Raw genomic sequence first — 144,179 nt, 5'->3', positions numbered from 1 at the left:
AAGACAAAAGAAAATAATACACACACACTCATACACACAAACATGAGTGAGACAGATGTGGGCTGCCACGAGCGGCCTCCAACTGTTCATAATGAAGGGCATTCACCGTTCTGTTCCGGCTCTCCCACTGTCAACACAATTCTTTCACACCGGGCCTCCCTCCCTCCCTCCCCCTTGTGCCCTCCCTCCTATCTGTCCCTCTTTTCTCTCTTTTCCACATTTCTTTCTCAGCCCAGTTTGGGGCAAAGGAGGACTGAGTGCGTAGAAGAGAGGGAGAGGGATAAAAAAGTAAATTGAGAGAGGGAGCAGATCTGCAGGACAGCTTGGAGACCAGCGTGGGGCCATGCTTGTCACTTCTCTTTCCACCCGTCCCGTCTACTGGCAGGGGCTTATGTGCACAAGAACGCTTACTGTACCTGGGCATCTGCGGAGCTCCACTGGGTGGGTGGAGGGAGGGTGGGGGAGCACCACAGGCCCCAGCACCTCTTTAGCAGCCAGGCAATCTGCTCTGTGAGCCCCGGCCTGCCTGTTGGACTGCAGAGGACACACATACAGTGTGTCCGCCCACCGACCGAGGAGCATTGGTCAGAGCTGAGGAAAAATGGTAGATGAGGCGCAACAAACACATGCGCACATGAAGCCTGTTTCTCTCTGATGAACTTGTACTCCAGTGATTCCCAACTTGTACCTAAGGGGGGGTACTTCTGGAGTTGTAGCTGGTATGTGAAAAGTTTATGACTTGGAGTGATTCCATCAAACTACCTGCTTCAATACTGTACACTGACTACACAGTACACACCTCCCACCAACCAGACAGATAGTTGGTGTACTTTAATGCTATTTTTTCCAAAGACACGATTTAAAGGTCCCATACTTTGCCCGTTTTCAGATGAATACTGGTATTTCATGCTTCTACTAAAATACATGTACATAGTTTAATGTTAAAAAAGAACATTATTTTTCTCATAACAGACATGGCTGCCGCAGCTGTTTTCGTATTCTTTCTGCTCGCTCCATTTTAAAGGAACAGAACAATCCGCTGCTTTGCTCTCGCATTCAACAGCTTCTTGTTACTTGGAGCTGGCGTTTATGAGGACAAAACGATGGCGGACGGCATGGCGGACACAGGAGGGTTACAGTGGGCGGGGAAAGTCTGCCTGCTGAACAGCCGGAGGAGGTCACATGAGCAGCAGATCCCCCTTATGACATCATAAGGGGAGCCAAATCTAAACGGAGCATTTTCAGACATATTCGCTGAAAGATGAAACAGGATAAAAAAAGCAGAGGATGGTCTCTTCTCAGAGTTTGGCACACATGTTTATGTGGAGAAGATCTGTTGTGCATTGGTGGAAAATAAGTGGCTAAAAGTATTGAATAAAAGGTTTATAGATCGCTGGTGTTAAAATGAATGGATAAATGTTGGAAATAGTTTGCTGAACATAATGGATGCGCTGCTGAAAGTATCATGGACAAATGTTTGGAAGAGCTTCTGCCACTAAAAGTAATAACATCTGTAATCCAAACACACAGAATCCACACTGAACCGTCCTGAACACTCACATTATCAGCTATATGACAAAATCCTCTAACAGTATCTACTTCTATCAAGTGTTTTTTGAAAATCACAAGAAATGAACACACTGCGAACATGACAGCTGGTGTTGATAGGCTACTTGAGCTCACCTGAGGGGGGGGGGGTTCATCAGACAAAAGCAGTTGAGAACAACTGTACACAATCTTCTTGCAGTTAGCTACATTTAACACATCTTGCATAAATAAAACATCCTGCAAATTAACAAATCTGTGCTGGAGTAACATGGAAAGCTTTTTTTCATGCTCTAAAAAAGCAGAGGCAACAGCTGTTCAGGCCATAGCAATTTGTATGAGAGTCAAAAACAAAACAGGCCAAAATGTGTAGCTAACTAGCAGTTGACATCCTCATATCCCTTGAGGTCAGTTCCTCCCACGCCTCAAGAATGCATTCTCCAGATAGGCACGAGCCCCCCCCCAAAAAAAAAAACCCCATCGCACCCCCCTCCACTTCCCATTCCTCAGTGGAAGTGCTCAGGGCGTCTGGAGTAAGGAGTGAACAGCTGTTTGAATTAAATCTGCAAGAGTGAGTCTAGACGGGGCCAGGTTTATTGAAGCGATGTCGACTGTCAGATTGATGGAAGACAAGGGGGAGATGGCTCGGCTTGTTACAGGCAAAGCCAAACTGGATTCTCTGCCTGTAAGCTGCTGTAAATCTTGTCTGTTTGATGGGGAGATTAGTTGTAATTCTGAGGACATAAATACGGGAGTGAGGCTGGCCGGAAAACATGAACATAAGGATATAGAGAGTTAGTCCAAAGACATACTGTAGCTTTCTGTTTGCTTCAACGCATCACTACAAAATTTGTATCTCATATACATTTAAAAAAAATAAAATAAATGCTAATATCCAGCAGCCACTAATTAAAAAAAATCCAGACAAACTAAAAAATATAATGATAACTTGTTTTTATTCCAGCTATTGTAGCTGTCAGTTGGTCAAAAGCAAATCCACTGAAAAAAGATGAATGCAGATACTTTGAGAGACCTAAAATAAAATTGTTTTAAAAGCGATTCATCCTGATACAGATTGTATTTCCAGAGAATCTGTGCGGTCGCATCTGCAGCGGAGTATACGGTGTGTATGTGTGCATGAGTGCGTATGCACAAGAGGTGTGGACACCGCTCATGTCTCACCAACTCTTTTGAAAGTGACTCTGACAGTTTGGATAACAGTGCCACCCTGCTTCCTCACTGCCCACACACATAAAGACACCACCACAGTCACACTGCCTTCAGATGGCGGGCTCCTCCGACGCCAAGTGTTAGGGGCCAGCTTATAATTAACTTGCCTGCCAAGCAGTATTATATATCATCAAGGGCTCGACATTGGCCTAGAGGAAGTCCAAAAAAGTGGCTGCTATTGTTTCCCGCATAATAAGGTCAACGCAATGGCATGGTAAATTACAGTGATTTCTACCATCTAGACAACAAATGTGGTCAGGCGTCAAGTCCTGCTTCTCACAATGGGAGTTTCGGGGGGCCTGAAGGAGGAAGCAACCAGGTGCTGTTTGCTGAGCAGAGTCAGCAAGGGTAGAGAGCGTGTCACAGCAAATACTGTGCAATTATGATTTTATCAAGGAATAGACAGAAATACATGAAGATAGAGCCGAGAAGGAGTACTAGTGACTTTCAAGCCAAATGATGGCAATTAATGTTGTTGTTTATCAGCTTGCGGCAGATTTTTCTTCTTCTTCAATTAACTCAGTGTGAGCACACTCATGTGGTTTGATGAGTGCCTTATCCATCTAAGTGGACACACTTACACATGCGCTGCACGCTCTCTGTCTCCCCATGCTCATGTCTATCTCTCCCTTCAGCGCATGTGTCCGAAAACAACATATACTGTCACCGTGAAATGTAGTGTACGCTTTATAATAAATATTTTTTTTCAATGTGCTGTTTTGACAGTTGGTTAACAAGAATTTTATGAAGTTGTGCAATTTTTATACGAACAGAAAATGGTACAAGACGTGCGTCAAAGCACATCAGACTGTGACTTTGTCAAGCTGATGTAATGTGAAATTGTGTAAACTGTGTGAGTCTTTGTACGAATCAACAAATGAGACAGAACATGTTAATGTTAGTGAGCTTTTAAGATGCCGGTAGAGTGATTTTTCTTATTATCATTAACAGTGTTCGAGCAAGCTGTTTCCAGTCTGTCTGCTAAGCTTAGCTAACTGCATGCTGGCATTTAGCCTCATATTTAATAGTCAGATATGAGAGTGATACTGAATTATCTAACACTAAAGCCAGAAATTGAGCACGTATATTTTACAAAACTATTACTTGAAGATTTTATAAGTTACCTTTGCATTCAAGTTCTTCATTTCACCCTGTCTGCTGTCTGTAACCTGCTCTTGATTTTCTTTACTTGATCCTCATCAGTCCTGTTGAGCCTGATTATTGAGTACACTCTTTAACGACACCTGTCTTGCCTATTAAGTTTTCCTTTGTATGTCCATAATTGTCACTCATGGACACCCTGACTTGAATCTTAATCTGCACCCTTCGCACATCTTCTTTGTAAACCCAAGAGTGCACGGACAAGGTTTGCATACACTGTACAATGCTCAACTTTTAGTTTAGGACACTGCAACAGATGTCACTTGAAACAGCGCTGACTGCAGGAACATTAGAGGAGACATATTTTCCCATGAATCAAGTGTAAGTGCACGGTGATTTACCAAAGTCAAAGGGCCCGTGCTTTACAGCACAACACCAGCACTTATGTGAGGTGTATGCTGTGGGTAAAGCTGTGTCTGCACTGTTACGGGGGGGAATTTATGCTGGTGAAGTGAAAGTGGAATAAGATTTGTGTGATTGGCACTTAGTTGATGGATTGAGATCCGCTGTGCTAATTCCTCATAAATTGAAGGCAGGATGTTGCAATAAGTTGAATGACAATAAATTTAAGAGTTTCTAAGAGGCTCTAAGCTATGTAAAGTTGGTCAGAAGGAGACTACAGTTGTCCTCGCTGCCTCCCTTCTGTCTCCCTCCTCATTCATTTGGATGGTGTAATAGGGTTGAGGCAATTGATTGATTCCCAGGGACAGATGGCGTGTACCCAAGGCGGGCATTTCTGCCTCTATCCAATAATGTGGTAACTTTCCCTGCTCTATTGCATTATGTTACAGTTTTGAATGTGTTGTCCCTATTATCTCGACATTTTTTTTGCGTTTCAGTGGAAAAAGAGTCAAATATTAGTGTGTTGCTGCTGAAGAATGAGTCTATATGTGTGGCTTTATGCATGCAAGCAACGCCCTTTTCTATCCAGGTGGTACCTGTATTCCATATGGAGACCTTAACTCTTAGTAATCTCTGAAATCAGGCCATTAAGGGTAATAGAGATCTAAATTACATTCATCTGATATTACCATTGCCTATCATAATTACACACTACAGATTAAACTAATCATTTACGTTGAGGTAGCTATTCAAGTTGAATGTCACCTCAGCAGGTGTCACCGCCATAAAGTCTAGCACTGATTGAAATTGTATATTATTTCCAGTAGTTGTATGGGCCCAGTGTGCCTATTGCTACACATCTCTATGTGATAGATGATTTAAGTATGCTCAAGGCCTACTTAAGTTGTAATGATCTTCATATGGTTAAGAGGTAGACCCTTAGTCAATTGGAGCAAAAATGATCAGGGGGGTATTGCAGATTCAAACCTTGCTGCTTCTCAATTAGGGCGGTGAACGCAAATTCCTCCATCTAAGTCAGTGTTTTGTCCCTTCATAGCCATTCCTCTGCATTGCTTTGTTCTAGAATTACAATAAACTATTACCTAAATAAATTCCTGCCTGTTTCGCAGAGACTGTGAATAATGGGAATGGAAGAAGAAAAAAAAAGGGTCGCTCAGCAGCAATAGTTGTACAAGCTCTAAGCACTGTTTTGTTAGGCTTGACTAGCTTTTGTAATTATGTTTTCCCCACAAACCTCCCCTGACCATGTATTGCCCCAAAACTGCGGAATTCAAGTTACTGAAGTATAAAACGCATTCCACTTTGCAATATAATCACGAGGAAGTCTATTTAAATGGTAGGAGACTTTGTTTCATTTCATGCACAGACCGTTTAAGTAAGTGAAAATGGGTTATTTTTCATCAACTATTGTGCCTGCATTGATTGCATTGCATGGCAGAGCCTTTTAATCCAAGTGGCTATGCAGCTTGCTGGATGTAAGCAATGTGATGCCCTGCCATGGAAAATGGTGCTGTACACTAAAGGCTAATCACCATAAACTTTTGTTGAAATGCTATAATATTTTCAAGTCATGGCATATTCTTATCATTGACTTCAAGCATATTAATTTGCTTTGGTTACTTTGAAAAACGATAATTACAAGTTCATACATTGGCCAAGGCTGCTTCTTTGATGCTTTTGAAAGTAGAGACATTGCTTGGCTTAGAAGAAGCTTAGAAGCTAGCTGTGTAACATCATCTTAGTACAAGCCATTGTGTTTTGCACCCTGACATAATTACCGTTAATGGTTTTTTTTTCAACGGTGGTATCGTCACAACAGCAATGTCAGAAAAATGTCACCAAATCTCTATAAACTTATCTCACAGGCCCTAATTACCTCATCGTAATGAGTCACAATCAGCAGATCTTGCCAGCAATCTCGCAGTAGCATCCCAGAGCCCATTTAGTTCAGAGGTTGGAGGTGGGGGAGTGCTGTTCCTTAATGAAACACAGCATGGAGCCCCCCAAAAAACAGAACACAGTGATTAGAAGCTTACACAAACACAGAAAAGGCTGCAAACAGTGATTAGTATGTAATTGTAATCCTGTAAAGGAAAAGGGGATCTCCGTCATTGAATCAGTAGAGGGAGGGGTTAATTAAGAACAGGGAAGTACAGAGGGTTATGTAATGGTCGTGGAAGTACAAGAAATATTTAATATTCATTAATACTGATTTCAGTTGCTGAAAATAATTGCCACAGTCTAATTTTGCAGATTAGGCTTTGAAATTGACTGAGCCAAAATAATGGAATTATTTTCTGTTTACAATGGCTCAGTTAACTTCTGGTGACTGACTGTTTACAGGCACTTTTCCCTGCCTGAATATCAATTGAGGCTGAAGGGAGAACAAAAGCCAATGAAAAAGGATAGCTCTGAACAAATAATGTCATTCAGATTGTCTCAGAGGCTCTCTCTCTCTCTCTCTCTCTCTCTCTCTCTCTCTCTCTCTCTCTCTCTCTCTCTCTCTATCCCGTCTTCATCATCCAAGGACGTTCTGGGGCCAACAGATCTCTCTGCATGTGGTCAATTAGAGTTGGTCACTGTTGACGGGGTCAACGCTGGGTCTCTTGACCTCTAACAGGCAGAGCTGGCCACTCTGCAGCCTCATTGGCCATCCCACTTCATCGCCTCTGTCTATCAAATGGAAGGGCGGGGTTGGGAAGGAGGCAGTCCATGCAGTTTCCCCCTGGGGCCATCTAATGATGACAGGGGCTTCCTTTCGAGGCTCATTAAGAATATCATCTGGAGGAGACTCCCTTAAAAGCACATAAAAGACACTGTCTGGATGTACAAGCAGCTGAAGCATGTTCTCACCGGGATTACGGGCCAATTTACCGAGTCTGAACTAGAGCAGCTCATGCACAGGCCCTCGAAAACCTCAACCCCAGTGCATCACATAGTTGTTTCAAGAACTGACAGTTTTAAACAGACTGTATCCACTGATATAAGAACAAAATGTTGGCATTTCATGCAAATGGAGTGTTTGAACAAAGCCACGGAGTGTCGTGACTTTGGCGATCCTGTCAGCATAACAAGACTGTTGCCCCTGACCCCCAACACGCCCGCTAGCTTCCTCCGTCCCTCGCTGTCTCCCTCTCTCACTCCCCCTCTCCTTCTGCTCTTGTCGGCTGAGAGTCAAAGTTCTCCCTTAATCAGCACAATGCTCTTGGTGGCAGGTGTTAGTGAGCTTTTTTCTGGCATCTTGATCACCCCTCAGGGAGCGCACTGGCCTCCAATGCTGGGTGCACAGCAGGAGATGTCATCGGGAGGAGAGCCACCCACGGTGGCGACAGAATCAGGCAAATTGCTCTCTCCGCAGCAAAAGGGAAAGGTTAGGGCCACAGGATTAGTCCAAGCTGCAACTCAGCACACAGAATTACAGTAGGAGGTTAGCAAGACGCGTGTAGCTCAACTATAGCAGCTTGCATAGATATGACTGAACTTTAACAATATGGCTCCAAACAAATGCCAGGAGGATGTTTGAGATGAGTAAGAATGCAGATAACATAAAGCTGTGTGCATGTTTAATATACCCACTCTCCCCACTCTAACGTACTAAATATTGATGTGTTTAAAAACGATAATGTAACATCGCCACTGTCAAGATAACGGCGTCTAATTGGGGCCGCATTTCCCAGGTCACATTCCATATGTCTGTGAGTTATTAGCATTTCCATCACCGAGATAGATCACCTCTCAGCCTCAGATGGGTTCATTTAAATAATTGTTCAAATCCCCAAAATTGATTGAAATTTCAGCAGTAAAACTCTTTTTTACCGCATTCATCATCTCACGACCTCTCAGTTTTATCTTGTAGTCGTTACAAGATTCCCCAACCCATAGTTTGGGTAGAATTTATCGTTGATTTTAGCTTGTGGCTGTTTTTGTTGGTGTACATCTCATGCCTACTGAAAACAAGGTTGCAAATTTGACAGGTAACATGTAATAGGGCTTTTCAAATCAGCGAATATTTTATATTGCTTGTTGGCAAACATGCTTATTTGAATAAACTGAAATAACATTTGAGTCTTTTATAGTCAATGATGCCACACCTAATATACAAACACGTCATAGGCCCTATCTCATTTGAGAAGAAGCTCCTAAGTAAGAAAATAATGATTTAGTTAAATGAATAAAGAACAGTATGAAATGAGACTGTTTTAAATGAATATTTGAATATCGCACTAAAGAACATTCTTAAGAAATACCTAACTTTTTCTCTCGAGTCTTCTTAAGTAATATCTTGTTTGTATATATATAATACGATACAATACAATTATGGACATTTTTGTAAGTGAAGCACTTTCATTTTCGATACTTGAAGTACATTTTGCTGATAATACATAAGTGATTGCAGGACTTTTACTTGTCATGGATTATTTCTACATGAACGTATTGGTATTTTTACTTCGGATGGCTCTAAGTGTCGTGCCATTTTCAAGTTGGGCAGATGCTTTTTCACCTCACGTCACATATCCTCCCTGTTTCCCAATCACATTTTTTGACCAATGTTGATGTATACCTGATGGGCACCTCTGAATTTTGCTGCACATTCTGCCACAGCCCAGATTTAGAAGGCAGTGCTAATTGGATGGCTGCTGCATACTTAGTGTATGTTAGAAAAGCTTTAAGACTGTTTTCACCTGAGTGGTTCTGTTAATGACTATTCCCATAAATTAAAGTTGGAAAATTACATTACAAAGGTGATAAAAAAAATTTATATATTCTCAATTTTTAGCAGTTTTGCAATGCTGACCACTGGCGTTTGTCAAATGGTGATGTCAGCAAGTAAGCTTTCACAACAGATCCTAATACATTGTTTTAGAATAGAGAGCGTATGAGAGAGTATAATAGTGGCTACTTTTATATCATGTATACCTTCACTTTATAACTCAAGACTTTCAGTCAGTATGTCTCCCTCATGGGATCAGCTTAGATTTCTCATGTTACTTGCTGCCACAGTGGCCAGAGGGGAGTTAGTGTCAAGTTAATGGAATATTAGATTTTCTAGTCAACTCCTCAAAAGTGAAGAGAAAGCACATTTACTTTTGCACCAGCACCCCACACGCAGATTTTTGTCAGTGACAAGAGATCCCCCAGATGGCACAGCAGCTCTGCGCATGTACACAAATATGACTCAGCTGCTCAGTTGCCCCCGTGCCCAGGCCCCCAGTACAGAAGAGCACAGTCACAGGGAAATGGCTCCAATTTGCCAATGCCGAGTTCAGGTCAGCCCATCGGTGCCTGAAATGTAAGAGTCACAGGATGGTGTCTCTAGGATTTAATGATGCCGTGGCGGAGGCTCTGCAGAACACTCATGCGCAATGCTGTTCTGCTTACAAGGTAAATTGTTGAGCTTTCAAAAGTGATACGAGGAAAGAGAAGCTGATTTGGTGAGCTGCTCAAGAGTGCGCACTCTTTCCTGCAGCTTCTGCTGGAGAGGGCTCTGTCACATTCAACTATCAAAGTGTATGCGTCAGCAATCTCTGCTTGTCATGAGGGCTTTGGGGAGAGATTGGTTTCTAACATCCGCTACTGAAATATTTCCAACAAGGCATGAGGCGGAAATGTGTGGTGATGCGCTCCTCTGCTCCTCAGTGGGAGCAGCTCATGGCTCTGTCAAAGGCCCTTTCAAAGGAGCTGTTCAGGCCCGATGGGCAGATCGCTCTCAGGTTGTTGTCAATTAAGACGGCATTGCTGCTTGCTTGAGTGTTCGTGCACACTTCTGGTCCACTTGAGCTGGATGAATTTCAGAGGGGACCCAAGGGGGGCCACATTCATGACCGAACCTTTATGCCTAACAACATTTCAGCTTGAGGCATTAAATCCGCATCCCACTAGGGAGAGAGGAGAGACATCCGGCATATGTCGTCTGTGTGTTGACATGCAGTGACATGTTATTGAGAAGCCCATGGCTACATTACACACAGCAGCTTGTTGGCTATTTGGCGGAGGGGGTAAACCCCAACAGTATGCTCAGGCGCTCCAGTGAGATGGCATTTGACAATCGTCTGTGTTGACGGCAGAGACCCAGCCTTTGTTGCTCACCCTCAGTCTAACCAAGTGGAGTGTTTGTACGGTTTGAAGGGGATTTGTGTAAAGGTGTCATGGTCAAAACCCTGATCGTTCAACAGGTTTTTCTCTCTCCTCCTTCATAGCAGAGATATACTGTATGTGATGAGCGATGACTCATTTCGAGCTTGTTGTGTTCTTTTTGTCCCTTCTCTGGGTTCATGAGAAGTACTTAGAAAGGACCTGTCTACGAGCCAGACAAAGCAGAGAATAGACTTGAATGCATATCTCAACTGACATGCACACACCCTCTGCTGAGTTGAGTATTTTCTTACTGTCATACCTGTGTAGTCACATACTTGGGTATTTCTCTCTCTCCTGCTGAGAACTTGACCTGTGGGTGTGAGACACTGATTAAAGTCTTACGGTGCTTGCTGAATGTGCATGGCTATACTGCTACCATGTTTGGCTTATCGGGAAGGACAGGTGGGGAATTGCATATACTACTACTCTAGCAGTTTACATTGGTGTGATGACAAGGGCTGCAGTTTTGGACCATAAACCAACATCACCATTCAATCAGCCATACCACTAGCACGGCTAAAACTTGTAATGCACAGATATAACAAGTAAATGATGATAAGATTGGCAATGCTAGAAAGCCCTTAGTTATTTTAGATTAGTTACTATACTTTAGAGTTTTGAATTGATGGTGTGGACATAATTTTGCTAAGACAACATAAAAAACTGCTGAAATTTTGCTCTAGTAATCAATGTCTGAACCACTTACAAAACATCAAAAACATTACAGCCAAATACAGGGGCAAACCTATACTCTTTTTTCTCTCATCTGTTGCCTTGTAGCTTGTATGAAGCCTCAGAGATATATTTGAGTAGATTTAAAGTAAATGTGGGTCGGGCATTACTGGCCAAAAAAATCTGGAGCTCTATCTTGGGTCTTCCTCTCTCTGCCCTCGCTCTTTCCCCTCATCTGCTCTCTCTTTCTAATTAGCTTCTACAGCGAGTGCAGACTGGACAGGGGCCTATAATGGAGCCAGATGTTCGAGGAGATTTCACCCCGCAGGGGAATGTTTTGTTTACTACAAGATGAAAACAACTCTTTTGCCCTCACTTTCCTTTTGGGGTTGTTTATGTGCAAAACCACATTTCCCCTCCTGTTCTGGTTGAATTTCAAATACCAAGAACCAGTTGAAATAGACATTTTATTTTTATAGATTGTTATTTAGTTAATTGAAATACCTGTCTGACTAAAGTGTTTTTAACTGTAAAACATAAAAAAAAAAATACTTTACTCATATCTATCTAGAAGAGTAGCACAGTCCACAGTCCTTACAGTACCAAAGATATCCATATTGGTTGTATCAGCAGAAAAGTCATCCCTTACCTTCTCTGTTTTCCCCTCATCCAACATAGTGTGACAACCATTATCCAGCTCAACACTTATCACTACAAAATTGACATGTAACCCATTTCTGGGATGATTAATTTAGCTTTGGTGTGGCCTGCCGGAGGATCAGTCTTAATCAGCAGAGAGAGAGAAAGGGAGAGAGACCCTGGGTCTATACATCAGCCACTGCAGAAAAACAAATGAAGACACTTGGAATCAACTCCATCTGCATCTCAGACTGATTCTTGGAGCAGGATTAGGAGGCCGGGTCGATGAGTCCGATGCAGAGTGTCAGAGCTGGGTATGTGATTGGACAGTAATACCTTTGCACTCGTCAGCATCTTGAGATTCACTGAAGTTGTAATTGGGTACTGCTCAAAGACTCAAACAACCGATAAGGTTGATTAGTCCAGTAACACTAGAGGGTAATGGAAAGCTTTATAATAATCAGGCAGAGATGAGATGATCTCCACATGGGGATACAAAGTTGATCACGACACTCAAAACCTCAATATCAGCATTACGACTATTACTGTTTCCAGAATAGTCATTTTAAATCAGTTCACCAACAACAAAACAGTCTTTTTTGCCATTCATTATATTAAAAAAAACAAAGCCAAAACCAACAGACTGGCCAGTGTTTTCAAAAGTAAACGCATCTGTCCTTCGAAAAAAAAAAAGATATTCTAAACTCTTTTCAGCACAAACCACATGCTTGGTTTCTTTCAAATCTCACCCACCTCATTCTGGTCTGTGAGCAAAGAGAGGGAAAAAGCACAATCACATTTGCATGAAGTCAAATCTGCCTTTTGTGAAATGCCAATCCAATTAGCACGTTCTCGTTTAGCTCCCTCTTTCTAAATGGAGGTTTTTGCATCTTTTACAAGGATGATGCGCAGTAAAAGGCACATTTAGTAAACAGTGCGGCCCTTAGGCTTTCCTCTGGGACTATTCGAGCTAGGTGGCTAATGAAATAGATCCATAAAAACAGAAGGGAGCCACGAGGGAGTCCATGTGGAACACAAGCATGCAGTGGTATACGGTCTCGTGGGAAGGGGAACAAAAAGAAAGGTTGATCCTTGTCAGTTAAGATAGGTAGTGGTTTAAAGGTCCATCAGTATTGATTGTTGATAATTACTGTCATTATTGTTACTGAAATGGCGACGCCATAAATGAAGGAGTGGATTTATGATAAGGTCAAACAATGAAGGTGGGTTCTGGAAGGTGTTTGAGAATCAATTCGTGACTGATGGAGTATTTTGTGTCATTAAACAAGTAAGATGTTAAAGTAAAATTTCATTTTTATCACAAGTGTGATGTAATAGAGAAGCTATTACAAGCTGACAAGTTATTCAGATTATCTCAACCGCTTAATTTGGAGGCAAAACCAAAAGCGACTACACTCAAATTATCTGTAACACTCCCTAAGAATACATTTGACTTATTTTGCATTATTAAAACCTCATCTGATCACCTGACCCCTCATTTCTTGCCTCGTTTTTCTTCTTGGTAGTTCAAAATGTCACCAGTCAGAGGGGTACTAATTTTGTATAGCACATCCATGATGTTGGATGACTTGTGAGAGTCCCTTAGTAAGCACAATCATATTACAAAAAACAGAGAAGATGAACAAACTATGAAAATGAGTAATAAATTGCAATACACCACAGTCATGTTTGAATCACTGCGAGCACTATAGAAGATCTGGGGGTAAAGGTATTAATATTCAGCACATTTCTAATCTTACAGAAGCGTATGTGGTATATGTTTGGTGCAAATCCTCCTGCTAATGAGAAGCTTTACCGTGTCTGACTCTTGCTAAAGGCTCTTGGTCATTCATGTTGAACTTTGAGTTTTTTACCACAAAGTTTCGGGAGTGTATATGGCTGGGAGGAAACCCAGCAGACCTCAAATTATCCTCCTCCTTTTTCAGGGTCTTTTCATCATTTCAGCTCTCTTGCACACCATTCCTTTACTCTTGGACATTTTACCCACAGTTATATCTGTTCTCGCTTGCACATTATTTTTGCTTTCTTCTTCTCTCCTTGCTCCGGTCCCTGCTTCTGCCAATTTCATGCCAGGCCAGTCCTTGGAGAATCACCAAGGGCATTGGAAACAATCAGACGACTCTTCCCTCTCCCAGAAACAGACCTGAGTTCTTCATAATCAACCATTTACTTTCCTCTCTGTCACAATTAAAAAGCACTAGATGGAAATTATTTTTAGACATGGCTCTCGTTTCCTATTTCGCATTTCACAGTTCAAGATTATTTATCTAAATACAGCACTGTGCAAGTGTGCATTCTGTGGCCCGCAGCTATTTTCCACATGGGCAACCGTGAAGTCATATTGACACTAAACATATGGTTGGCCCTGTTTTGAGATACACTTGCAGACTCCCAACGTTTCACTTGTCTTAATGAATAATACCATGGTGGATTCCGGCGTCTGGAATCAGTGGAATTTTTCAACAGCACCAACAGTGCTTTCATGCATGAATTAACGCAGTGCATTTCCATTTTTTCATGGTGCTGGGGAACACAACAGTTTGTAATTTCATTTGCAATATTTTGAGGGAGGGACTAAAAAAGAGACCCATCCCGGTTGTAATAAGTGGCCCATTTTATGTTGATTTCCATTCCAGTTCAGCCGAGTACATCCTGGCACAGTAAAGAGATTGAAGCATTTGAGCAAAATCAATGATATTTTACGGTACTAAACCGCCAATCCTTAGTGATATATCCCTTTGTTATTGAAATGCATCTCTTTCAGAGGACCCTGGCTTCGTATCAAGACTGGAGCTATTCCTGTGTGCACTGAACGGAAGAAACCTAATACTAAGTGACAGGATAGGAAATGAAAATAATGAGATCTCATAAATATAGTTTGGAAGACAAACTGTCCACTGCTGCTCAGACAAAAGGAGATACAGTATTTCTCTACACAGGCCTAATTTCAGTGACCTCTGGTGTAGGGGTAGTTAGAGAAAGAGAGGCGAAAGGATTTGTGTATTTTTGCATGAGTATGAAAGTGCACATGCTGTCTTGTTTATGCTTTTGAAGGTCTACTGAGGAGCAGAATTGCATAGTTACTTCAATCCCAAGCTCTGGCTCTCAAAAAATCCCAACAGCCAAACAGGAAATTCACTAAAAAAGATGATATGAGCTCACAGTCCAGTGCTTTCTAATGAGAGACCAACATTGAACTGAGCAGAAAAACAAGCCTAATGGCGCCAGTATACCCCTTGTCAGAACTGCTTATCATGCAGTGGAAAAGCTTTAGAAACTCCTTTCTCCCACACCTGTCCAATGGTAGATTCCAGAGGCTGTGTCCAATAAATTCTGTAACTTTCCCAATCTGACATCCACACCCACTTCTCACTATGACTGGCGTGATTGGCATGAAGTGACCAGGTATGCCGAGATGACAATGTGAACTAGGTTTTAAACGCCAGGTGATTACAATTCATCCTTTAGGGGACTTGAGTGTGCTTATCAAATTTCATGGAAATCTATCAAAATTAAATATTTCACTTAAAACCACAAAGCCATACCTTATAGTTCAAGTCATCAGGAGCCATTGTCTGATGACCATGAAGATCCCTCCAAAAATTTTGTCAATTGGCAGATGTTTTACTGGATAGGTGAAATTTTGGCCAATTGGTGGCATGAAAAGTCAGTGGATCACCAAAGTCATTAGGATTTGGGTACCATGGACATCTGTAGGAGATTTAATGGCAATCCATCAAATTGTTGAAAAGTACACCAAAGGTCAAAGGATGACCAAAGCCAAAAAGAACTGAATCAATTACCCATGGATGTCTTTACAAAATGATACAGGAGTCCATATAAGAATTGTTAACATACTAACTGATCAATAGACCAACATTAACAATTCATAAAGCCATTCAGGAAGCGTGGCTAAAAAGGCAGACTGATTTGCATCCATATGCTACTGAGGGCACGATTGGCTGTTTACACGAAATGAAAGACCTGATTTATTTTATTCTGATTTGTAACTATAGTTACAAATGCTCATGTGTCACACTGAATGTTTGAGAACTGGTGGGAGGTAAATTATAAATTCATGTAAATGCTTTTGTTTGAATCTACTGTGCCTCGTCAGTTGACAGTTGTAGTGTGAAGCATAATCAAATCACCAACTAATTAATTGTTGGCAAATTCAGTTAAGCTTGAACTGTATGTGACAAGTGTCACAACAATGAAGGTGAGGTCAGGTCAGTTTTTTTCTCCACCAAATTTAAAATAATAAATGGCAAAACATTTTATTGCCAATACCTGCCCTTCTTGATGACTTTCGGTGTTTAATGACTGTTCCCAAAGTTTCTTTTTGCCAGCCCAGCCAATCAAATTTGATGATGTCAGTGGTTTTTGTTTTCCTTGATCTTGACGACTCATAACTCCGAAACCTTATTAAGGTTGATTAGCAGTTTGTTGAGCTCGTGCTTTTGTGTGCATTTCTGTCACGCATAAATCTTGACAAATGGCCTCTTGGCTCACCACAAAATGCATGATGTAGTACACACACATTTCACAGCTCTCGCACTTCAGGGCTTGCTGATTAGCTTTCTGTGTCTGACTTTGGTAAGCTTGAATGTTGACTGACTGGCTCACAAAACAGCAGAAAAGCACAAACTGAAGATGCCAATCAATAAAAAGAAAAACTACTGTGGCAACTGCTCATTGGCTATTAGAATCAAGTGAAATTACATTATTTCTGTCACGTCTGACAAAATCTTCTCATGTTCACATGCATCAAATTGCCTCTATGTTTGCAAAATTCAAGCCCCAAATCCAATTGGTTATAAATACCTCAATATTCCTATTCCCAAATCATTACAACCACAACCACAGTGCAAAAGTCAAGGCGTGCATCTGACATTTTCAGTTTAATTTCATCCCAGAAATTAATTGTCAAATGGGAGAAATTTGATTTGCTGAGTGGCTGAGGTTTTTAAAATTAAAATTAGATTTACTAGAGACAAGGGATATAACTGAGCATGTACTGTACCAAAGGGAAAGCCATCATCTGATAAAATTAGAAAAAGTTCATGAAGTTTTAATGCAGGCATAAAATAGTACATCTTCTGATGCATGCATGAATCCACTAAATGATCTAGTTGACTTTGGACTCTAAATCAGAATGCAAAAGGCATCAGCTCAGCTTGCCTTCTATAAGTATAACAACCCGAAGACTTTAGAATGGCATCGGCCTTGCTCACCATATGCTTCTCAAAAGTTTCCAGTCAGTCGTACCTGGCCCGATAACTCCGATGCCAACCATAAGTCCATCTTGATATCTACTTTTGCTAATTAAGAAAGGACGACAGAGCAGGTAGAGTAAAGGTACGAGGGACAGGGAGCAAACATAAAGGTGCAGGTTAAGTGACAGGCCAGATGGTCTGAGTTGCGAAACCAAAGTCACTTTTGCTAGTTGCACTCTTTTCACCTTCCTCTGCCGATACTGTACTGCAGTTGCTGAATAGGCAAACACTGTTCTGCAAATCCTAGATCGTACTCTTTTTAAGGTCAGTTTGGATTGGACTGAGTGTGAGAATTACATTGTTGGAATTTTTCATTCTGTATATTAAAACCAGATTTAACAGGAACACTGTGTCTTTACGGTGAAAGTTTAAAAAAAAAAACAGTAAAACTACTCCATAACAAAAAGCAGGCCTCCATATAAAACCACAAACAAAACTATTCAAGTAAAGGTGTATAAGGAAAATGCACTTGTCTCTCTGATCTTTGCTTGTTAGATTCCTTAAACGTGAAACCACTGAATGGACCTGGACCTGGTTATTACTAATAATTGACACCTGAAACATTGTTATTGTGAAATCCTAATCCAATATTTTGCGCTGAACTGCTGCAAAGTAGCAGAAAGTATAAATACTCCAGTACCTCAAAATCATACTTAATTACACTACATGAGTAAACCTAGCTCTTATGCCTAATAAGACAGGACTGTAAATAAGTGTTTTGCATTTTGCTAAATATTTTTTCCACCATGCCTCTTCAATTTTTTCGATCTATTTATTTAATTTTCAAGTTTTAGACACAAACACAGTAACCAATGCCGAAACCCCCTGCAGGTTTAGCCAGCAGTGAAGCCACTGATTATGAATCATGGCTTGATAGAGCATCACAGCATCATCCTGTCCTGCAGGAATATTTTCTTGCAGATTCATGACTGTTGTTTCTCTCTTCTGATGTGTTTTGATTGACGGCTCAGAGTACTGTTATAAGAAGTAACTCTGACAAAAAAAATAATCAAAGGCTTTGCTCTCACTGTGATGGATTACCTAAACTAAACTTGATTAAGTTTTTGAAAGTTTTGTGTTTACAAAGTGGGAATTTTCTTCCTGGTGAAAAACTAAATGGCTTAAAAACAGAGTTGTCTAACTGCAGGGAAAATATACAGACGCCCACAAGTGATAATGCAGAGAAGGACAGTCTAGACAACCCATAATCATGTTGGCAAGGTGCTTAAGAAGCATAAATGGGAGGGCAGTGTCTTTAAAGCAAATGGTCACAGTGAAAACTCACTGTGCATATCAGTATTGAACACTCTCGCCCTTTCAAACAGACTAAGTGCAGTTTATTGGCAAAGTTTGCTTTAAAGATGAAATCATTCCACTGTGGTCCTGTGCAGTGCAAGCACTTCACTATCTGCCTGGTCGGAGTGATGCATTCAACGAATTCACACACACACACACACACGTACACACTCTCGTGCATATAAGCTACAGCACAGATGGATATTGATGACAGTGCAATACCAATTGGTGTAATTAATGCCCAGGTTATATTGGAAGGACATGGACGGCGATGTGGGCCATTTATCACCAGTGGGCTTGCTTATTCTCGCCCCATTGAGCCATTGGAGTAGGCTGGCTGAGCAGAATCTTAATTGCAGGCTCAACCCTACACCCACCCCCAACCATGCCTGAAGACAGGGGGACAAGACGGGAAAGTCAAATAGTCAGCCAACCCTCTCTCCTCCTCCTTTTTTTTTTCCTTCCAGCCGTCATCACTTCACCTCTGCACAGCATGCAACGAGGAAGAGGAGGGAGAAGTACATGTGCGACTGTGAGAAAAGCACACACGCACACGCACGTCGGCTGCTGGATGAGTGAGTGAAACAGGGGGAGTCCATCACACGCACAGCGGGACTCGGAGTAGATTACAGAAGTCTTGAGAAAATATTTCTCAGCTCTCAAACTGACAGTGGAAGAGGATTGACCACTGTCAAGCCCCAAGACAAACATTTACACTTCTCCTGCGATACACAACATTATGTAAAGAGACGGATACACAGAGCAGATCAACTGCAAGAAATAAAAAAAAAAAAAAAAAGGAAGGAAAATGGAAAATCGACAGGGAGCTTGCAGTCTGTATTTACCCCAATTGGTGTGAATGTCAGAGTCGTTTTGTAGAAGATGTTCCATTTAAAATGTGTTTCAGCAGGAGAGATCCACACTGCTTTAAATGCACAGTATCCACTGCCAACATCACCTGGCTGATTTTCATCTTGGAAAATTTCCCAGGGGGTTCTTCAGTTAATGCGTCTTTTTTTTTTTTTTACTTCTTTTTAAGGTTTTTTTTTCTAATGTAGAGGTTAAGGTGGAGGTGCTCAGGGTTCGTAAGAGGGGTGCCTAATTGAAAACATAAATGTCAGAGAGGAGGCAAGCCATGGCGGCGCAGCATTGGAAGAGGAGCAGGCATCCTGGGAATACCAACGAGCGCTCATTATCATCACTGCGTTTTACTGCGTTGGGCCAGGCGAAGGGGGGAAGGACCTGCGGGGGGGGCGAGGAAGGAAGGGGAGACGGGAGAAAAAGGAGACGAGGAAAGTGGGATTGAGTTTAGATAGAAAATATTGTAAATACAGATAGCGAGCGTCTGGGAAATGGCGAGAAGCATACAGTTGACAGTTGGGTGCAAAGGGACGCGTAGAGACAGATATGTGCACAAATGGTTGTGGAATGTCTCCAGAAATCCCTTCCTCTGTGCATCAGTGTGTGTGTGTGTGTGTATCTTTGCAAACACAGACGCACGAGGACTTCAGCCAAATGCATTTTAAGCCAGAAAGACAACCAGAACAGACTCGTGCTCACGTGTGTGCGGCCTTGTCTCTTCTCTCTTCATTGTTTTGCACATCATCACATCTCCCCGTGTCATTTTATCATTAGTTTGTATCTCCAATGACGAACTGTCTGCTTGGCTGGCGCCGAATGAAAAATGCAAATATTTCAACTGCACTCCATTATGAGATGCATTGCAAACAAGACACCAGCCCCCCCCCGCCGCCTTTTCCAAACCACTTGTGTCAATACAGGGGAGGGGAGAGATATAATGTAATATGATAGACTGCCGACCTTTCTTTTGTGATCAGAGGTGTCAATGGGATGACAAATAAACAGTTAAGTCAGGCGAGAACGCTGACGGTGAGCAGTACAGAGACCCCAGAGTTTCTACCCGTGCCTCAGTGGCTTTTAAACACACTGGAAGAAGTTCAGTCTGAACAACACACACTTGTTTACCTGCTGTAGTGGGTTCACATGAACAAAAGTTAGAGAAAATTAACTTATTACTTAAATCCTATTTCATTAAAGTTAATTAAGTGAGCTCTATATGTTCTTTAAAACAAAAACTATTCAAATGTTGTTGTTTTTTTTAAATAATTTACTGAAGCATACATTCCTTTAAGAAGTATCATATTTGTAAATTGCCCTCACCTGAAAAAAAAAAAAAATGCTGATCTAGAGATTGTTTTCATCACAAGACAGAATGCAGCATGTAGACTTTACTACACTTTACAGAAAAAAACACATTGTCTGCATCAATTGATTATGAAATATGAACGCTGCAGACAATGTGGATATGCTGCAGCATGTTATTGTACTCTAATGTCCCACATGCTAGCGCGCTGAATCAGTCATCTAAATGCTTCTCCACACGCAAACCTGACTGACGGTGTGTGAAAGAGAAAAAAAAGTTAAAAAAAAACAAAAAAAAACACAAGTTCTGCTTCTTTTGCAGCACAGCAGATGGGTGGAGGAGACATCTGCAGTGTGTATGCAGTGTGTGTGTGTGTGTGTACAACACATCTCTCTAACTTTCTCCCTCTCACTGCCTCTTCCCCCTGCGTCTGTCCCCTCAACCCTCCGGCTAAACACGCTCTATTGTATCCCTCATGTTGACTCGCAAGAAAAACTGTCACCAGCGCTCCAGTCCTGTGCCATCATCTGGCTCCTCAGAGGGGGAGTGGTGCCTCCGTGCGTGTGTCTGCGCGGCGTTTGCATGTGTCTTTGTGGGTGGACTGCCATCCCTCCGTCTCTGTTGAACTGATTGGCATGGCAGCAGCGAGAGCAGACACTAATCTCATGTGCCAGGTTGGCGGCGCCACACGGGCTGCTATCACTTCCACAGATAAACAAGTTACTCTTACCGAAGTAATGCTGCTGCAGTAAGTAAGTGGACTCAATAAATGACACTGAGGGATCTTCCACAGAGGAGGCAGGGGTCTGACAGGCGACGAGGATGTCCAGAGGTTCACAAGTTCAACACCAAGAGAAGGGCACGTTTGCATCTTGTATCACTGTGAGCTACGCCCATTCTGGACATTCCTTCAGCATGTACAGTAGCCATCCTGTCTCCTAAAAAATCACGCCACCAGAACATTTTATCACATACATTTCTGGAAGGAAGGAAATTGCTATGAGATAATTGATATTTCCATTGGCTAGTTTGTTTCAGCATAAGATTCAGCTGCGTGAGACTGAGATTTTTCATCCAGATTCCAGCAGGTGGTTAGATTTATGGACCTAAAACATTAAGGGTTAAGGTTAGAGGAAGATTATGGCTTTGGTTAAATGCTGTGAAAATGAGCGTGACCTCTCTCGTGCTACAATTGGGCTTTGGCTCGTTTGATGTTCAACCAAAGACTGCAATCTTTGCCTAATCTTTACAAAGTTGGTGTTTTAAATTTCCTGAACCAAACCATAAAAACCTTCGTCGTGCTAAGATATAGTAAAGGAAAAAGTACAGTATGCAAATTTTGATGTCCGTCTATTGCAAATTAAAAGAGTTCTTGTATAGCTGGGCCACCTTATCCCCTGCATCAATCAACGGCACAAAAGTAAGATATAATAATAATAGTAATAGTAATATTTTCTTAATTTTTTTCTTGCTTCTAATGTCACAAACTGTAATTATGAATATAATGATTCTGAAATGCTTGTGTTACTCAGAAAACTTTGCAAAACAGTGCTTTTGGGCTCAAGGGTCACATTTAATCTGCAGTTCAGCCACAAGGGCAAGAGCCCACGGGGACGCTATTTTTTATTAACTGTGGGGAAATCTCTCCCTAACTGTAACCATTCTGTAGTTGACGTGCAGATATTGTAGAAATAAATAATAGAAAACTAACCTCTGGCATTAAAGCTGGTGTTCTAACTGTTCTGTATGGCAATAGGCTTGAGCAACACACTGCTGCCATTGGTTTTCCCCTGCATCGGGAGAACACAGTGTGTACTCTTATTTCCTGGTAATACGGCAGTCACACTTCACATGCTAAAAGGAGCCTGGTGATTTTCTGATCATCTCATGAATTTCCCTCTGCTATTTTCCATGCTACTACAGTACCTATTAAAAGCCACAGTTCTTAAAGTCAATGCAGTCTCACTCAACCCAGTCATGCATATCACCGTCACCCCATCCATTCTCCGAATCATTTAGAAAGCACTATATAAGACACTTGTTATTCATACAGAAAAGCTTTTTGAGTCATACATTCCTTTTGTCTTTCAGCACTGCTGCGCTTCCAATTCAGCCAGTGCCATTCACTCACTCACACTCGAGCGCAGGCTTATACTCTTTGCAATCGTGCAGCAGAGGGGGTTAAAGGTCTTGCTCAAGGGCAGACTGGCAGCAGTTGTCGAAGGAGTAGCAGATCCCCCTTCTGTACGAACAGGCATTTGAAATAGATGATGAAACCTGACAGCATAAATCCCGAACGTCCCAGCGGTGACACAGGTGGTTTTATCGCACATTTTATCACACATGCCCCAATAGCACAGAGATAGAAACATTAAATCAAAACAGAAATGGAAGTCTGTAGTGGAACCATGTGATTAATAAAGGGGATAGGAGTGTGGGTGCTGACATTAGGGTGACATTGTGCACATAAACATCTGTTTTGTTTTGTCAAGACAGGCTGCTCCCCGGGGGTTCCTGCTGCTTATATCGTCATCAAATCCATGTGGATTTATTGAGTGTGTGTATTTGTATGTGTGTGTTGCATTACCATACATGCACGAATGAATTTGTATGCACGTTGTGGGCAGTTGTGTGTGCGTGGGTGTGTGTGTGCGTGGGTGCATATGTGCAATTGGCTAATTAACTGTAGCTCCTGCACACACACACACACACACACATATTTTCTCCTTGAGGGAGGAAGGCAGCCGGCAGAGGTTTTAGCAAAGGGTCCAGACACACGGCCTCTCAACCCCCCCCCTCCCTCAGCAAGACAGGGAGAATCAGGAAGTAAACAAGGTGGCCATAGGGACCCCATGGTTCACACTTGGGATGTGTGTGTGTGTGTAAGAGAGAGAGAGAGAGAGAGAGAGAGAGGAAGACAGCGATAGGATGCAAAGTCAGATCTCGGAGGAAGGAGATGCTTGTTATTCTTACATCCGACCACGAGTGAATCTAAGTTCAAAATACAGGAAATTAGCATGTACAGCGCGTACAGCGAATATATAGCAGTTCCGCAACCCCAATGTATCAATCAAAAACAACCAACTGAGTCGTGGTTATCACGTAGTAATATCCTTTGATGTCGCACATGCAAATATCGATATTCTTCTCACCTAAATACTTCAACCGAAAAGCCACCCTGGTCATAGAGCCGTCACATTCATGCAAATCTGCGGATAAAACATGCATGCGTACATGCTTGACTGATTACATCATTTTCTTTTTTTTCCCCCCCCTAAACTTTGCAATGTCTTCATACAGATATGTGGGTTCATAATTATGCGAAGACATGCATGCAAAATGTGCACACAAGGAACCATAAAACATCAAAGACAAAGTGCCGTCCTTGTCAGAATAATGCATGCATAAGCAGATATTTTATTTACATCACAGGAGTATTTTGTTTTGCTGGTGTTGACTGTGCAGCAGGGATGCGCTAAGCAAAATAAGCAGCAAGCAAGAGGACACTCTCCCAGGAGAATAAGCGTACAGATCTCAGTTTCTTCTTCCGACCCTCATTCGGCGAATTGTATTGGCCCCGCATGGAGAGCTGAATCCATTGATCTTGGCAGAGGCTGAAATTAGCTAATTAATTAGTGCAAGGGACGAGCAAGACAGAGGGCTTGATGCAAAAGTCATCCAAAAAACAAATTCCCATCCTGAAGTCGCTCCCCGTGCCCGCGGAGATTACAGGTTGTGGCTCAGCTCGGTACCTTATGTAAATATACCTCTGGTGAATTATTCATGAGCACGTGTCATGGACAGTGTTACTTTGGTATGCAAATGAGATATGTAAATAGATAGCAGTGTGCTGGACCAGCAATTGGTTTAAGAGACCACTGAAGGATCAATAGTTGAATGGTTTAGAGCGAACGTGTTTGTTTATGTATGTACACATGTTCATGTCAGATACTGTACATGTGAGCATGGAGTCACTGATGTGGACCCGAGTGGAATAAAAGAAAAGTCAGTGTTGTAGAGGGAAATGCACACACAGGATAAAAATGATGTTTGGACTAAATGTGTTATTAAGAACAGTTTGGCTCTCAGCTGAGGTTCTTTTCTAAAATTTCTTAGTTTTTTTCTTCTTCTTTTGCTGTTAATAGACTAGTTGCTAGTCCTTAGATAAATGATGCACAAAGACTGAGTCGGCTTTTCACAATTAAAGCCCCCAGTAGTCCACCCACACAGGTGTTTTCATTTATGTTGCCTAATTAGACCTCCTGTGAGGACAAGGTGGGTGTGTACAAACTGGGCTTGATTGACATCTCCTTGACTTCCGTTGGCACCTGTTGGGGAGGAACAACTCACCCTGTTATCAATCATATTTTTGGAGTGATGACTAGAGATCTGGTTAGCCAGAAAACAGAAACACTTTAAAGGGTCACCACAAAAAAAAAATAAATAAATAAACACACACACACAAAAAGTAACTTTAGATCAGGCTGAAAACTATTTATTTGTCACTTACTTTGACAGTTTTGAGTCAGCTTCACCTCAGTCCAGCATCACTGATGAGCACCATCCCAACAGTGATGTCACATGATCCTTGAGTACACATGTGCATCACTGCAGCAAGGTGAGAAGTGACACCACCGGAGGTCAGCAGAAAGAAGGTTTTCATTCTTTATGTTAGCCAGAGCCGGACACCTGATGGCCCTTTATCAGGATAAAAGTGACTTTACAGCAAAAGCACTTTGTCTGTTTCTTCTTGTGCTGATGTTGAGATTGAAAGTTACATACTTGAAAAAAAAAAACAAATAAAAGAAAATAAAAATCACACCACAATCTCCATTTAGTAGCTGTTCTGGAGCTTTCAATTATAACGCACAATCCTCCTCGGCGTGTTCGGTTTACTCATTTGTCATGCATTTGTAGATATTTGGTTCTCAATTTCTGGGCACGTTTAAGGACTGAACAACTCCATCTGTTGAGGAAGATCATGAAATAAAATTGAAAGTGCCAGAACACATACTAAATGGGCCTTGTGGTGAGACTGTTTTTCCCAACTAGTGATGGATGTGCTTCTTCTGGCTTTGTATTTGTGTCACTACAAGGTATCTTCGGCGTGTTTCTGATGTTTGACATGCAGCTAACTTATGATTAAAAAAAATATATATATATACATACTGTATCGCTTCTGGGAATGCCACTCCTCCTATACATCTTATTTTCGCAATCCTTATGCCGACTTGATGATTTCCTTTGGTCTAACGGTAATGAGAAGTGCAGCAGAGTGGCAGAGCTAGCGGGGCACAGTGGGATGGAAATGGCTTGGTGTCTATCAAAGTGTCAAAATGGAATATAGCTGTGCTGCACTCTGGCCTTGAGCCACAGGGTGAGTCAGGGATTCAACACACACACACACACTGACGCACACCTACACTGTAAGGTCAATACAATCACTGCTGAGTCAACCCTTGTATTTGTAATTTGGCATCGATGTGTGAGCGAGCGTGTCTTAGAGACAGAAAATGAGACATACAGGCAGAACAACAACAGAAAAGGGGTTCATTCTTGGGCTAGAGGGCTCTCAAAACACACACCAGTGCACTGGCATGTGTGTGTTCTGGCCCTCACACACAGCTGCTCCTTACATTATACATGTATCCACATGGGGAATAATGAGATCACTAAGATCATTCTCTCAGAAAAAGAAATCCGTTGCATTTTCATGGCTGGTGCCCTGTGCATGTTAACAGCATGAGGCGAGGAGAAAACCAACTCTCCCTCCACACGCTTCTCTCATTCCTCCTTTTTTTTTTTCTTTTCTTCTCTCTCTCACTCTCTCTTTCCCTCTGGCTTTGCTCAGTGCGAAAAAATTAGAGCATGTGTAGAAAATGCATGAGAAGCCCACAGACAGGGAATAGGGGACAAGAAGGAAGGAAAACAAAACAAGCTAAAGAAAAAGAGCAGATGTGAGCGTGGTCTCACCAGTTTGACAGCGGGGTCAGCGTTCAGTCATGTAGTCTGAGGCGCTTGAATCACTGTCACACTTTAGGCGAGGTTAAGCATACAGTAGTCAAAATTCAACTATGGTAAAAGTAGAACATTACCAGTGGAGAGAAAAAGAGTTACTGTACACAATGGTAATGCATGAATCCTAAACATAAATGCGACGCATCTGATGTGGAAAAGGGCAAAGATGAGATATGACTCTTGCTTCCAAAGTGTAAGCAGCGAATCATTATCGCCCAGTCTAGTTTTGCATGATCTCACTCCGTGATTCATATGTCAGAGATGATCCTCCTCATGATTCCTGCCATTAATGAGAAATCCAATGCGGTGGCCTTTCCCCAAACTAATGAACACCCGTTTTTGAATGACTATTATAAGTATGTATTATTAATTCTGTCCAGCTGAAGTTCTTTTTCATGTCCTGATGGTTCATACAAATGAGGAGCACATCTCATTCTTCACGTGACCTGGCAGAACAAGACATTTCTAACCATACCAAATGGCCATAACTTGTTGGGAGTGTTTGTAGTGTTTGTGGTTCGTTTGCAGATTTTAAGAAAATGTATCAAATGTCAAATAGGGAAATGCATTCCTAAATGAAAATGTGACAACATGAAATATACAGGGTTCAGTGTGCAAAAATGGAAATTTCTGTGATATAAACACTTACGGTCCGTTTGCAGCGGCTTGATTATCAACTTTTTTGCAGTTGTTTCATCATTTCACTGTTGCATCCAAGACTTAGACGCTCCTCAGCACTATTTTCTTCAGGTCTGATCCTTCAGAGTAACATTTAATCAACTCCGCTTTCCAATCTTGTAATATTCTTTGCCATTCACCAGATTTTCTAGCGAATATTTCTCCTTTAGTTTGGCATACCAGGCAGTCACCTAGAGTGCGTTCATATTGGCATGGCACTCAAGAGTTTTTGACAAAGGGCCTTAAAAGGTTAGTTTGGTTTTTTTAAATTGGGACTGCACCGTATGAGGTACCTATCCATAGTCGGCGTGTTACTTACAGTGCAGTACGTACAGGCATGTGCCCAGTTTGGAGAAGCACACAGGAGTCCCCTGCAGAGATGTTAAGCGATGTAATGCTGCGGATGAGGGCAGCAGAGAAACATACAGCTAAAAAGGCCAACCTGAAGAAAAAAAAAAAAAAAAATTTAAATAAATGAAAGTAGAAAGTCTTTATTCCTACGCAGATCAACTGTTTGAGTCAGAGTTCCGGCAGGATACGGAAGTTCTATGGTTGAGAAAATGTAGCGCTAAAGAAAAGGGTCTGACAGCAGGGTCAAGCAGTGAAAATACTCTAAATATAGCGTACGCTTTTTTCGTTTTTTCTTGAGTTGGGTCCTTTTAAATAAAATACATTTTGTTGCTGCCCCCGTCCGTAGTAGCAGTACATTTCATAGCTTCTGTGCCAACACTCCTGCCTGCTTCTTAAAACCTGAAGGATGCTGACCTCCATCTATTGTAGTAATACACTATAGACACTTACCACATACAAACCCGCTTCAAAAAAATCCGCACTAACCCTTTAAACTCTGAGTGTTTTGCCATAAATTCTTCTGTTAAAGCTGAAGTTCTGCAGTTTTTGTGAAAATCTGCTCCGTTTTCACAAGTTTTTTTTTTGTCTTTGCATGTAAACTAGTGAATTTGGGGTTTCAAGAGTTTTTTTTTCCTACAACTTCCAGGTGTAAACACATTTTGAGGTGAGAGTTTGGCTGCTATAAATAAATGCATTTGTCATTTGTCGAGGCTTACTTTTTAGAACATAAAGTCTGGATGGAAGGTGTTAGGGGGCGGGGGGTGTTGGATAGTCAATCAAATCGTCACCTTTTTCTCAATCCCATTCCCCCACAGTCTACTGCCATCTATTTGTCATTCCTCTGCCTCCTCCAGCTCTGTCTCCCCTTTTCTTCTCACCCGCTCACTTTCTCTTATTTAAGTAGTTCTCATTAATCATAGCCTGGCTCCAACTACTAAGTCTTGTATGGATTTTCGTCAAATTGCTTCTGCCACATAAATCTAGCACATATAAATTTGTGTGCATTCAACTCACAACTGATGTGTGATTAATGCGCGCGAGTACATTTGCCTGTTCCACTGCAGATTTTGGCCTCACAGCAAGCAGCATTTATACCTCATCTCTGGTGGTGCGACCATGTGAATGGCTCTGTCGTGGCTGCAGGCCATTGCTGGGAAATCTATCGTGTGACAGCAGGGGTCACGGGGAGTCTTGTGGGTAATAACTATAGTGACCTGCACACACTGGAAGGATATCACTCACACCTGCTCTCTGCTGTCCGTTTCCTGCCTTCTTCGTGTCCTAGTTTGCAGGTGAAAGCTGTTCATCATGGCCAAAACTGGAGGGATGAGCGAGAACAATGACTGATGGAATTTAAAAACTGCGGAGATTATTATTCCACTGTGCATGTGTGTTACTTGAGGTTTTGTGCAAAGTTCCTGTGACTCAAACATTAAAAAAATATTGATCTGGATACTAAAAAATTGCCCTACAAAGGCAATACTCCCTAACCATATATATTTAGTCAAAACTGCGGTCAAACCTGTATCTGACTTTATGAAATCTGCATTTTTTTTAAGATATTGACTGGGATCTGTAATGATTTATTGGTTAAAACAATCTGCCTGAAAACCCATAAAATGAAGGTATTACAACCTTGCTATCTGCTTTACAGTTTCCAGCCTGAAAACTTTAAACCCTTTTATCTCAACTTCACTGCCTCTGTAGTTACTGCCTTGGAGGGAAAAGAAGCAATAAAACTAAGTTTATTCCAAATGGCAAAAATACAAAGCAACTGCAACAAATTCACTCGAATAGATGGATTTCCCCCAGAAAACATTGACTGTAGCAGATTACGGGCGATCATTTTATACGTGTATATGTGTGTCCATCTCCGCTGTGAAAGCAATAAAATTCTCAGGAGTGTGATGGCCAGCAAAGTAAGCGCTGATAGAATTTATGTGATCACAATTAAATCTAAGTTATTGCAGGAGTTTCCTTATGAACTTGTTTATTTCTTCCATCCACAACCCCATAAAAAAAGTTAGCCCTCAATCCCTCAGCGCATTCGTAAAATAAATATGAAATAGAAATCAATTTAACAAAGCCCTAACTGCTATTCCTCAGATGCCATTTCCCATGGTTGCGCTAGAAAAATAAAATTCAAAGACAATAAAAAAGTCATAAATTGTGGATATCAAATAGATTCCTCTAAGGTTTATGGTCGAATTCCCTTTGCTGATGTGATTTTGAGTCATTATTTCGCACCAGTGAGCATAAATGGGAATGGAATTTATATTAAACTGACATACCTCATGTTTGATGTGGGAGAAGTGATCAATGATTTTATTAATTAGCTTTACATATTTGAGCTTGGGGAATAGTACCTATGATTCTCTCTCTCTTAATCTCTCTCTTGCCCTATAGCATTCTGAGGCTGCTCCTATCCGCCCGTGGTTGCAGTTTTATCTGCCTGTCTGTCCTCGACTATCTTCCCCCATAGGCTGGTTGAACAGGACACTGCAGCTGAATGGACCTTTGATTCAGGTGTACGCCTGATTATAATCGAGGCTTCACCTATGCCTCCTCCAGGGCTCGTACTATCACAGTGAAGCCTGTTTGGGAGGTCGTTGCATGGCCGGACCTTTTTATGTGGAGAAGCCTCTTTGTAACTTTTGCATGGAGACAGTTTGATTAACAGGGCAATTTCAGCTAAGATCGCGGGTGGTAGCTGCCAGAGGGTGTTTGTTGCTGCAAATGAAAAAGTATCAGGCGCTTGTGAACCTGTTGTACAGCATTTAATTGTGATACAATCAGAAAAAACACTCACACCTACACAGTCGCGACCACTTTAACCTGATGGTAACCTGACCTGAAAAGTTCCAAAAAAACAAAAATATTTTTAAGAAGTTAAGGTCAAAAATGGATGTTTGTACCATTTGATGAATAATATGTGCATGTATTATTGACTGTGCCTGATGCATCCTACCATTCAGTGGTGTCAATCCATCCTGTAATTTTTGCACAATGGCTCTTATTCTTATTTATGCTATTCATAGTATTCAGTCACTGTTTTATTCATCAAAAAAAACTCTCACAACAATTCATTGGTATGCATCGCCTAAACATTAATTACATTCAAATTCATTCTAATTTGTCTTAATTTCCTCCTCTCAACAGAAAAATTAATACTACCCGCTGATTATTCCATGCCAGGGAATTCAAAATGCTTCAGAGAGGACGAGAAAATGAGCGAGACCATTTGCATATCAACATGATTCAAACCTTGTATTTCTTGGGTGGCATCTTTTGAGGACAAACATGCACGGGGGGAAAAAAAGTGGTCACACTTGAGTTTCCAATTGAATTTCCACAAACAAAACTTCTCAGCTTGTGAAAAAAAACACAATGTTTTTCTCCAGTTCATAATTTGGCAAATGATATGACACAAAACCGCTGTGTGTCGTGTTCTTACTGTACACGCTGTCTGATATTCCTGTGACAGTTGAGATGAAAACTTCCCCCAATTTGTTGAACTTTGGAGAAGTAATTTTACAGTGCATTGTCGTTTTCTATTAAGATGCCATTAGCGGTTTGGGGGTGTTGGAGAGACTGTGGCATGCTGTTAATCAGAGCATAGGGAAAGGAGTGGAATGGGGCTCTAATCACTAAGACAGTAATCGGCTCATACATCACCCAGACATAAAGGCAAGATAGAAAACACACGCTCCAAAACATATAAATATATATATGCACATATGTCAACAAGTGCACTTAAATACATAAAGAATGTATCCATACAGGTACAGTTGACGAATTAGGAGGAAAGATCGCTTTCTGAATGACACAAACACACAAAACTCACCAAATGTCAATCTGCATTTACCACTTTATACTATTAGTTCTTTTTGTTTTAGTTATTATAACAGATGGACCATTCAATCCTCAAAACCATTTGTCATCAAACCTTTTAACACTGACTTGCAACTCAAAGCACTCGTGATATTTTTTGCATTATCGCTGGATCAAACAACCATGTGTTATGTGTGGTGCTCGTACTGAACCAAGCCACAGAAAGTTATTACCCAATACTGCACTTCCTCTCAGCTCTGACCTCAGAGTTTTACATCTCTTTCAGCCCGCTGTGTTGGCCTTCCTGCATACGAATTCCTCTCTGATCAAACTTGTTTCCAGCCACAGCAGGAAGCTAGCAAAAATGCTCTGACAAACCCACTGTACGCTACCTATCTAGCAAAAAATAAATAAATAAAAAATGACGGACAAAGTTAGCGGCTACTTTGTGAACATAATGAAACATTTAGAAGCAAAAATATCCAATATTTTTTTAACAAGAGGTGGTTGAGACTAAAACAGAGCCAAAAACCTGAGTGAATATTGGACTTGCAGTAATCAGGTGGGCAAAATTATGACTATACTATGTGTACTATGTACACTATGTGAATACTGCTTGTACATCATAGACTATATAGGACTAAGGACGGACAACACGTCACTGCTTCTTTCTACTGTACAAAAATTAAATGAAAATATCCTGGGTACGGCCAACTGCCATCTTGCCCTGGTGATGTCATTTGGAGTCAGAGTCTGTGCAGTAGTGATTGGGGGAGAAGCCGTGAGATTCTTGTCCCAAATACACCCACCCGACCCAATCACAGGGACTGAAACCACCACCATGTACTTTGACTTTTTAGTTAAGCCGATCTCCCCTTTCGCTAACACGGAAGGAGCGGGTTTTATGACCGATACTGCAGCCAGCCACCAGGGAGCAATCAAAATGTTTTTAGCTTTACCTTTGCAGAACATGAGGATATGCTGATCATTTGAAACAGGTGTGTTGGAGCAGGGAAACATCTGAAACATGCAGGGCAGTGGGACTCCAGGAATAGGACTGGGAAACACTAAGCCATTTACACCGTACGCTGTATGGTGTAAATAGCCAAATGTTTGCCAACACATTAAACTACTTTGTATGCAGCGAAGTGGCCAAAAACTTAGTTAATGCAACTTTTACAATACTTTGTTAAGTACCCAGTTCTGATTAATCATTCTATGATGTTATTTCTGTATAGCAGACCATTGTTACGTGTAGACCGTTGCTATATATGCAGCTCTGACAATGGAAGCAAATCAGTCATTTTCAATATCAATTGAATAATTTTTTTAATCATTATTTAATGTCTAATTATTGATTTCTTTAGTGCAAAGCCAATATAATAAGTGGGATAATGTACAGAGGGTTTGTTTGGCAATAATGACCGTCTCGCTGTGCATTATCCTTCACTTATACTTACCTTTAGTTTAATGGGAAATATACAGTTAATGAATACACTAGAATATTAGTAGTATATTAGATTCATGATAATTACCACCAGTGATAAAAATCTAATAATTAAGATTTCCATTAGTGTTTCAATAAGAGCAATGTCATATCATGGTTTTTAAAATCAATAAAGAGTCTTTAATTGCTTGAACATACACATAAATACAACAGACTGGAAAGACAAATTTTGTTTTACCATGTTATATTTTAATTTCTGCAGAGACAAAAATGACAAGCAATTTATTTACACAAACCTGTACAAAAGCAAATTAAATTATGTAAAATATCTCATAAATAGAAGTGGACTTGCGTTCAATACACTTTGCCATGTTCAGCTAAGCTGCGTGCATAGTGACTCATATTAAACGATGATAAATTTGTTCCTCAATTTCTATATCAACATCCAAGTCGCAGGACAAATAGTAATGGTTAATATTACAAATCTCATTACACACTGTGAAGGCTATATGAATAGGAGGAGAGCATAGACTGAACACACACCTCGGGCAGCGAGGTACAAACATTTTAATGTGTTGCCTACTTCATGTTTTCTGTCAAATGTTGATACAAAAGTTCCAACATAATGCCACCTATGGTCCAGATTTCTGTAGCAGTTACCCCAGCGAGTATCAGAAAAAAGGATGAACTCAGTGTGCACTGCATTCAGTATAGTTGCCAGTAGATGACATTTTCTCTTTCATGTCTTTTCTTTTTGTCTGAAATTCACACTACAGAGTTTTCACTTCATTTGATCAAGAAATTCAAAGCATCACCTTGCGATATCATAGCAAACATCAAACCGCGTTTATTTGTAATCCACGGTTTCATCACCTACTGATATGCATATACTGTAAATCTGTAAATGAGTGTTGTGTTGCTCAGCACATCATGAGGTGTGTGTTCTGTCAGCTACTCTCCCTTGCAGCTTTTTTTTTTTTCCTCCCACTTCCACTCCTCTTAGTAAACCGTCACATTAGCATTTTTATCTCTAGGCTTCCACAACTCTCAGCAGTCAAATGTCTCCAAGCATATTTTTTTTTCTTTCCCCTCCTCTATCTTTCTATGCTTCTATATTCAGTCCTAGAGCTTGTTTCATGCACAAAGAAGGTTACTTGACCTCTGATGTCACACATGTACATGAGTGGAACACGACAAAAAAATCCATTATATCATTATTATTACTACCAACAAGCAACTTTTGAATGTACCTGTACTCATTCGGTAATGCACTATGCTAGGAATGGATATTTCAACAAGATAATTTAACTCAGTGAACAATAGCCATTTGAGTATTAGACTTACAGGCTCACTGACATTTGACTGGTTGTCCTCCAAGAAGCCTTTGACATCATGGGATTTCATCTAAGATATGCAAATATTTCAGTCCGTTCTTAAATGCCACCCCATCTAATTTTGTAAGCATGTCAACATAATTGTTTATGCACCATTCCAAACCAACATTTAATCATACCAATTGGTATAAAAAGGCACAATTGCATAATTGCATTCACTCTAGTATTTTTTATGTTTTTTTTTTTCTTTTTTCAGAAGCACTCTAAATATACAAAGTGGCACCAGATAAAGAAAAAAATTAAAACACATAGTACATTGTCATGATCATTTCCACGGTTTTGACTGTTATTGTATAACAAATCAATGTATGGGATTACAAAGTAACATACAAGTTGAAGATAAAAAATTTTGCAACTCTCATGGTTTAAAGGTGATGTAAATGAAACGTAAATGATAAGAATTTTTGTGGTGATATAAGAGATGATAATGAAATTTGATTAAGTATGAAAAAGTAAAAAAAAAAACAACAATATGGTTTTAACTGATGTACTAAGTTGTACTACATGTTTCTTTAGGTATAACAAAAGCAAGCAACAAGGTGGATTTCCATGTTTACAGGGAAAACATTTTTTTGTACATTTTGTTTTACAGTTTTTTTCTTCTTCCTTCTCAGTAAGTGAAGTAAGTTCCCATTAAACGTGCAGTAAAAAGTAAATATTTATGTATACAGTTGATAAGTATAGGAGCACTTTCTTTCGAACAACGAGTAGTACTTACAGACTATAGATTGCCGGAACGCAGAAAAAGCAGCTCCGGTCAAACCAAAGGGGTTTTGCTAACATACAAAAAGTTCCATTGCATCTGATATTCTTTTGTTTTATTACAGTCATGGGATTTTGTGCCTCAGTAGCTGCGAAAAAGAAACATCACTGTAGACAGGGAGGCACAACATCTCAACATTGTCATGTGTCTGTGTGTAAGTGATCATTAGGAGCTGTGAGGATGTAATGGATGTTCATTTGAGACATCACATTCTTATCGTTCAATCTCAATCCTTCATTAAAAAAAAAAACATCTTTATGTAATGCGTACTTAAAGCAAAGTCCTCCCAGAAAGCTATTTTTGTGTGTAATGGGGGAATGCTTCATCCTGCTTGCGAAGCTTTGGTTTCACTTTGACACCATTTTTCTCAGCCTGTAATCCAAAATCTTCCGTGTATCTGCGGGTACAGATGTTGCTTTTCGATTGTTCTCTATTGAGCTGATTCTTACATTCGTGCTCAAAGATGCCATCACCACGTACTATGGAAAGCAACACATATTAGTGCTGAAATGACTCCTGGACAGCTATGTGTGAATTAATGTCACCTTGAAGGCTTGAGAAGGAGTGAAAAAGAAGTTGATGCTTGTTGGTCACGTGTACATAATGATATTTATTGCTCAGTCTATTACACAACAAAAATGAAATAACAGTAAAAAGCTGTCCTTGCAGCTGTTTTAGGACTAGCTTGGCCATGTTTACGCCCTCCTAAGCCTATTATCGGTGTACATCTACAATATACACTAAATATAGCCTATACACACACTATATACTGCATATCTGGCCCATACACACATACAATTTCAACTGCACCTCCATAAGTTTAATCTCCACATGCCACACACTGTGCTTACCCAGGATTTTCAGTCAGCGGTGCCACTGGCCATGGTTAAATGAATCTACTTTTCTGCTTCTGCGTATGTGTGTGCCTGCGTGTGTGATTGAGAGAAACAGGGAAAGTATCACAACTTGATATAAACAGTAGCATCCCACTGAGGTGATCCGAATATGCACAACCATGTACACACATGCTTTTTCCAGCCAATGATAGGTCATGACTGAAAGATTTTGCATCTCTTAAAGGAGACTTTTGGTCTCAACCTCGCCAATCAAAGACAGAGAACGAGAGACTGAGGAAAGGTAGCAAGACAAAGGGGTATGAGAGCAGTAAGCGCTGTTGCTGTGGTCCAATGTTTATGTACAATGAGTGACTTTTTCATCTGTGAAGAGCGCACGCACTGGTAGGGTAGAATCTGTCATCATATGTTCATCATAGTATACCAGTGGTGTTGTAGTCTGAAGCAAGGTGTTGTTGCAGCAAATTCCGTTAGCTCCTATTTCAGTCCAAAAAATCTCCATTTCAGAAACGGACTGAGAGCGGGCTCAGTATTTAAAGCTAAGTCTTTCCGATCCTTCTAAGATTTGAATATGGTTAAGTTTTGGTCTGCTATTGAGCAACTCTTATCACAAACAGTCATGGTGGGGGAATCCATGGACAGCTCAGTATGATCAAGACCGTTGTGTCCAATAAATTGTTGCAGCCACTGAACATCACGGCCATAGTGTTGCACTGTTCTGAAATAAAAAAAAAAGGCATAACCAGACGGACTTTTGAAGTCAAAATAGTCCACATGTACAGCTTTGTTTCTAGAAAAAACAAACAGAAAAAGAAAGGGTCTCTTTTTGTACAGTGTCATCTCCAGGGAATGGGGTTCATGGGGGGCCGGGGGTTATGCATGCATGCATGTACTGTATATGTAAAATGAGTTGATTATAGTACAGATTGACTGTCAGGCAGCAGATCATGTCCCAAGAGCCCGACTCGCCAGTAGAACAGCCTCATCCTAAGTCCCATCAATGTCCTCAACAGTTTTTCCTCCTCCTCCTCCTTTCTCCCAGGTCATGGCCGGAATTAGCACTTTAAAAATGGTACTATGTTTGTATATCCACTTAGATTTTTCATTATAAGGAGCCGTCATAAAAGTCTTTGGAGAAAGTTTAGTTCTACCTTTTGCAGAACAAGGGTGGCTAAAAGCTTCTAGAGCTGTAATGGTGTTGGGTAAGCAACTATGCTTAGTGTTGTATTTTATGCCATATGTTGTGGCACAGTGGGTGCGTCTCCCAGCTCACAGGTACACCTCCCGTCGCGTCAGAGTACCACAGGACGTGGGCTTGTATTCCCCAGTAGGTGCCAGAGGGATCTCCTCTGTGGGGTGGCCCAGCGCCTCCTCCCCACTTCCTGGCGAGCCGTAGGAAGGCGAGCCGAAGGCCTCGTATGAGGAGGAGGAGGAAGCCATCTTCTTGTTGAGCAGGTTGCGATTGCGGTCGCCCATCATGTGAGCGGCGGTGGGGTCTCCGTTGGCCATGGCGGCCATGGCGAGGGTCTCTTGGCTGCCGGGCTGCTCGGCGCTGCTGCTGCTGCTGCCGTTGCCGCTCATGAAAGTGGAAAGCTTTGGTTGTTGTGGGGTGGTGGTTGACTTGGATGGCCGTCGCTCAGGCGACGTGCGCACAGGCATCCAGCAGGAGTCCGAGTGGCCGTACTCGTCGCATTCCCGGGTGCACTTGCCAGTCATGGCTACGTCAGGCAAGGGCCGGGAGTCTAGAGGAAGCAGACAGAGAAAAAAAAAAGTAAATGATACTGTTCGTTTCACTAAATATGGATATTTAATGATGAACTACCATTTTTGACTAAATAGATTTTCTAGCCTTAAGTGTTTGCTGTGGTATGTGTCACATGATTTGACTATTATGAATTCCTTTATTAGATGCGTGAGTCTGTATTTTCTCCCTAATTAAGTCATCAACGCATCTGAATGTTAATGGAGAAGGTGAAAAACAATAAAAACTGGTCACGATGGTTACCAGGCACCTATTGTCACAGCTAATGTAAGTTCTGAATTTTATCACCAGGGAATATAATTAAGCTTGTATGGATAAAATTGCATGTTTTCATGCAGAGCCTATACCACATGACAGAAACGGTAACAGAAAACAACGATGAAAAGAAGACTCCACTGGCTAGGACGACAGCCTCAAACTAAAAAACAGTGGCGTGAATCAGAGCTGAAATATTGTCATGCTTCAAAAAGTGTTTGTGCTGAGAGGGGAGGGGGAGGGAGGGGGCAGCGATGGAGAGAATAGGGGGGGAGGTCAATTTAAGATGCACGATTAGGCCTGCTCTGTGTATTTATGTGCTTCTGCAATGTGTGTGATTGAGCATGTTTGTGAGACGGCAGCACCAACAACACCCTGTTTTTCTTATCTGGTGATTGACAGACGGCAATCACATTCTGATCTAAGTAGCTTAATAGCTTTGTGCGGCTAAAGCGCCCTGATATCCTCTTAAATCCACTAATAGGGGTCTTAACCAATTACCTAGCTAGGAGCTGGCCTCAAATTAACTATGTCTACTGTATTATTGTGGAAAGCAAATTATGTGCTTACAGTGCTACATCAGGACAACAGGTTTGACCGATCCCCTACTGTCAGACAGTGCAAGATTTTATTCCAGTGCGATATGTGAAAGATAATTATCCCAAATACAGCAAACCAAAGCTGCGTAGCTGGCTCGATATAACAAAAAAAATGTAAGGAGGAAAGGAAGGAGGGAGCCTACTCCAAAGCCCTGACCGAATGCTTACACATTACACAGTGCCAGAGTTAATAAGAGTGCCAATGTTATAGAAATGCTATGTTAGATGTAATTTATTCATGACCTGATGCAAAGTATGGAAAACCAAAATCAAGCAAAAGCGAGGGTGAGTGCAAACCAAGCCAAGCATGCCTTTGCCTTTTGTAAAAAAAGAAAAACAAGAGTTTGGACCATGGCTTACTTTTAATGCTCTTTTTCTCCTGTAAAAGAAAAAAATAGAACAGCAATCACTCTTTATGTTTTGCACTTATGCAATAAAAATATATATATGTATACTGTATGAGAGTACCCTTGAGCGATATTGAAACTGTAACTAAAAGACACAACAGCACCAAAACAGTGTTATGCAGAGCAGACACATGACTGAGGACACAATGCAGCCGAGACAAGGACAGCAAAGAAAGGAGAGGGAGGAAAAACAGAATGAAAGTCCTCTGTTGTCCTACTTGATTAGAGTTCTTCAATCAACAAACAATTCGCTTGTTTCATTGTGAACACCTGTCAGCAAGACATTTGATATTACGTAAGAGTGCCATTCCTGTGCTGCCAGAAGTCTTATTTCTACTAGATAACTACTCGAATCCATTTTCATGTCGCAAAATACCTCTGTAAACCATCAACTGATGACTGCCAGTCAATACGTAGCTAATGCCCCAGGGAACAACTGCCACTTGATAGAAAAAAAATCAAATAATTTTTTGTCATTAGGAAGCCCCAACAACTGAGCAGTTGTGTTTAATGAAATGTAAATAGCTAAATAAATGAGAAAAAGGCGCAAAAATAAAACAGAATAGAGAGATGCAATGCAAATCACAAATAGTTAACATGCCATCTGATGTGGTGAAAATGACAACAGCGGCTGTGGATCATGGCGTGGAAGAAGACACGTCTTTGTCTTCCCTCTCCCTCCTTCTCTCTGTCTCAGCTTGACAAGCACAGCCATCAAAGAGACAACCGGATACCAGGTACTGATAATCTTGCTCATTTACACCTACAATTGAGCCATCAGGCTACCCACACTGCACAGCGGCTCTCGCAAGGCCTCGGTGGCCTTGCTCCTGAATGCTCATCCAATTGCCTCCTCACCCCGGTCACAATCAGACAAACTAGTGAAAAAAAGCAGCAGGGAGGACCTCTTGCTTCCCCCACCTCTCATGGGTAAGCAGCCAACCTTCAGCATCACTTCTCTGCTGACCTGCGTGGCGAGCTGCTGAGGTAGTTAGCCGGCACTCTGTGGGTTGTGTGCACTGAAAGGAGGCTGATTATTTTCAAGCCACGGTCCATTGACTCTGCAGGCTTGCTAAAAATGAAGATGTTTCCCACTAAGTTAATGAATTGGACTGCTGTATCAAAGCAAAAAAGCTCTGCTTTTTTTTTTCTCTTCCCTCTACAAAAACTGTCACCTCCCCCTGAGGTTGGGACATCAGTATAAGTGCTTTAAAACCACTTAAAGCTGTCTATCCCGTTGCTGTGGACAAATACGTACGCTTACATAAACCCTAAACCCTTGTTTGTTTATTTGATACTGTAAATCTAAGAACATAAGTCAGCAGAATAAATGCAAATGCATTACAATATGGCTGTAAAATAATCTATTTTAATTTTTTTGTAGTGAATATTTCTATTAGGAAACACGCAACGCTGCTTCCAAACATATCCATAGGCCCTTTCAAGACCCAATTCAGAAATCAGGACGTAGAAAATATCTTCAAAGAAAAGCCCTTAGAGCACGCACAGCACTACAGCAGGCTTTTGTTACATATTCACAAACATCCCACAAACCCACACTATCAACCACAACATAACACAATACAAGTGGGTCACTCTGCTGTGGTAAAAAGCCTCCCCGCAACACTGAGAGCTGAACAAGGAGGTCCTCCATCCCAGGTTAAGTCCCCGGGGCCAAGGCCTTGTTATTTGGGGATCCAGAGCCAGAAAACAGTGCCACGGGCAGGGCCCACTATCTCTGTCGCTGGAATAGAAGAGCTTTCAACCAAACGGGGGGCTGGTCTGCTCATAATGGCCTGCAATGCAAGCCATTAGCCCTCTTTTACATTTACTCAAAAGAGGCTTCCGGATGAGCGAGGGAGAGGTGGCGACGGTGGATCGGGGAGTGCCTGGCAGATGAGTTAGAGGGGTGATGGGCAGAGTGGAAGCGCAGCAGCTTTCCCTGAGAAGTAAATCCATATGGACAAAAGTCGTGCGCTGCTGAAGTGATGATTACGGAGTGAGACACCACTGTAGCACAGTGCTCAGACATATTTGTGCCTCATAGTGTGTTTATAGTGAAGACTTTCTTCATTTGTGCACGAAAGCAGGCTGAAAGTGGGCCAGTGGCTGCACTGGTTGAGCTGTGGCTTTTCTTAGCTGGCTTTAGTCAGCCACCCTATCAGCTGACTAGCTTACACTGTGGGATATTTCAAAGAACCTCCACTGCTGGGGCACAGTAGCAATTTGATGCGGCGTCTTTAGCACTCGCTAAGATGTTGCAGTGGTAGGAAAAAACGGAGGGTTAGACTGTCATTGCTTCTGGGCATATGCGCACTAATGCCTGTTGCGTGGGCATTTCTGGGCAATTACAGTTTACTGTGTTTGTTGTGTCAGAGTACTGTACGCTGTGTTTTCACTGTAGTATGTCAGCAAAGTCCACTTGCAAGTCCGCATTCATCTACATCACCAGTGCTTTCGCTTTTGAGCTGCGGCGTCCCCCGCACCGTCTCTCCTTCCTCTCTCTATATATCGCTATGAAGCACTGCTGCACAAACTGAGACTCTGTGACCTTTTACCCTCTTTTTTCTGGACGGCAGATTCAACCTAAACAGCTGAGGCATCGGGAGGAAGGCATAGAGGGAGAGGTAGAAAAAAAAAAAAAAGAAAGACAAAGACTGAGAGGGAGGAGGACAAAACAGAGGTGATGTGCCCACGTTCGTTTTTTTTGCGTATGTGTGTCTCCGCTGTGTCTTTGACAGACATTGCGGTCAGCCGGACGACTGATAGGGGTCAGAGCAGAGAGGGAGGAGGGTGGCATGTGGGAGAGGATGAAGACAGGGATGATGAAGAGAAGGGAGGGATAGAAAAGAGAATAAAAGGAGAGAGACAAGGAGGTAGTGTGTGTGCTGAGTATAGCAGGGTCAGGGCCTGGGAGAAGGGAAAGAGCAGATTGAGTGGAGGAGACAGCATGGCTGCCTCTGGGCCGTCACAGGCCAAACACACTGCCAAAGAGAGCAGTGGAGAGGAGAGGAGAGCAGGGGAGACAGGAGGAGAGGAGAAAGAATTGAGGACATTAGCAAAGACAGGAGAGGAAGAAAGGGCAGGAGGAGAAAGAGTAATGATAAAGGAAACTTTGATAGCAGAGGATTTACTGTACTGTAAACAAATCCCGGTAGCATGTGCTCCCAAGTCGCTTCACATGCTCTCACACATTAACCTATCAACTCAAATACCTTGATATAGCCTGTTTAAGGTTTCAAATTATCTCGCTGACAATAAGCTCCTGTGTGCAAGCAGAGTCTAGACACTACTCGCTTCTCCACTAACTCAATCTAATATACTTCCATCACATTCTCTGTATTAAGGCAACAACACTTTAACCCCCAAATGTCATTTACACCCATTCACATGGTTCCAATTTGAACTCAAAAATGGAACATCTACTCCATTAAGACAAGGAAAAATACCTTTTTTTTGGGGGGGGGGGGGTTACTTGGGCTAAAAAGCATGAGAAGGGCGCCTTTGCTAGAACAGTGAGTCTAGCTTGGAAATCGGCTTGCGATTGCCTTGCACTCCTCATCAAAGGCCCCCCCCTGTATGGACAGATCTATTTCGCACGGCAGAGCAATCAGCGTGAAGATGACAGTGTACATTGCTGGGTGTCATACAGATTACTCTGTGCGGCTGAGGGAGGAAAAAAAAATGAAATATTTATCCTGAAAAACCAGCTGTTGGAAATACTCAGGCCTTCATGACATAATAGGAGAGGAGAAAGAAAAAGAGGCGAATGGAAAGTGATACAAGTCGACAGCAACAAAAAGAGACAGAGATAGGAATGAAGCTCAAAGCAAAAACAACTCCAAAGAGAGCTAGCGTTCCAGTCGCCTTTCTTTTTTTCTCCCTTTTTACTCATTCTCGCCTCTAATAGGGTCCCACTTAATTAGGTGAAACTTGCAGACTAATTATGGCGTAAGAGCGAGACTCCCTGTGTTCGGCTGTCTCACTTTGCGGGGCCCCCGTGGCATCGCCCTGCAGCTGAGAGGTCCTCAGCATCAAAGACGGACAGGCAGACAGACACTGAGCGCTGCTGAATACACACACCCACGCACAACTAAAAGTGGCTTTTGGCAACGAAAAAAAGGAAGGAAACGGAGAGAAAGAAGAGATGGAGAAAGAGGGAGAACGGCCTAAGAGGAGAAAATAAGGTGAGGGAAGAATAGGTGCTAAATTATTAACGCAGTGACGGCGAGTTCAGACGGAACAATATCCACAGGAAAAAGCGATATTTGTCTTTCTCTTGCTGAGATGTTTGCCAGACAATTAAGGAGGGATGGAACGATATGCAATGGCGCAGGGGAAAATGAGAACAAAAGGGGGAGTCCTGGGGAGCAATGACCTTTGAAAACTCAAGTCACGGCGTGCACCGCTAGCGACGGCATTAATTGATGGCATTAACGTCAGCAGTGGAGCTTTTTTTTTTTTTTTTCCAGCAGCAAAGTTAAATCCAAAACTCAAAGATGTAAGCCCTATTAGGCCAGTTAAGATCTTGTAAGCAGGAGGCAAATTTGAGTGAAGGAGCGGAAAACAACAAATCTTCCATCCCTCTTGACTACAGTCCTCTACATAATACTTTTATACAAATCATACCCTGGTCATGAGCCTACGTGGCCCATATTTGGCCTTTTGCAACCCCTCCACGTAAGTTTCAGCAATGCTGCTTATGGGCCTGGAAAGCTGTTGAAAGTAGCAGCAGGTGATCTATTCTTTGCCTTCTGAGCTTCTTGAAGTATTTACTGTCTGGCAAGGGCGACTAAGGGAATAATCTGGATGCACACACACACACACACACACACACACACACATCCCCCCACACATCCTCCTGACATGCCTCAAGAGGTACAGGACGGGCGCAAAGAAAAACGGAAAGGAGAGGTCGAGTGAGTGACTGAGAGAAATGATACAGAGCCCCGATCGAGCTTTGTTAATGAGCTGTCACCTGCTTTTTCGAGATGCCCAACCTCTGCGCGTGGAATAAGGACTCATCATAAAAAATACACATGAGGCCATCCTACACTTACAGGAGACATTTTCTAGGAATTATGTAGGTACATGATGACACTACTTCCTTTTTACTGCAGCTGCCTATACGTAAACTAGCATTACAGTGCAATAACACCGCAGGTTGGCATTATGGGTATGATATGGCTGCTTGTCTCTTCCAGCAGGGTCAATACTCTTTTTGGAATAATGAATGTACCATGGCCTGTTCCTGCGGTAATTAATTGAGGAGAGATTAACTAGCATAATTTCATTCTGGCGTCGATCTCTCAGCCAATTATCAAATGCGGCTTGCACTCTCCCTCCCCTCTGCACACGTCCTCTCTCTCCGGGTCTCTACCTCTCTCTGCCCATTTGAACAGTCAGCACTCAAGCCCATAAATAAAGTGTCCCTGCGTGTCATGCTCCCTCATTCATCTTGCATGCATACGGCTGCCGCTCACATGCATGTGCGCGTGCACGCGTAGCCTCTCGTACAGCAGGTGGCCGTCGTGTTTACTGGAAGCGCGTTCTCTCTCTCTCTCTCTCTGTCAGACACACACACACACACAGGAATGCAAACACTACAGTCCGTGTCCTGAGAGCACTTCCGACCCCTGACCCCATCTATAAGTGGAACAGCAACAGGATGATGAGGAGAGGAGAGAAGCAGAGTGACTCATCCACTCTGCTAATAAGAATGATGGCGCTGGCTTCCTGCCACAAACACAAGAATACTGAAACCATGCCTAACTCAAAAAAATACCTCCTAAAAAAAAAAAAAACAGGCTTTTATATTACACCTGAAGCGTAACACTCCTAATCACCATTACTACCTACAATGCACATCTCAGTATATGTAATGCATTCATGCCCAATAAACACCTAATAACAGTACCCCTTTTTGTATGTGCTGTTTTCTCCAGCAGGGCACTCTGAGCTTATACAAAATACTCTGGAAGACCCACGAGGATTAGCATTAGCTCCTCTGCTACGGTGCACAATATGCAACACTGCTAGCACCCGATAAAACAATATGGCATTCTCAGCTCATTTTCGCACCAAGCAGACGAGTGCGAGGTTGTAGCAAACCTTACATTAACCATGCAGCAGCATGTGTGTGTGAAGCTCGTGCGTGTGTGCCGATGCTCGGCATTCCCAGCCACAGACAAGAAGGATAGCACACAGTATTATTTGATAAGACAAACACAGAATACGGATGAAGCAGTGGTGGGTGTGTAGAAAATGGTAGGGCTTACTGAGCTACTGTGAGTGTGTGAGCGAGGGGTTAAATCTGTTAAAAAAAAAAAAAATGTGTTTTCTTTTTTATTGTTTATTATTCCTCTAAATTCTTTCTCTCTCAAACACACACACACACACACACACACATCACCACCCTCCCCTCTCTCTGTCTTTCTCGGTCTCTCCAGTCTTTAGAGAAAGAAGTGTCATTTCTTCTCCTCCACTGTTACTCTTATCGCACACTCCCAGGCACACTCACACAATGGCCTGTTTTACACTATTAAATGGTTATTTGTCAAAATACAATTTCGATTAAATCCTCCCTAAAATAAAAAAAAAAAAGAAAGAGAAAAAAGTCTGTGATTTGTGCTTTTTTACCGATCGCACAAGACAAAACATCTAGATCACGGTTAGGCATGCTGTAGGTCTACAGGAGGAGAGATGTAAGAATTGTTTGAGGAGCAAAGTTTTCAAAAATGACTTGAGGTAGTTTAAAATACATGACAGCAACTGGGGCTTTGGCTGCATTAGAATCCCGTCGTGCGTCTTAAAATTTAGCATGACCTACATATCGCACATCATGTTGCATTCATGGAGTGCATATTTGTTCTAATTTCCAAATAAAAACTGCTAATACAGCAAGATAAAAGAAAATGCTCTTAAAGTCCGTCCTCCAAACCAAAAAAATACGATACAAAAATCATTTTCTCTGCACCTGACTTTTGAAACAGCGGTTCCACTTGTATTAAGTTGTCAGCAGCGGCGAGGTAGCTAGTTAGATCGTGAGGCAGACAAACAGCAGTCACTATCTACCATGCTTGTTGTCTTGAGTGTAGCAATTAGCTCTCAGCTGCTAGCACATTCTAGGCCGGAGCGAGCTGGGCATGGTGAGTCACGACCTTAATGGAAAGCTAGCGGGGGAAATGTGGTGGGGGTAATTATGCTGACCTCAAGGGACAGGCTTTCAGTTTTTCACCGTGCTGGCTCATAAACAGGCACAGTGAGCTCCACTCCGGGGCAGAAAAGGCAAATTATCCCGGGTCCATGTTTTCCAGAGGGATTCGTTTTCTGTGTTTCAGCAGGTTCACAAAACATCATAGACTCTTGTGTTAGACTTCTAAAAAAAACACTAAAGGATGCTGAGCTGCTCGAGTCTGAGCTTACTATTTATTTTGCAAATTCAACGATTTCATTAATTGTGTGGCAGTTGAGAGCACTATGCACTTTAAATAGTGATGAATTCAAATCTCCTTTAATAATCTCGGTTGGATTATGGATTCAAGATGGGCACTGGCTGCAACCAGTTGCAAAAAAACCTTCTAGTCTTTTAACGCACTGGCTTAATTATAAAAATATTAGGATGTGAAAGCACTCCTCGAAACAGTTTTACAAAGTAATGACCAGTGTAAACAAACAACTCATCGAGTTTTAGAGAATTTTCCTCTCAGAACACATAAAACTCCTACTGGAAAGGTTAAAAGCGTACTACATCAAATGGCTCTGCACAGTGCAGCCCCTTGATGAAAGTGCTAAAAGGATGTGCCAGTCAGCAAATAGGTCCTCCAGAATCTCTTTAATGTATCCTCGAGTCTGACCAGGGTGCCTCTGCTGTGTAAAGCCTCCTGCAGAGCCCGAGTGTTCTAAAATGGAAGCAAGCGCATCTGTGACAGCATGAAGGCCTCAGCCTACACAGCAGACATCTGGCGAGGGGTCTTGGTCACCTCAATTTACATACTATTCATATGTGCAAAAACTTGACCAGATATTCCGCATTATGGTAAGATGCCATCATATATTGGATTTGTTCCTGCTAGGAGAGGCTTGGGAGCTCGGTGAGAATCGTGATCTTTGATTTCTTGAGTGCCTTAAACACTATCCAGCCACTCCTGCTCAGGCAGAAGCTCAGAGCGATACAGCCTGATAACGCCAAGGTGTCCTGGATTATAGACTATCTCACAGATAGGCCACAGTTTGTTCCCTCCCAGAGCACTATATTGGATTTGCTGCTGCAGAGAGGCACTGTGCTGTCACCTTCCTTATTCACTCTCTATCTTTGACTTGAGACTCAACCGTGGGTCACGCCACCTCCAGATTTTCTCTGATGATTCCACCATTATGGGATGCATCCTCCAGAGAGAGGAGGAGGTGGTGTATGCGAGTCTTCTGGGGAGGTCTGCTGCGTGGTGCAAGGACCACCATCTGCAGCTGAACATTTTGAAAGGCTTACAAAGAGGATTTCTGATGAATGAGCCCTAGTGACACATGCCATCCTCCAGTTTTCACTGATTTCTGAATGAACATTTTCTTCATAACCTTTCAGTGTTGTTAGTAATATGCTACTCACTCAGTATTATTATTAACATTAGTAATTGTACTAGTGTTAATGCTCTCCATCACGTGTTTTGAGGCTGACAGCTTGAATAAGAACAAATCACACGTGTGTGTTACCCTTACACGTCTCTACACATGCATGTGTCACTGCAAGGACATGCCAGCTGTTTGTGCACTACCCACGTCCTCTCCCCGTCCCTAAGAGGTTTCACATGTTGGGTCAATTATGCAGCGTGAAGAAACAAAAACCCCATTTTAACATTTTCAATTTCTTCTCCTCGCCTTGCTTCACCAGCTAGGGGGGGGGATGGTGTTAGCGACAGTGGCACACCACATCTTAAACATTCATCGGTGCACGATTCTGTCTCCAGCCACAAACGCCACAGGGAGACAAACAAGGCTCATTTCAGTCATCCCTCAAAAGTCACTCCCTATCCTTGAAGCTTGAAAATCTAGATCTGCATGCAAGTGGAGACCGGAAAGCAAGTTTCACGTTAGTATTTGCATTTATTGCAAGGATGAACAAGAGAGGGAGATGATTGGAAGGCCCTGGATTTGAGGCGCCCACTGTGCAACTCTTTTTACCCACAACACACGCCCTTCTTAACAGGCCAGTTTAGCAATATAGAACTACAGCACCATGGCTGCAGCCATACACAGTGTATTATTTAAAGCACCAGGGGCCCAATTTGTCACTCTGGCGGGCTCATCACAGGCGAACATCCTTTATGAAATGCACTTTTCACGCTGCCTGTCGGAGGGATCAAAGCAGCAGCAGCCTTGCCCGTTTCTCCCTCTTCAGTTTCCCTGCTCCGATTCCCACTGACAAAATGAGTCAATTTAAACCAAATGGATCCCCTATCAAAATAACGAGAGTGAGCGAGGGGAGACAGACAGGGAGAAAGAGATTCATATTGAGGGTGGGGGGACGTTTGGACAGGTGCGGGGTAACAAGGGAATATGGACACTCAGCCTCTTACGTTGACTGAGAATGCCATCACTGTATGAGAGTTAGAGTCAGTTTTCAGTTAAATGGAGCAGATGGTCAGATCTTGTGTGTAAAAATTCAGCATGTGGTGGAAATAGTTTAGTCTCTCAGCTGTTTCTATGGGAGCCACATTATTTATATACAGCCAGAATGGCCCTGTTGCCAAACCTCTGGCTGATGAAGTAGTATATCAGCACTATTTCTGGTCTCATCTAGATATTTTATACATTTTGGCAGAACATGAAGTGAATTTCTGTTAGATATGACTCTTCAGTAATAGTGGAAGCTGTAGAAAAGTAGAACAGCATTGAAAAATTCAAATACTCCCTTTTTTTTTTTAACAAATACATAAGGAATTTAAAACTTACAGTATTTCAGCATTACAATTTTTAGGACAAGTGGGGACAGCGTTCAAGCTCGCATGTCTCAGTGCCATCATAGCCTAATAGAAAGCGATGAACTTGCTGTGCTGCATCATCAGCAAGCATTATGTGTTAGCTTATGTGGCTAACATTAGCTTTGGGGAAAAAAAAAAATGATGATGAGAGGCTATTTTTGAGGAAATTCATGGGTGGAAGTGCAGAACAGCTCCAGCACACACACAGAGCGGGCTAAGCCTGCTGTTCCGAAAGCTTTAATTCTCAGCAGCCAAATGTTGTAATGCAAGACTAACCAGGCAGCGATCAGCAGTACCTGAGAACCCCTTCTGATATTTGGTGCAAATATTACTGATTGCACCTTAAAGAGACACTTGAAGATGGTAAATTAATGCTTGAAGTGTTCAAAAGCCCACGGCACCCTGTACATTTTTTTTTTTTTTTTGGCTCATATCATGCTCAAATTAATTTGACATTAGATGACACAGAGAACATAACATAACTTCACCATGCCTTTTCTCCTTTGCCTTTGAAGCACAGAAAACACGCTTCATTATTCACCCAGCTTGACAGCTTGCCTATCCCCACCCTCTTCCAAGCCCTCTACCCCCACTCCCACCCTCTTTTTAGCAAACCTCTCGACCAATTGATTTTTCCTCTTTTCTCTGTCTGCCTTTTTCTTTTTTTTCTCTCTCTCCCCGTCCTTGATTCTAATGCTTTTGGGTTGTGGGAAATATTTATTCACATTGATCGACGACAGAGCTGATGGGTCTTTCATGAGCGTCAGAACTCAAACTGTTTTTGTCCCACCGATGTCTCCAAATATCAATCACCAGTGGGAGAAGAGCGGGCTGGACTGCAGATTAGGGCAATAAAGCCCCAAAGGCCAGACTCATTTTCCTACAAGAGAATAGAGAACGGGAAAATATACACCAGACAGCAATAGTCTGACCCGTGATGGAGTGTTTGTGTATTCTGTGATGCGTACTATGAGCTGTCAGTGCTCAGACACAATGTTTTAAGAGACAAATAGAACTTTTCTGTGAATGATTGAAATACCTGAAGCAGAGCCAGACTCCGACTAAGTTTGGCCTGGAGGTGCAAAGCCGTTTGGGTGCTGTGCGTGACCCAGTGCTGAAGGCAAAAAGGAGTGCTCCGATGATAATCCACACATCTGCGTGGCCCCCCATTAAAAATTCAGCGCCAATAGGATATTTTCCGCATCAAATTTTCATAGCATCAAGCAGTCTCGACACAACGACGAACCCCTCTCTCTCTCTGAATGAGGGCAGTATGTATGAGGGATGTAGACAGGATATGGTGCCATGGTTCACAGACAGTGGCATTTCTCAAGGGCCTATGCGTGCTATCCCTCAGACGCACACCTTCAACACTGACTCACATGCGTGAACGCACACATACACGAGCATCGCCGTTTACTAGCCTTCCTGTCTGCATGTGCACAGAAACACATAGAGGCTTTTGTTGTGCCCCGGTGAGGCTGAATTCTAATTTTCACAACATCAACATGGGCAATCTAGAGACAGACGCCTGGAGAACAATATGTGTGCTATATGTAAAATGAGCGACACATATGTAAATAGTCAGCAGCCCACACAGACAGTACTGTACAGTCCATTGACATAATATACAGTACAGTCAGGCAGCCAAACTAGAAAACACATTATGTCTAATCCTCATGAATATCACGACCCAATCTGACTCAACTGCTCTTTTCATATTTTCATATTCATATTCTGCTGTCACATCCAAGATAAAAGCACATCATTCCAGCAAAATAAAACTCTGCGAATCCCCCGTTCCACCAATTGCTGCATGCAAGGTCATATGTAAATAGGCTTCCCTTGCAGCGAGGGAGACAGAGGCATCACCATCCGTGTCAGCATCATAAAAAATGGCAAAAGCCGTGTTTGATAAATACGCCTGGCACGCAGCCACACGCGTTCCCTTGGCCTAAGCAAATAGTCTGTGAGGAAATGAGAGCTCTGGAAGTTTCAGCTCCGCATTCGGGCAATGAAGACATACACTCAGCACATGGTCACCTCACCCTCATTATCACCCATTCAGTACATACTGCTATGCTCTCTTGTCATGTGCAAAGACCAGAAACAGGCATGCAAGTCATTTTGGGCCCCATTAAAAACCCATATTGCGGAGAACACTTTCAAGAAAGAAGTTGTAGTTGTAATAAAATGATACTAAACTAATAGTACTGGATTTATCACTTACTGTGCACAGAGCTAGAGCACAAAATAGAAAAAAAAAAGGCTTCCTTTTGATGACTCCCAACTTAATCCTAGCAAAGCTGACAGAGTATTTGCTTTCTATCCAGTTCACTGGTTGAAAGATTAGCATTATCTCTGTCCTTTTGATGAAAAGAATTCCCCAAGAATGGGACAGAACAGTTGAAACGACACTAGAACATACGCAGTGAGGGAGTGAGTCATATAAGGGTCTGGTGCTGTGGAAGGGCGTGCTGTGTTAATACCTGACGAGTGTCACTTGGAAAAAGGGGGAAAAAAAAAGTAATAATATGTATTTACTTCCTTTGTTTCCTCTTGGGAGACGGATGGGAGGGGGCTCATCGGGCTACAGTGCAATGTGCAACCAAATTAAGAGAGAGAGAAACATAATCAGTGAGCGGTAGAGAGAGGGTGAGAGATGCAAGTGGGTATGAGAGTGAGAGAGAGAGGGAGAGACTGGTAATATGCTTGGGAATTTAATAAGGCTCAGCGCTCCTCAATAATATCACCCGCTTCACAGAGTCCTCTGGGAAACATGAAATGTGCCGATAAAGGATGATGCCTCCCTCTGACAAACGGGGTGTGCTAAAAGCGCCGTAGAAAAAAAAAGAAAAGAAAGGAAGAAAGAAAGAAAAAAAAACAGCCACGCGCCTCCGCCATAGCTAGCGCACATGCTAATGTGCCCCAGGCTACACTTTAAAGAATTATTCACTTTCTTCTCCTTATGCTGCGATTCTCCAAACCTCCCCTCTTTAAGGTCACACACACTGCACACTTACTCAGACTCCAGCTGAATAATGTCAGCTTTATTCTCAGTATTGTTAGTGGACATGGGCGGTGCATTTAAAGGAGTTCCTGTTTGTGTTTTTATGTGTGTGTGTGTGAGCATTTAAGCCCGTCCAGCCATGTTGAATATACAGAAAACTGCAGTAAGATTTGTCATGGCACTGCAGCTTTGCCTCTATGAATGATAAACTTTGCCAAAGAGCAAAGAGTACTTTCACAACGCGAGGCTGTCAAACTGTGCAGCAGGAAAACACACTATATGTGGACACACGCATATCACACTCATAATATGTAACTGATGAGCATCTTATTCCAAAACTGTGGGCATTAATATGTTTAACGGCCCCTTGCTCTGCTCTTTCTGTGAAGGTTTTCCAGAGGATCTGGAGCCTGGCTGCAGGTGTTTGTTTCACAAGAGCCTCAGTGAGGCTGGCAACTAATGCTGAGAGATGCTGCCGATGTTCCAATTCGTCACATAAAGTGTTTTATGGTGTTACAGTCCGGGGTTCTGTGCAGGTCAGACAAGGTCTTCTGAACCACGCTCAGGAAAAAAAACATTTATTTATGGATGTCGTACTGTGCACAGGGCCCAGCGTTAGGTTTAATGGGAGTCTCATATCATTTGGCTGGCTGGTAGTGGGTGAGACTACTCACTGCTCATGCATAGAAGCATTTAGGGACTCCCCTCACCAAAGTTACAAAGCATGGACAGGGGTGTCCAGATTTGTTGGCCGTATACTGTACTTCTCTTAGATTAAAGACTAATGAGTGCTATCAGTCGCATCTGATTCTTTATTTGTGATTTTCACTTTTTCCGAGTTTGCGCGAGTTGCGTCGCAGTTCGATCCCACTCACGCATGTCAAACCCAGCGTGTTCATGTTGACACCAGCACAAGCGAGAAATGCACTCCCCGACCTGTCATGTCCCATCTACCAAACAGAGACAGACAGCCTCTCACTCTGTTGGGCCCTATGACATTTACATACCACACTGCCTGGTAGTGTAGGAATCACCCTTAGGCTCTACCAGGCCTTGAATTTAGGACAGGCATTTTTTCCGTCCCCCCCACCCCCACCCCCACCCCCACCCACCCGTCCGCTCCCCCTTCCCTCTTGTCACTACCTCACCAGGACCTGCTCACGCTTGACAAAAAGAACCCCAAACATGTACCTTGCTCCACTGCCGCCAAAACGGCCTGCTGGCTTTCAGACGGGGGACACAAAGCGTGAAAGGGAAAAAAACATGGCCCATTTCTCTCCCTCTTCGTCCCCCTCTCCCTCCTCTCTTTCCTATCTGAGCAGACATTGATGTTCACATTCTTTCCTTCATGGCAACTCTGTCTATCAAGGCTCACCTGCTCTTTTGTCTTCAGTAATCCGCTCTCTCACGCTCGCTCAATCTTTCTCTGTTTTTTTCCTTCAATACCTTCGGATATTTCCTTCTTGCTGTCCCCATAGTCCACCCCCCCACCCCCACCCCCCACCCACTCCTCTCTTCTCCCTCACCACACTCAACCACCCCCCCCCCCACCCTCTCCCATTTCTCTCATTATCTGCCTCCGTCTCTGCTGATCATCCAACGACTCCCTATTGGCAAATTCATGAGATTGATCATTTTTACACGGGTGGGTGGATTTACTAAAAGGCCCCCCCTCTCCTCTCTTCCCTGATACATGGCTCCCACACAGCCCACTATGTGGCACCCACACCCCTGCCGGTAAGACTCTGAAGCCCTATCACTTAACATGCACTGGGCTCAACTCCCAGGAGGAGAGAGAGAGGCTATGGGAGAGCAGAGAAGAGAAGGAGAAGAAAGCGGAGTAATGTCTGAGCGGAATACTAATAAAGTGCAAGAACTCGAGAAAAGGGAGCAGGGGAAAGACAGTGGCAGCGTTCTGGTGCTACAAAATTACCACTTAATTTGATTCAATACTGTAGCATCTCCGTTTTCTATCCGCCTCATGTTTGTGTGCAGGAATGTGTGCGTCAATTTATGTGAATATGTGTACTACTGTGTGTAAAGTGTGCCCACAGGCATGCAGAGTTATAGAATTCTTCACTTAAGATATTCATATGCCTTAGGGGACTCTGGGCACTCCATTCTTTCACTCTTCTTTTTCTTTAATGTGAGAGTGAGTGCGTGCCTGCGCTCGTCTGTGTGTGTGTGTGTGTTCACGCCAATATGGACGGGTGTGTATGATCGACTTCTTGTGAGCGGGAAAGAGAGAGAGAGACGTTGCATTAGCATGATTAAAAGGACAGTAACAAATGACTGCTGTCTCAGGGAAGCCATGTGACTATCACAACAGGATATAGGCCAAGTATATCAAGACACGCACTCCCTCATGATTTGACGTTCCTTCTTAAAGCGAGATAGTGTGAGCAATGAGGGACGATGAGAGGAAACACAATGCAGCGACCTTATATGTGACAACTTTGAGATTTTACTAAATTGTATATACGTTGCGTATGGTATTTTAAGAGACTGCGGGAACATGTGTGTTCGGATGCATCAAATATTAATGGGCACATGGTCGCTGGTGAAGCCTCATTATCACAATTTCTTTTGGGGGAAGAATACAGAGGAGGGAGTTTCTTTCATTGCTACAACTGAGTTGCAGGCAAAGGCGGCCTCTAAAAATAGCCTCAAGGTTTCATGTGCCGTAAACCTATTTCTATTCTCTTCCTACTGGGTGGAAGAAGCAGTAAAGTAGATTTTTATACTGGTTTTGCTCATCATTATTGAAACACTATGCAGACTATTTCTTTTCATTACAGTTTTTAATCATTTAGCCATGAATGACTTGCCTCGTAGGCTACTGGGGAAGTTCATTGGCTCAGCTTTCAATAATAACCACCCTGATTGGATAAAGTCATTAATGCCTGCCTATCACTTGGCTAATGGTTACCGACTGCTCTGCAATAAACCTTTGCTGCCATGTGCACTCCTTTCCAATTCCACTCAGAATAAGGAAGAAGCTATAACCTTGTTCATGTTAGCATAGTGGAAAGAACATGTTTCTATCTTTGCCCATGGCAGCATTCAGCTGACATTCATTAATATTACAGGCAGAGGAAGAGAGAGGGAGTGAGAGAAAAAGATTCTGTGGTACATTAGCGGCCAGATTTATTGACGTCTTTGCGCCATGAATGTGGCAGGTGCTCTTAGGCTACTTGTGAACAGCGGAACTCCCCTCAACTCCTGCCTCTGGAGATAAGTTTGGGGGAAAACACACACGCACACACACACACACACACACCACATTCTGTCAAGGTTGCAAAGACGTTGCAGGAACTTTATGAATGTTCTCTGTCTTGTCAGGGCACAGTGTGCAGCCTCTCCCTGACAGCAGGCACAAAATGATGGAGGGTCTGCGCATGGCGTTGCCAACGGCTGAAAATCACCTGCTGGACCTGTGGCCAGACCTTGAAAACAGACTTCGACCACTTTTTGCGGCCTCTTGCTCATATTTTAAATCTTTCAAACAAACTCGGAGCGCGCATTTATGAATAGCCACTTTGGTGGGGAGCTTTCAACGCGAGCCCACATCGTTCCATCTAAGGGTGTGGAAGGGACAGACGAGAACAAACCACCACCTGAGCAACCTGCGCAATACAACCTTAAAAACTCCACTGTACTATTAACGTTACACTCCTGTTTTCTCTCCCGATGAGAGAAGCTCATCTCATCAGTGTATCAGTGCTGCATAGTTTCTCTCTTTATTCGTGTTGACATTTACTTTCCATTGTCTTGACAACACAGTTGGTCATGTGACAAATGGACACAAAATCAGTTTTATTCTCTACACTAACTCCTGTTGTGGCTTTTTTTTTTATCAATCAAGAAGCCTTTCTTATGCACTCGTTCTCCATGACTTCTGCTTGTGTCTCTTCACCTCGCTTTGTATCAATTCAAGTCTAAATTTCCATGAATATAGTATGTCTTTGGCTACACGAGACAAAACACTGCCGAGCCACGGCTTGCAACTCATTTATTGTTTGCTTTATGAGACACTTAAGAGTTTTATATGGTTTCACCGGATGAATCTTTGACATCAGTCCTTTTCAAATTACAAGAGCAGACATGAAAATATAAGGTTGTTACCAGTAGATGAATAGAATATATACATGCTCTATAATAGTCTTGGGTTTCTTACATTGGAGCAGTGTAAGATTCATTTCTTGGCTCTGCCCCAAGCCACAATCATAACCTTTTAACCCCAGATTATATGTCTCTCCCAGGCCTGCGGCATACAGCGAGCTCCATCACTCACTGGATGGGAACTGATGTATGGAACTACGCATCGGTTCAATACCATTTAATTGTATTAGGCCTAAAGTATGAGATTAGTCTTCAAATCTGTCCAGAAGAAACAGGGATACTATGTGAAACCCCGGCGGTAGCGTACTAAATTGATGTGAGTCCGACACAGTCTAACGGGGAAAAAGCCGACTCTGGTCTCAGGAGATAATGACTGCTTGGTTTGTTTCTGCGGGTTAGCCTGGCCATTTCAGGGCTGGGGAGGTGTAGTCACTGATGTGTCAAAACTATTTATCCCCCCTCATCACTAAATATTCCATGCAACTTGATTTTCATCCATAACTTGCTTAAAGCTCTGAGACAAGTTGTCTGGTATGACGCTTGTGAAATAAATTAGAAAAGGGAAGGGGAGAACAAAATCACATTTTCATTGGATTTCGTAGCGAGGGAGCCTCGGCAAGAATCAAAGGTATGAGCTTAGGCTATGAAACACCATCTATTCTTGGATTGTGCTCGTCCTATATTTTTGGAGTTACAGTGTTGCCGCATAACATACATAAATATGCTATAGTGTGCTTTTGAAATTGTTTTGTGTCACATGAAAGGCCTTGCTGTTCATGGTATAAAAAAAAAAAAAAGAAAATGAAAGGAGGACAAGGATTTCTTCTTGGTAAATGCACTCCAACCGTTAAGGAAGGAAGCTACTGTACATACAGTACAAGCTGAATTATCTGTCTCTTTATCTTCTTCTGTGCATTACACAGAGGATATTGTGTCATCCTTAAAATTGCCTGAAACAAAGCCTTTTCTTTTTGTGTGCGTGCATGTGTGGGAGTGCAGTGACATACGAATGCGCCAACCAATCTTCAACACTATACACAGATTTTGTAATTCAAACATAAAAGCATTCTGGGTACTAAATCTCCACCAATCGATTGGAGCTGTGGATATCATAGCAAGGCAGGAAAAACCCACCAAATATTTAATACACAACAAACATATCAGCCTCTAACAGCTGAGTATGGATTAGGCCATCTTCCTGAAAGTGAGCGCATATTTACTGACATAAACAAGCTAGGGAGCATATTACCGAGATTCACATTGCTCATTGCCAGCATATGAATGTTAAATTAGACTATATGGAGGTTCAGAGTGGCTGTGGTTGTGGCCTTTGTCGCAAAAAGGAAAACACAAACAATACCATTGCATATACTGTAAAGGGTGCTCAATTAAAGATCACCACATTTAGATTATTCTTTCGGTCAATGCTGAGAAGTGAGGTTGATTTTAGTGGCAAAATGAATTCAAACTTACACTGAGACAGACTGCTTTGTTTCTTGATCTGTTATTTATACCTCTCTTGACTCGCCGTATGCATTGTAATGTTGAGTTGAGTTTTAATACCAACAGACATTTAAGCTTTCCCATCTGTGCACTGAACTCTTTCCGACAGATACTGAAATAATGACATTTTTCTTGGTATTTATTTTTGCCCCCACCTCCCCACCTTCATTCTTTTTCTCTTTGCTGTTTTGACGGCATTTTGATAGAATAGCACCCGCCGCTGGTAAACAGGAAAAACAAATGGGCTCATGGATGTAGATGGGTATTGTTTTTTATTGATTTCCATTGCCTGTGGAGCTGGTGACAGGGAGTCTCCACTCATCAGGGCAGGTTATCGATTAGCTGGGGAGGAGCAACAGGGGTGCGCGAGGGGTCAAGCGTGCAAACTGACAAAAAGTTGGAATGTGGCCCGTTGGAAAGTCAAAGCGCAGCCGTGATTCCTGACACCGGTAATCAACATGTGAAATGCAGTCGGTTTCTCTTTGGATGGAAAAGGGCTTTTGCAAAGTCAACATTTTGCTTATATGAGGGCATAGTCTCACATCCACAAGCACTTAAGGAGTAAATGTATCCTGTGAAAGGTGTCAGTATAGCACAACAAAGAGCTGAATTTCACTGCAAACTCAAGTGGGTGGTCACAATTACTGTTGAAAAATATATAGCCGTTAATGCGCGTTTTGCTCGCTCATTAAAATAAATACTAAATAATAACGTCCCCTTTAAATAACCACCCCTATGTTGTAGAAGTCTGTACTTAGAGGACACCAGTACACTCAGAGGTAGGTGAGACAGATGACATTTTGAACCCCCGCAAGGACTGAATCATTACAAGCACCTCCCCACTGGAAGTGTGGTGGGATCAGCAATATTTCACACTGACAGAAGGACCCGACAGCAGGCGTCCACACACAAGCCGGACTCCTCTTCTCCCTTTTATTTATTTATTTATTTCTGCATCCCTTTCTTTACCCCCCCTCATATATTTGGGAGTTGCCAGATTGGATCAAAAGGGAACCAAATGTACTCTTTTTTACTCTATCGCAAACTGCTCCACTTGAAAAGGTATTCTCACAAAAAAAAAAAAAAAAAGCTAAGTGTGAGATTAGAAATTTTAAACGCGACAGATTTTCCTGACATTCTTCTTTATGTTTCTAATCAGCATCTGAATGTAAATGTGCCTGGCTCCAGCTGGAGTGATAGGAGCAGAATCAGTATGTGTCTCCTTAACACCAAAGTGTTTAAAATGCCCGCTGAGTGCCGCGTCCTCCCTCTCTGCTCCTCTTTTCTTCCTCTGACTTTGCTGCTGATGTATATGCTGAAGACACAACTTTAGGCCTCTGGTCGAGCTGATTGAACCCATCTGCTGCAGACTCTTACCTCTATCCCCACTCCTATTAGATAATACCTTATCGCACAACACTTCGCTTGTACCTCTCTTACATCTTACAAAAGACGATGAGCTCATTTGATCTGAATACTCAATTCTTAATACATTTCATTCCTTTGCACTATTTATTTCCATTTGGGCCAGAGCCTTTCTTCTCCTTTAGGACCCATGAATAGTGCATCAGTCTTCGTTGTAAGCTCTTCGACAAAGAAAATAAGGCGCATTGGAAGTCTAAGTTTGACTCCAGGGCAAGTCTCTTTCCTTGCCGCCCTCCACCGCCCTTTACCCCGGACTCTACCCTCTTTTTTTTGCACCACTGAAATGAAACAAGTTGGAAATAACAACTCTGTCTTTGGCAGGGCATCTGAACATTGTAATTCTCCAAACAATCGAGGCGTATTAGCTTTGGAAGCTACTGACATGGAATGATGTTTGCTGACAGAGACCACACTAAATCACTTAGGAGGAGCCCTCCTTTTGTCTTCTGTCTTACCACAAAGAGGACGCCTCTGCTTGGGTGGCCTGCGTTGCCCTTTGGGATTAAGATATTCATCACCGATTGTCTTTCAAGTGTGGCATTTTCCTTGTACTGTAAATGTGAAATTCATCCAATGTTTTGCAGATTATTTTAATGATTTGTTTCTAAGTGGGCTGATTGTGGCATAAAAACTGGCAAGAAGTGGCTCCTTGGAAGCAAGTTGCCAAATAACTAAGTAAATAAATAATTTCTTCGATTTTTGTTGGTGTTAAAACACAATTTTAAAATTTGCCAGCATTCTCAAACATGGTCATTCTTCCAGGCGACTAGAAACTAAACCGTAACCCACCGTGAACTCTCCAAAAATGATTCCACTATCCGCAACCATGAGCGGTGACATGTACCATTTGTTGGGATCAATTAGGCTGATTGGCTTAGGTTCTGTCTTGGCCAGCCCAGGGGGTTGGCAGTTGCAGACAAGTTGTCCAATTAAGTGAGCACAAGTACTTGCCAATAATGGCTGAATAATGGGTCTTAAGGGCAGCGTGATTCATCTCCAATGTTAGGCACCAGGGAGGCGGCCATTGAGTGTGTAAAAACCATAGATTTCTCTTTTCAGATTACAATCAATATTGCCCCCATGGCTTTGACAACGGCCTCAATGAAGGATTAGACTGTAAAGACGTGGGTATCCTGGGTTGAAGCCAATAGTTATTTTCAGACCCATTCTACCACTGTACAGTGTATAAATGTCACCATTTGCTTTTCTGAAAAGGTGGATACAATTAGACTTAGGTTAGTATTTGAAAATTATTTTCCTTTACTCTATCAGATTACTTACAGCTGCTGTTTAACGAACTCTGGCATTTAGATATTGCTAAGATGTCGAGTGCTACATTTGACAAGGATACTTACTTATAAATGTGATTACTTGCTATTCATTTTGGTCTAATTTCCATGTGCAGAGCAAGCGCCATTCCCTGCCACTAAAATGGGAAGGGAATGTTCCCATTATTATCACGCTGGATGGCTGAACAGTGTATGACTGCCAAACACCGACAAGCAAAACTTACTTTGCATTATACATGTGCATGAATTCCATACTTTCAAAGTTGCTTTCTGTGAAGAGGTTGGAAGCAGCCACTGTTTTAGCATCCTTTCTATTTTCCCCTCTTCTCTCTCTATTAGTCTAGAATAATAGTCAATAAGTAGTTGAAAGGCTTTAATTTCTTCTGACATCACATCCAGCGCCCATCTCCCTCCCCTCTCTTTCACTCTCTGTATCTCTTTTGTTGATGTGTCTGATACTGGCAGGTTTCTTAATGTCACATGTAAGCAGCTGTAATTTAATGCGTCGGGTGTGGCGTCTGACAGTCGCGTGTTTAATCTCTCCCTGTCGAATGCTTGTTAGTGCCACCACCTGATCATAGGCCCGGAGTGGGAGATGCCACAGTGCGCACAAAAGGGCCATTTGAAACGAGAGAGAAAGACGGAGATGCACTGGAGAATGGCTGCCATCTTTGATACATTCTTTTATGTCTCTTGTCCCTGTATTTCTCATATATAATACGCAATTATTCAAGATGTAACGTGTAATGTCATAATGAGGCGAAAAAAGAAAGGAGAGACAAATAGAAATGGCACTTTGCTGAAGTAGCATAACACCTTTGCAGCGTTACTTCTGCATTCATTTCAAATGCTGCTCTCTAGTTTAGCCCTCGCTCAGCTTGTACATCGTCACCGCTCTGTTGTTCTCAAATGCTATTCATGTGAGTCGCTGCCTGGTACCACTGCACTTGGTTACCTCTCTGACTTATTTTTCTATTCCTCTGCTCTCTCTGCTCTGGCAATCTCTCTCTGCTTTGAGTCCCTCTGTGTGCATTGGCTGAAGGGTGGAACATGTAACAGACCTGGATGTTTTCTTTTCCAACATTTTCTTTTTTCTTTCTTTGCGTTCTCTCTCTCTCTCTCTCTCTCTCTTACCCCTACTTCCTGTCCTTTCCCAGGTGGCTGTCTCTGGCCAACCGTGCACACAGCACATCGGGGTCAGCAACAAAACAGACGACATTAACAGGGGAATGCACGCTCGCGCATGTGTGCAAGCACGCCCGTTCCCCCATGCACGCGTTCCCTCGCTGATACCAAAGCTGTCAATCATGATGGCCTGGGAAATGTGTGCTTCAGTTCAGCAACAAGCTGGAAATAATACAAATGCTCTGTGTGGCAGTAGACAACCCTTCATCCCGCCATCTCCTCTTCTCTCCCTCCAATGCTCTCCATCCTCTCTACTTTTACCTACTACTCTACCAGACACTCCTCTCTCCAGGTTTATCCTCCTTTTGGAACATAATATAATCCCTCTTTCACGAGAGGGTACTTGTTTCTTTATGTACCTATATTGGGTGCCAGCAGATAATTGTTTAGAAGACACATTGCCGTTTTTAGTTAAGATTTAAAACTCAGACACAGGGGAGAGAGAGAGAGAGGCAAGCCAGTAACACGTGCAGCCTGAATCTCATTAGATATATTTGAACATCAGGGGCTGCATGAGATTTCGCTGACCACAATACCATACAGTTACCAGCGGGGCATTATGGGAGAAAAAGCAATTTGCTGCGGCAAGGCTCAATGGCCTCATGAATCAAGCAACTATGGACAACGCGAGAGCAGTAAAGAGAGACTAGAACATGCTGCCTAGAGATTTCACTTAATGCTGTTCTTCTAAAAAAAAAAGTGTCACACCTTGTAGTACCTCATCCCACAGGTTAATGTGCTTTTGTGTTGTCTCATTGTCATCCGCCAGAGTTTTTACACAACAGATTTTGTTGGTTTGCTATGAAACTTTATTGAAGTACCTGAGCAGGTCAAGGACCTTGTAAATAAGCTTGTAAATAAGTCCAACAGTTCTTATCCTGTTAAAGACATAACATGACACAGCAGGAGGATGCACTGGCTTGCTCGCTCCCAACCAACAACTTGTTGTTGGCTTTGGGCTGTCAACACGGGCTGAGTTAAAACACCTGTCATACCCCACTGCCAACCCCTTCCTGGTAGGTAGCTGTGCCGCTCAAGCTGCTAATGATAATGACGGCAATCAAAACATTGGCACTAATGCTGTTAATAGCGATCATAGCGCTAATGAGGACACTACCTGGGAGGCTGTTTGCTTAAGCTGTTTTCCTGGCTTGCCCTCTGGGACCCAAGAAACGGGGCCTGATATCCTGTTGCAGCTGTCCCCCAGTGGTCTCCTGGATGTCCTGGAAGGCCCTCATCTGCACTGGCTAACTGCTAATACGCACTTCTAATTACAAACAAGGGAAATGAGGTAACAGCTCGAGAGCCTCGTGGGGCTTGGAGATGCACCCTGACTCTGTTCCCTCTTTGCTTACAACTCCTCGCCCCCTTCCTCCCTGGAGGGTCACGGTTTACAACAAGTTTCTAAACAGCTATTTTTTTCAGCCCTCTGGCTGTTGTGAGGTTTAGCTGAAAGCACACAAGGGTGAGCGAGTACGAAGAAAGTAGTCGTGTTGTTATTCTCTCTAGCTCTCAGCCTCACTGCTCACTGTGTGGCAATTAAAACCTGAAATATTAGTCTGCAGAATGTCTGCATTAATGATCAGTGTGGCGGACGAGAGGCGAAAGCATAAAAGACACAGAAAAGAGCTCTTAAACTTGTCTATGTTGATGAAAGCTATTTATATACTGTCTCCTAACAAAAGTATGAGGGAGGAAAGGGGGTGGGGGATTACAATGTTATGGGACCACCTTTGTAATGCTAAATCCCATTCCTAATCTGCCAATATTGATTGGCCATCACAAGCATCCATTTACAAAACAGAGGATTGTGGGGGAATTAGGGATGGGGGGGGGGGGTGCAAGGCAACACAAGGCACTCCCAAATGGCCGACACTGGATAAGACCAAAGCCAGCTTCACTGAGCCTGCGCAGAGAAAAAATAGAAAATCGAGGATAATGCTCTCCCTCTCATCCACTGTTTCCACTCGCCACAAGCACAAGGGACATCATAATCGCCGGAGCAAGACAGAGCTAAAAAAGAAAAAGAGGGAAAAAGGGTAGAAATGAGCCCTCCTGCCTCCATTTTGGCTTGGATATCTGGCAGTTGCCCTTTAAGAGTGAGAGTCTGCAGGGTCCAATTGGAGAAGTGAGCCCAATCCCCTGTTCGGTCATTAAAAGCGGTTTCTAGAATGGCATCCATCTGCTGCTCCCTCATTACTGATGTGAGTGATGGTGGTAATGTTCCTAAATACGGTACTGGCGAATTGTCATTGTGACCCTTGACTCAGGAAGTGGACACAAGCTTGCTAATGATGCCAGCGTGTAGACAGAAGTGAGCTCTGGGTTTCCAACTTGGACTCGATGCAGGTGGTGCGCGCGGTCGCATCATTAAGCTTAAATGACTTGTCCTTTCGGTGACGTGGCTCGCCTCGCCGCTGTGTTTGTGCTCGGGGTCGATTGCACAGCCACCTGCATTAGCACGGAAGGGGCTGTGAAACGTTCTGCCGAGGATTGCTCATCTCCGCTGAACGTCAATCAATGTCGTCTGGTTCTCTTCCCCCTGGACCTGATTCTTTTCTTCGCTGCCTTTAACAGATGGAAACTCAAATGTGTGAAATGAGTAATAAAGCGTTGCTAAAGAGCTAAGCTGTGACTCAGCAAACAGCACATTCACTGAGGATAAAAGCCTTTTCCACGGCAGCCATTTTGATTTCACATCCACAACGTCAAGTTGAGGCTGGCGTTATTTTCTCCTCAGTGGAGTGAAAATCTCTCCACTGCTCAGAATATTTGCCTCTAAACCAGCCCCTCCCGCCTCTGCTCTCCATCCATAGCTGCAGCGTTCACTCCCATTAATTACCTGCTTACAGAGGCTCCGCATTAGGCCTGCCAAGACACCAACAGAAATAGAGCGCGAGTGAGAGTCACCCATGTTCTTTGGGCTTGTGATGAATGTCTTACCACCCCAGACACGCACACACACACATACATACATACAAACAACCAAAACCAGTCCTCGTTGTTTGCTTCAGAAAAAAAAAACACACACACACGAATGGTGCTGCTAACAAATAACTTCATATGCATGCAGCTTCAAATCTGAATATGCAAATAGATACAGTAAAATGGAAAAACAACACACACAGACTCGTGTGTCCCCCCCCCCCAACACACACTAATATCACTTATCACACCAAGGTGTGGGCTACGCTAGTGCTGAGTTTTGAATGTATTTACCTGGAAGAGATATGAACTATACAGTACACTAAGGACTAATGAGCTCATTCCCTCTGCAACCCAACCCCCCCCCCCCCAAATATATCACACAGACACATATACACAAGTATATTCTCTCACATGTGAGCCCCCCCAGCCTTCCTCCCTGTCTCTGCTGCTTCCCTTCTCCAACACCCCTTTCATCATTTTTGCAATTCCTCTTTGTGCGTCTCACTTCTCCTCCCTCTCTCCTCATCCCTTTTTTCTACTCTCCTCCCTACTTCCCTTTCTCTCTCCCTCCCCGAGGCGTATCCCAGGGAGCCCGACTGATCCAGCAGCTGTTTGTTTGGAGTGCAGTTGATAGGGCACATTGGTACCTTTGGGCACAAAGACGGGGAGGCAGGAGGAGGCATTCGAGGTGAGGGGAAGGAGGAAATAATGGTAGGTGTACACACTTGGAAGGAAGGAAGTTGTGGATGTCACAGGACAAAGAGATGTGTGTTTACAGTGATTGGTGGTGACTTTTTTACCCAAAGCTGGGGTGACATGAGTGCGGTTAGAACCTTTGATTCTCAGTTTTTGCCACATTCTGCCCTGGAGCTATACAAAAAAAAAGTTGGCCCCACAGTCAAGGTGACCTACTGAACACCTCTACAATAAAAATACAACTTTTATCAATGTACCGGCAGAGAGAATGTGGAAAATGCTGTAGCATCAAGCAATATGGTTTAAATCTTCTCTCTCGTGATATATTCAAACTTATATAGATATAAAATGTCATGTATCACATTTTCAGAAAAATCACTTCGGAAACAGTTTACTGGGTAAAATAACCAAGTGCATCTGTTTTTGGCTATTCATCATCAAGTCACTTCATCACACTCCTGTTCACTGATTTGCAACACTGCCCACAAAGTCCTACTAAAACTGTAAAATCTGTGATGGTTTGCAAATTCACGTCATAGCACTATATTTACAGTGTATCATCACATTATCGGGTCATTTAGAAGTATGGTTAGTACAGTTTAAGATGACTGGATTCCATTTTTTTTAGTCTTGAAGACGCACTGATGTGTGAGAATTACCGGGCAAGTAAGCAAAGTGTTGTCAAGAAACACGATCAATATATTCACACACTGTACCTGGCTGGCAAGTATCAACCGAAAGGGTCCACTTAAAAGCTTTTATTTGAACTCAAAGTAGCACACAGCGACCAGAACATTGATTGACAAACAACAAAAGTATGTTGGACACCGTGATTTGTCACGTTGCTAGGGAAACACACTCACACACACACATGCACACTTGTTCCACATGACAGCTACACGATAAAAGGGACACTCTAATCCCATAAAAGGTGTCTTTGTGGTATACGAAGCTGCTGCACTGCATTCTACTTCACTTTGCTGGTAATTATCACTGTCTGCCTCCAAGACAGAGCCAGTAATGCTTCATTACAAAGTACAGGAAAGAGTGAGGACGCTGAGGAGAGGAGAACGGACCGAGGGGAAAGTAGGCGATGAAGAGCTATCATTGCTGGCCCATTTGTCTCAAAACACAGCCACGAGAAGGAGTGGAGTTCGAGGAAGAAAAGGTGCACAAGATGACTAGATGCATGACAGGAAGAGAGGCCCTTCAGAAATTAATCCAGTTCAGTCTCGTGGGATGACTGCCTGTCAGTGAGGACCAATTGATGCCTATAAAATGAACCCAACCCAGTGTAAATGTAGAAGACTCTTCAATTCAATTTCATTATTCCACCTTTAATTACTTGCCCAATTTGGGGTTATAGCATGCCTTGATTAAAATGGACACTATTTAATAACACCAGGCCCCTCAAAAAGGAACGCACCTTGAAGATGGAATAATTAAAGCAGCCACGAGATAAGATTCATATCGTCCCTCTCTAGCTCACTCCCTGCAAATTGGATGTGCTTTAACGAGAGAGCAGAGCGAGCTAGTGAGGGGAGAGAGCAACAATGGCCGGGGTGAGGGGGTTGGGGTGGGGAGATTGTGAGTGGCAGAAGGATTTGATTGACAAGCGCCAGCGTTGGGAGACAACCGAAAGGATACGTGAGAGAGAGACACATATGGTGAAAAGATGGTTTGCGGAAACGGAGAGCGGGTGCTGATTTAGTATTGATTTGATCAATCGGAGGCATCAAAGCCGCGGTGTTTAACACCGCTGATGCTTGTACCCCGCGTTGTGAAGGGTAAATGGGCTGGAGAATGTGGGTGGGTTAGCAGGGTTGACTTTGCATGTGTCCAATCGTGGCCCCCCCCTCCCTCCAGGGAGCGGCTATTTAAAGAAAGGGACGGACAGCAGAGTCTCCCTCACTGCTCACACCAAGAAATGAGGAGAGAGAAGTGGGGCAGGACATTTTCAGTGTCCTCCACGCAATCCACACACAAATTAAGACCCGAGTGCGCACAAGCAGCATCTCCGCAGCTCTCATTTGGTTTTTAAAAGGCTCCAAACGTAAAGAGGGAACTACCCGGACATGTTCTTAGTGCCGCTTAATCATACCCAGTGGGCCTGAGGTTATGAGCTAAAACACCTCCTGTCACTGAAAGTCTACGTTCTGAACCAGACATCAAATCTATTTAGTTTTCCTGATATTAAAATGTCTGCATGAGGGCAAAGTGTTTGTGTGTGCATGCATGGGCTGTACCGAATGTTTCTGCGTGTGTGTGTGTGTGTGTGTGTGCGCGCGCCACTGTAACTGCTACTAACCTGTGTGCCCTCATGGCCTCACCTAGTGAGAGTGCCATGGCTCGTTAAGCTGGCAAGGATGATAGGGCCTGACATCTATTTACCGTAGCCACGCAAACACACACAGACACACACAAATGGCCCACTTTGGCCAACAGCATCCCCCCCGGCCATTTTACGACTCTCGCTCTTTGACTCTTTTCCTTCCATTACACCCCCCTCCACGACCCCCCCCCCAATGTCTGTTTTTCATCCCTTGGTGCCTCCATCCTGGTCTGAAACGATTAGTGTCATACAGTACCTGGCTATAAGGTTAAAACATGGGGGGAAGTGTATTTCTCAGTGCACTACAATAGCTTTCATATAAATACACTGTTATCTTGCAAGATGGTTTTATAGGAATACAATAAGGGTCGTCCAAAACTATAATGATTTACAAAAATGTGGTAGGTTCACGGAGTAAATACGAATTAAATGAACATGCACTGCACTGCTAATAAGCATGGCAGTGTAATATCTGTTCGAACGTACCAAGACTGACTTCAAAAATATCAACATTAGCAGTCGATATGAGAGGCTCGTCTTTGTGGATCTGTCTGTCTCCCAGTCGTGAAAAAAAGGCTCGCTCTTCAACAGAACGCCCAGCCTTCATTTGAGATTTCAGCGAGAGATGAGTCCGGCGTCTCTGAAAGCAGCCAGTTAGTTTAATTTTTAAAGCATGGGCCATGATTTCAGGTTTTTACAAACACCTTTAAATCAGAAGTTGTGTAGTCTTTAACGGTCTGTGTAACAGTTTGGTTACCAAAAAGAATCCAAATAATCCTGTATCATGTTTAAAGCAATTACAGCCTCGGTTAGGGTGCAGCTGCGTGTTTGTATGCAGTATAATGTCCAAAAACATCTTAACCGAAAGCCTATTTGAAGTTCATACGTGGAATTTAGCCTGCTTAAGCTTTTAAAGGGGCTTTCAGAATTCTCCCACAAAGTGATCTAAATGAATGATGCAGGGCTGGAGACTAATATAGAAAGATGGCGAGAGAGAGAGAGAGAGAGTGAGGGAAATCACAGCATGCTACCGTGGGCTCAAGCACATCAGTGCTGTCTAGGTCAGCACATTTGAAGTTAAAGTCAGTCTTAAATGGGTCTTCAGACACCCTCAAATAAAGCCGACAGACAGCGCTGACCTTTACAGACTACTGTCTGCCATGAAGAGACAGGAAGGGTGGGGGGGGGAAGATGGAGTGCAGCAACAGCCACGGTTCAAACTCTCCTTCTAATTGAAACTTTTCAACTCGTTTTCGGAGTTGAGCTAAACTCTAGGGGAAAGGAAAATGAAAAGAGGAGCAGGTTGTGTTTTGAGCTGTTCTTTTGCAGCAGCCCCAACCCCACCACCCCCCCGACCACCACCACCATCACACTTCCAGTTTTTGCGATGTGTTTGTATTTAAATCTAGGTTGCTCCGAGTGCGGGCGCGGGAGAGAGGGTGTTATTTGGAGCTCACGTTCTGCACCGCGCAATTAAATTTAATGACACGAGCGCTTGTCTAAATCATTTGAAGTGACTTAGCTTTGCGTTGGGCGAAATCGAGCGGGAGAGGGCCAAGGTCGAAGGCCTGAGATGTCATATTTCTACTCATATTGCATAATTTAATGACCCTGACTGTTCGCTTCATTCATTCCAAGGAGTCTGTAATTCAACTGGAGAAAGGAGCGGAGACGAATCAGGCGGGAGAGGCCTGAGGATGACGGCTGAAAGAAAGTTTTATTGTTGCAGAACGTTATTGATTCTCATTCTCATTCGTGCAAAACCAGATGCTTTTAATTGGGTAGCAAAGGGGTTTTCTTTGACTGACTGGACCGACGGTATGGCTGGCAATTCCCCAAGAACGCTTATGCTTATGTGTCAAAATAGTTTGGATAACTCCGCTAATCTCTTAGACCTTAGTAAGATATTAAAGGAGTGTTTTCTGTGAGAGAGTGGGGCTTGGCTGGTCCCTATAAATCTCACCCGTGGTGCATGAGTTATTTGTTTATGCGTGACATGTCTTGGCTGGGAAATGTGTGTCAAGTGAGCAGGTGGGGCGGTCATCAATGAAGACAATTAAACACCTCGGAGGCACTCAGCCAAATCTTCCCTCTGTCCCTTGTTTCGCTGTAGCCTCCCTCCCTCCCTCGTTCTTCCTCTGTCTGTCGCTGACAGATGATAATTCAGTGGGAGTACGGGGTCACGGCCTGACAGAGAAGGGCATCATCAGCTGTGATAACCATCGCTGGACACAGACAGTCAACAACAAGTTGGCAGCTGAAAACAACAACAGACGTGGAGAGAACTTTTCAAAGGCACAACACAGGCCCGGGTTTTAGTTACAGCCTCACACACACTACGACGCTCTTTGAAACGTGCATGCATTAATGCTGAATCTGCGCTTTCGGCGAAAGGGTGGTGCGGGTACACTTTGTGCTGCGGTGGAGGCACACTGCTTACTCATCCTAACCTGACTCCCTTGTGTACAAGACCCAGAGACACACAAACGCGCAGCGAGACACAAATCGTATCACCGCTCAGCCCCTGTCGAGGTCAAAGGGGCTCTCAGTTTCTCCCGCATCATCTCAAATGCTCGCTAATTACAAGGAGTTGATGGGTATTATTGTACCCTCTCTAATTGCCGGAATATTCTAGAAGGACAAAAAATACTTCTGTCACTTGCTCATCCTCAAAGAGGGATTATAGTCCCAAACTAGAGTGGGGGAAAAAAAAAAAAAAAAAATCAGTGTCACAAATGGGGATCGACTGTCAGCCCAGCTAATTATCCCTGTTGAAAAGAGCAAGCTTCATTTCCCGGACTTACGTCGAGGGGAATCATTTGTGGCGACCTCATCCCCGACTTTATGAAAAGAAACATTACATTCACAATATTATGAACCCCCCCACACACACACACCCCTCTTCACCCCCCCTCCCCTCCATTCTTTCCAACTCTCTTCAGTGTGGCTCTCATTTTGACGGCTAATTCCGGTGTTTTCATTTCAGAGCTCATGAGCTTAATTCTAATGCATATTAGCGCATTACAAGGGGGTATCCGCGGCAGCAGCCCACACGCATCACACTGACACGTGGGATAAAACATGTAAGCTCTCGCGACTCCGCGGTCTCATCGCACAGTTAAATGCGCCAACTTGTCTGCTGAGTGATAGCTCCTACATGCTTTCCTCACATTAGCGCTTTTTTTTAATGCACTGACACCGGAGAGCCATCGGCGCCCATAACCGGCTCTGTGAGAGGTGCAGCTTGGTTAATGCTCAATCTAAGATCAGAGCGAATGCAACGCAGCAAGGTCAAAGCCGGGCCACTCGCATGATCGATGCTAACGTGATTAGCGACACGCTAGCGTTCATCCGAAAGGCTACAATGGCGCTCGCGAAGGTGCGAGTGTCGGGCTCTCTTTTCCCCATCACAGAGTCCCATGTGAACCCTGGGGCAGACGTGTGCAGGCTAACATGGAGCTGCCCGTGGACTATAATCCATTTATGACTGTAAACATGGAGGAGGGGGAAGACATTTACTGTCAGACAGCACTTGCCACAACCAGTATATCATCTCCCTGTCAGCAATGCACACACTGCTGGCCTCCATGAAATCACAACAGCGACTCAAGCGATATTAGTTATACTGCCTTCAGGCCTCTACCTTCTAATCAACCGTAATTACAAGACTCTGACTTTTCTTGTGCTCATCACTCTAAATTCTTTTGGAATGTTTTCACTGACGTTTTTTCGCAATTTTTAAAAGGTGCAGATCAGTTTAAATGGCTGGATTTTATGGCCAAAACACACCAAATGATATGTTTTCTGCAGTAAGAGGACACTGATCACAGCTTTTTTACAGTAAATGAGATGTTCTCTCAACTCTGACAGCTAATAAAATGCTTTCAGTCATAGAAATGGGTAAGATGGAATGGGTAGTAAGTAGGTTGCAGACAAGAAAGACGACAAAAAGGAGATTTAACTGTTTTTTTTACCCACAAGTCTTTTATTCTAAATAATCCCAAGCAGTGGAATCTATATTAATAAGAAGGTGAAAATAGTTGTATAAAATATATGTAACTACAGAGAAAACCGTGGAATGATGGTATGTCCATAGCTCTGACAGTTCAGTTTTAATCCACTGGCCTTATGCTAGCCAAGGTTAGAGACTTGTTTAAGAAAGGCTGGCATTTACACACTAAGGTTGCTAAGCCTTTCGACTCACAGCAGTCATTCAGTGGCTTTGTGTCCTGCTGCTCATGTCATGGCATATGGGGGGCAGTTAAGCCAATGTCATATACAGTATGTGTGTGTGTGTGTGTGTGTGTATAAAGGATTTAGATGTGACACAGAGAGAGATAGAGTGCAAAAAAAAAGAATGGGTACCCTACCTCAGTTTCTGATGTGCTCTCACAGACAGAGAGAACGACATACTGTACCTTCCCCGTTATGCAAACACCTCCTCTCACACTCTGCTTTTCTCCCAGACCATAACTTCTATTATTAGAGAAGGGCTCTCTAGCTACTAGTACTCCTTTTGATTTTCATTTGCAGCGGCCTCTGCGCCACCTTCCCTCTTACAGGGAAATACAATTAACTGGCTCACAAGAATTTCAACCAGAACAAGCGAGCCCGTGTGCTCCGGCAGGAGAAAATGCATCATTAATGACTTTTTCTGTAGCGGTTTGTCTATTCAGCTAGACAGTGACTACTTTAGGTCAAGCAACATATAGCACAAATACCTGCCCTCCCTCAGCCAAGGTTGTCTGCAACATCTAGATCAATATTTCTCCTGGTACTAGATGCTGGAACACGGGGCACATTGGCTGCTGAGCAACACAAGCAGTGGTGCACACAACCCTCTGCATTCTACCTACATTTTCAAAAAGGAAAAGAAGGAGACGTGGATAGTCAAGGTTAGAGGGAGACATGGGGTTTATGCACAAGGTGAATTATCAACTCTGGAAGTAAGAAGTGGAAAATCTAAAGTGTTTGCAGCTTGTTATTTTTCTTTTTTTTTTCTTTTGGGTTAATCTTCTAGAGCATTGTCCAGCTAGATGGGATTTCATCGCCAGTTAAAGCTTGTTAAACAGAATAATAACGAGTTATTCAGTTGGTGACTCTAGCAGAGGGACTAAACCAAGACAGGCTGCTAAAAGAGCACACCGTTGTGTTATTGGTTAAACGTCTTCTCGTATGTGCTGCCGTTGGACACGCTCATCATCATCCATGTAGCTTCATATATGCACGCACACAGACACACATGTGCAAATCCCCATCAGGCACACTTGCAATATTGCAACATAACACTGTTACCAGACATCATCAGAGTTATTAGTCTATTATTAGCTTCGGTAGCGGCTGTCTCCCCTCCCCCTCTGCCGATGCAGCGCTGTCATCATAGATGACTGGCTTCTAATTGGATACAGAGGAGGGCGCATCCATGTTTCACACGCTGTGAGGGGCCATGGAGTGGCGAGAATCATATTTTCAATTAAATAAGCCCCAAAATGCCAGAAATAACATTTCTTGGGGAGGTGGCAGGCTGATTACTCTGTGGATGATATTATATTGAAGCTTTTGCATAAACAGATGATTACAACGAGACGTCTGAGGCGGGGCGAGGCGAGGCGGGGCGGTGGGGGGGGGGTCGGACAGAGCTGAGATTACAAGGGCGGAGAGAAGTTAGAAACAAAGAGGGACCCCCTTGTCTCCGTCTCTCTGCGCCTCAAACAGTTGGCGCCCAGTTTTTGTTATTTACTTCTGCTCACACTGGGTAAAAAGAGAAAAAGTAGTATGCAAACACACACATTCAGAAGCACTCACATATATATATATATATATATATATATACACACACACACACACACACACATAGAGTGGGAAACTGGAGAAGAGCGAAAGTGAGACAGCTGTGAAAACATTGCTTCTCAGTATCAGAAGAGACTTGAGAGGAAATATGGTGCAATTTTTTACAGCTCTCTGCCTGTCAGGGTGAGTAAAGAGAGCTCTGTCCAGTGGACCTTTACAGTCTACACACGCATAAACGCACACGAATCACGCTCCAAAATCAAAACCCTGGCGTCACCAAGTGGGTTGTGAACATTTGCCTTTTGCCTGATTTGAAGCAACTCGTTGTACATTATTCTTGCATTCCTGCTCTTGCCTCTTTTTTTTCAGGGGAACACATTAGTCTGTGGCCTCATTTTCCCTACAACAAAAACAAGTGATTTCATGCTAGCAATAGTGGGAAACTGTATTTTTTTTTGGCCTATTTTGGCAGCAGACGTACTACAATTAACTTCCTGTTTTTCAACGTACGGCACATATAGATTGGTCTGTGGAATACGTTCAGTATTTTCTGGTCCTGCTCTCTGAATTAGTTTCACAAACACAATATATAATAAACACAATTTAGCGAGAGAATGCAATTGATTTCTTTAGCATTTTATCTGTATAGCGGCTCCAGAGAATGAGGCTTCATTTAGAGAGAGCGTGTGTGTGTGTGTGTGTGTGTGCATGAAAATGTGCCAGACATTGCATTTCATTAGGGGAAGTGCTCCCTGGATCTTAGTGCATTCTTTGTTTCTCATTATTTTTGCCCTATTCACATCATCAGCACTTCAGATTAAACTGACACAATCTCTTGCCTGGATGTGAGGATGAGCGCGCACACACACACACACAAACACACACACACACACGTACACACACATACAGAATTAATCACAAGAAAAGGGAAGGGAAGAGTCTGCTCGGGTTGCATAACACCTGGAACAGAGCACAATCATGTCTACACACTCCCACATTCACTCTCTCTGTCTCTCGCTCTTTCCTCTCTCCCATCATCACCTTTGTCAGAGGATAAACTCTTTGGCTTGCCGGCTTTCTATCAAAGCCCAAAACCGCAAAAAAAAGGAGCTCACTGTCTTTATTCTTGCAGTCTCTCTGCAAAAATCTGTTTATACACTGTACACACTTTCTCCCCTCTGCACCACACACACACACACACACACACACACACACACACACCCCTCCTGCTCCCCCTTTGACGCTATAGAAACAAATTGCTTTGTCCTCGCACAGAGTTCAGCCAAAGAACATAAGTGTTGACAGCTATGGTCTTTTCAAGAGGAGCAGGGGATTACTGCATGTATGTATTGAGGTGGATTAGGACTTTGACGCTATTGAAAGGTCCTGACTGGAGCATTTTTGGAATTGGTCAGCGAGTCTTAAGCCCAGATAATGCGTTTAAGACCAAAATGAAATCACCAAAAGCAGGGGCAGTAATAATAATAATAATAATAATAATAACACCAAGGAGGGAGGGAGAAAAGAGCAAACAATCAAGAAATGTCTGGAAAATGCAATTTTAACGCCGAAACCATCTGTTCTTGCTGTTTATAATCTGAGGATGCTTTTGATTAAGATTAAACTTTGCTGAAGCCCTGTGAGCTATTAAAGAAGAGCAGCCTCTTTCTTTTTTAATAAAGATGAGTGATTTGAGTGGTGATTTGGGGTGCTCTGGAACAAGGTGAGGTGTCTCTGTGTGTGTGTGTGTGTGTTTGTATGTGTGTATGTATATATGCATATGTGCACATTTGTGTGTGTCCTTGCTCCGTCTGCAATCGCTCAGGGATTAAAATGATTTATGCTGCCCTGGCATGACTTCAGATTCGCAACGTGTGGGGTGATGGAACCATCATTCATCTCTCTCTCTCTGTCTCTCTCTCTCTATATCTCTCACTCCCTCTCTCTCTGTCTTTCCCACTGTCGGTAAAAATCAAATTTGTAGACGCAATTCGCCTAAAGCTTAACTCTGTAAACATTTCAATTCTGGTATAAATTCTTGCCTCGCCTGGTGTATAGCTGACTGTTCTCAGCATGAGCAAAAAGGGCTTTTTAACAGCTCAAAAAAGTACACTGATTTAGCATTATACTCTTTTTTTTTATTCCACACTTCACTTCAGTATCATAAACACGCACCTACATTACCCACAATGCAACTAGATCCACTTGACTGCAGAGCTTCAGGTGTGTTGTGCCAGGTGTGTGTGCGGCAAATGCTTCCACGAGCCGCCAACCTCGAGCAGCACTTCCTTCTACCTCTACCGCCAGATTGTGTGTGTGTGTGTGTGTGTGTGTGTGGCAGTCCTGATATGAGACAAGTACCCAAAGAGTAGTTTAGGAAGGAGTTCATCATAACAGCCATAACTGGATAATGACTGTAACTTGTTTCCCTGTGCAGTCTGTGAACCCAATCTGTCACTTCCAGGAGATTTTCAAATCCAAGCCGTACATTGTGTGTGGGAGGCAGGCTAAACAGTGCCTCTCTGCATCCTACAGCCCCTGTATACGTGTAGTAAAGAACAGCCTACTGTAGCCTGATGCAACCAAAAAAAAAAACACTCCAGACCTAGCATTGATTTGAAACAAACCGCCTGCCTTTGACAGTATTTCACGTGCATCTTTCAACTTGCACACCTGGAGCACAAAGGATCCCCCTCTTTCCCGCGTACATAAGCTCTTGATTTGCCAGAGGTGAGCCCCTTCCTCGCGGCATCAATCCGAACAATCGCACAAACCCATTCACTTGATGTGAGTTGCAGGGAAAACACGTTGTTTGCTGAGGCTTGCCAAAAGCTGACCTCAGGAGCATTCACTTAAGGAGCCAGGGAGAGATTTTTACATGTGTTTAAATCTGATCCCGCACATACGTATCGATGCGTGTGCTCGTGAGTGCGAGTATTACATTTGTGGGGCCTTGCGAGTGGACTTAAAGGCACATCATCTGGATTAGGATGCTGTGTTTTGTCAGCACACGGGTGGCGGGGGGCCACCTTTTCCTTTTTCCCTGTTTCCTTTTCTCTCTCTCTCTCTCTTTGAAGGGTTGGTTGATGCTGAGACAATGTGTAAAGAAGTAAAAAAAAAACAAAAAAGAAAACCAAAAGAAAAAAGCAGACAATGGAAATAACAAGCAAGTTGCATGACTGAAGCAGAGGGCTTTCTGCTTTCAACTTCAGTTGTTAGTGGTTGTTGACCACTGCCCATAAGTTAGTTTTTCCGGACTTAAATCTAATCCTGTGTGCCCTGTGGAGGCGACTCTGTGACTAGTCTCACAACCTCTGCTAAAGTGGTTGCCTGAGGGCTACTTTGAACTACAGACAAGATAAATGCTATTGTTTTAGCCTTCAAGGTAGCCATTAGTCTGCGGGCGGGACAGCAAACAAAAGGGCAGGAAACAGACAAAGAGTCCCGCTCTTTACCACAAATGCACAGAAAACAGGTGTGCCCCGATTGCGTTTGTTCAAAGGGTTAATCTTTTTGTAAACCCCCACGGTGAAAGAAAACAACTCACCTGGCTTCTTTCTCATCAAATCCCTACCGCATTTACCTCCATTGTTTGGATTCAGTGTCACGTTACTTTGCTCTGATTGTGTCCGCTGATATGTTTTGGCTCTGAGGTGCTTTTCTATTGTGGTTTAAATGGAAGCTTTTGACTGCCACTTTGGCTTGCCTCATCCCTCACAGGAAGTTGTGCTTAAGGCTGCAGTCATCAGAGCCGTGCATGGCTGAGCTGCAGCTTTGTGAGGTGATTGCTGCATTTTATGGGCTTGAAAAGACAGCTGCCACGGTGAACGGCACACAAAGGAGAGGAGAATTCATTTTTGTTCTTTGTTTTGCGACCTTGAGGTGAAAAAGAAAAAAAAAACCCAAAAAACAAAAACAAATCCACACCTGTGGGAAGGGCGGGATCTTTGCTTGCTGCATGTTTGGATGCACGCGTCCTCGCCTTCACGACCAGGTGCGCCGAAATTACAAACAACACAGGGAGGGAGCGCCGTGGGATGATGGAGAGCGACTCGGGTGAAATTTGTCAAGTCACGGGCTCAAGTTGACGCGGCACTTCAATTACCGGGTGCCGATGCATATTCATCCCAGCGTGAGGGGGAAATGGCGCGTGGTGCCCCAAAATAATTCCTGAGCTGTCAGCGGGTTGTTTTATCCCACGACAAACCCGGGCAACGCATACCCTGCTCTGGGAGAGGATAGTAGAGAGGAAGAAAGAAAAACAAGAAAGGAGATAATGTGTGTGTGAAAAGAGACAAACTAACAAAAAAAACCCATCTAAATGCAGTCAGTTTCTCTGTTGTGTGGCGTCTTGCGGGTGCTGTATGTAGAATAAACTGTTCACATTGTGAGCTGCGAGAGACAGCACAATAGTGAAAACGCTAAAGCCCTTAAATGGGTCAACAATGCATAAGCAAGCAGCTTCACACTCACAAGAGAGAAGCTGGGAGAGTGCAAATATTAGCAGCATGCACACACACACACACATACATACGCACACACACATGATCTCCTCCTCTTAATGCACACACACACCACACCAATTTCACGGCTGTGAGAATGCTTCAGCGAGTGTTTGTCTTAAGTAGGGTGAGCTCTCGGCCTTCATAAAACATGTATGGCACTAATGCTGACCATTATGTGAATTTCTTGGCTCGCAGTCGCCAGGGAAACCAGTTCGATGGACTAAATGGACAAGCCTTTGTAAAAAAAAAAAAAAAAAAAAAAAGTCTCTCGTAAAAAACGCATTAAGTCACTCACAAGGCTCTGTGACGGACAAAACCTTCCTCCTCTTCTCTTTGGACCTCTAAGGGAACCACAGGAGGATTGTTCAGGGTAAGAAAAATAATGAGCATCCTTTTTTCCCCCCTGATATAGAAAAAAAGTAAAATAAAAAAAAAATATATATATATATATGTGTGTGTGTCTGTTCCACACATTTACTTTGGGAGGGGACTTTTTTTTCACTAATGCATATATGACCCAGAGTAATTGTGTCCAAAAGCGCGGGCAAAGAAGAGAAAGAAGGGAAGAGAGAAAATAATGAAATTCCTCAGCCAGAGGAAGTAAGGAGGATATTGTCCCTCCAGGTGAATGGAGCGTGCATGTGTGTGCAAGCATGCATACAGCTGTAGAAGGAGGTTTTTGTGAGTGCTTTTGTGTGTCAAAGCCTTGTCCGCTTCCTTCTCTTAGGAGAAAGGTGTGTGTGTGTGTGTGTGAGGCATGTATCCCCAGTGTCAAAGGTTGCCATGTGTGTCACTTGGAGACCTCTAACACAGCTCTGCCACAGGGAGGCCAGAGAGCCTCGTCATATAAACTGTGTTAGCTTTTCATTTCAATCCTTCCCTCCATCCCCCCCACCCCCTCCTCCTCCCACTGCTTCCTCTCTCCCTTCCCTTCCTCCATATGAGACACATTAACTATGTCCTCAAAGGGAGAAGGCGAGAGAGGGAGAGAGCGGGAGGATAACCCCCTTCTTCCATTGTTACATGCTTTCATCTATTTTTATAAGGCGAAGAGCGGAGGGGCGAGAGAGAGGTAGAGGAAGGAGGGAAATAAAAATAAGTTCTGGTGGGCCGCGGCAGTCTTGTTGCACCACTGAGAGTATGATGCATCTCTGTGCTTGGATTCATACACATGTGCAGACATGTGCACGCCCATCCAGATATACTTTACATGCATGCTTGAACAAACACACAGATTTCTTTTCGGCAGTCAGTATCGATCAGCGCACGCTTTCTGCAACGCCCTTGGTCAATATTACAGTTTTCTTTAACCCCTTTTAGCATTCACAAGCAGTTCATAAACACTTGATTAGTGGTTTAGAACAAACTTCAATCCGTCTGTGAACAGAGAGGACATTTGAAAGTGCTGATTGATATAACTAGAGTATAACACACTGAACAAATGATTTACGGGCAGGTTTATATAGACGAATATGGATTTCATAGATGAAAACATGTTAAGCTTGTAGGTTTTAATATCTCAGCTCAAGGTTCACTTACTGCTGTCCACATTGCATGACCTCCATCAGTGATTTGCGTTTAATCAGTTGTAATGGAGAGAAATAGGTGTATTTAGAGCTACAATGTATACTGTATAAGAATTTCTTATCACGCCATTCCCAGGTGAGAACTGCACCACAAAGCTTTTTTTTTTTATTGATATTAAAGAAAATAAATACGTTTGATATGAGAATAGCGGCTTTGACCCTGTTAGGTTAAACAGGAATGTCTCACAGTGTATCTTAAGCTGTTGCACCCCATGATGCCCACGCAACATACTGAGACCATCTCCTCGCACTGCAACACACACACTGATTATCATTAGCTTTCCACATAATGCCTGCAGCAAAGCAAGCATTTGTTTGCCCATGTTTTGACAGTTTTATGGCATTTAGCCGTGCCTCTGAGTCATCAAACCACCCCGATTAAAGACTAACATGATGTCAAATTCCTAAATAATACAACCTAATTGGTATCAATTAGTGGCAGCAGCCGATGCTGCCGGCAGAGTGAGGAGTTTCCTGACAAAAACTCTTCCCAGAAGGAATCCCAGTATACAGCCGTGCCTGCTGGAGACGTGACACAGCAAGCTAGTTGGTAAATAGGCACATGTGGATGAACCCCGACAGGGTGGCAAAAGAAAGTTACAAAAACAGGAGTTTGTAGATTTGTTTTTTTTTTGTATTGTTTTTCACCAGTTAAAATCAACTGGGGACAAAGTTGTGGACGGTCGAGAACAGTATCACAATGGTCAAAGGTTAAACTGCTGGCGGGCCAGATGTTACATATACATAATGTGTAAGATAAACAGAGGAAGGGCTAAAACATGCCTGCGTCGGCTCGTGCGCAAACACAGCCAGACAAGTGTACACAATTTGCAATTCCTACGTTAAAGGTCAAAAAGAGTGCTGCTGCTTCTGCTCAAGTGCACACACACACTCAGAAACGCAAGGCTATCTCTTACAAATGTTTGGCAAACCTTCACCAAAATGCACACATCTACGTGTACTGGCTTTTAAGTAAGCAGGGTTACATCTGGTTCCAGTTGTGTCAGTTGGATTTGGCAAAACATGTTCACCTTTTGTGCTTTTTTTTTCTGAAAATTCTGCAGTCATATAAAGGCGATGTGTTTTATAATCAGTGCAGCATTCCTTGTGTGCAAAATTAAAGTGCCGGCAAGTTTTTCAGACGCGTGGAAAGAATGTGTTGAGCAGGAGAAAAGAGTTCCAGCAGAGTTATTATGCATGGATTTGTGTATGTGCTTTAACTGTGAGATATGAGGAGGGGGTAGTGAGAGACGGTGTTTGCACATAAAGTATAGTATGTTTGGCGAATGTATGAATGAATGCATGAGCGGCCCCGGCTTGGTGCTGGCCTACAGAATGTGCGAACACCTGAATGTGTTTTTCTGATTTCTGTTTGTTTGTGCTTTTTTTCAGCAAATTCCCAGAGGTGAGAAAAACAAAAAGAATGGCTTCATTCTTTGGGTTTCTCAGTGTTCCTCTCAGATACACACGTGGTGTGAAGCTGTTATGCTGCAACATATGCACACACATATACACATACTAGTACACGTACTTATACAGTATGCATATACACACAGGGTTTGGATGTTCAGCCCACATTCAAGGATCAGCAAATACATAAATAAATAAATAAAGACTTAGCTAGTAAGACTATTGGCATCCCTTGCAGACAACCCCTCCCATGCCTTAAATTTCACACTGGGAAAGACATGGCACCCACTGTGTCCCAGTCCTGCACACCTGATGTTCCAGTATGCACCAGCAAATGGGATCCCTCCCTCTGCACAACCTGTTCAACCTCCTCTTTATCACAATCATGCACAGAATCCTAACCGGTTATTGTGACAAAAGAAAGGAAAGTTAGAAAGAGAAAGAAGAACGGGAGGACTCAGAGGAAGGGGAGATCCAGAGAGGGGATGAGAGGGGGAGGGAGGAGGGAAAACAAGCAGAAGACAGAGTGCCTGGGAAAGGAGGGACAGAGAGAAGGAGGGAGCGGAGGGCGGGAGGCTTTGGCTGAGTGCCTTGGAGGTGTTTAATTGTCTTCATTGAAGACCGCCCCACCAGTTCCCCCTCAAACACCACACCTGACATATATATCCTAGCCAAGGAGTGATGATATCACGAGAGGTGAGGGGAGGGAGAAAGGAAAAGATTAAAAAAAAACTACAAAACAAAAAAAAAAGCTTGGTGCATTCCAAATTAACAGCTGTCAGAGAAAGTGATTTTATTCCGAACATAACAAATGCCCGTGCCATTTGGAGACAAGCCAAATTGCTAGTCACCGCTTCGTTGCACCTAAAAAGGCACAAAATGCACATGGCGGCGTGTATGACTGTAGGCCCTCATTGAAAATACAGTCATGTCTCTGCAGTGCCATGAAAAACCATTCTGCTCTCTTTCTCTTTCTCGTACAAGTGCTGGTTTGTGCTTTATCAACTGTGCATCAACACTGCAGAAGACAATGCAGAAATACAACAGACAGCCATCTTTGAAGCCAAAATCGCCGCACGTATTCCCCCAACCCCCGAAACAATATGGTGCCCTTACTTTTATTGCAAGTACTTGAGAGTAACACCTATTAAACACATTTGCTATTTGCCTATTATATGTATGAATAGCATAACACTTTAGAATGCGGTGCACAAGACTGTGAGCTACTAAGTAGTCCTTCATTATGTAATATAACTATCATTTATTTATTTTTACTGGCGACAATACAGACATACCATGGATGTGGAAAGTCCCACTTCAGGGGGCACAAAAAGGATGTAATGGTCAGATAATCATGAAGTAGTGAAGGATTACTTAGTGGCTTCTCAGTATAATGTATCACTTTACTTTGCAAAAAGAGAAACTGATAATAAAGTAATTGGTAATAAATACGTTTATTCACTAATACTTTTTGCCGCTCAATGGATGATTCGTAGTGCGGGGTCGGAAACAGCTCGTGAAGAAAGTGGTTTTTATTCCAATTCACTGATACTTCTCAACAAATTATGATCTGATGATTCATTAAGATACTATTTCTCTGTCTGTTCTCCGGTAACACATCATTATCTACTATACAGTCCCTGATTCAGAGGGGACTACTCATTGATGGTTCATTAATGATCGGATTATTCCTCACTCGTTCCTTAGTAACCACTCGCGTTTTTTGTGTACCTTATGGTAAGGTGTTACCAAGAGTGTCTCACAGTCTGTGCATACACAGTCCCGAGCGAGGTGTAACGTAGCTGCCGTTTTTTTTCTTCTCTCGAATCGCCGCCATCGTGGCTGTGGGACGCTTCTCTATGCATCAGCATTTGGAAGCCAGCAGAATGGGTTTTTTTTTTAATCTCTGTCAGGAGTGGGTGTCCGTCCGCCTCTAGCTACACAAAACACCGCAGCAACAATTCCATTAAACTCGGATCTCCACAATACATGTGTGTGTGTGTGTGTGTGTGCGTGTGCACCACATACATACATCAGATCTTGTTTAGTTTTACAGTCTCCGCTGTAGCATGCATTGCGGTGAGTGCAGCATTAGGAGCATGACATCCATTTTGAACAATTTGATTTGTTATCTGCACTTTCAAGTCTTAACTACGTCCTCCCCTCCCTCTCCATTTTTTTGTTGCTTTAAAGGGTTAGCCCATCCAAAATGACCAAAAATGTGTGTTTTCTGTCTCCACCCAAACATCAAAACTCGAAAATATATTCTTCCCTCTAGGATCAAGTTTGTTCGTTTGTTTTGGAGGTCTGAAGAAGTAAAGTTAGGAATTCACAAAAAAGAAACAACACTATATTGCAGAAGTATGTTAAAGTATGCCCCCCCCACTCTTCTACTCTATTAATAATCTCCTGACCTCAGGTTCATCACGTGACCTCTAAAACATATGCGCATGGATAGCTAGCGATAGAGTCAAAACAGCTTCTACTGCGATTTGGGTGAACTGTCCCTTTAACAGGAAACCGAACTTGGCTTCCTCCACATATTTTTAGGGTCTTACTACTTCATGTTCAGAGCAGGTATTTCTCAAGCTTAATTCTGTCAGTGTGGCGTGGCGCGGGAGTCACGACTGCGCTGGGTAAGCTTTACAGTCCATGTGTGCCCATGTGGAGAGACACAGAAGAAGACAGGACTGTAGATGTGACACTGGGGTATGATTTGAATACCTGCCTGCTCTGGCTGAGCAGTGATCAATCATCTCTCTGTCAAGCGCCACTCCCTGCTGGCAACTTCTCCATGCATGTAACCCCATCCCTCACTTATTTTTTTTTCCTTCTGTTTCTCATTCTCTATTCCTCCCTTGTTGTTTTTTTTTTTTTTTATTAATTTTCTCTCTATCTCCTGTTCTCTCTCTTCAACCTACGATCCTTCGATCTCTGGGCTCCTGTGCAGCGTGTTACTCATTTACTCTGCCTCGCCGTGCTTCCCTCTCTTTATCTCCCCCTCTGTGCTTTCTCTCACATCGTCTCACCAGGTCCTCTTGTTCTTTCTATCTCCCTTGCTGTCGCCTTGCCTGAGGATATCACGAAAAGAAATCAGGGGCGTGGGGTAAAAGGGACAGATGGAAATGAATGAGAGACACAAGGCAGAGGACCCCAGGCACACAAGCACAGTACAAACCCTGCTGCAAAATGTGCGAGCATCCAAACCCTTTACACACTTTTTAGACGTAACTGATTATTTCTTTCAATCCTGTCCTGATTTCAATTGTCAAATTACTGTTTTTTACTCATGTGCACACATGGACTGTGACCTTGGGGAGGGCGATGGGGGGGGGAAAGCGTGTGTAACATGCTGATTGATAGCGTGAGTGCCTTCCGCTGGGTGATTTTTCACTACACTGCTCTCCACCGGGTGGTGATGGGCACGCAGCACATGCACACACACACACACACACACATACGCGAACACACACACACCCATCCCTCCACTTAGTTGAGGAAAATCAGACCTAAGACCAGTGCTGCTGCCGCTCCGCTCTTGAAATATGAATGGTTTTAATTAAACAAACTCGCTTTGCCATCTGGCCCTACAATTGGGCTTGCCTAATGAACAGAGTTACACACAAACACACCGCGCACACACACACACACGCACATTATTAACCAGGCTAAGCAGCATTCCAACGGGCAAAGCTTCGTAAATAGAGAGAAACAACAACAATGAAGTGATCTAGTGAGGTGCTTCACAGAGCTGGAAAATGATGCAGTGCCTCATTGTACTGAATGACAAGTGTGTGTGCCTGTGTTTGTGTGCATGTGTGTGTGAGGGTGGCTGGAGCTTATGTCTTCATGTGACTGAGCATGTGCGCACTTGCTTAACATGTGCATTTCTCTGTGTAAATCTGTGCATTTTATGTCTTGTGTGTGTGTTTTTTTTTTTTTTGTTTCTTCTCTACTTTAAGCTTATGTGTATGTTAGCGAAGGCTCAGACTGTACTCACCGACTACCTGACTGATAACTGCTGTGATGTGCCACTTGTCTGTCCTCTCTATTGGGCCAGCTAGCCAACACTAAATGATGATGTTTGTAATCCAACAGTGGTACCCCAAGATTTCTCAGCAGGAGAGACAGGAGAGAGATAGACTCTGGTGTGTGTGTGTGTGTTGTGTGCTGGGGGGTGGTTGTCTGGCAGCCAAAGCGCAGAAACGTGGGAGGCATGCTAACGTTAACAGCCAGTAGGACGTGCTATTACTTTCTTAGAGGCTACAATAAATTTGCACTATTCATCTGTGTCAGCAGCCGGCATAGAGAAATCAGGCATCAGCCTCTGTGAGATGCACTCGGTGATGTAGCAGTAAATAAAAAGTAGAGTAAAGTAATGTTTGTCCTGCTGTCTGCTGGTGATCATCATAAGGCACAAATAACCCCTGCAGCGTGGAAAGAAATACTCCTTTTTGAGGAAGGTTTTCCTCCTTAAAACACACAAAAAAGTGTAAACTGTATTTCCATACACTCGTTTCATTAGCCAATGGCAGTACAGCACTTTGTGTTCTTATTAAAGGGCTAAATACGAAGAGTTGAAGCTGAAGTAGAAGGTTAAAGTTAGAAATTAGCATTTTGTCTATAGAACAAAGCCACTGTGATGATTCATGCTATGGATCGAATAGGATAGATCATTGGCAGTGTGACCTACAGCGAGAAGCACAGCACATCGCATAGCCGCACTGATGTACTTAACAATGAAATTACATCTTCAGTGCCGGAAGCTGTTTAGATTCACACAAAGGTTTCACATGAAAACACTTTGCACACCTCAGACACCTCACTCATGATGAAAAGGCAATATGTAAGCATGTTATTTTGAGGTGTACTTGAACTAACACGGTAAGAATTGAAAAATCCACTGCCCCGCTGGCAATGTGGAGATCAATAGAGCTCAAGTCTTGGACCCACCGATAAATCCGTACATCTGGAGGAGCGCTTTGACATCCATAACGGCCTAATCGGGTGTTTGACTCCAAACACTCAGCGTTTATGAATATCTGATGAGTACCGGGGTAAGCTTATGAATAAGTGAGGGGCCCAGCTGTGCATCAAAAAGATCAAGACTTCTTGAAATGTGCCAAATACCATAAGTTGAGCAATACACGGAGCTATGTGCTGTTCAGGAATTATGGTAAAATTGATGTATTTCTTGCTCAGAAGAGACTACAAATTAGATTGTTTGTATGCCGTTCAAGTGAACAAATTCAGAAATATCTGTAAGGATACAGCAGAATTCTCATAGGTTCCTGACATGCAGCCTTTGACTGTCTTTCACTCTGCTGAGACAAAGACTACGAAGATGAAACTACAGCTGAGGCTCGTCTGCGGAGTGGAATGCGTCAAGAGTGCGTTCATATTCCCAAGATGACCCCAACACTCCCAGTTTTTCTGTTGGTTCTGGAAGAATCTGCCTTGGATGGAGAGGTTGTTTTATACTTTTTTTTTTTTTTACGCTCCCTGTGGAAAGAAGTCAACCAGTAGAAAATAATAAAGTTCGGAACCTGACCTTGATGAAGGAGATGAGGCAAAAAAAAAAAAAAACACGGTCCCTCTGCACATGTGTGCAGGGTGGAAAAAAAAAAGGAAGGCTGAAAAGCGGGTGGCAGAGATTGAAAAACAGTCTGTGTGTGCTTGTGTTGTCTTCATTTGTGTTTGTCTGAGTCTGTGTTAGTACGGATGCCTGCATACAGTGTGTTGTGTGTGTGTGTGTGTGTGTGTGTTGAGGGACAGCGCTTGCGTGCGTGCATTCATGTGTGTGAGACAGACGGGCAGCTGCAGAGGAAGACGATTGTTCCACATTGCACATTGTGCGAACATCGATCGTCAACAAGCGAGACTGAGCTGAAAATCGCACAGAATCAAAAAAGGACATTAGCCTTTGTCCGCGTCTCACCGTGACACAAAGCAGTGGCAATCAAACATGATGAATCGGTAATATGGTGAAAGGAAAACAAAAATTGCATCCTCAGATTTAAAGTTTTCACACTGATACTGTAGAAACTGCAGAAGCATACCCACAAGGTTGGGATTTTCATAGTCTTGTCTCCAGCTGTTGTTTCCTTTCATCTACACACACACACACTCCTAAAATCAAACCAACACACACCCATTCCACTCTCTTCCCCTTTCCCTGCTTAATTCTAGTCTTCCACTGGACGAATAACAGACTCTCGCCCGTGTCGCTGTTGCATTACGCACATAAATGCCTGCAATTACCTGTCGCTAATGATGCCCATGCCAGCACTGAGCACCACAGCAAGCCATCTGCTAACTTTTGTTCTCCCTCTTTCCTCATAACTCCCTAATTTTCTAAAAGGGCCGGGGCTTCTTATGGAGCAAATCCACTGCTGATGGTGTCTGTGTGTGCTCTGGCTACAACACAAGGGGGAGCGCTAATGACTGTAGTTAGCATCCCTCAAGAGGCTGGAGCATTTTGCCAATATTTGCCCTAACCTTAGATGATTGCATTTACTTCACACTTAGGTATTTAGCTGATGCCCTTATCCAGAGTGACCTAGCATAAGTGGGTAAGCGGGGGCTCATGTCTTCCTCAAGGACACTTTAACAGGAAACATATAGCTGATTGAATGACAGGGCCTAGACCAATTACAGTCTCTCAGACCGCAAGGCCACCCTGCTGCCTGCCTAAACCAAGATTGTATCTCATCATATCCACAGAGTACAAAGTGTAAGAAGAACTCAGGGTTGTATAACTGTGCTGCAAAGATTTGATATTTAGAAAAAAACAGGCAAATATTCACATACTCACTCACTTCCAATTTCACTTCTACTGCCGCCTTTCCATCCACACACACACACACACACACATACATACACACACATACACACATATACATGCACGCGCGCACACCAGTTCAGCTGATCTCACTAAAGATAGCGAGCGGCAGCAGAGCATGTTGTTTCTCTTGGATGGAGACTGATTCATGAATTGACCTTGACTCGGTTCCTCCAACAAATCTCCTCTAAAGCTCCAGTATACTTTGCAATAGTACCCTCTGAATGTGTGGAAAAGGAGAATTAAGAACACATGTGCGCTGACCTGAAACCAAAACTGATGGGGATTATGTTGTCATACATTTTGGATCAATGTGATAATTGTAAAATATTTCAAATTGTACCATAGTTTGATATATTAGCTTTTCTACAATTTAATACTCAATTTTCTGATGAATTTGTTTCACTATTTATAGTGTTTTTGCTTTTGAGGTGAATTTGATTGATAGGTTCATTGATTGATCACATTTTTTAACTAACTGGGTTGCCTGTTATCAGCTGGCCCTGGCCAATTACTTTAAACAGAGAGCAAATTGAAATGGGACTTTAATTGGGTCTAATTTTGCCAGAAGATTGTCTGAAAAGGGAGATTTTAAATATCCGCAAAGGTAGCCCTATCAGCTCACGCACAAGTGTTTCAAATCCCTTTTAACCTGTATTAAGGCCTACATTTGAGAAAGTGCACTGTGGACACCTGTGCAACTGATGTGCACATCTGTCTGGGTTACCTGACTTTATTTCTGCTGTCGGGGTGATTTCAAACCTGTAATTACACAATCCTCTCAGTTATTCCCTCAAGGTAAAGCCATCTTGTTGTCCAGGCATTACTTTATATTGGCCCTCATTGATTTGAAATAAGTTGAGACATCATCTACAAAACAACCCCATCCGAAAAGGAGAGGATTTGAATCTTTAAGCCATTTGAATATCCTTATCCTAAGCTGCAGTGGGGAAGCCTATGCACTTAGGCTTAGCACTCTCAAGACAGCTACTCCTTGTTAAGCATCGCCTCAGACTCCTAGACTATGAATAGGACCATTACCCCCATCTCTCACTGCACACCCAGATACACACACTCACACACACTTACACATATTGTGGCCTTGGTAGGAAACTAGATCAGTCTAGCTGTGAGAAGGTTCTGCTAGGAAAGATACAGTACTGTGTCTAGGGACTGCCTTTACAATAGGCTCCATTGTTTTCCATTGCTGCTACTCACTCTCTCTCTCGACTGCAGAGTGTTCACATTACAACCTCCAGGACATCAGTTGTATCTCTCATTTGTAGAAAGATGAACTCCTTCAAAAGGGCCTCAAACCAAACACACACACTGCACATCAGCAATCACAGCAGCTATCTGTATAACTTCTACACCATTCAAGTTGGGTATTAACCCCCCGTTGTTAGTCCTCCTCTCTTTTATCTAAAAGAATACAAGGAAAGATACAGAGATTTTCTTAAAAAAAAACAAAAAAAAAAACAACCCCAGTCAAGTTGAAACCTAGATGACAAATGAAATTTAACAGGAATTGTAAAGAAGTCGGGAAGAGCTGCAAACTAAAATGAGAAAGACGATCTGAAAGGTGTTGTTTTTAAAGAATATGCCTGGTACATATATCCCCCTTCTGTAGCCCCTTTGATCAAATAAGCCTAACGTTCCTGAAACAAATCCATAGGTTTTATGATAAATCCCAGACTTCGTCTTCACATGATGTACATTTGTGGAAGCTTTAATAAAAGGTGCAACAGCTACTAAAGAACAGAACTTCAGAACCTCACCACCACATCCCATCTGACTACAGGACTAGCTAAGCGCTGCCAGAACTCTTTAGGTCGAAAAACACCTGAAGAAATATATACTTGGTAACAAATATTAACAAGGACAGACCCTTGCATGTTTTCGCATGTTTGTGAGACTACAATCGGGCGTGCTACGTGAATGCTCTAGGCAGTGTGTCAGTGTGTGTTTCCTGTATCTTAGCGTTTTCTTAATCTCCTTTCAGTGTTTGCCCCTACCATTTTCCATGTGCTCTGCCTCACCGACACTGCCATCCGGCGTTGTCCTCTCGTAGCTGTCCTCGGGCAGGGGAAGGGCGCCCAGCCGGGGGCCCGACGAACTCTTGCTGCTGGGCGTCTCCGACTCGTCCAGGCCGCTGTCGTAGCAGCTCTGCAGCGATCCCTGCTGGTGAGGGTCCTGGGGCTGGCTCACCACCGAGAAGGTCACTCGGCGAAACGGCTACAAGAGAAACCAAACGGCCGGGGGTCACTATAAAAGGGACTGTTTTACTTTTATTGCGTTTTTTTTTAATTGTTTGACGAGAGCTAGGGAGTGGGATCCTCTGGATTTTGGGGAAGGATTTCGGGTCAGGATGGTAGAGAAATAGGTTAGGAAAAAAAGGGGGCTACGCCAAGGACTCTATGCTTTGATTGGAGGAGTCACAAGGAGTTGTAGAAGTGTACTAGCTAAACTTTAAGGACACAATTATCAGGGCTGACTTCAATCTCCAAGCTGGCTGTGATGTCACTTTTCTGACCCCAAATATGGGACATGTAAGCTAACCTGCTCCATCACAATAGCCAACTAACACACTTTTATTACCACAAACAAGGTCTTGCCTTTCTCTCACCCTGAAAACTTTCAATAGGAAGACCTTGTAAAAGGGCCAAGGAGGAGGCTGTACAGTCTTTCCCAAGCTCCCTTGAAGCTCAGGGGACCGAGCAGACATGGCAGCTGGCTAAACCTGTGTGTTAAATACAACTAAGGAGGGGAACAATGCACCAGCCTGATCCACTTGTTTATTTGCCCACTAAAAAGAGGACAAGGTGAGCGAGCACCTGGCTCTGCAGGGGGTCTGATTTGACGCCACAGAGCGAAAGTACAAACTCAAAGACGAGAGTACACACACAGGCGCGCTTATTCGATTGCATGTGAACACGTGCCCACACACACACACACACACACACACACACAGAAGGTTTTGCTGGATGAGCTGTGGGTTTGTGTTGTCAATACGTGTAGCTTGCTCTAACGCATTATTGAGCAGTGTCCTGAGTTAAGCAGTAGCAGAGCATGTCATTAAAGCCGAGGCCTCTTTCTCATTGTCTCAGTCTGTTTCCCCCTCCGTCCTCTACATCTCTCAATCCCTGTCTGAGTGTTGTACAAAGGTAATGGCAGAGTGGGGCGATGAAAGAGGGAGAATGAGCATGAGGCGAGGAATGAAAGATCAGGCTTGGTCATTACCAGAATAAATGGCATAACAAATGGCTAATGCCATTCATTAATTAGATACAAACACAGTCAGACCTTGCCTCTGTTGCTTCGCATCTTCTCTTCCAGCCCCTTGCTGGACCTCATCACTTGCCCCCCCTCCCCACTCCCTCTGTCCTCCTTGTTTCCTTGTACCATCATGAGAATATTAAACGGGATGGAGGCCCATTACTCAAATATTTTCCCTCACTCCCTCCCTCTTGTTGCAATTGTTCCCCAGTTGTCTCACCTGATGAAGTAAAATCTGTTATCAGCCTCCGTGATCAACAACTGCATCTTTAATTTGTACATCTACCCACAACCAATCTGTCATTTGATCTGAGAGGCAAATGCCGAAACATCCCATTGAGCTCTTATCGTGTCAACAGATATTTGGTATGCATGACGACATGTCTACACCTTACGGGGGAAAAAAAGTGACAAATGAAGCGTAAATACACACACACCAGATATAGGAGACATTCCCTGCAAGTGCTGACAGGTCACCTTATAAAGGTGAACCTCTTTGTTATTTTGTCATCTTGAGACACTTACTGTAAGCACTTCTGAGTCTCTGCCAGGCACATCCTATGAAAGATTCACTTTTTGATAATCAAATTTCCCACAAGCCACTGGGAAAAATGAGCTTTCTTTTGCTGTGTGTGTCTGTGTGGAGAAAAAAAAAAAAAATTTGCATTTATTTATATATTTCCACCCCAGTTCTATTTCTCTGGCTGGCTGGCTAACACAGCAATCTTGGCAATAAATCATGTTTCCATGTAATTACAATCAACACTCAACAAATGAATTGGTATAAATATTCATGCAAATTTCACTTGGATAGTCAAACATTTGTTGCATAATTAAAATCCAGGCCCAGAAGGAGAACCGCTCTCTATAAGTGTAATAACACTTCAAGAGATGTTAAGATATTTAACCATGTTTTTTTAATGTCTTTTCTTTTGTTTGTTTGTTTGTTTTAACTGTATTTCTCCAAAACCCTTGTTTGGTGTGAGGTGTGTGTTAACAAATCCCACAACTTGTGTGTGGTCGAAAAAAAAAAAAAAAAAAGTACTTTGCCTGGATCAGATTTAGTGGAGTGCCATACTCCTTGGGAAACATGGTTTTCTAATGATACAAATTAAACGACTGTTGCCTAATGAATTGCTGGCGAGACCGCGGCAAAGAAAAGAAACACTCGAGCAAGCGCGCACCGAGAGAAAATTGAGTTTGGGAGAGGGGAAAAAAAAAAGCTGACGGGAAGAAAAAAAAAAAGTTAAATGAACAAATAGATTTTATTCACCTGAATTTCCCCGTATTTTCACTGGAGGGAGAGTGAGATAGAAGAGAGAGAAAAAAAAAAGCTAATTTGTTTGCAGACCAGAAATGGAGTTCATGCAGAGATCGCCGGAGGCTTTGGATTAGAATCTGCAGCAACCACCGTCTGCACAGCGACCTTCGCTCCCTTCATTCTGTGTCTTTTAAATAAATGAATAAAATAAAAAGCGATTCTTTCTTAGTCATTTTTCCCTTATATTTGTATGCGTATGTCTAGGTGTGAATGAATTGTCCGGCATGTCACGTGACATCACATATTGCTTCACGACCAATCCTTTCTCTCTCTCTCTCTCTCTCAAGTATTCAAAGGGAAGGCAATTTTGGGGCTTGTCACATGGCCAAACCACGGGGAAAAATTAACAAAATTATCTACCGTGCACACACACACACACACACACAGCCAGCATTGACGGGTGGGGGTTTTAGTGCCCCTGAAGATACTTTAATGCATGAGCGATGGCAAAAGACATTTTACATTGTGAGACATAAAAGCAGGCTGTGGGTGTCAGTAGTGAAAGTGTTCCCCTTGCTGTTTGTCCATGCTGTCATATGGCACGGAGTTGACCCCTTCGCACTAGATACTGGCCATTTTCTGATGTGGTGCGTTTGTTGAGCCTGACTGAGTACATGGCCTTTGATGCGGGTCCCTCTACCTCCTACCCTGACCTCCTGCCCTCCTGGTCCACTCGGCTGCCAATCAATCAAACAGTGGCTGAGCCCAAAACGCTAGCACACACACACGTACACAAACACACAGATATGTCATGACCCCAGTCCAATTAATCTTAAGGGAGAGCCACTTTATCTTTAAAAAATGACTTTTGTGGCATTTCAGTTCATTGACTGTCTATTATGTTGTTGATGGTTTAAAGCCTTGGATTCAGAGGTAATTTAAAAAAAACACAAAAAAACAAAACCTCCACGAATTAACACTTACACACACATATACCTACGCATAAAGTAAACCCCATGCTGTGCCCTGCCAGAGAGTGGCGACGCTTTCAATGTATGGCTTTCATTATGAGTTAGCACTAGTTTGCTTTATCTTTACCAGATGCCGGGACCTTTTTTTGGGGTCCTGACAGCAGAGGGCCTCTTTGGGGTGTGTCTGTGATTTAAAGCCAGCTGTGACAGCCATGGGTGATTGAGCAAACCCGTCATCCCAAAAAATGAACAATGCAAACAAGCCACAGGTTTACTGGGAACCCTGTCCGAAGCTTGGCCCGGCCTATTTCCTGGATGCTAAAGGGAAAACACATGGGCTGCCTGACTCAAGTGGAGCTGGAGCCAATAAAAACAGGACTGTGCCACTCATGTCAATAATGTGTGACCTCTTGGATTTGATTTTCATTTCCTCCTCCCCAAACTAAACGTTGAGTCACTGTCAGCAGCACTCTGTTTGAGCCTTTTGTCTCCCAGCAAGCCTTGAATGGGTAACACATTGTTTAGAAGTAAAGCGCTCTGCCTTTGCATGAAATGTCGGAATTGTTCAGATCAATGACGCCAGTTGGAAACACAGTTGAGGCACATTACTTCAGGCTACACAGTAGCCTTAATGTCAAGTATTTCCTAAAAAGCATCATCAGATCTGCGGTCATTTTCCCATTGGACATGCCTGATGTCACTCATTGATACTCATGTGATACAGTACATGTACAGGATACACAATGGTGACTGTGTTTATGCTCTACTGCAACTCTGCATCCATTGAGGAGGACTTTTGAACCCGTTCTCTATGGACGCCTGGATTTATAATTAAACCCACATTCACCAGAGCCTCTGGACAGAGTGACGGATAATGGAGCGATGGAGGCAGGTCTGGTTGGAAAACACACTGTGTGTAATTTCAGCTGTAAATACCTTTGGCGGATGGCAGTGACCCACTACCGTGAACCACAGGAAGTAATTGTGGCTGGGCTGGACTTGGGGCAAGGGGAGCAAACATAAACTGCAGGACCAGTGTCTTATTGCAGTCAACCAAGAGAGATGGAGGGATACAGAGGAGAGAGTATGAGTAAGTGAGATGGAAAGAAGGATAAAGAGGCCAGTTGAACGGGTGGGGGGTAGACAAAGAGATTCAGAGAGAGTGAGAGAAGGGAGTGACACACGAGCATGGCCATGATTGCCAAAAGCACCAGTCGGTAATTAAGAAGCCATGTTTCATTTTTAATGGGCAACCAGACAGTGACCTCTGATACGCCACCTGAGACACACAGAAAGTGCCAAATAGCCATGGTAAACCAAACAACATACTTCTTGGGATCTTGAATTGGCTTAACCCAATCAGGGCAGCTTGTTTAGCAAAGTTCGTATGCAGGTGAAGCTTGCTGTAGTTCCAGTGCTGTGAATTAATAAGATCATGAGATACACTGACGCTGAAGTGATAAATGAGACAAATGCCCTCAAGGTGAATGTCTGACTGGAAATCAATTGGAATCTGATGAGGGTGGATTCAGGTTCTATTTGGGTGCTGCTCAGTTGCACTTAATTACTATGTTACAGGCTAAGCTAAGCGCAGACCGCTGATGCTGCCTGGCCTCAATAGTCAGAAGCAGGAGGATAGGACCACTGTGGCTCGTCACTCAGGTGTGTTAGGTTCCCTGTGAGTGACCAGGGGAATTTCAAACTGGGTTTTGCTCAGGGCTAATAAGTTGTGGGAATTTTAGCGGAGTAGTGGCTGCAGCTTTGTCAGTTCAGCCGCCTGCAGAGTCTCAGGTATCATGTTCTGGCCTGACTGATAGCTTTGGCCCTGTCAAGCTCCAGTGCTCCTCTTCACTTCCTCACGTTCCTTGCCTTCTTCAAACTTCACTCCTCCGCACACATTCCTCCCAGGTCAGTCGAGATGAAGAGGAGAAACCGGGCTAACATTTCCAAAGAACACCCAAGACTCCAGGAAAGAAGAGAGAAAAACAAAGCCGAGATAAAAGAGGCTCTTGTGAGTTCAGTCTCTGAATTTTCCAACATTATCTTCTGAGTCAACAAAGATGGAAAAGAGGTTTTTTTTTTTCTTTCGTCTTGTTCTACTGCTGAGGTTGAAGAAAAGTTATTTTTTCACATCCTTTTAGACACCCAGGCTTACAAGGGCATCCTGGCTAAGCTTAACTGTACACACATTGATGGATATGAAAATAATAAGAGAAAGATTCAATTGACACCTTTGAATGCGAATCTTTGATTTAAAATGATGCCAGAGAGCTGTGAGGTCATACAATCCTTGTAGTCACAAAGCTTGATAATAACATTTCTAAACACCTTTAAAATAAAAAAAATACTTCTTTCACGGGAGATGCAGATATTATGGGCAACACAGCACACAGTCTCCTTACGAGTTGGTGATGCGATTAGCACTCTCTTGTTGATCTATGAAATCGGGAGGGAATCTTTTACCTCTCCATTTTACCATGTGGTCGTTTTATGATCTGACAGCATACCGATCAATTGAATGTCCTTCAGTGCTTGCCGACTAGCGCTCTCTTGAGTCTTTACTGACCCTTTATTACAGCCTTTGGCAGAAGAAATGGCTGTATAAATACATGTGCTCTAGTGAGAAAAAAAAACAGTTAATGCATCCAAAAAGACAGCAGGAAACCCAAAACATGAACTCCCTGATGCTTCTGACAATTGTATGGTTTGGGTTGTACCATGAAAAGTTGTTGCTAGGCACGAAAAGTCCTCCGAAGGAAATCTAGGGGGATGCATTCTTCGTCTCTGTGCTCTTGCCTAGGGAACCACTTTGGATTGAGAAAAAGGAAGTGGGAATTGAAGAGCGGAAAAAAAAGATTCAAAAGTTGGAGAGAGTAAAGAAATGATGGTGGGGAACAAAGGAAGGGGAAATAGATGATGAAGAAACTAAAAACTAGGTGATCCATCCATCCCACGCTCCATTTTCCTCCTTCATCCACACCCGCCTTTAGTCTTTTCTTTTCCCAGTGTGTTTGGAATGCCTTTGGAAGAGTGCCACAGCTAGCACTTTCCTATTAGCATGCACCCCATGCGCGCAGCCGGAGAGACAGACCCGCAGGAAGAGAAAAAAAAAATCGAGAGAAAAAAAAAGATCACACATGGTTACTTTCTTAAAGTCTGGGCTAAACTTTTAATTGCTCTTCAAGTGGCGGATTAGGCCACTGGTGTAACAGAGATACTATTCTGGGGGGATGCGTTTGAACATCTTCAGAAGCTTAGCCCAACCCCTGACCTGCTCTGAATAGCAAAGGAGAAGAGAAGTGTTTTTTTTTTTTTTTTTTTTTTTTTTTGGTTGATGGGTTGTGGGTTGGGGGGAGTTGGTGTTGAGTGGCAGTGGATTAGCTTCATGCTGACAAATAACACCCTTTGTGGGGTTCCGCTGCTCCTCTGCTGGGCTGTAGGAACGCCATTGTAGCAAGGCTAGTGTCGTGTAGCTGATAGCGTGAGGCTAAGACGGCCATAAAGAAGGATAAACGAAAGATTCATAATCAATAAAGGGGGACTTGTAGTTCTTGACCAAATTACTCGTGTATTTCCGTTTATGCTGTGGTAAACTTTTGCGATTTCCAGAGGAACATCCGTGGCTGTCAAGTGTGAATTATGTTACATCCTCTCATTATGAATGGATGGGGCCTTCTCCTGTGTCGCCATGTTAGAACCACTGCTGCTGACACAAGTGCTGGCAGACGCTGGGAACGAGTGTCAACCAAACCCTGACCCCGGTGTTGCTTACATAGAGTCTGCCTGCAAATCTTGATATCGCATTTCCTACTTTTTCAAATTCAACCTCTGTTTGTACACTGACATCTGAATGGCGAGCCGTTCGCTGTGCATGTGCATGTGCACGACAGCACGCGTGTGCATGTATCGAGTAAAAATCGTTCACTGCGCACCCAAGCGTGGAAGTGCCTCTTGTATTTCTGTGAGTGTAAGTCAATGTGTGTGTGTGTGTGTGTGTGTGTGTGTGCGTGTCATGTCTTTGGCATTGTCATGTCATTTCACATGTCACCCTGCCATCAGCTTAGGTTGCCAGTTCTGGCATTGTGGTGGGGAGACTAGGTGTCGTGTGTGGGGATCCATCACAGCACTGGCAGCGCTGCATCTGACCAACGGCCTACTACTGTCAGTTTGTGACGAGCCCGGGGCTGGCGCTAACGTTAGCTTGTTGTGACACAGGTCTGGGTGTCAGCAGAAAGCATGACATGGCATCAACGAAGCCCGGAGTTGGCGCAAAGCGGTCAAATGCCAGAGCTGAGCGATGGCTGTTACGGATATGAGAAGCAGCAGCTCACTTATTTTGCTACCTGTCTCATACGAGCACAGATGGAAGATCTAGAGGCCTTAAAATGCTGCATCTGAGAAATGAATGTCAAGAGAGAGAAATCCAGTGATAGGATCTACAGGGATAGACAGATTGGGGAGAGGAGGATAAAGAAAGAAAGGGACTGAGATAAGGGAGGGAGAAAGAGACAGAGAAAGAGACAGGCTGATAAATGATTCTTTATTTACCATCCAGAGTCACTGATGACAGATAACCTGCATTTAGGGGATCAGGGCTGCCATCCAAACAGGCAAAAGAGAGAGGAGAGAGATAGATCAGGGGAGGTTAGAGAGCATATCCAGCTTATCCGTTAATGAGGCGTTCTGTTTGAGTATGATCATGCATGCATCTATCATTCAAGTGGGATAAGTATTGTGTTTCTCCTTGTATGTATTTAGAGCGCCTGTCCGTGCCTCTATGTGTGTGTGTGTGTGTGTGTGTGTGTGTGTACGTGTCGTCTTTGGAGAAACACCCACACTTGCCTCATCTGATCAGGATAGTACCACCAGGTGGCGTGTCTTTGCCTAGATGAAATGAATGCCAACTGTATGTCCTGATCATATCACTCACACACACACACACACACACACATACACACAAACACACTTCCCTTACAGGTCCTATCCACCACCTGTTCCTGACAACAGAAACATAGGACAATTACGATCCAGACAATTATGAAAACAATTATTACAAATGAGTAATTAAACTCTAATGTCAGTATAAATAAACTGACGGCGAGAGGGGAGAGGATGAAGGAGGATGGAAAAAGCCTAAGGCAAGTGAGGGAAGGAATGAATAAAGAGCAGCGGGATAGGAAAGGAATTGAAAGAGATGTGTGCAGTCGCTAACATGCTACACTCTGCTGGTGTAACATGAGGATTATGAGAAATGGAATGGCTTCACACACATACTCGCACATTTAACAGACCTCGAAACTTGGCATTGAAGATATTCCTCCCCCCACATTTCTTCCTGTCATGTTCCCCATCCCTCCATCCTCGTTCATCATCTCAACTCGGCCCCTTATCTCCCAACTTCCCTCTCTCCCCTATCTCCGTCTCTGTCACTCTCGCCCGCTCCCTCCCTACCTTGCTATCTTTGTCGAGATCACGCAAGGTCAAACCTCCCCGACATTTGATGGATGAAAATGGAATTAAGATGAAAGCACATTTTCAGATAATGAAGATATGCGGCGGGAGATTAGGAAGCTGGCGAGGCTGCCGAGGTGCCGACCAAATTAATATTGAAATTTATGTGTGTTTGGCTCAGAACCAGACAATCCCCATGTGTTATTTTCACCAGGGGGGCAAAGTGGAAAACATAACAAAAATTTTAATAGCATTTGAGGGGAAAAGTGGAAAGGCGGTGCCTTTTTTTTTTTCTGCCGACAGTGTTCATTTTGTCTGACGTAGGAAGGCAAAATGAAGCAGATGAAGCGCACAATGCAGCCATTCAGGAGTGGAGGAGGGATTGTTCTGGAAGCATTAAACATGCACACCTGTGGGGCTTTGTGTGTGGCGCTCAGAAATTAAATACTTTGAATTTGCATCTGATGTTTAAAGGGAGGTGAGTGCGTGTGTGTGTGTGTGTGTGTGTGTGTGTGTGTGTGTGAAAGCATGTTTGCATACTGACACGTGTCTATTCTGATATTTGCATTGACTTTGAAAGGCCCATGATATACTTTACAAAAGGTGACACGCGCAGGCACGTTCATCTTACAATCCAATCTTCCCCATCTCAGCAGTTCTAAAGGGCTGGATCAGTGTATGTGTGATTGAGGAGCGTGTTATAGAAGATAGGCGAAAGGGATAAGGCCCCGTGCCTCAGAAGGCATCAAAGATAGACAGTCTATCAAGGCCCCGTATCACTGTCTGATGACGGCGATAGGCACGCTAATCCGCATGTAAAATAGTCCTCTCCTCCAAGGCACTTCTTCGAGTGCACTTAGCTAACAGTGTCTCTCTTCTCCAATCATTTCCTCATTCCTGCGTTCCCTTTGACACAATTCCCAGCGAATGAGAGAAGAAAAAAAAAAAAAAAACAACAAGGCAAGATCCACCATGTGCTCTTAAGTTCTCATTTTTGGCTCCAGCCCTATTAGATCTCATTACTCAGTTGTTGGCCGGGCAGCCATTTTGGGCAGCTAATGGGAAATTTGATAATGGCGTCAGGTTGTTTTGGTCCCCGCTGTCACAGCTTTCCAGCACTCTGCTTGCAGTGGCACCGTGTTAAGGGGGCACAGGAGTGTCGAAAAGCACAATTAACAGTGCAGCTTGTTTGTTCCCTCTGGTATTTCTGCCCAATAAGTCAAAATAATGGAGGGAAAAAAAAACCTTGGAGGAGGAGTACAAAAGAAACTCATGCATAGTTCAATTTGGCCCCTGTTTTTGTCATCTGTAAGCTGCAAGCTGTTCCCCCTTATTGAATACGAAGGAGGGAAAAAAAAAAAACACGGTCAGGTTACATAGGAGATTGCCAACAAGGAGGCTCTTTGTTAAGACGTTAAGTAAACGGGGAGAATGCAGAAATGATTGTCTTTTTTTCACCTTAATCAAAGGTTACAGAGAGGTCAAACAAGCATGATTGCTGGACACCTGTGCCTGCTCTGTACCAGTGTACCAATGCTCCTGTGCCATCAATCCCCACCTACCAATGTGTGTGTGTGTGTGTGTGTGTGTGTGTGGGTGTGTGGGTGTGTGTGTGTTTCACCTATCACCTTACCGGCAGCTGGTATCCTGGGAATAAAAGAATCCTCAGTGAGATGGCCAGCAGAGGCAGAGGATGAAGGAAGATAGTGGGTGGCGGTGTGCAGGGCTAGCAGATGGAACGGATCTTGTGTCGCGTTGAAATATGCGCCCCTCCGCCTCCCCCCTCCCCCCCATCTCCTCGTGATGCAGGTGAAAGCACCTAACTGTATGCATGCCTCCCCCCCCCCTCCCCCCTCCTCCTCTCTCTGTACTTCTAATCAAGAGAAGGACAGAAATGAGGATACAGGGGAGCTTTGAGAGGGAACACAGAAAGAATGGCCGCTATTGATGTAACCTAAGCTAGCGGAGAAAAATAACCACCGTGTGCACATATCAGACGACGCTCACACAAACACACACAGCCTGTGCAGTGACAGCACCCGTTCTGCTCACTGACTCCATGAAGGAACTGCTGGTGGTGGTGGTGGTGGTGGTGGTGAGTGTGTGTGGCGGGGGGAGGTCAATGACTCCGAGATGGTTATTGATTTAAAGTGACATCAGTGTGACAGATAATAGTGACGAGTGGTAGGAACAGCACAGTGCATCACATGCAGCATCATCAAGGATCTATGATGCCGAATCAATGTGGAGGCATGAAGTCGGGTTAGCGATATGTGTGTTTGTGATTGCTATGAATAGGCCTTCCTGCGTCCTTGTGGATTTTCAGGGAGAACAGAAGAGGGATGCGGTTGTCTGTCTCCCACCTCTCTTTTTTTCTTCCCTTTCACTTTCTCTGTCTTGCTCCCTCTGTCACCCAGCCACAACAGAACCGCTTGAAAAAAACAACCCAACATCAAAACTCAAGGCCAGAATTGAGGCTGTCACATAAAAAGACAAAACATCCATTTAATTTGAGCTCGTATTACATTGCCATTTTCTCTCTCTTTGATCTAAGAACAATGCCCAGGATTTGCCTCACACTGGGCTGCCTCCAAACCCTGCCGCTCTGCAATACCTAGTTTCTGCCGAACAGGTTTTTTTTTCCCCCCATTCATCGCCTCATAAAGCAAAAGCCAACCACTAGCAGCGTAGCACAGCACCCCACCACACTAATGATAGCCCTCATCAGGCTTGCTAATTTAACCCCCAGTGTAAATTGAGAGGTAGAGGTCATGGGGGAAAGTTGGATGGGGGGGCTATGATTCATCTAGAGCTGAAGCAACTTGCTTAAAACAATAATCAGATCTCTAAAAGAAAAAAAAAAAGAGCCGACTGGCCCATATTTCTATGCTAACAAGAAAATTGGGTGTGTTTTATTTATCTGCAGTGCAGACCACATTATTATGAATTTGGGGCATTGGAAGATAGTTATTTAGAAGGCTACAGTTTCTGTTATTCCCCACATGTTTACTTTGCCCCCTCACCACCATCACTGTGCCTCTGGTCCTCTTCTTTGGCCAGAAAGAAAAGCAGGTCAGGCGTAAATGACAACTCAATAAGCTAAGTATAATGCAGCAAAAACGGAGTGAAGGCCATAGTTGTTAGCATGCAACGCAACACCACTATCAGGCAAAATGTGCAAATATGTCTTCGAGTATTATTTCAGGTGCTGGAAATCGGCACGCTGTGCCTTTTTTGGAATTCTAACCGCTGACATGCGCTCCCAGGGGAATGGGTTTGAAGAGTGTTGGGTGTGAGGTGGCTGTCCTTTTTCCCATGATGCATCTGCTGTGTCTTTCTGGTACTTCAGTGGTATTATAATCGTGCTGTAACATCTGACAACAGTTGTAGCGGCTGACTCACGCACACACAGACATGTATAAACTAAGTGGCCTCTATTTCCTGGCTAAGTACATGGTCGTATTTGATGTTTTTTCAGAAGTTGTCAAGCTGTTGTCAAGGAGTCATTGCGTCTCTTGTTTTTGTCTTTTTTTTCCCCAATAACCGACGTGTGCCAGGTATCCCATCCAGATGTGATCATCACCATTAGTGAGTTTGTTTTTTCAGCACCAACAACTTTTCATTTCTCATCCATCTGTCAGGAGTATTACCCACCAAGTCATCCATCACACTCAATCTACTCCCTAATTCTCACGTCTCTCGCTCTGCTTATCTCAATACTTTGGAGCTGAGGCGTAATACTAACAAGGTAGAGAAAGACGAATGGCTTGTTGGGTCATAAATCCAAAGATAAGCTGAGCGGTATGTTTCACATTACGGTTTTAGTCCATGTTAGACCTTGAGGGGAACTTCCAGGTATCTTCACACTCACATGCAAAAGCACACGCACACACACATGAATGAAAGTCCCTGTCATTTCTTCCCTCTCTCCACTAATGAGTTCCATTTCATTCCCACATTCCTTTACACGACCCCATCAACCTCAGCCGTGTTCAGTTGCAATGCCACCATCTCTCTGCTTCTTCGTGTCTCCTTCTATACAGTGCTTTCCAGTGCAGCTGATCTCCGTCGAGCCCTACGATCTAGTTAATATTTCATCAAGTGGGGAATTTCACATCTGTAGGTCACATTCTGGGCCTTGGCAATTAGAAACTCAAACAGCGACCTGGCTTGCTTCTTTAATTCTCCTTCTTCTTCTTCTCCTCACCCTTCTGCGCACCCTTTTTTCAAAGGGAATTAGCAAGTTGAAATTAATTTGAGCCCTCGCTGAAGTCCTTATAGCGCAATCGCCAAGAGTGACCGAGATCAGGAGGGGGTTGGGGAGGGGGGGGGGGGGGGGGGTGGTGGCTAAGAAGAAAGGTGGGGATGGGGAGGGAGGGAGTGGTGGTGGTTGATGAGAAAGATAGAAACGGAGTCAGAGAGGCAGAGATAGCGGAGAGACCACCCGAATCCACATGAATAAAATAGCATTCCGGGTTTTTAAAGTGTTGCACGGCTAAATCAGAAGCGACCGCAGCCATTTGCTGGGCACAGATTCTCTTTAGTCTTGGACAAATCCTTCGTTTAGGGAAACTAAAGACATGATATCACCATGGTTGCTGGAGATACAATGAACTGGAAACCATGCCAATCGTAGTAGCATTTACACCAGTTTGTGTGATCCAGAAGATTTAATATTTCATCGTGCAAAGATAAGCATGTGCTTGTTCATTTTAAATAATGCATTTACGAGACTGTGCCTTTTCTATGTGTTCAACTATATGCATGCTCACTAAAGGACATGTGTGGGTCATAAGTGCTCGTTGGATTCTGTGGGTTTACCCTAGATACGGTATCCCAACTGGATTAATAATGCCTCATTCATTGCAAGATCTTTGATTAACCCTGCCTGTACCTCACGACATTAGGAGGCTTAACAGCAGGATGCCTTGTCTCGGCTTGTTCACATCAATGATAACGCGCAAATTGGATGGTGTGAGTAGTGAGTAAAGGTAAAGAGGATCCTCCCCATTCTGCATTGTTTGGAATTCGAATGTAGGCCACGATAGGAGATGTAATCAATGAGCCATTTGCTGTTATTTCCACCAGGAAGTCAACAAAGCCTCTCTGGAATGGATTTAAAAAGATCACCAGGCCGTTATCAGCTTAAGATACTAAGCAGAGTTTACATAAACACAGAGAAAGGTTCCTCATGCTTTTATTGAGGATTGTTTAATGCTTGTGATGGGCCTGACGTGGGTCAGGAGTACGTCTGCGTTACTTTTTTGGGACCAGTGATTATTAGCAATGAACATGTAGATCCCCTGACCTGCAATGCACTCCACATGACCTTGTGACCTTACTGTTTGCTAGCCTGCTGAGAGCTAATACCTATTGATCAGTTGTTGGGGAAGGAGTATGCGGATGGACTGAGAAAGAGATATGGATAGAATTAATGCTCAAATTTGACCATAAAAAAATCACTCTGGCAACTTCAGGTCCCTGCTGGGCTAATTTAAGCAGGCAAACAAGAGAGGCAGCCCAGCAATCTGGCAAAATAAAAACCAATGCTCCCCGCTGCAGCCAGCCAACCAAGGCCATCACACAGAGAAATGGCTAAAATCCACTGAATCTTTCTCAGAGTTACAGTCTCAACAAAAAAACCCTTAGAATGGGAGCCAGTGAGCGCAGTAGGAACATGAAAGAACGGAGCGTGCACCTTACAAAAAGGTGCACGCTCCGTTCGACAGCCGACACGAGATGAAACTTTGATACAAGCGCAATATGATTTGGCGCTCGCGAGACAAGACACACCCATCCCACACGCAGCCCAGATCTGTCCATCAGCCATGTGTTTAGCCAACCTGAAAAAACTGCCCCAATCAACACAGAAGCCGAGGCTTGTCAGTCACACATTAGCAGCCAAGTCACCACAAGGCAGAGGAGGAGATGAGGCTGAATGCTTATTAGTGGCTGTGAAATCTTAGCCCCAAAGCTTCTCTTGCATTCACAGGCTCCAGTCAGAAAAGCACCATTGCTTTTCTTTAAGAGGATTTTTTTTTTTTTTTTTTTTTTTTGCAGCATTTCCTGTTTTGCACAAAATTATACAGGAGCGAAAGCAGGGAAGGACGAGGCAGAGGAGCGCTATTATGTCCAAAAACCTGATGTTGTAAGCTCATGGATATCTCCCACTAACTCAGACTGCTACTGTAAGCATAAGAAAAGAAGTTGTTTGATATAGTATGCTCCCAGAGATTAGGAGGCTTCTCTTTATCCCACGCAAATTTACTCAGTGCACCAGAGGAATGCTGATTGGCTATGTAGACTTTGGCCATCAACTGAGAACATTTGCTGTGCATTTAAATTCACAATTAAAGTCAGTGAATGGAAATTGTGCAAGTTCAACTCCCACAAGGTGGTTAAGCTGTGGTAATGCTGATTTTTTTTTCTTGTCTAATGCTTTGGCCAACAAAGGCCTTTTCCCTGTTTCAGTCTACCAGCTGTTTTCTATTTGATCCTTCCTTATCCAAAAAAAATTGCTTGGACAGCTCAGAAACGAGCCACCTCGCACACAGGCAAAGATCTTTAGAAAGAGCCCACATGCACAAACATGCCCGAACATTTATACATTAGCAAGATCGCACATCCATGCATACCCCACACATAAACACACACCCCCGTACACGAAAACCCAACGCGGGCTCACATCTCAGCGCTCGCAGCCGATGGACGTGGCGTTTAAATGGATGTGACATTAAAACAGGCAGCCTCGTTCGGATTGCGGCTGGTTCAGAATCTCACTCCCTTCTGTCTCTCTCGCTCTCCACATCAGTGTTGAAATAACGATGTCTTAACATATTTGTCAAACAGATGCAGCTACTTTACACTTGCTGGAGGAAGATGCAATATGCAAAGCTTTATGTGATTCTCTTTTCAATAACTATGCACAGCATGCTGTCAGTCAAAGCTTGCCCAAATTTCAAAACATACTCCCACTCACGGGTCCACTCAATAGTTGTCATGAGTCACCGCTGGAAGCAATTACTGCGATAATAGAAAAAAAAAATTATATTAGGAAAAAAAAAAAAAACAGCCATTATACCATGCATAAGACCAAACCGAGGCAGTATGTTGCATCTCAGATGTACACATACGGATCAGGTTCTTGCAGCAGACTGGGCAGCATAATCAAGATGGCAGGCTAACGGAAAACAAACCATATTTTTAGATTTGCTTCACAGTCTAAGCATATGTGCTTTGGACTGGATTCCGCAAGAGGCAGAGAGGCACGTACTCCCGCTAGCATGTTTTACCACTTCATCCCGCTTCTTGGTGTGTATCAACCCGAGGATTGACCATCAATCGCACACCGTCCCTGTTCAATCTGCTCATTGTTTGATCTCAGCACGGCAGAGCCAAAGAATAAACAACTCTATCACAGAAGGATTTTGCATACAAGAGAAAGGCAAAGAGATACAAAACAAACAAATAAATGTGCCAGCCCGTATGAAGAATTCTGGGCTGTGTAATTAGGCAACATTCATAATACATGACCGGAGGGAGAGAAGGGAGGAGGGGAGGGTAGAAAGAGAGAGAAGAAAGGTAGAGGAGAGCATCTGAGTGTGGAGGCAGGGGTGGTAATGCTTGATCCACTGTCATTGATCAGATGTGTGTGTGTGTGTGTATGTGTGTGTGCTCAAGTGTGCTTATTTCTGGTTGCTTCCATCAGGTGGCTATTGGTGTGTTCACCTGTGTGTCTCGGTGTGTGTTTGTTTGTGTGCATGGTGTGATGGAGGCAGAGGGCCTGTGGCAGGTAGAAAATGGCCCGGGCCTTTTCATTTGACACCGCTGCGCCTTCAAACAAACTACCTAGGGCCCCTGCGCACACCCATAATCCATTCAAGGTAGCAAGCAATTTTCATTATTGACTGGTGAGAAACACAGGCAGAGAAAGAGAGACAGAGAGAGAGGGGGAGAGTAAGCGAGACGAGATGGAAAACAAAAAGAGAATAGCATGGCTGAGCAAGAAGAGATAGAAAGTGGTAAAGGAGGGAGAAGTGGAAGAGATAGCAGGGTATTGGCAAAAAAAAGCTTCAGTAAAGGAGAGAAAATAGATTACAAATAAAGAAGGGGGTCAAGAAAATGGGAAAGATGGAAGGGGAGTAGCAAAGAGATAGATGTGATTGAGAGTGATGCACCAGGAGGGGGAGGGATGGTGGAAGAGAGATGGAAAGTGGAGATGAAGGGGAATGCAATCATAGGAGGTGCTAATGTATGGATGCAGATAGAGGAAGTTCATGTTTACCAATGCCAGAGGTGGCGGGTGTGTACGGTATGTTACACCCTGTCACCTTACATATACACACACTCACTCAAGTCCACGCACACTCTTTTAGGTCAGAGGTTTCGGTGATCACCACCAAAGTGAGAGGGGTGGAGCACACTTGACAGTATGCTAATCCGGGCCTTGTAAAGAGGGCATGGGCTGGGCGACAGGCATGGTCACGACCGTGGGCCATGATGGATGGCAGGAGCAAATTGTCTCCACACCCAAACGCAAACTCCTCTCTCCACCTTCCTTGTATCTTTTCTCAAAGGACAAGAAAAATCATAACACAGATTTAAATCCGGGTGAAACCACCGCTTGTCATTTCTCTGCAGTTTTACAGTATCCTGCTTTAAAGTATCTGTCAAGAATATTGACATTTTGGGATACGCTCATTGAAATGCAGCTCAGCAAACCACCGAAGAAGAATCCGACAGAGACGCAGACAGATAGAGAAAGGAAGGGTGATGGGGGTGTTGTGAGTCGCTTGAAAGAAGTCCCTCTGCACATTATAGAAAATCAGGCAGATTTGTACGGTTTTAACCCCCCTCTAACCAACAATACAACCTTTTAATGTCTGCTGCCTCTCCAGAAAACATTTCAAAATATGTTTTATGATAGGGGGTTTGTGCTGTACATTATTCACTGCAGGCCTGGTGAGTCAAAACAGCAGTCAACAGGGAGCATCCTCTGCTTTTATACATAGAGGGAAATTGTGACAAAAAGGAGAAGGGGGTAGAAAATGAGAGAAATGATTGATATTCCGTCCCCGTCTTGTTCCAGTCAAGTGACAAAATTCCTCTGACTGTGTTTTTCTATCTCTGTCTGTCTCTCTAACAACCTAAGCCAGCAGCCAGGAAATGAGCCTGTTTTGTTTTGTTGGAAGTTTTTTATTTCTTTTTTTTTTTTATATTCTAAATAAAAAATGACAGTTGATTTGTCACCCTCCCTGCAGTATTTTCAGAGCGTTTATGTGTGTGTGTGTGTGTGTGTGTGTGCGCGCTGGTGCATGCTGCACGCACTAGCAGTTGTGTGTATTTGTGTGTGACTCCCGCAGCTAAAGGTGCAACCTGTGGGAGAGTGTGGGTATTTCTGACTGAGGGATCATAGTGGGGGAACAAGAGCCCCATACCTCGCCGAGAAGGTTAACATCGCTCCCTATGGTGGAGGCGTGCGCCGACGTGCACGTGGTTGCTCCGGCATCCACTGTGCATTGCTGTAGCATCCGTCAAACCTCAACTAATACGCAATAACTGCACCGATCACGGCCAAATTTCTCCTTGTTTTGCATTCATAGCTGCACTCCCCACAGCCACTTCCTGCTTCCAAATCCCTTATGCTAACATCCCGGTTCCCTTTCGCCTTATCTTCTCCTCCTCATCCTTTCAGCCTCCCTCCTTCCTCTACAGTCACATCATCTCTCTCTCTGTCTCTCTGCACACATGCACACACATTACACTTATAGGGGAGTGTGTCTAAGATTATGAGTCTCTCTCTTTTCCTTTTTTTTTTTTTTCTTTACGACTTGGGCCAGGGCCTGAAGTTGCCTCTGTCAGCACAATAAGGCCCTATAATGGATGGTAATCATTCAGCAAGCGTGGCAGCTACGGCTAGCCTCAGAAAAAAAAAGAGAAAAAAAAAAAAGAAATAAAGTGAGTGACTGAGAGAATGAGAGAGGGAGAGAGGGAGAGAGAAGCCTGACTCCTCCGCTGCTAATCTCAGCTAATGGCTTCTGCAGAGCCAGGAGAGAGCAATACGCACTAATAATGCAGTGGTGGAAGAAACGGAGGGATTGGGCGTGCGGGGTGGAGAGGTTGGTGGGGGTGAGGGTGGGGAGGGGAGGGGAGGGGGGGTTCAACTGAGTGTTCATAACGTGTGGGAGGGGGCAGCGGGTGTAAAGAGAGAGGAAGAGAGTGAGAGAGATGGAGGAGGGAGAGGGGGGGATAAAGGAGGAGGGAAAAGGAAAGCAAAGTCAGCTTAAGCGTAGGGTTTAATAGCATCATTATTATGGGGAGGCACCCACTATGGGATTTAGAATGAAGCACACACACACACACACTCACTCATATGTACAAGTCAATTTAAAGACTTGTTCACCCGATGCTACTGCAGAGCCATTTATCAGTTACGGCTAGTAATGTTCAGGTATTTTTTCCCACAATTTTTTTTCTAAATGCTCTTCATTAACATAGTTTGATATTTGGGGAAATGCCTTTATTTGCTTTCTTGCCAAGAGTTGGAAAAAATATTGACACCACTCTTGTCTCTCTGTCTGTCCAGCAAATACATACACTGCTACAGCCTGCAGCTAGTTAGCTTAGCTTAGCATAGAAATGGGGGAAATAAAGCTAATCTAGCTCTGCTCTGTCCGTAGATAGCAAAATCCGCCAACCTGAGCCTCTAAAGCTAACTCATTAACAGGTCACATCTCTTTAGTTTCTACAGTAACTTCAGCAACATCACATTGACAACAACACTTTGGGAAGTTACTGCTCCCGGGGCCACAAAAGAGTCAGATAGGCTCCATATAACCAAACAAACACCAAAACGTATTATTACACTTTGAGGCTAGGCTAGCAGTTTCCTCCTGTTTCCAGTCTTTAGGCTATGCTAAGCTAACTGGCTAATGGATCAACATGAGAGTGGTTTTGATTTTTTCGTCTAACTCGCAACTACATCGCAAAAGATTGAAGTATTGCTTTAACCCTTTATAGGGCACTCAGTGAAATACTTAGAAATTCAAAATTTCAACCCCTAGACCATTACTGGTAGACTTTATTTTATTTTTACCATACCAAGTTACCATATAAGGTTTCTTGTCGGTCTGTCATGTAGCCCGATTGTCGCTGATTGGCTTGGAGAAATCTTGTAGTTCTACTGCCTCTGCTTACTGCATTTTGAACTCCCACTTAAGTTACCAAACATGGTAACATGGCCCGATAAAGGGTTAAGGTAATGAAGCAATACTATTCAACTCCATGACTATATAAAGGGATTGGCTGGCAAATGCTTATGCTGTTATCTTACGTTTGTGACGACGGAATTATTTGTAGGCTGTTGTTATTTGTAGGCTCCTGGATCGAGGATTTTAGGATTCACAGTGGATTCGATATAGCTCCATATATGCTTTCCACCTGTACAGGCTTTGGCCTTACCAATTAAATATACCATTTACATTTTTTTTTTATATTTCTCTAAAACCAGTCCAAAGCCAAACCCTGTGGCATGAAATGAAAGTGAATTTTAAAAAATGCTAGGGGACGTACATTTATCAAAAGAAAAAAAAAAAAACAGATACTCAAATATAGAGCTGTGAACAATTATCATTTGACAATGCTGTACATTGGCTAGTGTTGCAATGAGCACCATGCTTTGAGGGATTGGACGTTTGTCTAAAGGGATTAGCTCGGGGGATAAGCAGAATGTTTCCCATATCTCTTTAGCCTAACTGAGCAGAGAGACAGCATAATAGTACTTGTTTGTGCCTGGCTCATTTTCCATTTCCAAATATATATTTATCCTTTTATCCAGTTTTCATCATCCGCAAGGTTATGCAAGCATGAGCAGAAACAGGGCTACGAGGTCGAACATATGAAAGGCTGATACCAAATTACTGTTGTCCGGAGCTCATGCTCATGCACATGAACTGAGGCTGGGGATTGGAGGAGAGACCAGCGGGCGTTTTTTCTCTCATTACAACGCCAACAGACACAGATGGCCGTGGCCAGAGCAGGGGATCAAATCCGCTGGACAGCACCCAGTGGGTGAGCCATGAGCCTTCCCATGGTCACCGACAACAGTAATTGGGAGAAAGAAGCTTGAGAGAAATAACAAGAGCAAAGTGTAGAAAATTCAGAGTCTGTGGCAACAAAGGATAAGAAACTTAATAAAGTATATGACAATTAAATTCAGTTTCTTTTGAGAAATAGCCGTCTGTGTTGTCAGTGTCCTCAAGTCGCAGATGAGCAGTGGGTTTCACTTAGTAATGATGGGAACATTTATCCATATCAACTTGGTCAGACATCTTAAATAATTCTCACTGAAGGATTCACAATAGATGATGCAGTGAGGATTTTCTCTGCTAGACTGGCCTAAGTAAGATAAAAAAAAAAAAAAAAACTGCCTCCTTTTAGCAAAAATAGGTCAGATTTTAGCATCCAGCCCAGGGACAAAACAGACGTCTTCTGTACTGTATAAACATAAAGCCACACAGAGGACAGAGAAGAATGAGGAGACGAAAAAGATGGTTGTGAGGGTGTGTGTGGGAGAGATGAAGGGGTGATTTAAAAAAAGAGTGATACAGAGATGAAGAAAGTAGGTGAAAAAGAACGAGATAGGCGAGATGGGAAGTAGATGAAGAGGGGATATGGAAGAAGAGGAACACAAAGGAGCTTACAAAGCTTATAGGCAGATGTGTGTCGTAGGAGTGTGTGTGTGTGTGTGTGTGTGAGCGTGTTTGATTTTTAGCCAAGCTACTGGCACTGGATTGAAATTTTTGGACGTTAATGATCCAACAATGATAAAGGCAAATGACTTCGGTCATCCCCTAATTTTTCCTCTTGTGCCTCCATGATGCTGACAATTTTGGCATTGAGTGAAATGTCTTGACAGCTGTTGGATGGATTGCCCTGATATGTATTATATTCAAGGAGCCTGGAAGATTATGCTTTTGGTGATTCCCGACGCTTTTCATCTACTGCTACCCTCGGGTCAAAACTTCTATGCTTTCGTTTTGTTTATGATCATACCTGCAAAGCTAAGCCTTTAGGGCCACTTAGCAAAGTGTTTGCACGCTAGCAAGCGAGATGATAAAGCTTGGCATACCTGTTTAACATCGGCATGTCAGCTTTGTCACTGTGAGCATATTAGCATGCAGTTAGCATTCAGCTCAAAGCACATCATTACTATATGCTACAGTGCCAATTGATTGTATTCAGTGTGTCTCGCACACATTTTTGCCAACGGCTACATAACTAATGGAACATACCAGCACATTCGCCCAAAAGGCTTAGTGCCTCCCCTCGGTGCCTTATACGTGCTCCCCCTTTCTGTCTTCCCTTCATCTGTCTTTTTTCTACCTCTCTGCAACTTTACCTCCATTTCTTTCTTTTCTGACACACGCATTGTGCTTCATCTCATCCCTCCATTCCCCTTTCTTTCTCTCTCTCTCTCTCTCTCTCTCTCTCTCTCTCTCTCCCTCTTCCCGTCTGCCTCTCTTACTCTTTTCCTCCTACTCGGCTTTGTGACTCTGTGAAGACTGATGTGTGCCTGTTTAAGAGACGGGAAAAGAACATTCATCAACAAAGAGTTGCCTCGTCACTTCACTTGAAGTGTGTGTGACTGCACGCATAAACAAAGCTAATACTATCAGAGGCATTAGACATCTGTGTGTGTGTGTGTGTGTGTGTGTGTGGCATTATGTCTAGGAGTAAACACACCTCCTTGAACCCCCTTCCACCTGCCGTGACTGTCTGGAGGCAGTGTGTTGAATGCTCCCTGCTTCTTTCTTGTTGTTGACATTCAAACAGTGTAGTAGGTTTTGTTGCTAGTGAAGTGCCAGAGGTGGAATCCATCTGGCATTATAAAGACATGTGTTGACAAAAGAGTGCATTTCTGAAATACAAGTGCGTATTGAATGAGACCAAGAGCATCTGCGAACATTCATGTGTATGTGTGTAGGGCTAATACCCAGAAAGGAGCCATGAATCATGTTTACACCCTTGGCGTGAGACCTTTCATCCATCATCGCGGTGTTTGTGCCTGTTTGTGCGCAGGTTTCTGCACCTCCTAATTTGACCAGAGAATGAGCGAATGTTATCATTTTCCTGCCCTTGACCTGTTCCCGCACTAGTAGACAGAAACAGCAGATTGAGAAAAGATTGAATGAAGGGACTGGAGAGAAAAACTGAATAAACGGGGAAGAAAAAAGCAACGGCTAGAAAGACGCTGCTTCAGGCATCAAAAGTACAAGGCAGCTACAGGGAAAGAATATTATAAATAGTTTTGAAACTGTTTTATTGTCTACCGAGGCTTTTTCTATCCTCGATGGAAAATCTCATTTTCAATAACACAGCATGTTGCAAATATTAGATCTTCTCTAAACCCAGGATGTCGCCATACTCATCACAAAGTGTCATCAAAAAAGAGTTATCCTCAGCCGATGGATTAGCTTCAGTCTTCCTCATGCAGGCTTTGACCTTTTGGTTGTAAATTGCAGATGGTTATCAGGAGAGAAGCAGAAATAGAATGACAACCGAGGGAAATGTGATCCTTCGGCTAAAACTTTGAGTCTGTCAGAGAAGTTTGAACCCTGAAAAGTTTGTTAAAATGTGTCCATGTTGAGGGGTTTTTATCTCATTTCCCGTCAGTTTTTGACATTATCAGGTGTTCTAATAGGATTCTGGCTGATGTGCGCAGATGTGTGTGTGCGTGCGTGCGAGCGCACACTTCACACGACGTTTGATCTGGCTCGCGCTGAGGTGACATCCCGCTGCCAGTAACGAGGCCCGCTCTTGAGGAAGGAGAACCTGAGGTCAAAGAGGCAACTACAATTCCACAGGCTTTCATTTAGCGCACAGCTCAACCACCCCACCTGTCTTTGAGCCGAGATTAAAGACCTTCAAAAATAGACAGAGAGAAAGAAAGAGTGGGGGTGAAAGAGAAAGGGGGAGGGAGAAAAAGTTCAATGACAACAAAAACACCCTCAGCTGTCAAAACTCAATGTCATTGTATCTCAAAAGGGAATTGGTAATTGGCCGGGGGAGTAGGGGAGAAGGGAACTGGAGACAAGGAGGGACCGGGGCGAAGGTTCTTCAGCTGTGTAACGCCGCTGAGGTATGCTGCACGCATCGTCTCTAGCCCCAGGCAGAGAGGCCAGCTCGGCTGCAGCGGAGCTGCGACTCAACAGCATACTTCTAAAACGGTATTGATGTCAAAAGGGGAATAAAGCTCAATGGCACTTCCTATTGTTGTTGGGTGTATAAAAGACAAAGTGGTAGCCCCCCCACTGTGATGAGGGAGAAAGATGTTGGCATGAGTCATAAAAAACCCACCACTCGCTGCTCACTGGTTAACCAAATCACTTGCTGGGAAAGGGGGAGGGTGTCTTATGAATAGAGACAGAAATATTCCAGCATAATTCTCTGGTCAAAAGCAAAGAGAAGCACTTACTCTTCGCAGCACAATGGCGATTTTGTTGCATTTGCAGGAGCACCTGGACAAAGATTTCTCTACAAAAGATGCTGAACATCTCAGAGCTCCTCAAAAATCCCCAAGAATGCTTTATCCCTTTGGAGTAACAATCGTAGGATGGTGGCCTTTATTTATCCCAGTTCATTCAGCCTATTCTTTGATTTTAATGCTATTTGTAGTGCGCAGTGCAGGAATGCACTGGGTTAACAGTTCAAGGGAGGCTAAGTGGAGCCGATCAAAGGGCAGACTGAGGTTAAGCATCACTTCAAAGCGGTGGAAGCAAGTTGGACAATGTCTTAGCATGGAGGACACTAAACGAGGCTTGCAACAAACTCTAAGAAGCCTATTGATGAATGAAGGTTTAACTAAAAACTGAACTGCTTCCTACTCGGTTTGAAAACCGGCGCTCAATTTAAACCACAATCCAAATCAATTCATTATGGAAAACAACATCTCAATTCACTCAAGGACACATTTTTTCATAAAAAAAAACCTCCAATTGCAGTAAAAGAGCTACATATTTAGTGATCAGCAGCTTCGCTTTGATATTCCGGTCCGAATAAAGCAACACCCCCCCACCCAATGTGTGACAAGGCCCCTGTTTAACTATTAAAACCTAAGTGTAGAAAACAGTGTTGACATAAAAGCCCGTAGTCGTCTTGCCAAGGCCTTAGCTTACTCAACCAAAACAAAGCAGCTTGTCAAATAAAACATTTCATGATTAATATTTTAAGCATCAAATGCAGGCAGTTCGAAAGCCACATTTCAACAGCGTCTTCATTCTCAGAAGGCCAGATTGTTTGGGTTAAACCAGTCGCTTGTCTGACCTCCCAACTAATACTTCATAGGTAGATTTACTTTCTTTGGCCATTTGGATATATTACTAAATCCTACATGGCTTATCCAGATGGTCACTGTCCTGTATGCGACAGTCCAAAAATGCAATAAAAGGCAAAGAGAGGATTCACCCAGATATCTTTGCAGCACTCTGCCTTTAATATTTCAAGGTTGTGAGCATAATACTTGCATGCTCTGGGACAGAGAAATTCACTTCAAAGGAAGGGTGTGTTTAACCTAGAAAATATGGCAATTCAGTAAAATGGATGGTTCCAAAGTGTGTGTATCTGATTCTACGTGCACAGCCATAGGGTTTGGCTATGAACCCAAATTCAACTCTAAACTCTAAGAAGGAGGAGGCAAGGTGTGCTCGTGACGGTACAGCTGTCAAGGAACTGCGAGGGTTGGGTTTTTTTCACCACATGTAGGGTACGGCGTCATCTTTGCATATGCGAATGTGCACGTGCGTGTCAATATAAAGACACCAACACATAAGCTCCGCTGCCGCCTTTCAGCGAAGATGTTGAAATGATGCGGTCTGTGTGTGTTCCCTTTCTCTCAGGCCCTGCATCCACTGCCTCATCTTTTGTGTCTTTGACACGCTTGTACGTTCTGGGTTCTTTTTTCCACGGTGCTATGTCATGATCAATTTACCGCTCGGCACATGACGGCCCCTAGCGCCTCAGAGGATTCGAAGGACTTTGTGTGCAATCCCAGCCTGCCTCGCTTTCTCTCCCACATACAAAACGGGCATTTGTATTTTTATCCCGCTTTGGCCACAGAACGAGATTCTGTCCCAGCTTTTGCCGCTCCAGGTTATTGTTTGGAGGAGAAATCACACCAAATCTCGCCGAGCAGACACCAACTGGCATCTCCTATTTTGAGGCAAACCTTGCTCATTTTTCGCTGTTTTTTTAAAAAATTATTGTGCCCGCTCTGTTTCCGACTGTGTGAGGTCGGGGTCAACCTGGTAATCGTAACAGAACTCTGGTTGTAAGCGTTTGTGTGTATGCGTGTTTATCTGTGTGTAGAGAGAGAAAAGGAAAGCAGTGAAGCATTTTGAAAACATCAGGCCCAATCAGTGCTCATTTGTTCAGGGACCCTGAGAAACTGAGCTCATTGCTTCACACAGACACAAAAATGGGAAGGAACCATTGACAAGTGTTCTAGGCAGCTACAGTTTGAGCACCTGCCTGCTTTTAAATGTGCTTGTGCCAGCACCCAACACAAACACGGCTTGGCAAAACATAACGCTGCAAAATCTAGCACTGTTCCGTGCTTCAATTTAATTCATCGTTCAAGCTCAAACAGTGGTCATGAGTCCTTTGTGACAAATTTACCAAACGTAGAAACATGTTGAATATTTATCTTTTTTACTCTGAGAGAGTAAAATGCTGAATAACTGCTCTAATAATCAAGCGAAGCAAAAACATGCCGTCGAGGACATTTGCAATTCAACAACTGTCATCAGTGCTAATGCATGCTACGCCAATGCAGCCAAAGTATTATATTATCATTCTGCTTTCGTATGCAGGTTGCTGCCACAGCCACTGGCAAGGCTTTGGCTGCCTGTGTGTGTGTGTGTGTGTGTGTGTGTGTATAGGTGGGCTCACATTATTAAGCTGGCCAGGACTGAATGTATTCATGCAACCTGCACCATGCATTGCGTTGCTCTTACACTTTCTCTCCATCTATCTATCTCTCTCCTCTCCTCTCCTCTCCTCTCCTCCATCACGCCGTCTCCATCACTCTCCTCCTTCCCTCTTTTGTCTTCTCCTTCTCCCTCTCTAATCCCGCAGCCACCTGGCAAGTGTCCCACGATGGGGACTTTTACAGCAGCCTTTCTTTTACTCCTCCTTCTAATTGAATAATGCACTGTGGTATAAAATCCCCCCTCATTAAAAGCGCCTTCTATGGATTAAAATGCTGAGGCGAACACATTTTCCGCATGCAGAGGTAACTTAATGTATTCAGTTACCTCCGGTAATGAAGTGAAAATGAGAACTGACCGACGGGCTCCAGTTTGTGTGTTTGCCGCAGACGGCAAAGGCTGGTGACACGCTTCGGCCCGACGGCGCTTTGTTTCGCGTTTGTTTATAGGAGTACGTTTGTGTGTGCTCTTCTGAAAGCCGCGCGTGTCGGTACCTTCTAACCGCAGCTGATTCTCCTTCGACCTTTCAAGTGCACCTCCAAGCTGAATGTTTAAAGGAATATTAGTATGATCAATAAAGCCTGCCATGTTTGTCAGTGCTATTGGTATCCACGAGACAGCCAATCCAGAGCACCCTCAGGTGATGTATGGCAGCCTCCTGGACATCGATACCACAGCTTTTCTATTAGTACAGTGCAGAGTTAACACTGGTGGTGCTACAGTCACAGCACAGTATGTTATGGTAGCATTTGTACTGTACAGAAATGTTGTATTAATAATTAAAGGTGGTGAGATGTATTAGTAACTTTGAAGCATGCCATATTTTAGTTCTCTAATTGGTTCAGAAAGGCTACAAAAAAACATGCCCAAGCAGAAGTCAATGCTTATTTTTCTTTATTTATTCTGTTTATTTACACACTGATCTACATTTTTAAATAAGGGCAAAATTCTCTTAATGTGCTGTGGCTGTGGTGCAGGATCTAGGTCCCTCCAGTCACCCGTCTTTAGTGTTGAAATGACATTTAGATTTAGCATTAAAATTCCTCAGGATCTAACCCGGAGTGCAACTCATGAAGAAATCTCTAGCAGTTAAGTTTGAGCTTGAAAGCAGAATTATAGCTTCCTGTGTCTACATTGGTGGCCCCACTACTGGCTGACCTGAGACCAGCTCCAAAGCAAAGGCAGCTGCTTCTTTCCTCTGAGACTCACCTCATAACAGAGACAAAGACTGATCGTCCTCTTTCAGTCTGGTTTAGCGCATCCTGACAGGGCGCACACCATCTCCCTCTCCCCTTCCTCCATCTACCGACAAGATTCATGCAATGTATTCACCAAACCTACATGAGACAGTTTGTTAACCAAACCTTTCTTTCTTTTTTTTTTTTCTTCGCTTTTCTTTTCGCCTTCCTTTATAAAAAAAAAAGCACCGAGTCTGTAAACCCCGTGGTATAATTTCAAATTAACCAACCTCATCCTACTATGGATATGAGATTTCTTGGGCTAATATTGATATGCAGAATTTTCTCATTATCCCAGGCGAATGAAACCGCTACAAACAACACCCGGGCAACCGTGTCTCATGCGAGGCATGGAGGAGAAAAAAAAAAAAAAGAAGAAGAAAGAAAAGTTAATGTTTAATTTGTGAAAACAACGCCCTGACTAATGAATTTTCTAAGTTTGTTTCCTCGCTTACAGCTCCTTGTTTGGCTTTGTTTTAATAGAGCATGCAGATTTAGAAAAACGAGGGACAGCGAGCGCAGGAGCAGAGAGAGAGAGAGAAAAAGAGGTGTTTGTGCAGAAAACACCTTATTTGGACTTTTCTGAGGTGATCCGACTGTGCTCTGCCAAAATGAAATGTTGGAGCTAAGTGTAAGACAAGAAACAGCTTACATGAGGAGTGCATTGCCAGAGGCATTTTAATGATCCAGGGGTCTAGAAACGTGAGCAACAGACGGGCGCTCCTTTGAGCCCCAGACATGAACTGAATTATTACTGTATACAGAAGCCAACATCTCCTTGTGAAATCACATAAATCTGAAAGAAAAAAAAAGTAGCCAAGTGTCACGGTGGCCTCAGAGATGTCAGGATATGAGCTGAAAAGAAGACAGAATTTGTCTGCTGTGCAGTTCAGCGCGAGTTCATATGAGTTCCAGTTTTTTTTTTTTCTGCCGACAATTTAGACAAACATTGTTAGGTGAAATCTCAAGTCAAGCACTTGCAGTAAAATGCAAGGTCACTGAAAGCAGCAGTTTGGAATTAAAACCTTAGTGGTATTTCATCCGTTTTTAATGATTTCGTAGAATTAGATAAGTTCCTCCAGATGTTGGGTATCTCATTGTGGAAGCAGGGTCGCTTTATTTCACTCTGTTACTTTCCTTCACTTAAAATATGCAGCACCGAAATTTATAGGTGACTCGCACGTCTTCTGTGTGACTGCACCTTTTATGAAGCAACCTTTACAAAGGGGAAAGAAATGTCTGGAATTAAAAAAAACAAAACAAAACAAAAAAAAAAAAACACTGTGATATGAGCAGCCTGCCAGTTTCTGTCTCTTTCAGCTTTCAACTCCTCGCTGACTCCAGTCACGAGAAAATACTGTATCTCTGAAGTGGAGTAACTTGTGCCGGGTGCTGTGACTTTGTTGCACTCATGAAAGGAGCTCTCTTAGAATTGCGCGCAACATCCGCGAGACGCGAGGCACGCCGAAAGGGATGCACGCACCTACTTTCGCAAAAAAAAAAAAAAGAGAGGTTGAAGGAACAGATGAAGAGAGGGAAGATGTCTGAATAAGTAGCATGTAATCGTGTACATACCTCAGACCACAAGACAGGAACAGAAGCTGCTGTTAAATTCCATTTTGACAGCATGTCATTAACACCCAAGCAGGATGGACACACCCTTTCAAACACAAAAACAGAAGCGGCTGTAAATGCCGCCTTAAACTCTTGTTTAACCTGACGCCTAGGTCTTTCTGAGCCTGTGCGCCCCTTTCCCCAGCTGATCATTACGTTATTAATCCAAACTGCACCACAAACATTGCAGTAATAATCTGCCTTGAGCCTTTGAGGAAAGACGGACAAAGATTTGAGTCATCCTCTTTCTCTTCAGCTAAGCTAGGTGTGTTGAGGCGTGAGTTCCGGGAGTGGAGCATCGCGAGGGGGGTTGTCTGTTGTGGCGGAGGCAAGTGACGGTGCCACGCTCCAACCTGGCAATAAGCTTGGCCTAGTTAGGGAGGCGTTGTCCTCGTCAGCCACCAGCGCACCTCCTGTCAACATTGGAGGCATCTGTGTTTGTTCCCTATCACACAGCACGCCATTCCAGAAGTGCACGTTAACGCTTCCTCAAGTGGGATTCGGAAATCGCTGCAAACTCCTACCAACGCTCTTAACTTTGACACAATTACTTCAAAGACCGATTGCATATTACTCAGATATCACTGTTTGTTTAATAAACTAAAAGAGATTAACTTCCATCCACACACACACACACACACACACACACCCTGGAGTCCCTGGAGGATGAGAGGATGAGTGTGTTTGTTCCAACTTATCACAATAAAATGTAATTACACTGGGTGTTTAATGTTTTTTTCCTGTTTTTTTTTTTCCTTTTGTACTTTTTTATTAAGACTCTTTGTCAGTCTGTAATTAGTGATCACTGAGAGGAATCAAAAAAAAAAAAAAAACACCAACCAGAAAGACTTGTTTTTGTTGAGCTCGTTGCTTCTCTCCGTCTTCCCTTCCTCCCCTGAGGGGAAGACGCCTCACACACAATTTGATTCAGAGCCGAGAGTCGAATCCAAACTCACTTGACTTCAGACTCTTGGATACTCATGCCCGTGTATTTACAACCTGGGAGACTTGCTAATAATAAAAGTAGACGTGTCCATGGAAAGGATGAGACACTAAATCCTGTGGGTGGTGTTGATGTCTTAGTGTTTCAGTTTTTCATCCTGAACAGAGCTAAGAGCCCGGCGGCTTCTGTAAGTGTTCAAAGGCCTTTGTCTCTGTGCTTTGATACATATAGCTCTCTACAGAGGTGACACCAACAGAGGGCCGGAATCTTGGAAAATTTTTCATCTCTTACTGTACTGAATACATGACTAAGTCAACTTTAACAAAAAAATGCCAAAAAACTACAAAAAAAACGCTCATTCCAGGTTCGGTATTACAAATTTTGTAGCTGAAAGTATAAATTATAAACACTGAACATACACCTGTCCATCATTGTGCACCCCACTGCCTGTGCTCTTTCTTGCTGTGTGTCTTGGCTGTCTTCGACTGATATTCCCCATTTTTTTATCTTGAACAAGTAGAGATAAACTACTGTAACTCAGACATCTGGCCCTCCTGGAGATGTTTCTGGCCAGAGTTATTGTTTTTTTTAAAATCCAGATCCTTTCAGAAACATACAAAAACAACACTACGCAAACAGGATTTTTGGACTGTTGGTGTACTAAAAGGTCAGTAATGTTTCACTGCAAACAAAATACGGCGCTGAAAGTCCTTAAAGGCACCGTTATGCCAATAATTCAACAATAGAGGCCTAAAGCGGCTGTAACATCCTCTGGACGTGGGCAAACAGTAAGAGCAAGAGACTACAACTCTGGATTTGCAACACATTTTTTTCTGTCCCATCAGAGGTTTGTCTGTCATGAGCTTCAGGCCAGGATGACAGGACCCAGACTCTAGACAGGGTGGGGGAGCAGGACTTGGGGAGGCGCTGTAGAGCCAGGTGCTCCTTATAAACACTCACATTAGAGATTGGAACTGGCACTTGTTTGAATAACTTTCAAATACAAAAGGCCTGGTGTTTATCCACCATTGATCTCCCCTGTCCATTAAACCTTGATGGGAGGACCAGCCGTTGTCAGTAACTACCATTACAGGAAATCCATACCCACCCATCTTATTATGAATGCTCATTTTCAAACTTCAATAACAGAGGAGCGGCAGCGTGGGCAGTTCTCATTATTCCTTCAGGCATAGGTGAGGATAAGTGATTTTATGGAGGTTGCCGTGTTTTACTGTGTTGTTTATATCATTTTCAACCTCCATCTTTGAAAAATAATCTTTCAGTCAGCATCGTGGGATGCAAACCATACATCAGTGCTGTAATACTTGAGCTTACATACATGCATAACTTGTAGTTATGTAAATTGCACATTCCAGCCTGACGCCAACACGTCCCCATGTACCTGCAGGGGGTGTTGTGTTGTGATTGTGCAGAGCAAAACATTACTAAGGGAGCAGGAGCTTCCAAACTGAAGTGTACATTAGAGATGTATAGATAGCCAGGCTCATGGAGTCACGGCAGGCCATGGAGCCATTCTGGGCTCTGATGAAACAATGACCCAGGAGCTGCCAAATTTAGAGACAAGCTGGGTCTCCCAGGAAGCATCTCCATTTGGGCTGAAATGGCAAGTGTGACCCTCATCTCTCTGCTCCTCACCTCCTACTAATTGAATCAGGCTGCTGCCCAGGATAATTCCTGGTGTGTGTGTGTGTGTGTGTGTGTGTGTGTGTGTGTTTGCAAGGAGTCTGTTAAACCTGACTTTAAATCGTTAAAATGTGTATTTCTGAGCGGAATCCTCGTTTCAGATAACCATCCGATGTATTTCACAGGTGAAAGCATGGGGAATATTGTGTGCACACGCAACACACCAGACCTTGTGCCTGCTCCTTCCCAAAACCACAGGGCAAATATACAACTCCACTAAAAAGTCATAAGAATCTCTTTCAGAAAATATCTATTAAAATCCCTTGTGGACATTACCAGGGAAATTATGCATTATAATTTTGTCTACTCCCCACCCCCAAACCCACTTCTGATACTCGACTTTTTACTATATTCAGATGCATGGATTTAATTAAGAAACAGCGGAATAAACATTAAAAATGTATGATTGGAAATTGCCGCAAGTTCCAGATTCCTCCTTTTTTTTTTTTTCCTCCTCTCCTTTTATACCGCCTTCTGTTGAATATATGAAAACAATGTTTAAGCACTGTTCAGAGCCTTCCCGGGCATTAATTAAAGGTTTTTTTTCAGTGTAAAATGCCAATACATGCTGGTGGAGACTTGGCATCATCAAGGCCAGACATGGACACAAAGAGGGGATGCTCAGGGGGAAACACTCTTGTTAGGTTTCCTGTCTAATTTCAAATTCTCGCTCAACAGCTACAACACCAGCACTGTCATCAGTGTGCGAGATTTCAACAGGGCTTTGAGGAGCGTTATAATTGTGCCTTATAATTAGTCAGTATTCTGCTTTAAGAATGTTGAGGTAAACAGGGTTTAATTAGGAAGGGTAGAGCAATCTGGGACAGATGTTGTGCAGGAGGGATCATGCTGTGACTGCTTTTTTTTTCGGGTGGGGGGGGTGGTTTGTGTCACAGTGAAAACATTTTCGCTATTCCAGAAACACAGAAATAACTAATTGTTTCAAACAACATACATGACGTGTCTGGAGCTGCAAAGCGTGGTCGTGTTGTGTTGCTGAGGAGCTTATGTTGAATATGGTGCGAGGCTGCACCTGTGAAAACAGAATGGATGGAAAACAAAAGCGAAACAACAAACTCCAGTAATTGTTGTATGTCGTTCAAACTGCACGCGTTGTTGTAAATCGGTGTCTTAGCAGTAAAGAGCTTACGTCCACGGCCCTGCAGGGTGGGTCCCTGACAGTTTTCCTTCAGGGGAAAAGGAATGCCGGGACAGGTATCCTGAAAATGTCTTCCTGTCTTTCCTGCTAAGTGGCAGCTGCACTACTTAAAACCTGCTGATGGGATCGCAGGGCTCCACCTAGGCTTAAGTCGTCACTAAACCACATGAAACCAGCCTCTGACGGGCAGTGGCTGAACAAGGATCAGCAGCCACCAATGTGGCAGTCAATGCACCATTTTGGGAAAGTAACAAAAGCAAACACACCTAAGGCGGGTTTTAAGGATTCTAAGCCTTAAATAACCACGTCCGCTAAGCTGGAAGAACAGAGGAGGGGGAGGATGGGAGTGTGAGAATATGAGAGAGAGAGAGAGAGAGAGAGCAAAACACAAGAGGAGAGACGGAGGAGGGTACGTTGGTGAGAGAATGGAGTGTTAAAACAGAGATGATGAGAAGCGGAGAGAGAAAAAGCGAGCTGTGAGGGACAGATGATGAGGATGACAGCAAACGGTGGGAGGGAGAGAGGGAGAAAAAAAAAAAAAAATCACGCAGTTTGACAGAAGCAACATGGCAGGATCACACTGCTATTTTTCATTCACACTCCTCTGCATTCGCACATGATTCCAAAGGTACCCAAGCCCCAAGGAAGCCTTCCAGCAAACACTGTTTGCCAATTTTTCAAACCTGTCACTCCCTTTCGGTGTATCAGCTTGTGCCGCACAAAGGGCCTCCTCCTAGTGCTGTCGCTATTGTTGTTGTCATTGTGCAGATGCAAGGTAAACAGGTGAGGCGGTGTCGTCCATTTCCCCCCCCACCCCCCACAATGCATCACTCTCAGATCACACTGTAAGGCGACAAACATTACTGTGGGAGGGACAGCGAGTGTTTCTTGCACCCGCGCGTTTTGACAGCACACAATATCCGCGGAGCATATTTCAGTGGGTGTTGAAGAATCACATGAATGCCTGAAAATATGACTTGTGTAAATAAGCGGCGATGGCTTGAGCAATACATGAGGAGAGGATGGAGAAATTGAACACACTGCCCTGTCATTTCAACTGTGGAAGTTTGAAGCAGTGCTAGTTGCTTTGGTAATCCACATCATTTTTTTACCCCTGTCTTCCTCAGTCTCAACCTTTTTACACCTCCTGGTTGTTAATAAAAAAAAAAACACAACCAGCTGAGCCACAGACACTGTCTTGCCTACAGCGAGCTACACGCTAAGCCGTGAAAACAGACCAGGCCACTGCAGACAGGTAGGTAAAATTTAGTCAGTAGCGAGTGTTAGCGTGGTCGACGCCTGAGGAACATGTCTCGCACATGCAAAGACACGCATGCTCACATGCTCACACGCTTTATCACACACACACATAGAGGTACACACTATTCATTGCCCACAGTGTTCATTATGAGCTCTGACACAAAGTCTACAGAGACGCTGAGGCTAGTAATCAAACAGGAGCCACAGTGTGTTCCTAAAGGCAACCTTTCCTTGCTCTAGACCAAGGTGGGAAAGAATATTCTTTAGGCTTCTACTGATGCCAAGCAAGGCCTTATGGAGTTCATATATGCAAAGTTAATATTTCATGTTGGATAAAAATTTGCGAGAGGTTAAAAAAAAAAAAAAAGAAATGAAAAAAGAAGGTGAGTGTATCGCGTAGCTAAGTAAATGAACAGAGCAAACATGTTAAAACACCCCAGGCACTCTCTGGGGCAAGACTGCAGCAACTTACAATCAGACACATTCATGTCATCACATAGACGCAGTTCCACTTCATTAGGCCACATCCGTGCCAAGAGTCATTACAGTGAGGAGATGCACTTCAGTTAGATTTGCACACACACACACACACACACACAAGCACACACACTTCCATTCCTGTCATTCAAGATTCTGGTGTTAAGTTGTGGGCCGTGTTGACTCTATACCTTTGAATGCAACAGTGCTTTACATTTCACTGTCTTTCGATCTACACACACACACACACATTTGGTCATTTGGTGTAGTCACTACGCATGAGAACACATACAGTATTTATACAACATTCCTCCTTTTTGATCCTTGACACCAGTTCCTTTAATCTGTCTGAATGAATTCATTGCTATTCAGCCATCACGCGCCTCAGATATGAGATGAAATATAGAGGACCTGTTTCATGTGTCTTTAAGATTCATGGCTATTTGATACTCTGGAATGTTTGAAAACACTAAATTCGTTCATAGCAAGTCACATCAATAATGGACTCGACCTTGCACTGCATGTCTCGGGGTGGATGTGTGACTCAAATCTTTCTAAATGCTTCTGTTTAGCCACACCAAGCTCATTCCCCTCCTCTGGCTTGAAGAGAATACGGTGTGCATACAGTGTTGTATTTCGAAATGTCTACAGTCCAGTTCAAAATGCACACATTTCCCAGGCAGCAACACAGACTCGACGTGGTGCTGAAACACTATCCTTGAGTTAAAGAGCAAAGTATCATTTAGCCACTGATGTTCTCTCACTGTCTAATTTGATCTCATGAATCAAGAACTCAAAGTGGGAAGGGCAGTAAATTACTGGTCCCTAAGGAGCTGTGACACAGGAAAGAGATGAGCCCATTGTAGTGAAGCAACTGCTGCCAATTTAGTGTTCAGGGACCTTCATCTTTGAAATGCTCCTCGCTTGCCCAGGTGGCTTTATCAAAAGAGTTTAGTGGAACATGACGTTCCCACGCCTCATCCAACTCCGGGCCAACGCTGTTAGAACACCATGACTTTTTTTTTTTTGGGAGCACTTTGCCCCTTAGCTCCGCTTTTGGCAGTGATGTGTCTGAATTACCGGGTACATGCAAGATGAGAGAGCAGTGAAAACCTTTAAAAAAAAAAACAAACTCCCGGCATATGGCCATGGGAGAAGTTGCAGTGGGTTGGGGCGAGCACAGTGGAGGTATATTGCCATAGTAACAATGGATAGCCCACCAAGGATTCCAGAGCAAACACAAGCATACGGTTTAAACACCGTCTGAGGACCCTTGCCAGTGTGCCTCCTTGTTCAAACAAAATCATGCTGGCACAGATAACGCTGGCATTTTAAACATAAATTACAAGGTCTGCAATTGTCATGTCATGTCCCCAATTCACTGAGAAAAGAGGCTGCCTCTGCAAAGAAAAGCTTATTCAAAGAGATTCAAAAGAGTAGACACACGCATGCACGCACCCTGACGTAAATCTTTCAAATGTGCAGAGGAAGGAAAGCGAGGCAAGGGCGGTTTGCATGTTGAGCACATTTGCGTCGACATCAAACGATAGCCCGCAATTGGCTTCACGGGGGACGGTAATCTGCGCTACTCAAACATTTGCTGCAGCGCCCGCAGAATCCTGATAATGATTAAACAGAAAGTAACAGTCTTCCCTCTAAGTCCGGCTGGGGATCTCCACGACACACTCGTAAATGTCACCCCTGTAGGCACTTAGCTGCTTGTCAAAGTGCCTATGAGCTCCCCTCACGTCACCAGTTCATAAGAGCCCTTCACTGCGTGATAGGCGTCCTTTATGCACTTATGTTCCCAGCAGTTTGTCTCCTTCCACTGAAGTCTGTTATTAATATATCATTGTGGACAGATTTAATGTGATGAATCTGACGTTAAGTGAAGCTTATTAAGCAAAGGCTGGGTTTGAAATAAAGTTGAGGTAAAATAGGAGAACCCTGGTCGCGTTTAAGCGGCTTTGTTTACCATTATTCTAATCATTTTACCGCCCCCAGACATGTCAATTTGATTGATATCCTTGCCTTCCCCCAATCCCAGACCTCATCAACCTAGAAAAAAAAAAAAAACGGCAACAAACGAAACAACATTCCCCATTTTCCCCGCATCTGTGGGCTAGCTCCCCCTCAAGGCACTTCTCACCACTGAATCCACTCTGTAATTTACAATTGGCTATTGTGTCCCAAGTGTTGCACTGGACCAGCTCAGAGTAAATGAACCATGTCAAAGACCAGTCTTTCAGTTTCGATTACATCCCCCTGCTTCCCTTCCCTTCGTAGCTGCAGCAAACCGAGCCAAAACCACAGCTCAGAACATGCTATTATTCAAGCACCTGAGTTCAACCAGTCACTCGCGAGCCAAAATGGCTGTTCGTTGCCAGTGGCCAGTCGGATTGAATATTTGTAGTAGTTGCTACGAACACTGTTGCCGAGAGGAGAGAGGGAGAAAAAAAGGCAGGATGACTCCATGAGATGCTGTGAAGAAAAAGAGTAAAAGGTGAAACCAAAGCTAGATAATAAACAGGCTATAGGGCAAGGTGCCACAAATCAATACGTGAAACCATATTAAATGTCTGGAGCTCCTCAATCCACAGTAGAATTTGTCTGACTAAAGCCAGCATTACAGTCATCTCCACTTTATTTTGCAGTTTGCAACAGGGCGGGCCTACGGGATTATAAAGCACATCAGGATCTGTGGAGGATCTGACTATATACAGTTTGTTCTAGCAAAATAAGATAGATCTCAAAAAACTTTTTTATCTTAACACATAGTCTTAAAACCATATTTTGACTTTGAAGGAGCAAATTCTGCCACTGATGGTATGATCAAGCAAAGTATGATCACTTAGGGTTGCAACTAATGATTCTAGTGAAAAATAGCACAAAAATAAATCCACTATCATTTCCCAGAGGGTTTTTTTTCCCCACCAACAAGCTAAACCCCAAGACATTCAGTTTATTATCATATATGACGATAAAAGGCATAAAATCTTCACAATTAAGGGACAAGAGCCAGCCGGAATTCCTGCTTGATAAATGACTCACACAGTTATTTTTTTTTTTTTCCATCAATCAATTAATTGATTTACAAGTAATCATGTCAGCTTTAAATATTACCAAAATAAAGCCATCTGAGATTCTTGCAACACTGAACAAAAGGCCTCAGTTACTCTGTATGACATCAAATCATTAATTCAGGAGTAGATATAAGATGCACAAAAAACATATCAGAAATGTTTTTAAGAAAATGTAATAAAGCTGTGCTACGTAGAAAGATATCTGTCATCATCTGCCTCATGAGAACAAACTATACCAAGGATGTCACCGTGTTCATATGTCTATCTAATCCAGTGAGCAGAGGGAAGTACATACAAAGAAAGAGGCAAATTGAAAAATTAGCATTTTCAAAAAAAGGCTGGCTGGACTTCATATTTCAGTTGATTTGATAGCTGCTACCAGCGAGGCCGCTCGTAACTCCAGCTGCCCCGTGACCTTCATTCTTCAGCAGGCAGGCAGACTCTTCCAGCCTGACAAGAGTTATCGGGCTTTGCTAATAGCCTGCTCTCTGCCAGGTAAGGCCTCGTCGATACAGGGGCTTCTCCTGCCCCTGCGATTGCTTTGCTAATGAATATTTCTGCTTATTTGCATACATCTGCAGAGTTTAGAACAGGTCGTATGTGCAGGTCTGAGCTGAATGAGGCTGAAATGCACATTATTAGTCACGGCGGTGTCCGACAAATAGCTCCGTCAGTACAAAAGGGGTCTCGGTGCCTTACTCGAGGGTCACTACCGGTTACCGAGAGTCTAAAGGAGGCGTCACATCATCCAACTAGGCCACTCAAGCTTCTTGTGGGTTTTTAACAGTTGAAGATAAAGTATTGCTCTTGCCTTCAGGCTCCATCTGCCTCTGTATGCATGTGTGTAGAGAGTATATGTAATAACCAGACACACATACAAATATAATGAACTGCATTCCTTGGGTAAACACAGCAGCAAAGGCACACAAACACACACGCGCACACACACACACAGAGGATATTGAAACCCTCTCAGGCATGTCGCCGCGCGTGTGCCTGGCGTGCAGGATGATGGAGAGGCTGAACTGTGGAGGCCCCCGTTTGCTCTCCTCTCCAGCCCTCACAGGATACACAATCTCACACACACACACACACACACATTCCTACTGTACACCCACACACTTTATCACACCCTCACACATGCACACACGCATCCACACAGTGTGTGTACCCGCTGAGTACACATGCACAAACTTTCACACAGGTCCCCCCAGGCTTTGATGGATGGTCGGTGAGTGCTCTACCTACTGTTTCATACACATATAATCTCATTTGGGGGCCACATGGTGGGAGCCGCACCAAAACAGGGCTAATAGAAGCAGTCAAGCTGTCCTACTCCTCTCCTTCCCAAGTCAAGTCATATCCATTATAGTCTGCTGGTTAGCAAATATGCATGACTGCAGCCTGTTAATAAAAAGCTGTATATTTTGGACCAAAAAAAAAAAATGTTTCCAGGACGATTCTTAATGTGTCTTATGCAGTCAGGAGACCTCAGCTTCTTAATATTTTAGTAGTTTTCCAATACAAAAGAGGAAGGTCAAAGGGGGAAGTATGTGGGAAGTGAGACAGAACAGGTGCATGTCTGTCAGAACCTTAAAAAAAAAGCCACGTGTACCTGAACCCAGGGTGAAGGTTGTACCTATTAAACACGCTTCAATTACACCGTTGAACTTGTTAACTTTCCCCCCCCCCGTCAACGCCGTCATGTGGGCACACACACATCTACCCGCTGCCTTAATAAGTTCTGCATCTTTCTTCCTGTCTGTCTGGTAGACAACATGTCAGTAAAAGTGTCTCTTTTCTTCACCTGTCAACTCCTGTTAATAAACAAGTCCACTTTGCACTTAAGAGCCTTTCAGTTGGCTGCTAGAGCAAAAGGTGGCACTTACAGGTAAATTATGGATCAACACGTCTGGCTTTCATGGCTCTTATTCTCATTTTCACGAAGGCCGCGTGTGACAACATGGCTGATGCTGGAAGGGGTTTAAATCGCTGCCCCCCTGACGGGAGGGCGGGGGGGGGGGGCACGGACCCTGCTGGCAGTTCCCTTGACACCCTGGACCCATGTGAGCAAGACTGACAGGGAGCGATTCATCTGATTCATCGCAACGTTTCCTCCACGGCGAGAGGACGGACAGAGAGAGCGTGGCGCGCACACACACACACACACACACACACACACACACACACACACGCGAACACACACTAAACAGAAACTTTGCTCATCAGAGAATAGGAAAAAAAAAAAGCACAGATGCAAAGACCCCTCTGCCACCTGTTTGAATCAGCATCGAGTACAAATGGCCACTGACCTTTTCTGCAAAACAACAACAAAAAAACATCATATTATTACGGGACCAACTCTGCCAGACATGTTAGCAATTTTGATGAGGTACAGTGTCACAGTAAACAAAACACTATTGTTTTGCCTATTAGTCTCACAAACAGCAAGCCTCACGTCTGATCCGTGTTGTGATCCAGCTCGTCGACAGAGAACTATTCCCCAGGGTTGTACAGCAGTAGAGCTAAGTGATGTTCTCATTTAGTTGGTTCTAGCTTTTTCAGTCAATACAAGAGGACAGCTATGGAGAAAACAACAAGGCTAGCATAGCATATCATAGACCTTGGGAGCCTTGTAAAAGTCAATTTACTGTACAAACTCCTCCTAACAATTGCCGTGAAAAACAAGTCTGCAATATGGTGAGTATGCAATGATTGATAGTGCCACAGGAAAGGCAAATCTGCAAAAATGAATCGGCTTTATCCTGGTGAGCCCTATCTAATGCGATCGCTGCCGAGTATGAAATGAAATTCCATTTTCGATGACATCAAATTGAAAGAAGCGGCGAGAAGAAGGTGGCATCCCCGACACTGCCACTTACAATCAGCAGCGTGGAGAGCAATCAAGGTGGCATGTGGCTTAAATTTCTTGTCTGTTTCGTCCTTCGCCACCCCCCCACCCCCATCCCTTCAAGCCCCCCCACACACACACACTCCTTTTCTCTGTATTTTCTCATCTTAACATGACAAATGTTGCAAATGAGTCCGGGCTTCTTCAGCTTCTTCAATCATGAGTGTTACTTTCATGTGAAGACGGCCAAGCTCAGTGACGCATTTACTGTGCGTAGGGAAGAGAAGGGGGGGAGATAAGGAGGGAAGAAAAAGAAGACAAACAAATAGATATGAAACAATAGTTTGCATAGTTTTCCCTACATGGTAGGTAAAGGAGGCCTCAGTATTAACATATTATGCAGAGTAATATACTAGAAACCATAGCAACCAGCTATTGCAGTATTTCCCTGGCTTTCTCTCGCACTCCACACCATTTTCGCCGGCGTATCAGGTAAGTCTAATCCTTAGATTAGTAATTGCCTTAGAGCGAATGCATTCAAATCACCAAACCAAATTATACCAGAAAATGCTGCCCGCTGCAATTTCATGAGTATTACTGTGCACTCTTACTCCTTCCATTTTCCTCTCAGAACATAAACACAAAAGCCTGAGCAGCCATAGATTGAATTAAGCCGTAATAGATCCAAAACAATTTTGATAAAATTAGCCACAGTCGGCGGTACGCTGCACCACACAAAGGACGAGCGCTAATAATAATGTGGCAATAAACAAACCAGCTCATTGCACATAATCTCATTTCTCATTAAATACAAGATTTCCAGATTGTGTTTTTCTCACCTTCAGCACCCTTATCCTGGATTTTCATATAAAAAAAAAAAAAAACAGTTTTTATATTTTGTTTCCCCACTGTGATAATCAGCTGATTCCTTACATGGCTTTGCGACTGACTGTCCCAGAAAGTTCTTATTTTGGATTCCGATTTAACGATAATGAAGAAAAAGTTTAACAGGTCTCTTTATGGCGCAAATTGTAGAGAAGCAACAGCTGCGCTTTCTGCAAAAATAAGATGACCTGCATCAGCCAGCACAGAAGGTGGGGGGGGGACGACCAAACACGTTAAAGCTCCTGTGGAAACTATTACCAAGTAATTATCTTATTGAGCTGGATGAGGGACTGACTGTCACAACAGTTTCACAGATAAAATCGCAGGAATGCCATCGGGGGAGCTTGGTGCCTGCAAAACGCAAGTGATGAAGACTGCAGGAGAAAAACACACAAGGTTCAGACGCAGTGGCATTATTCTTTGATCCTGTTCTCCTTTGTTCATATGAAACTGAACATACATAAATTGCAGGGTCACTGGGGCTTTGAAAGTTTCAATTAGGCCAGTTATGGCTTTTCATATGTGTTCAGGCAGCTACATTTTATAGGTTAAAACAAATGAGGCCGGAGGCAAAGTAGTGCATTTCCATATTGGTTTCCTGATGTGTCTAGAGCCCAAGGGGTAATCATATCCTATGTTTTGGCTACAAACACCATTCAGGTGACCTCCATTTGCATGGTGATATTGTTTGTCCTATGTGAGTGCAGCAGGGTGAGGATTTAGCCTATGCAAATCAGATGCTCCGCGGCTGTATTCGGCTTCTGCTGGAGAGGTTGCAGCTGCGAGGAGGCACAGGAGGAACAGCTGGCCAGAGCACGGGAGGTGAACACTGGGGGCTGGTCTAAGGGCAATGTCCAGTTATGCTTGCTGCATCAGCCCCGAGGCAGGATAACCCGGTATGAGTGTGTAGACCGGGGGTTTGCCTGCCCTGAGGGGCTACACTGCGAGAGCATAGAATACAAGCTGCTGTGGCTCACCACTGATTAAAAGTGATCCACCTGGGCAAGAGTGGCGCTTTGAAGTGCAATGATAAAACAAAAGCTGATGGCTTGTGCTAATTCGATGGCTAAGTGATTCCTCACTACATTACGGTTGGACAGCATTATTTTCTGGCACTGGATAGAACAGAAGCTACTGCCAAAAGTAATAAAGTTAAGTGTTCTGTTGAGTGCACGCATTACTAATCAGCCTTAACATATAAAGATTGGACACAGCTATGGAAAGAGTTGATATACCAACTCACACAGCAAAAAAAACAGGAGAAAAATATGAAAAACATAAGTTGCAATCAATAGAATTACAGGAAGAGATGAAACGTGAGGTTGATGGCCCCCCTGTTCAAGCCCTCAACAGCTGCTGGTTGACACACTGGCTTCTCCCTCACATTTAGCTCAGCTTAATGACTGTTTAAATGTCTGATGGGCTGAAAAGAAAGGTTCGCCTCACCGATAAACTCCCTCAGTTGCCTGGTTACCTGCCCGAGCAGGTTGCCTGCGCAGTTATTGTAAGATTAGGTAGGCGAGGAGAGAGAAAGACGGAACCCGATACCTTGGAGATTGCAGTCAATGGTCAGCACTATTCTCTTCCTCCCCTCCCCGTCTTTCTATCTTTCTACCCGACCCCAAGTCCCTTGTGAAACAGTAGGGGCCATTCTCTATACTGCTAACAGGGCCGTCTTTCTTGTGCCTGTCTGTATCTCTTCCCACAGACGCAAGAAGAGAGGGAGTGGTAAAAGAGAAGGGTTTGTGGGTGAGGGCATGTATGTGGATGGTGTGTGTGAGTGTGTGAGAACACACACACACACACACACACAAAATTAAAAACATCCCATATCATCACATAAATCTAAGCCATATACAGCTTAAACAGATTCAACCTGATTTGAGGCCAAATGTGTAAAACAAAAAGGTCAAATTCAAATATAAACTCTGTTAAATGAATAAATCTTAAGATGTTGTGATAGTGATACCTTATTTTCTAAAAAATATAAAATGTAATATAAATGTAATGCTAATATCATTCATTGACATCATAATTTACCACCAGTCCAGATCTTCCACAAATAATTCCCTTAACTGAGGCACACAAGTGTCCCTGAGTGTTTTATTGTGTCTCTAGCTGTAGAGGCACTTATTTGAAAACAGAATATTTTTAGATGCAGCCTCCCTAAAATCAAGAGCGTGACCGCTTCACTACTTAATCTAATATAAAGGTGCCTGTTTAATGCCATAATTGGAGCACATGAACACACACCTTCTCTTCAATTAGCTCTCTTGTGCAGCCATTAAATTACACCCTATTCACCCCAACAGAATTTATCAACAGTGAGTATTTACTGAGCCCAAGGGATATAAAAGGTAATTTGACTACCTGCTAGCTATTGTATATTAAATACCGAACAGGCTACACCAAACAATAAACTTGCCCAGTAGACCACTGAACACTTTCTTCACTATTCTATTACAATTTAAGTATCCAATCTAGGAGCCTAAGAAAGTACTCTTATGGTTTGCCCATGATACTGTATTCTAACAAATGCACAGTTCATAAAAGTTACCGCAGCATTAATGTAGAGTAAATAAATAATTATATAAGTGGAGCATAGTGACACACAATACATGCTGCTGCCGCTGCAGCAAATAGAGTGCCCTTTTAATTATGCAGGAGACATCCGAAAGCAACAGCACTCCTCACACTCTGGGAAGCAGCTCAGTGAATACACCGTATTAGAAGCTGTTAGAGACAGAGCAGGGGAAGAGAAGGGGATAGAAGTAAAAGGGGAGTGAAATGATTTGAGAGGAGAAGTAGCAAGAGGGAGGAGAGAGGGATAAAGAGAGATGAGAGTGGAGATTTAAAAGGAAACCACGGCAAGAAAAAAAAGGCAAGGCGGAGAGCACCATTGTAAGGGGAATGATGTGGCGGGGGCCGAAAAAAAACTGAGCGAGAAAAAGGAGTATAGATGGAAAACAGGCGGCACGGGTCTACTGCACAAAGCCAAAGGAGAGTTTGAAGGAGAAATAGCAACAGTGGGTATGGAATGTAAAACATGAGCAAAGAGATATCTAGAGGAAAGAGGAAAACAAAACCAAAAAAATTGTGGAAAAAAAAGAAGCAATCCAGCCGCATTCTGAGAGAAACAGCACTCCAGAATTCTAAAGGAGTCGTGCTGACACCAAGTAAAAGAAAGATCAATAATTCATTAGACTGCCATAGAAAAGACATAAAACAATAGTCTTCTTTTTCCTGAAAACTCAAATCACCTGACTTCAGTATGTATTAACTTTGTTTCTTGTCGTTGTTGCACATAACGGTTCAAAAACAGCCAAGATATATAAAGACTGGCGTGATAAAAGCACACATTTCCTGGAATTTCAATATCACATCATGCCACCTACACCTTTTTCCAGAAAGAAAGGACTGACTGAGAGGAAGAAAGGAAAAAACAGAAGGGGAGGTAAGACTAGCTGGAGGGTGGATGAGAGTGGAGGAGAAGAGACGCGGGTAGAAGATGGCAGACATTTATATATGAGGGAAAAGATAAGGGAGTAAGAGAAGCTGAAGCACAATACAGGAGGTGATATAAAAATGTCCAGCTCCACTGCCAGGGCAGTGAATTAATGCAGGCTCTGAAGTGAAGAAGAATGTGAATATGACCTCCTGGCCAGATGTTCCTACTTGTGCCGAGGCTGTAAAACTGACGCACAAACCTAACAAAGCCATGTTTGTGCTGCATTCACCCTACATCTACCTTTCTCTCTTATCCTCTTTTGTTTTTTTTTTCTCCCTTTCACAAGAAGACAAGGCAGCCTTGTCGCAGACAGAGGGCAGGGCAGGGCTTGACATGGCTAAGGGGAGTGTTCCCTGCCCCTGCCTCGCTCCCCTCTGGGATAAAATAACTGCAAACCAAACCCTTATGTGAGCTGTCTACAACATTCTGACACATATTTGCCAAGGTTAGTGGTTGTGACACCCCTGACAGAAGCAGCCTCAGCACATGCCGTGATAAAAGTAAAAAAGTTGGCCATGTTTGGTCGACGGGTAACAATACCCCTTCCTAAGCTAATCTAAACCTTTCTCTTCCCTTTCAATATTACATGTGAATGGCACTCCAAACCAAAACAGATCAATACTGCTAACTTGACACACATTAGCACCATAAAGGCAACAAGACTACTGAGACTAGCCCTGTCAGAAAGCATTATGGTAGAGAGAACACTAAGAGGAAGAAACAGAAGACATTTAAGAGTGGTGGAGGGGGAAAAAAAGAACATGGAGACGTTTCTTCTTACCTGTTTGTTGTACTTGTTGATGGTTTGACTGCTGTATTCAGAGCAGTGGTCAGATCCAAGGGAAATGTTATCTCCGGTGCCAACAAAGGTATTGGCAGGGGGCAGGTCCTGAACTGCCTGGTGCTTTTTACCAGCTGTTGGCGACTGCGGGTGAAGCTGGACGGTAGGGAGTGGTGAACTGGACTTGTAGTGCCGGGCCAGATCTGGGCTCCCCGGCCCTCCGTTGACTGAACGGTAGCGGCCCATGCCAGGACTGTCGGACAACTTCTCGTTGACACCATCGTAGCGCTGCCCGTTGGGTTTGGAGGCCTCTACAGTGACGATACTGCTGTAGAGCGGCTGTTTGGACTTCTGTTTCTTCTTGTCTTTCTTGGGCTTTTTGGACTTATCGTGCTGCTGTGGTGTGAAGAAGTCTTCGTGATCCTTCTTGCCGGCCTCGTAGCCATTCTTGTTCTTGGGACGGCAGTAACGGGCCATGACAACAACTAGAATAATGAGTATGACTGTCATGATGCCTGAAACTACTCCAATTACAATGCTTAACCGCTGTTTGCTCAGGTCATAGTTGGGGTCACCGGCAATGTTGGTGTTGAGAGACGTGCTGAGGCTCTTTGCCACCTGGGCCTCCACAACTGTAGAGTTGGAGAGAGTCTCATTTACGTACACGTGAACTAGTGTGGTGGTGCTCTGTGAAGGCTGGCCACTGTCATTCACCTGGACCACTAGTCTGTGTAGGCCATAGTGCTTCTGCTCCAACTTCCCCACCAGTGAAATGACTCCAGTGCCGCCATCAATCTCAAACAGCCTGAAGGGGTTTCCCCCAATGATGCTGTAATTTAGATCCGCGTTGATGCCAGTGTCTGTATCAGTGGCTATGACTGTTCTGACTACTGTTCTGATGTTGCTGGAGGGAGGGAGGAGAGTGTACGAGCTGTTTATTGGGAAAGTGACTGTTGGTGCATTGTCATTTTCATCCATGACAAAGAGTGAGACTGTGGCGGTGGCGGATCTTGGAGGGTCACCACCATCCACGGCTTTCACACGGAAAGTGTAAGTCGTTTTCTGCTCACGGTCAAAGGACAGGGTGGAGAAAATAGTTCCAGTGTCATTCTCAATAGAAAAGATGTCCTCCTCTTCCTCAATGAAAAGGCTCATATCTGCATTTTGGTCTTTGTCTGCGTCAATGACAGTAACCATGCCAACTGGGCTGTTTGGCTCAAGGTTCTCTTTGACATAGAAGGTGAACACGTCCTGCATGAACTTTGGTTCGTTGTCATTCTTATCGGCCACAAGGACAACCACTGTTGCAGAGCCCTGAAGGGTGTTTATGCCCTTATCTTTGGCTATCACTTTGAATTCGTAGCGCTCTGTTTGCTCTCTATCCAGAATGGTGTTTACTCGGATGTCTCCGCTGTCTGCATCGATAGAGAAAATCCCATTTACTGATGAGTCTAGGGAATAGGCTATTTCAGCATTCTTCCCACTATCTGCGTCAATGGCTACCACTGTTGTCATCCTCTCGCCGGGGGCATTGTTTTCTGGAAACGACACCTCTACAACATTCTGGCTGAAGACAGGAGGGTTGTCATTAGTGTCGCCCACTTTGACGATAAGAGAGTTATTACTTGCCAGGCTGGGGCTTCCGGAGTCCACAGCCACTATGACCACATTGTATTCCTGTGTGGCCTCATAGTCCAGCGGTGCAGACGTATGGAGGAAATACTTCTTTTTATTCTGTTCACCTTCCATCTCACTGGCTGGTTTGAGCTGAAATGGCACATCCCCTACCACTGTGCAGGTTACAATGCCATTTTCCCCCTGGTCTCGGTCCGACACCTGAACTAAGGCAATGGGTGTGTCCACCACCACATCCTCAGCCACATTGGCTACCCCGTCTTTTAGGAAGATGCGTCCAATTTTCCGTATTTCTATAGCAGGAACGTTGTCATTTTCATCCTTGATGTTCAACACCACTGTAGCCTTGTCCATTTTCGGTGGCTGGCCTCGGTCACGGGCCATTACTGTGAACCTCAGTTGGCTCACTTCTTCACGGTCAATGCGGTGCAACACACTCAGCCACCCTGTGCTCTCATCCAACCTCAGTAGCCTCCTTACTGACTCTGTGGCTGCCCCAAACACATACTCTATTTGACCATTAACCCCCACGTCTGCGTCAGTCGCTTTAAGCTGTAGTATGGGGGCACCAGGGGAGCTGTTTTCTGGCAGGTCAGCTTCATACACACTCTTCTCAAACCGAGGGCTGTTGTCATTCACATCGGTGATCATCACCCTAAGGATGGCCTGAGAGGAGCGAGGGGGATCTCCTCCATCCCTAACGCGCAGCGTGAGCTCATAAGAGTCTCTCTGTTCCCTATCAAGGGCCCCTTTAATGATGAGTTGAGGCTGCTTCTCTCCATCAGTAGTGTCAGCAACTTGCAGTTCAAAGACGCTGCTCCTGCTTGCACCTTCCTCAAATCTCCTCTTCCCCGAGTACGAATCCCCAGAAGAGCCCAAGCGCCTTGAGTTGTCCCCATTGTCCTGGATAAGCTCATATCTCTCTATTCCATTTCTGCCAAAATCTCTGTCTGTGGCTGTGGGCAGCAGATAAAGGGTTCCAATGGGTCTGTTTTCCTCCACAGACAGTGTAAGGACAGGCGAAGGGAAAGACGGGGTGTTATCATTTATATCTAATATGATGACTTTTCCCTCAAAAAGGTCGACCCAGCTCTGGGCCGGTCCGATCACTGACACTTCAAAATCTATAAAACACTCATTTTCATCAAATATCATTTGGCACTGCTGTAATTTTTCACGGTCTATGCGCCTCTCATTGGTGGTGAGCTCACCTGTTATGTTGTCTATTTTGAAGAAATCAGAGCCTGATTCCAGCGTGAATGTCACCTCGCCGGACCCGGCAACAATGCCCAGGTCGGCGGCTACGTTCCCTACTCTGACATCGGCGGGTCCCTCCTCAGCCAAACGGTACCGGAGCACTTGCTTTGCAGCGGGCTGATGCACGAGCTGCAGGATGAGCATGCAATAGTACAAATAGTCCACTGCACCAGTAGTCCTCATTGTTCCCCCCTGAAAAAATGTCCACTTAGATTTGAAAAAAAAAATGTCTGGGGGTTAAAAAAAAAAAAAAAAAAAAGAATTTAATCACTACAGGAGAGTCCGAATACGGAAAAGCACTGTGGTTTTCATTAAGAGCACAGCCCTCTGTTGCGGGATGCGTGAGACTTCATCCTCCGGACGACTTCCTACATCGCTCCTGCTGCAGTGAAAAGCAGCAAGTGCACGGGGCTATCGTCTCTTCTCTGCTTTTACTCCTCCGGCGGCGCTGGATATTAGTTGCTCTTTCCTTGTTTCAGCGAGAATAAAATATTATATCACAAAAAAAAAAACACAGCTGATAGGCTCCGTGCGCTCCAGGCGGTGCCACAAATATCTGACTTTCATGCGCGTAAAAACCAAAATGTTACTGTCCGAGCATTAAATCACCAGAAAGTAAATTGAGTCCACATCCCGCTGTTTTACTCACAGTTTGTGCTTCAAATCTCCCTTGTGGGTGAGGCTGCAATATCCCTCTGTCCGATGATATGTCCAACATATGTCAGATGATCATTTAAATGCCCGCGCAGTTTCCAAACTCATCACACGGCGAGTGTTTGGCTGCGCCGGAGCCCGTCAACTCTCCGATCTAGAGGATTGTGAATATGCAGGAGATTACCTGTCCGGTCGCCTACTCTCTGCTCTCCTTCTCCAAGTCACTCGCGGTCTGCATACGGTACAGTTCTCTCTCCTTTTCCGAGTCAACTCCACACAACGCGCAACGGAGAATTCAAGATTGTGTTGGAAAGCAAAAGAAAAAAAAGAACCGAATCAAAAACGTACATCCGACGCAGTTTTTTTTTTTTTTTTTTTTTAGGAAACGTTGGTTGAATTCCTCTGTGTGTGTCCAGCACATTCAGCCTGTTCCCTCACCTGCAGACGCGCCGCATGTGTTGGCAGCCCCTATCTGCAGCACTGTGAGAGGGATTCACAAATGATATTGCAGTCTTCCTCTCCCCCTTCTCCCTCTCTCTCTCTCTCTCTCTCTCTCTCACCCTCTCTCTCTCTCTCTCTCCCTTCGCTTTCTACCCCCCTCCCGGTTTCCTCTCCCCCAGCAGCGCACGTAAATAGGGTCGGACTTGGTCTTGATCGCCGGCTCCAGACGCCAGCTGACAATATTTGACGGAAAGGGACAGAGGAGGAAGATGCCTTAATGTTGTTCTTTTTCATCGGTATTTTCTCGAGACGTGTCTCGGCACTTTGTGAGCACAGTTCGGCTGCTTCATATTCATGCCGAATGTTCCTGTGGGCGCTATGGCGACACATCCGATGAAAATAACCATTTCAGTGTCTCTTAAATTACATTAGGCATTGCATTTTAACGTTATTTTGGTGCCTGTGCAGTGGTGTGCGGGGATGTGGGCTTTGCCGCAGCAGACTCCTCGTGTTGCAAGAAAGCGTAAATTTCAAAGCATAACTTTTACGCACTCTTATGTTAAGTTATCTGTTTTTAATATAATACGAAACTGTTCCAATACTCAGTTCAGCGACGCAGCCGCCGCAGGGCAGGCGAGACGGGCTGGCTGTGTGCTCAGTGCTGTGGTTTCCCTGTGGTTACTAATATGAATGCGTGTGGTCGCCAGTGGCTGTGCTCTCCGGCGCAGCGGGCTCGGTGTCCACTCAGCATCCAGGAATCCGAGACTGTGCCTGCGAATTCATTTGCGTAAAGAGGAATAAAGAGAGAAATCCCTCCTGCGTGGCCCTTTCAGACGGTCCGCGCAAGAGGTTTCTCATTCGGCCACTGCGCAAACCCAACTCCCTGTGTAAGATCAGTGTGCGCCGTGTGTGTCCTATCACAGCTGACATCCAAGTACTTGGTGATATGGGAACAGTGTTGAGCAAACAGTCGTGTAATGCTGGCGGTCATTCTGGCCGGGATCATGTTTAAATCCTCCCAAGGGGACGCACTGTGTAAGGTTGCGCATTTTCGGTGCTTGCGTTTATTCATATGTACTTCAGCACGTATGCGCATTTGCAGTGATGCGTCAAGTGCAAAAAAAAAAAAAAAAAGGGAAGAAACTCTGTGTTTTGTATTTTAATGCGGGTGTGTGAGGGTATTCTGCTCTAACTTGGATTTGTGGATGCTCTCCTTTTTTTTTTTTTATTATAAGGACGGTGCGGCACAGCGTCTGGAATTATACAGTGAATGTGTGTAGTGAGTGAGTAAAGGAGTGAGGGACGGAGTGGGATAGAGGGAAAGATGGGGGGTGGGGGGGCAGTCTCAGCAGCTGCATCTCTCTCAGACGGTTGTCTGAATTCCAGCAGTGGTTTTTATCCTTGCTTACTAGCGCCCTCTATCGTCCTATTAAACTCAAGCCCCCTCAAAAGGCTGTAGTAGGAGTAAAGCAGGTAGAGGGGTCAGTCTGTTCAGGTTGCACATGGACTGTAGGCTACTAGACATGTTAGTTTCATCCTTTAGTTGATGTCTCTCAAAACAGACCTTGGAATGGAAAATAACAATTATAACAACATAAAAAAAAAAAAAAAATAGTGTTGGCTCATGTGAAGCAGCCAGAATGAACAAACTGGATCAAACAAGACTCCAAAGAAATAACAATAATAACTCGGTGTCCCAGGGCCTTTGGAACAATGTCGAATTAGGCACGTAGGCTGATTCTGAGACAGCGTTTACTATCCGAGCCATGAACATCAAGGCTCAAAATCATCACTAAAACTCATTATCATAGTTGTGTGTAGCATCGATCTTGCTCTCAAGTGGATGAGTGGTCTAAAATGATGCCAGGGAAAGCACTCGACGCCGCTACAAAGACCTCATCAGTGAAAACGAGGTGTTTTGAAAACGAGATGTTCAACAAAAAAAAAAAAAAAAAGTGACTCATACTCCCACGCGATGACTGATAGCACAAAATTAAAACAAGTTCTGATCAGAGATGATACAGCAGCCCACCCTTATATATATATATATATATATATATATTTACAGAAAAAGCAATTTTCTGACTGAATCGTTTGCATATTAAATACATAATGCAAATGATGGCAAGAAAAAAAAAAAAACAGCTATAGCTTCAGAATACACATCTTAAAGTATTTACCTCTTTATTTAGTTCTTCTTATTTTGCTCATGCCCCATAGACAATCTGGAAGCGTTAATGAAATGTGGGGAGAGAAAATGAAAAACTTAGATGATTGCACAGTCTGCTGAATTAATGCTCTCCACTTTATAAACATAATATGAGAAGAAATGTCTGCCCGTCCTTATTGAGTTAATGCTTAGTGCCGTGCCTCCGTGCACAATGACGGTGCAATTATGTTTTGTCAAAACAAAATGATACCTACGTTCTCCAGAATGACATAGTATTTGCAGACCTTCCACTTTAATGTTATTACAGGTTTGTCCTGTTATATTTCTCTGACAGGACTTTTATGAACATATTTTCACACAGTAAGTCATTGTACAGTTTGATTCTGCAGTAAAAGAACATATATATCAACTTTCTTCACATCTCTGCACATTTTCCAGCCATGCTGCCAGTGGGAACAACCGGGCCTGATGTGTTTCTCACAGGCTTTCTCAAAGTTCATTTAGCAAATCCTGCCATTCAAAATGATAACCTGAGAGTACCAAGTGATGACACTAATGCTACTCGCGTAATGGGGTTGTTAAATGCTTAGATTTCAAGTTAAAGCAGAGGGTTCTGGCTCTCCTGTGAATATGAACGGAGAACAACGTAGAAGCAAAAGGCAAAGAGGAGATGATGACGAAGTGTTACCATATTTCCCTGTCAGAGAACATATTTTACACCTGAGCGGGAGACTGCCAAAACACGACACTGGTACCACGTTACTCACACACACGGGGAGTATATACAGTTTTATATAGGAATGGTGAATACGATTATGGTTGTTACTCGTGTCTTGTCTGCACATGCACAAAACAAAACTCTGTAGTGCCGCTAATGGTCCAAAACTCTACAAGATGCCTTTAATATAGACTCACCTGCCAATAAGGTTCATTCAGAAGTAACTGCATCAGTTTATCTATGTGAAAAAAGTGACTAATACATGACTGTACTTCATAAACACCTGATCATAGGGATGAACAGTCTACCACCTCGAGCCTGGCCGCCGTCATCACGGCTCTGCATGGAATCTTGATGCAGATGATGATAGAGAAGCTGCTGATTGGATGTTGGCATCGGCATCAGGAGCCGGAGGCTGCGTACTGCAGGTGCAGCTAAATGGATTGATAAAGGGGGAGGGTGATTAGTGTTTGGCTTTAGGTGAGAGGAGCATTAGATTGACTGTATGCTAAATTGATTGGATTGTCTTAATCAGGCCGCGGCGGTAGTGGAAAAGAAGTGAATGGAGAAGAGACACTAGGTGTGGCTTAGAGGAATGAGAGCACACACACACACACACACACACACAACAACAAAAAAAATCCTACATTTTCAACTTTTTTTTGTGATGCTGGTGTTGAATGCAGGTGATTTGCTCGCTGTTGAGCTCTTTTGCATGTCTCACTTTGCTTTGAAGGCTCGCATTCATACTGTGTGATTTCAAGTCCTCCTTTGAGACAGAAAAATCCTGCTAATTGGCATTCAGCATTGATGTAGTTACCACAATGTTAGCTATTCTCCCGGAAGGCATCAGGTATATTTGTCTGTTTTGTGAAGACGTGTCAAATGATAGTACCAAAGTTGTGCTTTGCAGAGAGTGCGACTGTAAATGAAAATAGAGGTTTTGCATATCGTACACAAACAAGTCATTTTGGACACAATTGCCTTAAAGCGGGTCTTTTTCAAAATATGGATTTTTGAGCCTTATGCTAAACATACTTTACTGCTGGTATAACAGAGATTTCCATAGAGATCTCAAGTGAGGAGAGAGGAGGGCAAGATGTTCCAATGAAGTCGGACTGTTTGCTGTGTTTACTGCTCTGAAAGTGTAAAAGTTGGTTTGGAGAAATGTGAGAAAACGTGAGTATAACTGTAATCTCAGGTCCGCAATCCACATGGAAGCTGTGATTCTAAATAAAACCGGTTTATTTTGTGCCATCCTCCGTCTGTTTTTTTTTTTTTTTTTGTCTGTTTTTTTCCAGCCCATTACAAAAGTTAGGGAGAATGCAATGCACGGCAACAATCAGACTATGGCTTCAGGATGTATGCATCTCCCCTCGACTGGCTTTCATTTCGCAA

General features: G+C 43.5%; 1 protein-coding gene across 1 annotated transcript; it reads right to left on the bottom strand.

Annotated features, from left to right (window-relative positions):
- Window positions 1-36,864: 36,864 nt before the first annotated feature.
- Window positions 36,865-138,981, bottom strand: pcdh7b (protocadherin 7b). Its single transcript, XM_070855214.1, has 3 exons — window positions 135,907-138,981; window positions 89,500-89,695; window positions 36,865-37,580 (listed from the first exon to the last, which is right to left on the bottom strand). Exons 1-3 carry the CDS (start codon window positions 138,979-138,981, stop codon window positions 37,108-37,110), a joined length of 3,744 nt encoding a protein of 1,247 aa, XP_070711315.1. The 3' UTR covers window positions 36,865-37,107.
- Window positions 138,982-144,179: the final 5,198 nt, after the last annotated feature.

The sequence above is a fragment of the Pempheris klunzingeri genome, chromosome 23 (assembly GCF_042242105.1).
Source record: "Pempheris klunzingeri isolate RE-2024b chromosome 23, fPemKlu1.hap1, whole genome shotgun sequence".
In the NCBI taxonomy this organism is placed as follows: Eukaryota; Metazoa; Chordata; class Actinopteri; order Acropomatiformes; family Pempheridae; genus Pempheris; species Pempheris klunzingeri.
The sequence above is the reverse complement of the archived record's forward strand: the minus strand, read 5'-3'. Positions and strand labels throughout refer to the sequence as shown.

Coding starts and splice junctions, on each gene's coding strand:
- pcdh7b (XM_070855214.1), bottom strand. CDS start 138,981: ATGAGGACTACTGGTGCAGTGGACTATTTGTACTATTGCATGCTCATC. Junction 89,696..135,906: donor TCAACAAGTACAACAAACAG/GTAAGAAGAAAC, acceptor TTTCTCTTGTAG/CCGTTTCGCCGAGTGACCTT. Junction 37,581..89,499: donor AACGCCGGATGGCAGTGTCG/GTGAGGCAGAGC, acceptor TGCTTCCTCTAG/ACTCCCGGCCCTTGCCTGAC.